At 42.3% G+C, this 144,179-nt stretch overlaps 1 protein-coding gene and 1 long non-coding RNA gene across 2 annotated transcripts; both read left to right on the top strand.

The window, feature by feature from the left end:
- The first annotated feature begins 4,981 nt into the window (after positions 1 to 4,981).
- On the top strand, positions 4,982 to 52,961 carry TMEM65 (transmembrane protein 65). Its single transcript, XM_084618160.1, has 7 exons — positions 4,982 to 5,659; positions 30,261 to 30,305; positions 33,022 to 33,089; positions 34,441 to 34,495; positions 37,191 to 37,233; positions 45,826 to 45,931; positions 48,007 to 52,961. The coding sequence occupies exons 1-7, from the start codon at positions 5,302 to 5,304 to the stop codon at positions 48,100 to 48,102; spliced, it is 771 nt and encodes a 256-aa protein (XP_084474286.1). The 5' UTR covers positions 4,982 to 5,301; the 3' UTR covers positions 48,103 to 52,961.
- A 372-nt stretch (positions 52,962 to 53,333) lies between these two features.
- On the top strand, positions 53,334 to 101,875 carry LOC311516954. Its single transcript, XR_014710536.1, has 3 exons — positions 53,334 to 53,588; positions 93,263 to 93,417; positions 101,703 to 101,875. It is a non-coding gene; the product is annotated as an uncharacterized lncRNA (long non-coding RNA).
- Positions 101,876 to 144,179: the final 42,304 nt, after the last annotated feature.

Genomic DNA, 144,179 nt, shown 5'->3' on the forward strand with positions numbered 1-144,179 from the left:
CCTTGCACTGCCCTCTGGTGGCATTCTCCACAGCAGCATAGAGAAAAGTTAGAGGCTAGAGATGAGTATGAGCAGTGTGGCCAGTGAATTCAGGATTCACTGACGGAAACCCATATTTAGCAGCCTGAAAAGGCTACATAGAACAGTGGCTCTCAACCTTTCCAGACTACTGTACCCCTTTCAGGAGTCTGATTTTGTTTGCGTACCCCCAAGTTTCACCTCACTTAGAAACTACTTGCTTACAAAATCAGACATAAAAATACAAAAGTGTCACAACACACTATTACTGAAAAATTTCTTACTTTCTCCTTTTTACCATACACTTATAAAATAAATAATTTGGCATATAAATAGTGTACTTACATTTCGGTGTATAATACATAGAGCAGTATAAACAAGCCTTGTACGATATTTTAGTTAGTACTGACTTTTCTAGTGCTTTTTGTGTAGTCTGTTGTAAAACTAGGCAAATACTAGATGAACTGATGTACCCCCTGGAAGACCTCTGTGTATCCCCAGGGTACGCGTACCCCTGGTTGAGAGCCCCTGACGTAGAACACTGGCAATGTTCCACTTCATCTTTGAATTGAAGAGGAAGATTTCATCTCCTCCAATCCCAGCCGCCAGCACTGGTCTCCTGTGTAAAGGCTGTTGACTCCAGTTTGTAAATTGGACTGGATTTTGCCCATTGGTTGGGGAAGAGGTAAAGCAGGGGAGGAGCTTTGGGGGGAAGAGGCTGGGCAGGGGAGGTTCCAGTGCTCCTGCTGGAGTGTCTGGTTTTTGAATATTACCAAGTTGGCAACCCTGTCTGAGAATTTACCTTTGTAGCAAGCTCACAGATCCTGCTGGAGTCTCAAAGATTAATCAGAGTTACTATACATCATGTGATGAATCTGGTTAAAAATAAAGTCTGATTAATCAAAATGTCTGCTTGCCAGAGGCTTCAGTTACACTTTCTCTTTAAATAAAAGTAATAGCAATGAAAGATAGAGAAGGCCTGTTATATCATTTGGCCCATTCCTTGCCAGTGCAGAATAGTTGCCTTCAATGTTTTTATACTAAATTTATCCTATGCAGTTTTGTATGGAACCACCGCTATTCCCTTGAGAGACTCCACAATTTACTATACTTTCTGAATTTGACCTGTAGCTTGATATTCAGCAGAAGATTTTTCTTTTCTTAATGTTATTATAACATAACTAGTTTAATCCCCTTGACCTCTCTTTTGTCTCCTGGTGTGGTGTTTATATATCTCAACTACCTTTAGGCTGTTATGTCTATCTCCTTAAGATCCCAATCCTGCAATGAGTTCCACCATTGAACCTCCATTGATTTCACTGTGGTGACGCACAGGGATCTGCCTGTGTGTGGCTCTTTCCAGGATCAGGGCCTTAGATTGTGAGCACCTTCCTATGAGAACAATCACTTCTTGAATGTTTGGAAAGCCCCGACCACATTTGAGCTCTGTCACACCACACCCAACCATCATAAATAATAATTGCAGGAAAGCTTGAGCAATAATGTAAGTTTTGCAACACACTGAAAAAAGGACTGCGCCCAAAATCTAATCAATCTTCTCTGGTAGGTCATTCTGTAGTCAAGTGCTCTTTATGGAGCATTCTTTATCTCTGGCTCTCAAGTCTCCCCTCATAATGGTCACTTCTCCAAAGATGTCACAGTTGGCTGAGTAAATCCTTCTAGTTCTCTGGTACTCTGTTGCCCTCAAAATTCTCAGTTTCTTTACAAATTAAAGCTATAAAGATGCCTACAAGAAGAAACAAAGGGCCAGGAGTTAGGGCTCCTAGGTTTGTTTGGTTCTCCCATAGATGCCAAAGGAAAAAAAATGGTGGGTGCTCAGCACCCTCTGGAATCCCCCCATTAGCACTTCCCCCCACCCCTGCCAGCGCCTCCTGCCTACCGGGGAACAGCTGTCCCACGGCATGCAGGAGGACCTGGGTGGGGCATGCTCGGGGGCGGGGTGGGCGGTGCCCTGGGGGAAGGGGAGGAGTGGGGGTGGAAAGAGGTGAGACAGAGTGGGGCATTGGGGGAAGGGGTGGAGTGGGGCAGAGCCTGAGGTGGAGCCAAGGGGGAGCAGCCCCCCGGCACATTAGCAGGTTGGCGCCTATGGGTTCTCCCACTGACAAATCCTGTGACTTCAGCCTCTCCCTGTCTGTTTCCTTATCTCTAAAATGGGGACAGTACTTGTCTCACAAGGGTGACATGATTTAGGACCCCATCCTACAATTAAATCCATGTGGGTGGATCCCTGCACCTCCATATTCAGTGGGGCTCCTTCTAGGCACAGGGGTCTGCCTGCAAGAACTCATTGTAGAATCAGGACCTTAATTAGCACAGCCAGTTCGTAAATGTTCTCATGAAAATGAGAAATGATAAAAGATGGGGGGAAATTGTCAAGATTCTTCTTCAAAAGTTCTTAGGATTTTGCAAAAAAAACCCCACCCAAGATGAAACTTTTAAATTTTTTAACAACTATTTTTTTTTATTTTTCAGCTGAATTTTTTCAAGTTTTCACTTTCTTGGCAACCCCTATTTTCCCTTCCCACTTCAGAAAAAAATTCATAATAGGGACACTTCCTATGGAAACTTCTGTTTTGGTGAAAAAGCTATTTTTGGCTGAGAAACATTTTTGAATAAAAAAAACTTTTACCAGCTTTATTAATTAGTTAATATTAATAAAGATCTCTATATGTGTAAAATATTGATATCAGCATAACTCACCAGATAGTTATGTTTTTAATAAGGCACCACAGATACTAAAAATATGCCCAGGCTGTCATCAAAAGCTTAACTTTTCTGTACAAGGAATAAGAGCAGGGAGAATAGATTAAAGAACAGTGACATTTTTCTTGAGTTTCAGAAATGAGATAGTGCTCCAAAACCAGTTGGCTGCCTGATAAAAACATGTTTAACTAGACATACAAGCCAACACCCATCTTCTTCTGTTGTTTCCCTTAGTAGGCTGAAAATTACAAGCAGTGCATCATTTATTATATATGCACCGTAGAAGAAATCCCACTTACTGTGACCTCTTTGTCACAGAACTTGATATTAATCCTCTGCAGCTGTTGGACAGCTGTTGCATTTACAGTCACGTGCTTCTAACTTCTCCTCAGAACGGATGGAGAGAGGAGAAGTGGCCTGGGCACTCTCCCCAGAAAAGTAGCAGACACTATGCTGCACTATCTGGACTTGCTTCCACCTTCCAGAAGTCTTTGTTATTCTTTCAATTAAAAGAACCAGCAACAATATAAAGAACTTTATAAATAAACCCCTTGTAGCAGAAGCACTTGAGATCCTGAACAGTTAAAATGTAAAAACCAATAATTGCAATGTGTCTTTTTTTTTTTTTTAAAGCAAGTAAACAAATGGGTTGCCACCTGTCAGGGCCTGGACACTCCTGACTATGAATTTAGGCCTGACACTTTCTTTGCACATAAATTAATTTCCAGGACAATAAAAATATCAGATTGCATGTTAGTGTATTTAAAAAGCTTCCCAATTCCTTTAAAACTTTGGCACATAATTGTCCTAGAGTGTTCTGATGAAAAAGATTGCACTTTAGGATCATACTGGATAGTTAGTACTCATTTAAAAAAAATACGAATACATTTTTATTGCAAAACCTAATTAGAAATCTGAAATCTTTGCATTTATAAAAAAGAACAACTGTCTTTTAATTTAAAAACAATTCCCCTGCAGTGATTGCAATCCAAATGTTGCAGCATTGTCCTGTTGCATGGGGGGAGGGAGGCGGAAGAGAAGAGAAAAGGGATGAAGAAACCGAAGTGAAACACAGTTTGTTTTCCACTGCCTAAATGATAGGGTATTGATTTGCTGATGTTTGTAACGTTTTGATTATGTAAATCGCTATATCAATGTTAAGCTATTACTTATCAAATTTATTAGTAATAACAGGAAATAGTTCCCCCCCCCAAAAAAAATCTGATTTGAATCTGCCAGTTTTAGTTACAACGATGACACACTTCTGAGATGATTCGAGCTTGCCCAGGAGCATGGGTTTTGGAAGATCAGAAACCACGTGCCTAAACCTGGCACACCGTCTCTGTGTAATCTACAGAAAACAGAGAGGACAGCTCTCTGAGGTTCACTGCCTGAAACTAGTTGTCCAGACTCCCTCCGCCGAGGGAGAGAGCGGTACCCCATGAACATGATGTGCAAGTAAACAGCATCTTAACCCAGCCCTCTGAGAGAGCACGCATGCAGCCCTCAGAGCACGTGCCAGGTCACACAGGTCCCTCCCCTCCACTGTGCGACAGCCCCACCCACTAAAACCAGACGCGAGCTCACCCATCGTCCCGGGGGAAGGGAGCGGGGCGGCGGGGCTGACTCCCGCGGGACACACTGACACGGGATAACGGCCCCAGGTCGCACGAAGAAGCCCGAGGCGGGTCAGACGCTGGCTGTGTTCTATTTCCCGGACCCCGGCGCGGTGTAAACGCCGGCCAAGCTCGCCGCGCCCAAACAAAGCCCCGCTCCCACTGAGTCCAGCCTCGCTGCTGAGACGCGCCCGGGCTGCCCAGCGCTTGAGCGCCGCAGCGGCTCGCTCCCCTGGCACCAGCGGGCCGGGGAAGCCCCACGGGCAGCGCCCAGGCCACCGAGTGGTGGAGCCGGGCACGAACCCGCTCCTCGGCCGGGGTTGACCCAAGGGAGCACTGGGACCGGAGGGGAGCCCGCCCAGGCGGAGAGCCCGGGGGCGGGGGCGCTGCTGAGCACGGCGGGAGGAGCCTCCCCGGGCTGCCCCTGAGGCTGAGCGCCCCCACCCGCGCGCCTCGGAGCAAGGCGTGGGGCCCGGGCCGGGCCGGGCGCTCGCCACTCGGCTAGGGGCGGGCCCCCGGTCTCTCTCCCGCCGTCGCTCAGGCATCGGCCGGGCGCCTGCGCGGAGCCGCCCCCTCGGCTGTCCGCGGGCGCCGCCGGTGGTTGCCGCGCCTGTGCGGCGCGGCCGGGGTGTTCCCTCCCAGCCGGGCCGGGGGAGAGCGCTGCTGCCAGGAGCCTCCATGGGGCGGCGCAGGGCGCTGTGACTGGCTCGCCCTTCCCCAGCCCGGAGCCCAGCCGCAGGAGGCGGCTGCAGAGAGGCCGAGCGGAGCCCCCCCGGCGCGTCCCCCTCCCTAGTCTCGGCCACCGGCGCACGAAGGAGCCGAGCCCGGCCGCGGCTGCTCGTTTCCCGGCTCCCGGGCTCCGCCCTGGATGGTGCCCGGCCCTGCCGCGCGCGGGGCTCCCGGGCCGGGATCGTAGCTCCCTAGCGCCGCTCCCTGCCTGCTGATGTCGGCGTGGCTGAGCCGGGCGGCGCTGCGGCTGGGGCGGCCGGGGGGCCCCGCCACCGCCGCCCCTTTCTGCCTGGGCTCCTTACGGGCTCCCCCCCGCTGCTGCCGCCGCCGCCTGGCCACCCTGCGCGGCGGGTCCGAGGGGCTGCGCCTGCCCCCGGCCTCGTCCTCCCCGGCCTCGGGGCTGGCGCCCCCCGGCCGCCCGCGGGCGCTGGGCACCCACCCCAAGAAGGAGCCGATCGAGGCGCTGAACACGGCGCAGGGCGCCCGCGACTTCATCTACAGCCTGCACTCCACCGAGCGGAGCTGCCTGCTGCGGGAGCTGCACCGCTTCGAGTCCATCGCCATCGCGCAAGGTGAGCGGCCGGCGGGGGCCAGCGCCGCCCTGCCCGCGCCGGGGCCCAGCCTGGCATCGCCGCGCCCTGGCAGCGACCCTTCCTCCAGCTGGGAGCGTGTCCTGTTCCCCCCGGCGCTGGGGGAGACGCCGACGCGCAGCCCTCCGCTAAAGTCCTCCTGTGCACGGCCTGTGCCCCGTCCTGCACCTGGTTCCCCAGCTGCATTAGCTACTGGGGGGCCAGGCTGCCACCGCAGCCGCTAACGCTTTGTAACACCTTGCCCCCAAAGTAAGTGACATGGAAAGGGTTCCTCATCGCCTGCTCCCCCAGCCAGGTGTCCTGAGCAGCCGGGCTGGTGTGGCTGTGTCGCGTACTTCAGAGTACCTTTGATGAGCTGAGCTGGGCTGTGCAGTGAAGTGAGATGCTGCACGGGGCCCCGGGTTACTCACGGAAAGTTTTCCATTAAAAAAAAAAGTAGGAATAACATGCCTAGTGTAATGGTTCCTCTCTTGCCTATCTCTGTTCATTGAAAAGTAAAACCTATTTTGGTAGAGGAAGGTGTGTTTGAAGGGCTTTAGGACCAGGAAGGAGAGAATCTCCAGAAGGTATTAGGAAGCAGAAGAGTAGAGCAGAGGAGGTAAAACGAGTAGACGATCTGTGAATGACTTGAAAACATCCAGCATCAAACTGGGGAACGGTATAGCGAAATAAAGATGAAAGTGTGCTGTATGCTGACCAATTAAATTAATACTAGCTTCAGGTTGTTGGTAAAGAGGGACAGGGAGAAAAAGCAAACTCTTTACCATATTAGATAAAAACCTTAATGAAAATAGAAGCAGCAAACAAAGTGTTAAAACTAGGGCTTGCTATTTCATTCTAGACTAAATTGTCTATTTTGAGCTTTTTAAATTACTGTGGAATTTAGAGATTTGGCATGTGCGATTTTAGGGAGGCTTCTCAGAACTCCAGGAAAAGAGATGGAAGTAAAATGACAGCGAAATGGAGAAAAGGAATAAAATGATTCTAAGGAATCCTTTTCACACTCTAACTACTCAACTTGTATGAGTTTTCTGGATGTTGGTATGATTTATTGATTCAATGATGTATTCAGGTCTGACTTAATAAGAATTCAGCCTTTTCTCCCTCCTATGCATTAGGGCCAATAGAAGCCTTAAAAAGCAATAGAGTAAGTAGGAGACTCATGTAAAATGTGACTTCAAAAAAATACTAATGAGATAGATATAAAGGTAAATTTGTCTTTATTGTGCAGTATCAGTGCATAGGGACTGTGTCCTCTGCCTTCAACACCCATAGCTTGGCAATTCTTGGGCAGCGTAACGTTTGTGTATGTCAAAGTGTTAAGCAGCAGTTCATAAGCTTCCAAAGATGCCATGCAGGTGGCCAATTTTTAAAATTTTCACCTAGCTTTGGTCTCAAAACTTGATGTAACACAAACAAACAAAAAATCTATTAAGCAGAGTACTGAATTTGAAATTCTGACTCTTACAATTTAACTATTAGGTACCATAATTTTTTATTACAAATATTCAAGATTCTGTAACATATTAAAGAAATCAACTCATATTTGAGGTAGGCCTCTGTGTGTCTTCAGTAGTACTGTCGTATATGTCCTTGGAAAGGGCACTTTTATGGCCTGTAGATATACAGTGCAAGTCTCGAGGAAACATTGCAGTAAATGGAAAACAGCTACAACATTTCAGCCCTAGAAGCTCTGTTTCACTGAAGAAATAATGTGCCTTTCTTATCTTTGTTGTGTAAATGAATGCTATACTATTCTGTGATAGAAGGCAAGGGACATTTTAAAAGATTACTATGTGAATATCTCTTGAGAAAATTCAAGCTTTTGTGGCGCTTTACTGCTAGCTTTTGGCAAAGCAATACATGAGGTGTGAATAGTTGTATTCTTTAGCATAGTTGCCAAAGCAAGTTATTCAATGATAAAATAGGACAAGAAGAAATGTGATTTTTTTTTTATTTCAACATAAGGTTTGAGGATTGATACAGAGATAAACAGATTGCATTAAGTAGTTTGCTAAACTACTGCTAGTTGCATTATGATAGCCTTCCTCTATAACTACATTTCTATAAAAAGAAAGGGAGTACTTGTGGCACCTTAGAGACTAACCAATTTAAATTGGTTAGTCTCTAAGGTGCCACAAGTACTCCTTTTCTTTTTGCGAATACAGACTAACACGGCTGTTACTCTGAAACCTACATTTCTATAAAATCCATAGTCTGCATACCTGTTAACTGAGTATTTAGAAGACTAAACAGGAAAAAAACAGGCCATATTAATCTTTATTGTATTTGAATGATGACTTCTGTCATCATCTGTAAAGTTACCAGGGGCACCTCTCTCATACTCTTGGGACTCATGAAAATTAGTTAATAGCATAATTAACATGAACAGAAGACTCAGCAGGAACCTCACATACTTAAATAAATGGACCACATAATATAGATAAAATAGCCATTCCATCCTCGGTAAACGTTACTCCTCAAATAACATTTGTCTCCAAAAATCCCTCTAAAAATTTTTACTCCTGTGCTGGTCAGCATATCCAGACTATTTCTAGTTGGGTGTGTGTTTGTTTGTGTATTCCAGAGGAAAGGGTCCCTCATCTAGAATGCCCTGCCAATTTAGTGAGAGGGATCTCTGGCTGGAGTGTCTCCACAGGTCTCGACTTCAACAGTGTGTCATGTAGAGAGAGGCAGTCTAAGTCCTTGAGTCATTTAGGGATTTGTATATCTACAAATTGTACTTTCAACTCCACCTGGAAATCTGCAGGCAGCCAGGACAGATCTGGGAGCACTGAAACAATAATCTCATAATAGGATGCTCTACTTGCTGAGTGGGTTGCCACATTAATGTTAGCTTCCCAGTGGATTTAAAATGCAGCTCCAAGTAGAATGTAGTCCAGTCTTGATGTGACAGAAGTAAGAATTATTGTTACAAGGTCAGCATTTGAAAGAGAATGATGTAATGTGGGAGAAAGGGTTCAAGTGATCTTAGCTACTTGTTGAAAGGTTACTGGGGATAATTGAGAATCCAACCTGATTCCACATCGAGAAGATATCCTCAAAGGGTATGTCTGCACAGCAAAGAAAATCCCATGGCTGGTTCGTGTCAGCTGAATCCGGCTCAGGCTGTGGGGCTGTTTCATTGCTGTGTAGAATTGTGAGCTCGGGCTGAAACCCAGGCTGTAGGACCCTGTGGGGTGGGAGGTTCACAGAGTTTGGGTTCCAGACAGAGCCCAGAAGTCTGCACAGTAATGAAGCAGCCTGATAGCCTGAGCCCCACAACCCCGAGATGGCTGGCATGGGCCAGCCTTGGGTTTTCCTTTGCTGTGTAGACATACCCTTAGAGGATATCTTCTCCATGTGGGAGACCGTATATACCCTTTGAGGAACATATATTGTCACCACATCTTCTAATTACTTTCCCTGATCTATTAACCTCACCTTTATTTTTTTTTTTTCTGGGTTGTGCCTAGTATTTGTCAATGTGAATTTGGTAATATAGTGCATTCGTTCTGGCTTCTCATTGTACAGCAAGACATTAAGGAATTGACTGCCTGGAATCATATTTGAATTGGTTTGTTTGGTATCGCTTCAGGTTCACTTTTGGTTAACAGGCTACTAGAAATTCAGCCTTCAGAATTTTCGTTTAACTTGCCATGCCTGCTGCAACTAACAAACTTTCTCCTTGATGAGAAAATAATAAAAAGTATGCACAGTTCTGTCACCATATACACTTAAGCTTGGTTCATGTGTGTGGTCTTCTGATGTGTTCTGAAGCTTCAGCTCTTGACACAATACACCTTTATGGAAGAAGAGCCTTTAGTGTGTGCCCCTTGTGACCAAGAATTCCTAGTTAGGGTAGGTTTTTTTACACCCCCCCCCACACCCTCTTTCACTACTGCTTCTGTGCCCTCGCGGAGACTCTCATTAGTTAGGGGAGACTGTAAGCAGATAGGAGACATGTTCACATCAAGAACCAAAGGGGGCCTGTTTCCCAACTAATTATCCAAGCCCATCATCAGAAGAATATAGTCCCATCTACATCTACCAACTGCCTTACAGCTAGATAGGGCAGGACATCTTGCCTGCAGCTTCCGCTAACAGCAGAGGCTGAAGAATAACCTACCTTTTGTCACCACTGCTGCACTGAAGAACAGTTGTCAGATAGGTGAGCCAGAGCCATCATCCTTAACATTTAGAAGCCACCAATCCGAACAGGTGGGCCTATGAAAAAAGTTTGTATCATTACTATTTCAAAACGTAACCCATTCCTGTCCACCGTGATCATATAGCTATGCATGGGGATGTGTTGAATGGATAGGATAATTCCTTGGGATGCATTCCAAGCATAACTGATTTGTTTTATGTTAGGTGTTAGTTGGAGAACTCTAGGTGCCCTCCAGCTCCCTGTTGCCGAAGTGGATCCCAAGTTCTGTTTTCTTTCACCAATCCTACTGATCGGTTTACACTGGTAGACATTATCAGGGCTATCTAGAAAAGGGCTAGAAGTGTACTTTAAAAACAGAAATTCTCCTTTATACTTTTAGTCCTCAATCAGAAGGCCTGTCTCTGTGTGCTTGGCAGTGCCCTGCACGGAGCCACACAGAGCTGTGCTTCTCAACCTTTCCAGATTACTGTACCCCTTTCCAGGAGTCTGATTTGTCTTGTGTACCGCAAGTTTCACCTCACTTAAAAACTACTTGCTTACAAAATCAGACACAAGTGTCACATCACACTATTATTGAAAAATTGCTGACTTTCTCATTTTTCTCATATAATTATAAAATAAATCAATTGGAATATAAATATTTTACTTGCATTTCATTGTGATATTAGAGCCTGTTTTTCACTTGGAAGCCTTGTCAGAAGCTTGAGCCCCAGGCAGCAGGGCTGAAGCATGCTACTTAGCTTTGCAGCAATCCCTGTGGTGTGGGGCCCTGGGCAGTTGCCCTGCTTGCCACCCCTTTATGCCAGCCCTGCACTTGCAATCCCCCTAAACGCGTCCTGTGGACCCCCCCATCTCCCGAGGGCTGCAACCCCCAGGTTGAAAAACACTGATCTAGATGAGTTGAGTACCCCCTGGAAAAATTGTGTGTATCCCCAGGAGTACATATACTCCTGGTTGAGAATCACTGACATAGAGGAACCTCTCACAGGAGCAGTGGAGCAAGAGCATGTAGCTCTGGGTAGGAAGAATGGGAGGAGGAAAAAGTATAGAATTGGATTTTTAGGTTGTGTTGTCAGGATAATATTTTACCTTACTATGTCCTGACAGTTGAGGTGGAATACATTTTTTTTTAAAGCGTTCCATGTTAAAATTTTGACAGTACATCACTAGATAGTGTGCTGTATCTACAGCATTAATTTTTTTTTTCCCTTGTAACATGGAAATCCTTTGCAAGTTGTTCTCAGACAGAGAAGCTTGAGGAGTATGTCTCAGAGTTTCTATTCTTCCTGGAAAATACAGTTTGTAAATGTAATACCTGTCCCTTACAGACATTATCTTAAAGTCACACAGATGGACCGAACTCGCATCATATTTTACTTCCTCCCTCTTTACAGTTATGTGGTGTAAAGTGGTGGGTTGACAGATTCCTCCCTTTTCTGTTTTGAATATACCTGGAATGCTTCCAATTTTGCTTTATTTTCTGAGTAAAAGTGGTACCCCGATAAGCTTGCTTAGCAGTGAGACAAAGTTAATTCCTTCTCTCTGCCCCACCCTTTTAAAACATGGTCAGAGGAAGGAGGTGTCCCTGATTCCAGAGTAGTGGGGAAGACTTACAGCTGGTGTCAAAAATGACTTTACACAGAGACTCATTTACACTTCTAAATTTCCTTTTATGTAACAAAACCATCTTTTGATGAAAATTAAGAAATGTCTGTAGAAAAAAATTTTCAGTGAAAAGATGGTTACATTCAAGTTTTCTACTTTCAGTTTGATCAAACTTACATTTCTTAAGTGACTTTCATGAAAACACCCCTGCACAGTGTACTAAAGCATACCAAGACCAGTGGGTTGAGTGCCACGCTTTGACCCAGTGACCACTTACATGATTCTGCTGGGATCATTTCCTCTGCAAAATAAGCTTCCTTACACTGGGTAGGGTGTGGGACTATGTATGTGCATATTTTGGATAGACTAGTTGGTCTACTGTGGGGAATGTTTCTGCCAGTGTGATATGGCAGATATGGTTGAAGCTGAAGGGAAGATTCTTCTGGCATCCCTTTATGGCTATTGTGTATATATACGTGCAGATGGATTTGGAGCTATGCATAGATGGAACCATCTGTCTTCTGGCTAACTCTTACATGGTTTGTCCTTTCCCAAGGCAAGCAATTTTTTTTTTTCAGTGGGAGAATAAAATGATTAATTTCATTGTTGTTTTGATAATCGGTGGTTGGGCAGATTTTGTGCCTGTGTTGCTAAACATTCATAACAGTTTTTCAAGAATAAGCTGCTTTGACGGGTGCAAACGGTTCTACTCCAATATGACAGCTCTTTCAGCTGTATGTTTGGAAAACCCACTAGTGAGTGCAAAAGGTTAATTCATAGAATCAATGAGGCTAAGATATTTCAGATGGAAATATACATTTCCTCCACCATCTCACCGTGCTTTTTCTTTTCTGAGCCTCTAAGACTAGCGTCAAGTCTCTGTATAAAGGAGGCATGTATAGCAACTGCCATGTAGCTTGTCTAGAATGTTAAAAGAAAATGCAAACAATATTGAGTTTGAACTTTGGTCAATCTTACTGTACTTTGAATATATTTTACACAAAGCATCAATTTATGGGAATCCAAGAATTACTATTTTTTAATGCTTTATGTTAATATTTCTGTGTAGAGAAGCCGAGCAACATACATTAATGCTAATGGTCTTCTGTGGTAGAGAATATAATTGGTAAGCATTTACACCACAGTAGAAAGTCAGAAGCCTTTCATTGCTACTTTCTGTTGACATGTACAGCAATTAGCTCAATTATCAGCAATAAACCATATTTAACTTTAAGAATTTATTTCAGTTTTATGTTAAATACATTCTTTGATAATTTGTTCAAATAGCAGAAGTTGTAGGTGATAAGGTGTGAATAATATACAATGCTTTCTTGGTAAAAGAGAATGTGTGTATATAATACATGCAAACCAGCCCAACCAGGGGACATTCAGAGTTAAGTCTTGCTTTATTTGCTTTGGTACAATACTTGGCCTGAGGAAAAAATGTATTTTCTTGTCAGAATCACGACCCCTCTGTTCATCCACAAAATTGTCACAGCAGCTTTTGAGTCAAAGTATTCAATGAAGCAAGTTGCTGTGCAAAGCAGATTTGGCTTTGTTGATCTGTCCCAGCCACGCCCCTTTCTGATGGCTGGAACTGTGGATTCTGCCTTGTTCAGATAGGCACTCTATTATGGCGTTTAGCCAGGGAGAACTGAATGCCCAGTTGGGCTTAAAAACTCCACAGGTAACTGTATTACTATATATAGGCCAGGGTCAGACCTCCCTCATCAGTGAACACCACAACTACCCCACCAAGTAAATAGGGTCAAAAGTTGGATTTCTTCACTCTCCTCATCCCTAGATGAAATTATTTTGCCTTGTAAAAAATAGTCTGGATGAAGTTTCATGCTAATCTTTCCCTCCACAAATGTGGGTGGCACTAAGGTTATAGCACTCTTGTAGCCTGCAAAACAATCAGCACCAGATGCAGGTGGAGAAGAGAGAAAAGATTGAAGACTAGGAATTTCTTTGGATACCTCAGTTATGAGCCTTCTGAGCTGAGAACTTAAAAAATATTAATCTACAAAGTTAAAAAAGCTTTAACATGTACTGCTCTTGAGGAGCTGAAAATCTTTGTTTTTAGTGGCATAAGTACCTTTGGTTGCACTACAGAGCTGCGTAACTCAGCAGTTCTTCACCTGGTTTTCTTTATTCCTTTATTCCTCTACATATTTAAACTTTATTTAAAAAAATACACAACGCTATGTCAATCCAAGAATAAAATTGCACATTTAAATAGTTGGGAAACTCAATTTTAAATTTCTCATGGGGGTAAGATAACATTCCTATTACACATGTAGTATTTTTGCTAGATTAAATGTTTACCTTAATATGCCATATGGTCAAGTTAAAATTGCTTTGAGAAATTTAACTTTAATTTCCTGACTTGTTTTGTGTTTAAACTTGCAAACCTAACTTTGTGTTGGTTTTGTTTAGGACTTGATCCTGGTTCCGTGTGTATAACCTGTGAAAACAGGAGCTTCTTATAGAAAGCACTCCAGGGTGAGGCTGTTGATATATTATTAGGGTACCAAAAGTGGGGTAGGGTTTAATAGCCTAAATTACAAAGGAAGCATTTAATCATTTAAAACAGAATTAGCCTGAAATTTATCTCAGAAAATGTCTAAACATATAGCTGTCCATTTTTACACTAGATTCAGCAACAAACTGTTCAGTGCAATTTAACTCGTTTTATGACTCATTCACCAGATTTCACTTTCTGCTCCATCCTGCAGTGTTCTGTCTGTATATTTTTATGAAGACCACTTCTTTAATTTGATATGGCATCTATTTCTCTATTCTCAATAGTTCTCTAGAAATTCTCAGAGCCTGATGCTACAGACTTTACTGTCATGAAAACATCTTATTAAAGACCAATGGTGCTGCGATCAGTGGGAGTTCTGTTTACAGGATTAGGCCTCTCTATCAGTTATAAAGGCCGTATCCTTTCTGGCAGGTAAATTATGGTAGCTGGAATGGTTTTAAATAATATAAGCTACTAGAGAATGACTTGTTCCTGTTTTTGCTTTTTAAAACGTTTAGCATCCAGATACCCAAAACCACTGGTACCCTTTGAGAAGGCAACGAAGCGGGTAACATCACCAGAGTCAACTAGTACTTTTGGTATGGTAAAATCTCTTTTATGTTTGCTGGCTTTATGCAGCACAAAAAATGTAGGAAATTATCAGTTTGACATACTTCTGCTTGCTTGTTTTGAAGCAGTTGGCATGTTTTGTTAGTAGAAATAAAGTTTGCAGTTCTGTTTATAATTCAAGAATGTCAGCTAAGTCCAAAAATTATTACGGGAATGTTTTTAGCTCAATTGTAGAAAGTTGTTCTTTTCCTTCTCCTTGTGGAGAGGCTTATGAACTATATCATAACTTTTAGTTAATGCTGAAACAGGCATGCTTCTTTGAAATAGCTTTGTTCGCTCTGTAAACATTGGCAACATGTACCTTATACCATCAGCATCTCTTTGCTAGGAAAGAGCTACTACACTAAATGTTCAGTACCATAGTACTGAAATACTTTCACCACTAAAAATATTATTACTTTTTTTACAAAAACCAAAGCAATAATTACTGTTCATAGGTGAAATGAAATGGAATATTCTAATTTAGATTTAGGGCAAAATTTTCAAAATTGTGCATGTGCAATTTTGCATATATATTTTGTGCCAAGTTACTTCATAAATTATGCTTGCACACTTTTACATGCATGTCTTTACAAATTTGAGCCTTAAGGCCTGGTCCTGCAGATGCTTACTCGTGTTTTAACTTCAAGTGTGTGAGTAGTCATGTTGAAGTTAATGGGATTACTTACATACATAAAGTTCAGTATATACATAAGTGTTTTCAGGAGCAGGGTCTAAGTTTGAAAATATATGTAAAAGTAGTAATCTTATATCTGTAAAAGGAAGACATTTATACCTGTAAGAAGTTAGATTTTTAACTAACTTTTCTACAGGAAAATATGCTACTTTTTGATATAGTAGGACTTTTAGAGATCAACATTCTGCTAACACTAAATGTGTAGTTTGATTTTTACAGTTCACATAACTATCCTAGTTAAAAACACTTTAGCAGCCATAAGCGGTATTCAGAGTGTGCATATGCTTAGTTCCATTATTTTCTCCATCAGGAGCTTAGTTCTGGTGTGTCTTCTAAATTAAAAGAAAATAAAATATGGTGTTTTACTTAAGCAACGAGAAAAGTTTACTCTGAATTGCCAGCTCTTAGCCACTGCCAATCTTATTTAGCCAGAGTGAACTAGGTGCTGTTCAGAATTATGAAGACATAGTCTGTTTCCTCTCGAATTTACATTATAAAAAGACAAAGATCACGGAATACAGGTAGATACGGTATAGAAGCAGAGAAGTCAGGGCAACTGTCACAAATCTTGTTAAGTTAGTTCCATTTTAAAAAAAATATATAGAAGTGGCTAGATGAAGAGACAGTTGGAGATAGCTTGTTTTTAAAAATATCATGGAACCGTTTCAAAAACAAAAAGTATCTTCTTTTAGTTTACTCTTATTCTGTGTGAAACTTTCCTTCATAACAAATAGCATGCTTGCTTGAGTCTTGGGACATGTACTAACAATGCTTGCAATTAAATTAGTCTTTCATTTCTGACAGCTTCTTGAATTTTCAGTTTTTGTCCCATACGAACCATATTTACTTGGTTTTAAAGGCAGAAGTTCAGAAAAATGTTTTATCCAACGGATGTGATTTTTTTCATCCAAAAACTCTCAATGCTATATGCAAGAAGTTGAAAGTACTTCTGCAGTGTTCATTGCACTATGTCTATCTAAAGAATAAAGTATGTCAGTTTCTTAATATATAGCCCAGGTTTTGCTAAACTTTAGCAGAGTTATGGCATGTCAGCATTTGCTGTTTCTCTTCTTTCTAGTTTATTAAATGGTGTTTCCTCAGCATGTCTGCCATTTTCCATTCATCTCTGATAGTTTGTTTACATTTTGTTCTTTGGATTCCTTTGGAAGACTTGTTTGAATTATTCATTTTGTACTACTTGTTTTTAAATTGGTGAGGATAGATGTTGATTGTGCTTTGGGGAAGGACGCACTAAGGAAAGGCACTCTATTTGTAAGTTCTTTAAAAAGAGGAACCAGATGGCTAGAGATTTAAGACTGAAGCAGCACCTTCTCGAGCAGACTTTGAAGCCTGCCTGGATGCTGTGGACCACTTTGGAAAGTCAGGCCCCTCAAAGAGCACCAGAGCTGGGACTTTTCAGCCAAGCTCAAATTACTCATGTGGAAGGAAGAGGAACCATTGGGCTATCTGAGAAGAAATCTTATAAGACAGCCCAGGGCCATTCCAGAGGTCGGACTTGACTTCTGTGCCTAAGAATAGTACTGAGCAGCACTGAGAGTCTCCAGTATACTGGTTAGAGTGGGACTATCAACACGCTCTCCAGTACTGAGGTGGGAGCAGAGAGGGCCTGTACTGTTGACTCAGTACTGCCTTAGGTGCCTGTTGAGACTGTCGGTCTCCTCCCTGTCTTGTACCAATAAAATAAAAACCAGCAGGATCTTATTAAAAGGGAAAAAGGCAAAATACCACATTTATTGTAAATACAGAAAGAATCATAGTAAGCAGTTAGTTATAGGTATAACATTCCATTCAGTGTCACATTTATTCACACATTCATTCATACAAACACACACACACAGGTTCTGCAAGGTTATCATCATAGTTACCAGCCTTAGAGTTGCTCATGCCAAGCCACTGGCTGGGTGGCCTGGACATGAGGGGGGAGCAGGGCCTTGTCAGATACTCATCTGATGTTCCTGGAAGTTGGTTTGCAGAATCAGACTCCCCCTTTCTCCGTCCCCCCAAAGTTCTCACTTTCTAGAGTCTATTTTTATAGGAATTTATTCCTAGGCCAGTCTGTGGGAATTGCTTCATCATGCTGTTGCTGAATCAATCAGCAGATAGCACATTCCTGACGGCTCCGTGCTGCTAGATGTTATCTTGTTCTTTGGTTCTCCCATTCTTGAGGCTGTTGGGTGGATTCCAGTCTGCCCTCCGGGGGTCCTCTGGTTATTTCCACTTGACGCCTTCTTCAGCTGATGGACACTGGATTCTTAGGCTGGCACCTCGCTGATCATTCAGTTATTATCCACACCAAACATCCATCCACATACATCCTCTATTTCTATTTTAATCACAATTGTTAATACAACAAAAGGGTGGGGAGTCTCTGGGTGCTGTTTCTGTTGTTACAGAGTATTGCTTTGAGTCTCTCTCTGTGTGAATTGCTTTGAGAACAGACTCTGTCTTAGAATGTACTAACGCAATCAGCAGCTTGCAAGTTTCACACATAGAGGGAGAGAAACAGTACCAAAAACCAAGAGACCTCTTAATTAGTAATATCCTGGAATTTAAACTATGGGGAATCACACTCATTTGTGATTTTAATACAGAACTTCTTTAATATGATCCAACACCTGACTGTATATCAGGCAGCAGCAGATTTTCTGTGCCTTTCTGCCCGACTCGCCGCTCATTCAGGACCAGTTGACTACAGTGCTGTCATCCTTGGCGTCCTCAGATCCCCTTGGTTTGGTGGCAGACTTACTGTTGTTGCTGATGCCATCCTTCGTACTGCAGTTTACCTTGGTGCAGGGTTGTTGTCGACCTCCTGCTTGTCATGAAGAGCATTGTTGACGTGCATACAATCTTCGGTAGTGGTGCTCTCTACAGTGCAGCCTGCATCTGCTGTCCTTGGACCATCTTCGTTTTTGGTCCTGATGCCTATTTCGGAACCCAGTGTGAGGTTGAGGCCAGTACCAATATCGAAGGTCCTGTTGACTGTTCCTTTGGTGCCAGTGGCATCATGGGGTTGAGCTATGGATGATGCTGAATGTTTAGTGGCCCCATCCAGTGACCACAACAACACTGTCAAGCTATTTGGAGGGATCCTCACAGTCAAGCTCCCTCCCCTTTCCCATTGCTCTCAATCTCAAAGGTCATCGAGACACAGCAGGAATCACAGTTGGTAATGGGATTGGTACCGTTCCTGCAGTAGAGACATGAGACCTTGGCCTAGTTCTTTCTGGTTGACAAAGCCTCTGTGGAAGTCCTTTGTTTGGAGAAATGCTGGTTGTCTGTACACTGTAGGGTGAGTTCACCTGTACCTACAACGGGCTCCCTGCCAGAACCACCAGGCCTGCAGCCATCGGCTCCTTCTGCCATGGGGTATCCTGAACCATTATGGCAGTCAGATGTCATTCCTCAAGGGATTCCATTGGTCCCAACTATATCTTTCTCCTCTTCGCCAAATGACACAGGAGTACTGAGTCTTCAGTACTGATGACTTCAGATTTTTTCACGATCTGCTTAGTTGCCTGGTATCGGCCTTAGGAATTCAGGCTGAGTTTGTACAGGAAAACACCTACACACTCCCTACAGCTGCATTGGTGGCTATTCTGCAGCCATCGGTTCCTTGGATAGTTGCAGCCCTATAAACAAAGCAATACAAGAGCCTGGTAAATCCCTTTGGAATGCCCTTGCTTTGTTAATGCACGCAGCAAAGCTCGCTGTCAGAAGATACTGTGTGCCACTGCAGGGCTTTGAGTCTATTTTCTCTCATCCAGCTCCGAATTCTCTGACTGATATAGTGGCAAATGAGAAAGTAAGACAGGGAAGATGTAAATTGGTGCCTATGGAAAGAGTCCAAAAGGCTAGATTTGATGGGGAGAAAGATCTGCTTGACTCCCACTTTGCAGATGCACGTTACAAACAAGCAAGCTGTGTTATCGAAAAATAATTCTGTGAACTGGGATGCTATGTCCAAATTTGTGGACAAGTTGCCAGAATCTTTCAGGCAGGAGTTCAAGGCCTTTATTACAGAAGGCCATTTAGTGGCCAAGACATTCTTACGGTCATCCCTGGATGTAGTCGGTGCTTCATCCAGGCTCGGGGCCTTGGCCATAACAATGAGAAGAATCTCATAGTTACAAAACTCAGGCATAGCTCCTGAGATCCAGCAAACCATAGAGTACTTGCCATTTGGTTGCTTCCTATTCCTGAAGAAAACTGAGGAGAGATTTCATTCTTTTAAGGTCTCCTGGTCACCCTATGCTCATTGGGGACTTACACGCAGGCTGCAAAGAGATGTCATTTTGGGAACCAACAGCAATGTCATCCTCGGTGATATTTCCAGCAGTTCTTCTACCCTGTGAGGCATCAAGATTTCCCCTGAAAGGGGTACAAATCACGGAGAAGGAAACCTTCTGGGTCTGTTTTTTTCTCAAATGGCTCATCCTCTTTCTCTTTTGGTTAGACACGTTGTTTGGGCATTTTGAGAGCGGTGCCTCAGTTGTCAGTGTCGTATCCACGCCCTAGCTATGTGGGGTCAGGCTGTCTCACTTCTGTGGTGTTTGGGGGACAGTAACTATGGAGAGATGGGTCCTGAGCACCATGAGATTGGGTTATATCATTCATTTTCTTTCCATTTTCCCCACTCCCGTCCTACTACCCCATCTGTCTTCAGGGATCCCACTCAGAACTCACTGCTGTTACAGCAGGTATGAACCCTGTGTACTCTGGGGGCTGTCGAGGAGGTTCCTCATCACCTTCATGGAAAGAGATTTTACCCCTGGTACTTCCTAATCCCCAAAGCCAAAGGGGGGAATGAGACCTATCCTCGATCTCTGTGCTCTCAAGACGCATTAAGTACATTAGATTTTTGCCTGGGTACTCCGGTTACCATTCTCTCAGCTTTGATTCAAAGTCGTGATTCAATCTCCTCATTGGTCATTTTGGTCAGGTGCCAGCGAGGTTGTCTTAGCTTCTTAACCCTTTATAGGTGAAAGGTTTTTTCTCTGGCCAGGAGGGATTTAAAGGTGTTTACCCTTCCCTTTATATTTATGACCTATGTCTTCGGAACTGAAAGGCCATCAGGCCAAACCTGACCTTAAAAAAACCAAACAAACCCCCACCCCCATTAATCTACCTTCCAGCTTTCTCAGCCTACCCTTTAATTGCTTTCTTTTCCAAAATAAATGTAGAGTCTCAAACTCATCAGTGCTGTTTGATTCAGATATCTTTCTTGGTAAGTTTTTCACCATATGCTCATCCTCTATTTGTAGCTATTGTTTGAGTTTCCTCTTCTGTTTCCAGTTTTTTACCTTTTTGACTGTAATTTTATTGATAGTCTTACTGTGATAAAATAACATCTGCTAACCCCTTTCAAAATTTGGGAAACCTTTTAATCACACTGAAGTTCATCATTTCTCCTGGTTGAATTATGACAAATTCCTTTTAGACTACTTAGATTCATTTGCCCTTCTCTGTCTCCTCTCCAAATTTGTATCCTGTCATGTAATATTTATATAATATATATATAAAGGATTCCAGATACATTACTTGTGAGTCGATCAACAGTGTCTTCTCTATCTTTATATTCTGTATTTTGTAAATCTAATAGCCCCCTCTGCCACACCACTCCCCTCCCCCCCGCTACACACTGGTATATGGTGATTTAATGATTTATTTGCACAGTAACCCCAAATACTTTCTCTGAGCACAGCATTGGATGCCTGTTCCGTTTTGTGCATGTCACCTAAAATGATCCATGCTCTCAGACTAGTATGATAATTTCCCACATTGATCTTTGCAGATTGCTGTAGCCAGGACAGCAGGAATGGCAGGAGAGTCTAGTTGTCCCAAGTACTTGCCTAGCATTTTGGACAGATACATACTTGGTGTGGCTAATTGTTCACATCTTTGATGCTACATTTACTGTGTTTTAGGGTGCTAGTTCAATCAAAACGACCACGGGTATGTCTCTTACACCTCAGCTAGAAGTGTAGACCTACCCTTAATGTTTTGACAAATGATTGGAGTAGAGGACTGGGAATTGAGAATTCTGGTTTCTGTTCCCAGCATTGTCATCTACTTGGTGCAACCAGAGGCAAGATAATTGTAGTGCCTCAGTTTCTCTCATAATTTGCCTCAAGGGAAAATTGAAAAGCATTTTGAAACCTTCAAATTAAATATATAAAATTCAAAGCATACATAATCAAGTGCAGAAGTCAGGTTTCTGGATACAAGTGGTGGAGTAGTTTATTCTAACTTTGTCTACAATCTGAATAGCTGGCTTTCTGCTAAATGATTAGTAGTTAAATAGTTAACATCAATGCTAGACTCATCAGCTTTCAGTATTCCTACTCAGCTGATCTAAATGGGGCAGTTTTCACCTATCTTTCAGCAGTGATGTAGTTTGTCCAGTAGGTTTAATGCTATTTAGTGGCCTGTTTTTGATCTATCTGCAGATTTGGTAACATGCCTTGCATAACTGTGTGGTGGCAGAGCCAGACCTTTAATCTGAGATGGGTATTTGTATTCCAATATGAAGTTTGTTTGTGATGTAAGGGGCTACCACAGCTCTATAACTGAGGCAATCACGTTACAGCCTAGGTCATGAAGAATTGTCTTGTCCAAACTACAAACAGAAATTCTTACTTGAACAGTGATGTTTCTAAGCATCTGCTGATATTATTACTGCAGTGTGGATTGGGCCTGAAACAACACTACCTCTTCATAATCATGAATTATGTCTTATATCTAATGGTGCCATCTTACAAATAGAGATCCTGGTCTGTGGTTTGGTATGCCTTGGATCATGCTATGTGCGAATTCTGTTTGGACTGAAGTGGAAAGATAGATGTATTCAAGTCAGCCCGGCCTGATAAAATTCACTCTAGAGTATTTAAGGAACTAACTGAAGCAATCTTGGAAGCTTTAGCAGTTATCTTTGAGAAATCATGGAGGATAGGTGAAGCTCTAGAGACTGGAGAAGGGCAAACATAGTACATATCTTTAAAAAAAGGAACAAAAAGGACCTGGAGAATTATAGACCAGCCAGTTTAACTGCAGTATCTGGAAAGATACTGGAACAAATAATCAAACAGTTTGTAAGCACCTAAAGTATCATCAGGTTATAAGTAATAGCCAACATGCATTTGTCAAGAACAAATCATGCCAAACAAACCTAATTTCATTCTTTGATAAGGGGTTACTGGCCTAGTGGATATGGATGGATGGGGGTGGGAGGACTGTAGACTTGATATTTAGTAAGGCTTTTGAGACCGACATGACATTCTCATAAACTAAGGAAATGTGGTTTAGATGAAATTACTTATAAGGTGGGTGCACAACTGATTGAAAGACTATTCAGAGCGCAATTATCAGTGGCTTGCTATCAAACCAGGGCAACATATCTAGTGGTGCCCCACAAGAGTCTGGCACTATTCAGTGCTTCCATTAATGACTTGGATAATGGAGTAGAAAGTACGCTTATAAAATTTGCTGATGACACCAAGCTGGGAGGGCTTGCTAGGGATATGTGCTAGTACTTTGGAGGACAGGATTAGAATTCAAAAGGACCTTTGTTACCTGGGGTTTTGCTGAACCCAAAGCTCTTGGTAACTTTATTCTGTGAGGTGGTGGCAGGAAATAAATCAGTAGAGACACAGCACGTCCGACTGATAGATAGTTGATGCAAGCAGGCAAACAAAAGTGCTTTCACTTAAAGCGTCTACTTTATTTAGTCTCAAGCACTTACACACCTCCACAACAGGTTAGTAGAGTACCCCAAATTAACCCCAGATTCATATTTATCCAGCGTCTTGATGAGGTTTTGAGTGGATTTCTATAGACTTCCGGTGGTCAGCTTTCTGTCTGCAAAGGAATTGGAGAGGTGTTCAAGTGTCCAATTTCTTAGTATTACAAAGCTTGTTCATAAAACAACAACAAAAAAATAAAACTGCAGAAGCTAAGTTAAGTCTGGAGTTTTCTAGCCTGTAGTGTGGACTTTTTCATCAGTTAGCCAGCTGTATCTGACACAGCAATTAACTATTGCCAGACTTTCCATCTTGCAAAACCGCATGCTTCGGAAAATACTCAAGTCAGGAGGGCACAGAGTCATGTTTACTCCTCGTGGTGGCTCGCTTCTCACTTCCCCTCCTGATCTGCTAATTGTGCTAAGGCTTCAGAAATGGCCTTGCTAGCTGCTTTCAGCAATGAGCATAACAATTGGTATTCTAGCCGGCAGTGGTCTAGGCTTGTTACTGGGCTCTGGGCTATCAAAAATGTCCCCCTCCTACACCTTGACAAATTGGAGAACTGGTTTGAAATCAGCATGATGAAAATCAATAAAGATAAATGTGAAGTACTGTCCTTAAGAAGGAAAATTAAATACACAGCTACAAAAATGGGAAGTAACTGTCCAGGCAGTAGTACTACTGAAAAGGATTTGGTGGGTACAGTGGACCACTAATTGAATGTGAGCCAATAATGTGATGCAGTTGCTAAAAAGGCAATAGTCTGCCGTGTATTAGCAGGAAAGTCAGATGTAGGACAAGGGAGGCAGTTGTCCCACTCTACTAGTCAGTGGTGAGTCTCAGCTGGAGTCCTGTGTCCAGTTCTGGGCACCACACTTTCAGAAAGATGTGGACAAATTGGAGAGACTCCAGAGGAGAATGAAAATTTTAAAAGTTTTAGAAAACCTGCCCTGTGAGGAAAGATTGAAAAAAAAACTTGGCATGTTTAGTCTTGAGAAAAGAGCTGAAGGGGGACCTGATAAGTCTTCAGATACGTTAAGTACTGTTACAAAGAGGTCTGTAATCAGTTCTTATGTCCACTGAACGTAGGTGAAGTAGTGATGGGCTTAATCCGCAGCAAGGGAGATTTAGGTTAGATATTAGGGAAAATTTTTAAACTATGAAAATAGTTAAGCGCGGGATTAGTCTTTCACAGGAGCTTGTGGAATCCCCATCATTGGAGGTTTTTAAGAACAGGTTAGATAAACATCTGCCAGGGTTTACTTGGTCTTGCCTCAGTGCAGGGGGCTGGAGTAGCTGACCTTTTGAGGTCCATTCGAGCCCAACATTTCTATTATTCTGTGATTCTAAAATAAATCTGTAAATTTAAGGTACTGAAGTAGAGTTAGAGCAGAGAGGGGAAAATGTTCTCTTGTTTTAGGTGCTAGCCTGGGATTTGGGAGAACTGACTTGGATTCCCTGCTCTGCCTCAGATCTCCTTGGTGATCATGGGCAAATCATTAAATCTCTCTGTGTGTTAGTTCCTCATTTGTAAAATGGGGAATAATAGCACTGACCAACCTCATAGGAAGGTTGTGAGGATATATACATAATTTAAAAAAAAAAAAAGTGAGGTGCTAAGTTACTTTAGTAAGGCACATCATATAGGTACCGAAGATAGAAGTCGGTACCCAAAGCTCTGTACATCCTGTAGTAATATACAACATTTGAATTTTGTGTGTGATTTACAGTAATGTGCAGACAAATGAGTTTCTTAATATTGAAGTATGTTTGGGAACATGACTTAATGTAGGTTTCTTCAGGGAAGGAGCCTCATGTTAATACATATGTATGAAGTGCCAAGCACACTTTTGTCACTACCATGCATAAATATAGAAGCTTGTTGCTTTTCCTTGCATAATCGCCCTACATGGTGTGACACTGTCTCCTTCTAACATATACAGGTTTGTCTGCTCTAGCCTTTCAGTTAAGGAACCTGGTTCTTTATCTTAGCCAGTAGGGGCTCAGGGTTTTAGATCCAGAGGTTCTAGATTCAATCCTCATCACTTGCATACACTTATAGTAAATATGGGGTGTCACGTTATTACCTTAAATGTTTTTGTTCTCGTTGTAGCACCTTCTGTGGAGATTGTGCAAAATGTGGTCCAGTAGCACTGAAGGCAGTTCAGTTTAAATATTTATTTTTAAAAATAGTCCTCCTTGTATTATACAATATTTGATATTCAGATGTAAGAGTAGGATTAAGTAAATAGAAACATTGAATAACTGTAGAAGTTTCTCAGATTTTTGAGGGAGGAATGAGGCACTCTCTCTAGATGTCACTAAAATTCTCTGAGGAAGAACTCTGTGTATCTTGAAAACATTTCTCTCACCATCCGAAATTGGTCCCATAAAAGATACTACCTCCCCCACCTTGTCTCTCTAATATCCTGGGACTGAAATAGCTACAACAATGCTGCATATAAAATTCTCTGCAGATTTCCGTTATTTTTGTTAATTGTTTTATGTTGGTCTTTTATCTGAACAGCACCACAAATATGCAGAGAGTTTTATGGACAAAAATATCTTTTTCCAGTGGTGATGTGGAGTCACGTATTTTCCCATGTTCTGCGAATCATGTGAATGCTTTCCTCAACTTTTTTTTTTTTTTTGGTATATCTAAATAGTTAATATAGTACAGCATATATTTAAGCATTTCACTAGTCAACATCTTTCCATGGTTTGACTGTCATAGCAACTGGAAACCATTTATATTGTGTGCAACAAGTGGCTGAAATTTTTTGTTTCTAGATACCGTCAGCTTGTGTTTTGGCATTTCCTGCCTGAAATATCTGACAACCACTGGAAAAGCAATGAACTTGTTCACTAAACGTTATAGCCTAAGTGTCTGCTTTATTTCCATCTCATTTTTAGGTTTTAGAGATCTTCATGATTTTACTGCCTCATGAGGCTATCCCAGTGAGTAAAATTGACAACTGCTCAGCAGTTATTATATAGAGTCCACCTCCTTCAGGATTCTTAAGTAAGTGTTACCTGGTTTCTGTGCATCTTATCCACCAGTCCAGAATTTTCCCCTAGCATAGTCCCTTTCCTCTTCATGGATAGTCCTATAAAGAAAAGGAGTACTTGTGGCACCTTAGAGACTAACAAATTTATTAGAGCATAAGCTTTTGTGAGCTACAGCTCACTTCGCTCACGAAAGCTTATGCTCTAATAAATTTGTTAGTCTCTAAGGTGCCACAAGTACTCCTTTTTACGGATACAGACTAACACGGCTGCTACTCTGACTCCTATAAAGGATTTTAGATTAGGTTAGATTACCTTTCTGATAGACATGGAAAATACTTTTGGTTGTTTTGTGTGTTTAAAGCCCTCACTGTCCTGATTATGATTATCTTGGCAAGTGATTTGCTGGCTTTGCCTTGACAGGCAGGTCGGAGAGAAACTTGTGTTCTGGACTGATGGATCTGAGGCACAGAAACTAACTTCCAGGTAAGAAATTATCCTTCAATCTGTGTATGGTAGGGGTACTAGATTGAGAGCATTAGTACTTTCCTTGACTGTTCATATTATTTCCTCCCCCTTTTCCAGCATCCACTGTTAAACTGCTAACAATGATTTCTTTTCTGTTCTGCTTTGGAGGAGACAATTAAAATATGACCAGTACAGTATCTGAAATTATTCTTTCTTACAAAATACCCTATTTAGATTTTTAACACTTTTACATTGAGACTTGATATTGCCCAGCTGTATCTTACATGTTTAAGGGAGCATCCATTCCCATATCAAATATCACCAATAGCAGATTGCAGGATTATAATATTAGAGAGTGATTCTAATTTTTAAAATAAAATTATAACAAGTTATTACTTGGATTACTAGTAGACCTTGTGTATTTCTTTATGGCTGCCACTTTCATTGTATCCTTATTTCTTAATCGTTTGGTCACTCACAAACTAGCACTAGTGCTTCTTTAGTAGACTTGACTAATTTCCTGAATATCCCTGGTTATCACTCACCTAATCATTTTCCTTCTGGATGGAAGGAAAAAAACCTGGATCTAAACTGCTGTATATAGCTTGAAGGAGTATAAATCAGCCACAGTCAGCAGATTTTGTCTTTTTGCTGAACTAGGAACATATTGGAAAAACAGTGCTGTATTAGCGTTCAGATTTATGTCCTTCAAGCTTAATCCTTTTGCAATAAATCTAACTTTGTTTTAAAACAATTTATCAACTATAAACATGTAAAGAACTTAGATTTGAGAAGTTGTGGGGGGAAAAAAACCCACTTCCCTAGTTGATTGCTGGGCCTCAGTTATTAGGAAATAGAGAATGCCTTACACTTCCTCATATATAGGGTATTCCAATGGTTTGCTAGTATGGTTCTCTTTCCATTTCACTCCTCCTGCTGCAAGACACAATCTGGTGTCTCCTTCAGTTGTGTGTCTTAGCCAGAAGATCTGGTGAGAGGCTCTCTCGAGACCTGATGCCAGGGCTGCTTTCATTTTTGAGACACACATACTCCCTATTTGTGTATTGAATTTATAGTATGATGGTAACTCTTAAAACTGAAGCTTCTGCATGAACGTTCTGCTGAGGTTGCAGGGGTTACTGGCTTTTTTTTTAAAAATGGAAAAAATTAAGGACCCTTTGCTTGTTTTTCCTTTAGCATTGTTATGTAAGGTTTCAATTTGTCCCTTTCTAGTTTAAAAATAATGAAAAATCAAACAAACCACAGCTTGTATCCATTGTGCTAAGCCTTGAAAATTCAAAAGATCAAACACAGCTTTTGTGTATGACTGTACTGTGAAGTGTATTTCAAGTTTTTAATTACATCTAGAATTTTGGTCTTTCAACTGTTGGGGGCTGTCTTGCTAATAAGATAGTGACATTAATGTGGTTACAGTCTTGTAGATTTCTTTAAAGCCGTGGTTTTATACACTACAACAGGGGTCAGCAACCTTTCAGAAGTGGCATGCCGAGTCTACAGGTATTCACTCTAATTTAAGGTTTTGCGTGCCAGTAATACATTCTAATATTTTTAGAAGGTCTCTTTCTATAAGTCTATAATCTATAACTAAACTATGGTTGTATTTAAAGTAAATAAGGTTTTTAAAATGTTTAAGAAGCTTCACTTAAGATCTGCATTTTAATTTAATTTTATCAGTTTAGTGTGATCTTTGGCCTTGCTTTTCCTTGCTGAGTTTTCCAATGTCTGGCACATATTTGGATACTTTAAGCTGCACACAGGCTTCTGAGAGATCAGTTGTTAACCAGCTCCGAGAGGGACAGAGGACAGATTTCACGTGTGAAAATACCTGTTCACACAAGTGTGTGGATCCAAATGCTGAAAGCATTGCAAACGTAATTTTCTTCAAACAGTTAAATTTCACTGGCAGGGACGTCCAGCAGGTCAGAATAGAGGCCCCATGATCTCTCTCGGTAGCTTCAAGTGCACTCCACAGATCTCCAAACTTTGATGCCCACAATTCTGAGCTTTTTAACTGAATGAGCTGCATTTTGAAATCTTCAACACCCATCCACTGAAATACAGACAAATCCAAGTTGTTTTTGTTGAACTCCTCAGGTTTAATTAGAAAAGAAAGCATTGGGCCAAATTTCTGGAAATGTTGAAATCTGTCAGAAAGTTCTGATTCCAGTTCTTGCATATATATTCTAATCTCAGCGTCAAACGCAGTGCACTGTTCCATGTGGCATAATAGTGATGAAAGCAGCAAATCGGGACTTAAAACTATCCCAGTACAGTGGTGCTGGAACTATTTTTAAGGTGGGGGTGCTGAGCTGTGCCCCCTCTTGCCCCTGTCTGCACCCCTCACTGCTCCAGGCTGTGGGCCGGGACCCCAGGTCAGCGGAGGAGCCCCCGGGACTGGTGGCTGGGACCCCAGGCTGGCGGATGGAACCCCAGCTGGGACTGGTGGCCAGGACCCGGGCAGTGTGAGTGCCACTGAACATCAGCTCGTGTGCTGCAGGTTGCGTATCCCTACACTACAAAGTGACTGCAAAAATGGTATTCTGGAGTGTCATGGTTGTGTCTCAATTATTCTAGTTCAAATTTGCTTGTTAAAAGAATATTTTTTTCTGCCAGCGTTAAACTCAGAATTGGGCTCTGAGAATAAAGCTAGGTTCTTTCCTTCTCAAGCGTCGTGATCTGTAATAAAGGTACTGCAGGCTTTAGCCAAAGTACAGTTGTGCACGTTGGAGCATGATTGGGTGATCAATCAAGAGTTCCTTGTGCTTTCCTTTGAAGTGCAATTCCTACAGGCTTGCTGCAGCAACCTGTAGGAGAGAGCTTTAATGTCCAGTGCTTGGATAACATGCCCAGCTTCAGGTTATGTCCCTGATCCTGGCGAAGGTAACATCAGGGTGACAGTGTATGCATATCTGAGGGTCAGTGTTGGTGGGCCTGCATTTAATTTCCTGGGCTCAACTCCACATAACGAATACCACCACCAGTTTGGTCCCCACAATTCAAGGTTGGATTTCTTTTCATTACCTTAACATCTTGGTCCTTACCTTCGAGCTCTTAATGGTTTGGGCCCAGGATACCTAAATGATTTTCTCATGCTTCAGGAACTCAATTGCTGCTGTTAAAGGCAGTGGCCTCTGCCACTGTCGTATTGTTTACTTTTAATCTTGCATCAACAATGAAAAATCCATGCTATTAGATGATAAACTTCTTTCCAATATCCGTATACAAAATGCTATCTGCTCTATACTTAGAGTATCTTTTTTAAACCTGCTTCTGTAAGGGCTTCATGCACCATGAAATGTGCTGTTGTTTATTTATGTAGACCTATTACTGCCTTATTGCTGTTTTTCCAGAACTTTCCCCCAAAATTTTAAAGCAAAGGTACTCATCAAATTTTTTTGAATATAGGCAACTTATTTTGCATAATTTTGATAATTTTTCAGTTTAATAATTATATGGAACTAGTCTGAGACTTTCCTATTCCATATTTAAAAATTACTGGAGAACATTATCATCATGACTGATATGCTATCTTGAATCCAAGTTAGCTGTATCCTTGTATAATATATTGATCCATGCCTGTATTTTCATTACTCCACTACAATCACATTCCTTTATATACCCTAGATGGCAGAAGATAGAGAGATATACTGTAAACATTTTATATTGCAATGAAATGGAAGTATGATTAGGCTAACTTTCTAATTTCGTTTTGACCTATCTAGAGAAGTTGGAAGTTGCACCACCATCCCCAGGACAGCTGAAACACGGTAAAAGAAAAAAAAACTTATTAAATATAGTTAATAGTTGTATATATTCTTTGATTGCTCATACTTTTAAATACTTTGTCTTATTCTCAAAACTGTTCAGATTTATTCTAACTCCTCCTTTCATTAATGGGAGCTATCTACATATTTTCCTTAGAGACTAGTGAGAGAACCTACATCTGGAGTGCACTGAGGTATTAAAAAGTATCTGCAACCACCCTGCTGCTGTTTCATAATACGCTAATTGGGGAAATGACCAAATATCTTTGGTGTGTCTTATTGTCCCTAATGTCTAGTTTACCCAAACCCCAAGTATAAACTGTTACTGCATTGGAAAAGAAATTCAAAGCCAATACGGAACAGTGTATTGGTTCCAAGTTGTGTTGTTACGGTAGCATTTTTTTTGAAGCTGGAAATTTTAATGACCAATCAGGTTCTTATTCTTGTCGCTGACCTTTTGCAGTATTAGTTTTAGCTTTCTTTTATTTAGTGATCTACTTACAGATGTTACATTATTAAGATGGTAGAGGGGGGTGTACGTGCACATGCAGTATAAATATAGGCGTTGGATAACATTTCTGAGAATTTAGTAGTCAAGTCAGTGTGGTTATAGCACAGTGTTCTCTCCTATAGATGTAAGTTTGGGATTTGGCTAAAAATTGTAGGTGTTAAGATTCAGTGAATTTCTTTTTTGGCAGGAAGTGGTATCTGAGTAAATTATTTCTTATCCCACAGAAGTAGATTATCATGTGTGTGTGGAGCGGTGGAGGGGGACTAGAAAAAATAAAACTATTTGTATACACTGAGTAGAAATATTTTAATTTTTTAACTGCGCTTACATCTGCTTAATGTTGATCTTCCATAAACACTTTAGCAAACAGATTTACTGGCAGGAATGTTTGCCAAAGCAATTTATATTTAAGCAAATATTTCAGAATATTAATGGAAAGGAAATTTCAGATCAAAAGTATTCATGCTGTTAGTCTGCAAAGAGCTACTCGCATGCAGTGACTGAATTGAGTACGTGAAACAGTGAACAAATACATAAAAACTTCATTTTGATCACAGATAATTCACAAACAGGGAAAAAAATCCACCCCACTCCAAATTATTCTTGACAAATTATGTGTTCAGCTCTATTTATTAACAGAATGTAAGTACCTTTTTCTTGTACATCGATGGACAAACACACTACTACACCCTTTTCCCTTTTTTAGTTGTGTAAGTTGTTTGTAGTGTTACTCGTTCAGGGATCAGTCTAAACCCTATTGAAGTTATTAGAATCTCATTGATTTCATTTGAGTTTGATCCATAGTTGGTAATACAGATCTTGAAAGGCACTGCAGTGTTTCACACTTGGTGTTTTCTATCTATATTGCCTTTCTAATGTCCTCCATGTTCAAGCATGCTAACATACCAGATGTATACAAATCACAATCCACTACACATTTTCAAATGCAGATATGAAGAGAGAGAGTTTTTACTGTCATGTAAAATAGTTCCAAAATTCCAAACTAAACCTTTAGTATTTGGGGGCAAAAAAAAACGTATTCAAGTATGGTATTTTAGTTCCAAAATTGGATTATATCTAGGTGCCTCTACTGGATAGTATGAGTTGACTGTACCATTCACCTTTTTATTATTCTTTCAGTTTCCCTTCAATGTGAAATTAATACTCACAGGTTTTCACTCTACCCTTCTTTCTTTCTCTATCTCCCTCCCCTCCCCCGGTGGTTGTACTTCTGTATGTTTACAAAATAGCATAAATTTTAAAAGACCATAGATTTTTAAGATGATATTGGGGAAAAAATGTCAAATGGCAGAAACATTGGGAATATTACCAAAAAGATGTTTAAATGAGTCTATTCCCCACATTTGTTTTTTAAGTTATATGCGTTATACTTCAGTTCCCTATTTAATATTTATATTCTAGTAGCACCCAGAGTTTCTAATCAGGACTGAGGCTTCACTGAGACAGGTGCTGTATAAAAACGTACAAAGACACATTCCTAGCAGAAGAGCTGGGTATGACAGCAGTAAGAAAATTGTGCTGTAATAAAAGCCTGCTTATTATTGAAGGAAGGTACTCGTGTCATAGACCATACCAAGTTACTACAATATTGAGTTATATCAAGTGGAATTTTCTTCTCTTGAACTATCAGAGGAAAGGTGAGGGGTAGAGAAAAAGGGAAGGGTTGGGAATGCAGAAAATGGAGATGAAACTCAGTTCTTCAAGCAGGGAAATGAGGAGCAGATTTAAGTGTAGAAAATGTTAGCACTGGCCAAGAAACATAAAGGAAGACATACTCCCTGATCTGAGGAGTTTACAGTCTTAAAAAAATCACAGCTCCAGGAACATGTTAAGGAAGCCAAGATAATGTAGATAATTATAGACCCTCGCAGGGTCTTGGAGTCTGGGCTCCAGCCTCAGCTCAAATGTCTACACTGATATTTTGTAACCCCACAGCCCAGGTTAGCTGAGGATAGCTGCAGCCATGCTGTGGGTCTTCTATTGCAGTGTGAGCATACCCAGTGAAAACAAAAAGGTCAGGACAACAAGTCCAAGCTATATAAAAGCAGCCGGGGAAAGACTACTGCATGTGTGTCTTAATTTGTCTTTTAAATCTGATATCTTGCAATTGAACAGTTGAAACTTAGATTTATTTAAATGAGTGAACTCAGCTATAGAGTCTTACTTCTTATTTTTCATTTCTTTCAGTGTTCTTCCACAATGCAATACCTTTTGTAGGGTTTGGATTCTTGGATAATGCAATTATGATTGCTGCAGTAAGTTTGTCTTTGTCTGATTTTGATAAAGGAACTGTAGTGTCTCAGATTAAATAAACATAGTTTCTACTCATCACTTCTATTATGATTTCCAGAAGACTTTTTTTTTCTGCCATGTTGCTAACTTCAGTCCCATTTTAGTACTTCCACTGAGAATATTTTCACATTTTATTTATACAGAATATTTTCAAAATTTGGTTTTTTTTTCAGAATAGTGATGTTCATGTCTGAAGGGGCAAAATTAAAGCTGATCTTATTTTTGCGTGGTTTGAAAAGAACTTGCTTTTTTTTCTGCTCTTAAAGATCTGTGCAGTGTGAGCTGTCTAATGTGTGAAGAATCCTTTGTTCTGTTGACTGACACTGGCTTGCCATGTGACATTAGACATGTAATGAAACGTCTTATTTATAAAATGGTTATAATATATACACAGCACACGAGAGTGTTGACTGACACTGGCTTGCCATGTGACATTAGACATGTAATGAAACGTCTTATTTATAAAATGGTTATAATATATACACAGCACACGGGAGTGTTGTCATGCTTAATGTTTGTAAAGAATGTTCGTGATTTGCTGATAAGTGGTCCTATAGATATGCTGTAAGTGCTTTTGCTGCTTTTTATTATATACAGTATTTTATTAATCTAGGTGGGTTTAATTGGAATAACACTTTCAAATATTTCTACCTAATTCATCGATTCTGTGGCCAGAAAAGATCATTTTGATCATCTAGTCTGAACGTCTGTATAACACAGGCCATAGAACTTCCCCAAAATAATTCCTAAAGGCAAAATAAACTAGTGGAGTGGGAACAGGAGTAGAGGCCAAAAACTCTTACTTTTAATCTTGATTTTTACCACCGACCCTAGGGGGTTGGGCATGCTACTTAATCGCATTGTGTCATCTTCCTCCTCTGACAAATAAGGCCCTATCTCATGTGGTGTTGAGTATTTATTATTTTGATTAGCTTTTGAAGATGTAAAAGTGTTAAAATAATTATAACATGTATTAGTTTTACATTTAGCTAAGAGAATTAAAATAGGAAATTAGTGTGCTGAGATTGGGACTCCTGTTTTCTGATGTCCAGCAGATAGCCACTGTGAAACAAATATATAGTATGAAATGAATATAGGAGGTATGAAACATATGAAGCAGGGACCTGTATTTAAGGGAATGGGAAAGGCTGGGAGGAGATGTATTGATCAAGTAGAAGCTATGGTATTACCTATCTCTGTACTTCTAAATACGAAGCAAGCAGCCGTCAGTCTGTTATGTTAAATATGAATGTTCTTAACTTATTGCTGACAAGTAATGCCTCAAATAATGACAAGACGAACTTTTATTTTCAGGGAACCCAAATAGAATTATCGATTGGAGTTGTCCTGGGAATAACTACTATGGCAGGCAAGTAAGATAAACACAATAAATGTAAACCAAAATAGCAAATTTCTTCAGTCTAGACTGAAAATAAGCCACATGGATTTGAAACAGCTGCTCTTTGTTCCATAATTGAATCTTGTTTATAGAGAAACAATTCTGTTGTTAAAAGTAAGTATTCCATATACAGTCATGGAATTTTCAGCTGAAATAGCCTCTGAAGATATTGATAGATTGTATAAAAATCCAGTTGTGTTACTTTTTTTTTTAAAAAGGTGGCATTTCTGTAGGAAAGCTGTAAACCACCACAGGTCTGATTCTACAAGCTGCTATGTGCCTGCAACTCCAAATAAAGTACACAGGAGTTGAGGGAACTCACCTTGCAAAATCAGGCTCACAGTCTATAGCTGTTAACTATGTTTAAATGATCTTGTCTGTTTACCAGTATTTGCAACATGTTGTTTTAATTCTGTCATTGTTTGAAAGAAGACTCTAAAGTTCCAGTTGCAGAGAAATGGCACTTGAATGCTTACATGAAAGTAGGGATGACTTTGTCTTGTATAAATCTAGATGTAACTCTTTTGCAAAATTCTGCTTTACTACAAAATTATCAAAAGTATTTTTGTTTAACTAATTAATGGTGGCCAATACCAGATGCTTCAGTGGTAATGAACAGAACATGGCAATTATTGAGTGATCCATCCCCTTGTCATCCAGTCCCAGCTTCTGGCAGTCAGAGGTTTAGAGACACTGAAGGCATGGGATTGTATCCCCAAACCATCTTAGCTAATAGCCATTGATGTATCTATCATCGATTAAACTCAACTAATTCTTTTTGAACCCAGTTATACTTTTGGCCTTCACAGCATCCCCTGGCAAAGAGTTCCATACATTGACTGTGTGTTGAATGAAGAAGTACTTCCTTATGTTTAAACCTGCTGTCTGTTAATTTTATTGGGTGAACCCCTAGTTTTAGTATTTTGTGAAAGGGTAAATAACACTTCCCTGTTCACTTTCTCCACACCATTCATGATTTTTTAGATCTGTATCATTTTGGAATGCAGAGATGTATAGTTTCTCCATCTGGGTGTTCTCCTCAAATACTAGTTAATAGGACATAGAATGAGTAGTTTCCTTCTCTGTTTTTAGGAAAATACACATTAGCAACAGGAATTTAGTTATAAATCCAGTAGCATTAGCAGACCTTTTTGAATGACTTTCTTAACATGGCTAGTATAGACCTAGAAAGAGTGCTCAGTTGGAAAATGTCAAACATAAAAGCCACGAAAATGTGACTAAAAATAGTGCCATGCTTTGTAATTTGCTTTACGGAGTCCCTGTTAAAATGTGAAATATCATCAAGAAAAACTGTTGATTGAGAGGGAATTGGTGTCTGATTATGCCATGTTGATTTACTTCTGTTATGTGATCTTTGTGTGTGTGTGTGTATATATATAGTTATTTATTTAACTGGGAAGAAAATCTAAGTTAATTAGAACTATCCTTAAGATTAGTTTGGTAATTTAAAGCTTTTTGTTCTGCTTGCCCATACAAGATTCAATATGCATGTTGGTATACACTGACTGAATTACCAGTCTTAGACATTTTTACACCAGATCTGAAAAAGTTGTGTCTAGGCACTGCCAATGGCATTAAGTAACAGACAGGCAAAGCCTAACAGGCACTTTGGGCTTTATGGAGGCACTGTGGTGTCTTTAGTGTTTTGCAGTCCCCATGGAATGCTTTGTGACCACTCCATGTTGGATAGACTTACAACCTTTACATTGGCCAAGTGAACTGTTGTATTTTGGTGCTGGGGGTATCTGTTAAACCAAACGTGTTATACCAACTATCTGAATTATCTCCTTTATTTTTACTTCTGAGATAAAGAAATAATTTAAGTTTCGAAGTTGGAGTACTTCCTGTTTACTCTCAGTGGTATGTACTCTCTCCGCACATGTGGGACAGCGGCCCAGAAGGCAAGAGGAATTGGTTTGCCTTGTGTAGACTGACTTTATCTTTTTAATGTTAGTTAAATTTAAAAAAAAATCTAACAACAAAAAGGTAAACCTACTTGCGAGTTCTGCTCTTGCAACATAAATGTTTTAAATGTGTGTAATGTAAAACATTACTCTTTCAGGCATGTATAAAATATATTTCTCAGAATAAGAGCTAGTCTACATGACCAATGCAACTGTACCACTGTAGCGCGTCTCGAAGACTCACTCTGCCTATGGGAGAGCACTAGCCTGTCGGCATAATTACTCTACCTCTATGAGAGGGAGAAGCTATGTCCATGGGATACCACTGCCTTTTACTGGAATGTCTGTCATACCTAGCTATACAACTTCTGGTGCAAGTGCTGTTGCTTCTGCTAACTGACTGGAAGCCTTTTTGTGTGACTCCAACTAAGGACTCCTAGTTCCTGTGTCAGATATACAAAGTTGGCTGGTGGCTGTGGCCATTGTAACTAAAGTCTGAAAATTTGTTATTCCATGTCCCAGAACTGAGTGATTTTCCTGAATTTAATAAATTCAAGAAAATAAGTGCACCACCTATGATGTTAAAGCTCTGCTAGACCTAGTGTTACAAATTGTGCTGCTAAAAGAAATCCTAGTGTAAGAGAAGAAACTTAATTCTGGATACTCGTGCTATATATCTTAATTACTCTTTTGTCCGTGGGTTTTGTAAAATAATGCTTTTCTGTTTCTCAATTTTTCAGCTGCTGCTTTGGGAAATCTTGTTTCAGATTTAGCTGGACTCGGGTAAGTCTGCATTTTGCTTGAAGTATGTTATTGCCTGATCTCAAAAAAACAAAACAAACCCCCCCCACTCAACAAAGCTTAATACACTGTAGAAATCCCTTTGGGTGTTTCTAATTCTTGAAATGTATATTAACAAACCAGATACCCATAAAGATACCAAAATAATTGCCCTTCTCTCCTTGCTTTGCTCAGAAATAAAGCTGCATTCTTCTTCGAATTACTGCACCTGTGGCTCCCAGTTATAGTGTTCATATGCCCCAGCACAGGAGTTTTGAACATTTTCAGTAGCAGTGTCCAGGAGGGGGTTGCCTTGTATGCCCTCATTCCCCAAGTACATAAAGGGCACAGTGATCCCAACTGCCACCCAGTTCCTTCTAACTGCCTCAGCCAGCGAGTCAGAACAACTATCGGTGTGTCTACACTGCAAAGAAAAAAACACAGGGCAGCAAGTCTCACATTCTAGGTCAACTGACTCAAGCTTGCAGGGCTTGCTGTACAGGGCCAAAAATAAAAGCTAAAAATTTCTGCTTGGGCTTTGAAACCCAGCGGAGAGGTGTGGGGGACGCGAAGGGACCTAGCACTGTCTTCACAGGGGCTTAGGTCAGCTTCATAGCACTGCTCAGGGGTGTGGATGTCAGACCCCTGACCAGTATAGTTAAACTGATGTGCTTTTCTAGTGTAGGCCAGGTCTCAGTTTCGCAGCATCGAATCCTGTCTCTGTGGCTGGGAGGGCAGAGGAGTTCTTCAAAGGAGCTGTTATGCCAGTGCTGAGAGTGCAGAGGAGCGCTGTTGTGCTGAAGCATAGCACAGAGCTGTGACAAAAATCTTCCTCTTCCTCTTCAGCTAAAAGATCTCAAAGGAAGAAGAATTCAGACAGTCACCTTCTTTCCTCCTCTTCAGCACAGGCTTCAGCAGCACTCTCCCTTTCAGCATCAGAGTGGTTCGGACAGTCTTCTGCAGTGCTTCCCTCATTGGCACAGCACCTTTGATCAAAGCCCGTTCTGGGCCAGGGTTTCAGCTGCTGAGGAAACTTCAAAGCAGGGAGAGGCATCTACAATACCCTCGCTGCAGGGACCTTTTTGCAACTAAATTTGCAGTTCCAAAGGCTTCTTTTATGTCTTTGCCAAACCTTAGGGTCACTCCAGATCCTATGTCACCAGTCCTAGAAGTTCCCCAATCTTGATACCAAACATATCCCTTCCTCAAAACGAAGCCAGGGTACCGCTAAAGAAAATTGCTTTGAACCAGCATGTTGATACAATTAAGGATTTAAGTCCCAATCAAATCCTTCCATCTCCTGTTATGGGTTCTGCACAGGGCTTTGGAGCTGTGCTCTGGCTCTGCTCCAGCTCCAGGCAAAAAAACCTGCTGCTCCATGCTCCCAGCTTCGGGCTCCGCTCCAAAGCCCTGGTTCTGCATTAGAAGTTTCTTCATCCAAAGATGCTGACGGGAGTCCTCCACCAAAAAGGAAATTGCATGAACGGAAAGAAAATAAGTCTTGGCAGGCATATGGAAAAGACCTTCCCATTTAACCCAAGGACGCTAATTATTACTATGCTCCTTGATTCCCTCCACTACTTTCCATATGGTCCACAACCATGGCCATATTTGGCTCTCATGGCCTCAATAGTTGCAATTTTGAGGGACAAGTTCTCCCACAGTATATGAAATCTATTCATGAGTCATCTGCTACAAACCCTATAGTCCTGATCACCCATTAAGTTGAAGATGCAGAGGAACAACAAATTGTAAGTGATGGTGAAATACCAGCCCATCAGGACAATTCTTCTGATCTTCTTTCTTACCTGATGGAAACCATTTCATAGGCTACACCACTTTCAGCGGATGATTTTTAAAATCTTCGAGGAATCATTGAAGCATATGACAAAAACAATAGAATTTACTATGGTGACAGTTCAGGAAAAACAAACTTTTTGATATTCTACAGCATCCCAAAGCAGGTTTGCACTACCTATTAATGAAGGAGTATTGGATCCAACAAAAGATTTCTGGGCTACCTCTGTTTCCATTTCAGCTATTTTAAAACACACTGATCATAGATATCAGGTGCCCCCTAGGATTTGAGTATCTTTGTCACATCATCATCTCGCTTCATCACCACTGGTTGCTGCAGCCAATGAACGATCAAAACAGACTAGGAAATCTGTTCCAAAGGAGATTGGATTTTTTTTGAAAGAAAACTTACTCTTCAGCATTTTTATAGATCAGGATAGCAAATTATCAAATCATGCTGTCTAAATATGATTATATCCAGTGGGTAGACTGTCGTTTAAGGACAAATTGCACTCAGAATAGAGCTAAGTTTAAAGCTATTTGTGAAGAAGAGCAGCTTATTGCTAAAACCTCTCCAAGCTACGTTAGATGCTGCTGATTTGAGTGCTTGTTTAGTGGCTGTAGGTATCATGATGCAGTGCTCATTGTGGTTCTCTGCATCAGGTTTACCAAAAGAACTGCAAGTGACAATTGAAGATCTGCCATTTGATGGTCAGAATCTATTCAGTGCCAAGTCTTACGAATCTCTGCATTAATTAAAAGACTCAAGTTGCACACTCAGGTCATTGGGTTTATGTAATCCTTCCTTCAAAAAGAAATTAGTTTCATCCTCAATTTTCATTCTCCAGATATAGGAATGCTCAATATCCTTCTTTTTCATATTCCTGACACCAAAGGCCCTTCTGAAAAATCTAGAAAGAAATTTAGATATCAGAAGTAGTAATCAATTCCACTGCCCTCTTCTAGAATTACTCAGTTGGGTCAGACACACAGACGTCAGATTTGATGCTCTTTTACTCCACCCTTTGGTTCCCATCTATTTTATTTCCTGGAGGCTTGGTAGAAATCACCACAGATTGATGGGTCTATTAAGTAATCAGGGATGGTTATGTCATTCAGTTTCAATCCTTACCTCCTTCCCAGTCCCTTTTCAGGGACCTTTCTTATGAGAATGTCATGGATCAGAAAATTGACAAAACTGCTCAAGCTTGGAGCAAGAGAGTTAGTTCCTCAGCAGTATATGGGAAAAGGCTTGTATTCTCCCTGTTTCCTCATATTAAAAATAAAGGTGACTTGCGTTCGATTCAAGATCTCAGGAACCTCAACAAATTCATTTGGCATGCAAGGTTCTACATGGTAACTCTTGCTTCAGTTATCCCTGTGCTGGATCCCATGGATTAGTTCATTACCTTTGACTTACAGGACACTTATTTTCATGTATCAATCACACCCAGCACACAGAAAGTATCTGTTTTATGGCTCTGGGGAGTCATTACTCATTCAGAATACTACTTTGGAATTTCATCAGTACAGAAGACATTTACAAAATTCTTGTCAGTAGTGCAGCCCATCTCCTCAGAAAAGGGTTGCATATTTACCATTCCCTAGAAGACTGGCTTGTGTAGGGGAAGTGACGAACACAGGTCATAACGGCAGCAAAGAAAGTGATTTGTTTGTTTTCATTCCTGGGTTTAAGGATCAACTTTAAAAAGTCTACTCAGATTCTGTCCCAATACACAGAGTTCATCAGAGCTCTCTTAGACTCAATAGCAGTGAGACGTTCCTCGCGCCGGACAGATTTCAAATAATAAAAAATCTGATTCTTCACTTCCATACTTACCCACAGACAACAATAAGGATATGCCTGAAGCTTCTAGGCCATATGCTTTGTGTACATTTGTAACCCCATTTGCCAGGTTACGTCTGGCTGTTTCAAGCATGGATCAAAACTGTTTACAGACCAGCAATCCACACTAAGTCAGTGAAAGTGCTGATCCTAGATCAAACTCTATTCTTGATGGAAAGGTGGATGATACATGGAAATGTATGTGCAGGAATTCCATTTGCCCCTCTGATTGCACCCAAAACTTTGATAACATATGCACCCAATATGAGCTGGGGAGAACACACAAATCAAGACTGGAGGCCATGAGTTCGAACATATCTAGAATCCACAGTTCACATAAATGTACTTGAACCAAGGGAGGTAAGATTAGCTTGCAAAGCATTTCTACCTGTCATAAAGAATTCTTAAATCCAAGTTCTGACGGACAATTCCATGGCTGCCTATTACTTAAACAGATGGAGGCACGAGGTCAGGCCTTCTTTGCCAACAAGCCATAAAACTTCGGGAATGGTGCATTCAGAATCACATAAAATCGACAGCTCTTCGTCTCCCAGAAAAGAAAAAATGGTCTAGTGGCCTCACGGAGGAGGAAAATGTACTTATCTCACAAGTGGGAAGTAAAAAAATGCAATACTAAACTGATTTTTTTCAAGTGTGGGGACTTCCCCAGATAGACTTAGTTACATCAGTTCAAAATAGGAAATGTGTGATATTTTGCTCTTGAGCAGGAAAGAATCTGGAATCTCTAACAGATGATTCATGATTTCTTGGTCACACCGTTTGATGTATGTTTTCCCTCCATTTCCACTAATTCCAAGGGTGTTAGACAATATGGCAAGAAAAGTCTTGAGTTATACAGATGGCTCTGGCTTGACCTTGCCAGTTTCGATTCTCAGATCAAATGTTACTGTCATCAGTTTATCACATTCACAGTTCTGGAAGGCCTGTTATCATAGAGTCACGGTCTGATTCTCCACCCAGACCCAGCCTCTCTGCCTTTCACATCCTGGATGGTATCTGGATGTCTTCAACAGACAGAGAGCATTCTTCAGACGTACAGACCATTCTTCTTCGGAGTAGAAAATTATCCAATAGGGCTAAATACATGGCCAAATGGAAACATTTTTCTTTATGGGCAAGGTCGAAAGGTTACGCTCCATCTCAGTGTTCAGTTCCAATAATATTAGATTGCCTCTTATTTAAAGCATTCAAGACTTTATCTCTTCAATCAAATTCATTTGGCAGTGATATCTGTATTTCATTCTCCAAAAGAGGGAGATACATTTTTTTCTCCTCTCATAAGTCAATTAATAGATTTATTAAAGGGCTTGTTCACATTTTTTTCCTTTTGTGAGAGAGATTGCTTCAGCATGGGAAGCAAATTTAGTGCTTTCTTCACTTATGGACATCCCTACTTTGAACCTTTATCAGATTGTCCAGTTCATCTAACAGTGAAGGTAGCATTTCTGGTGCCAATTAACATCAGCTAGTAGAATAAGCATATTTCAAGCCATATGGATTAATCCTCCATGCACATTTTTTTTCACATGGATAGAGTAATTGAGGTTGCATCCATATTTTATTTCCAAATTGCTATCAGATTTTCATAACAATCAGTTCACGCATTTACCAGTTTTTCCCCACAAAAGCTTCATTCTTCTCCTGCTGAATCTAAATTACGTATTTTAGATATGAGGTCCCTGTTATATTGCCTAGCTAGCACTAGATCTTTTCATAAAATGACAAGATTTTTCATTGCTTAGGATGACAAATCAAAAGGGATGGCTATTTCATCACAGACTTTCAAAATAGATATAGCATGTCTTAGAACTGCTTATATTAACAGGAAGAGACATCTGTCAAGCATTCAGACCACTCCACCAGAGCATAAGCTTCATAGATAGCAGCTTAAGTCAAGTCCTAATATAAGAAATATATATAACAGCTACCAGGTCTTTAGCTCGTACATTTACGAAACATTATTAGTTAATTACTGCTTCAAGACGTGACACCCATTTTGGTAGAGTTGTTTTGCCCTCTCTTTTCCAATAAGTCCTGGCTCTCATCTCTTAACAGATAACTGCTAGGTGATCGCTATGAGTGGGCTACTCATGTGCAGTACTGCGAAGGAGGAAGAATGGTTATTTACCTGGTAGTAACTGTGGTTCTTTGAGATTTTCTGCGCATGTGGATCCCATGACACAGCCACCATCCCCACAGCTTAGAGTCCTATAAATGAGGATTCTGGGTGGCAAAAGGAACTGAATAGTGGTTGAGGTTGCTGTGACCTTTGTGCCTTTGGAGGGGACAGGCACAAGGGCATGCAGGTTACATGTGTGACGTCTACTGGACACTGCTAGTGAAAATGTTCCCAACCCCTGTGCTGGGGCACGTGGACCCCATAAGTGGGATCCACATGTGCAGAATGTCTTGAAGATCAACAGTTACTATGAGGTAAGTAACTGTTCTTTATCTGTTTCTTACAGTAGCTGGAATTACGATATCGTTACTCACATTGATTTCTCTTTCCGTTTCGGAATGTATTTTAGCCTTTGCTCCATTCCAAAAATATAGCAAAGTAGCTAAAGTTTAGCTTTAAAAGTTTTGCTGTATCCATTAAAAAGTATATTCACATACTTTGCAGATGATAAATAGAATTTTCACCCATTGTTGCAAACAGAACTTGCATTCACAAAACCCATTCATTTCAATGTGTTCTGTAGATGCAAATATAAAACAGTTGCCTACTGGTAAGGGTTAGAATTGTGTTTGCACAAATGTTTGTACCTGCAAAATGTGGACCCATGTATGTATGTGCATATATGTGTTTTTGTGCATGTCTAAATGGAGACTCAGTAGAGAACCAGCTGAAAACTTGACCCTAAGGACAGTTCATTAATGTTCAAGTTGCATTAATGTAATGAAATGGCCAGAAAGTGCAAAACTGTGTTCAGATTAGAGAAACATAACTAAAGTGCCATAAATCCAACATTTTAATATTTTTCATGCTAAGCTTTTTTTAGAGCAGTTCCTTAAAAATGTCCTTGATCATCTCAGCATGACATACATTCTGTGCTAGAATATGAAGTTGCCACCAGCAGCATGTGGAGTCAGTATTTGAGACTTTGGGCAAGATCTTTGGATAGCATCATATGCTGTCTTAGCCTCAGTTAGTTCAATGCTGTCTCATTCTGGAATAACAAAGCCCACAGTGAGAATCTTTTGGTGTTAGTATCTTCAAATAGCTTTTTCATATACAGGAAAAAATATGGAAGTAGTTATAAACTGTTCAGTCCTAATCTATAAACTGGACTTTATATTATAGTTTGAATAGACTCTGCATCTTTCAGTTCATCTAATGTAGTTTACTAGAGTGCCTAGACAGGTTGTTGGGATGTTCCAGATCATCTGCCTTCAGGCAGGTTTGTTCAGCTGGCCTGCATCTTTGGAATACACTCCTTTTTATGGAGTTTATTTCCAGAGGACTTGTGCAACCTAGAGCTCCGTAACTATTTCCTTGAGGCTTATTTGGCAGGCCAAGTCCTTCCCAAACTCATTTCCACCACCTTTACTGTGTAGCAGCCCACTATCTGCACCTAACGATAAAAGTGAGACTAACCTCCAGGTGGATAAGTTGGTTTAAAAGAGAGAGAGCTTTCCTAACTTGCATTCCTCTGCAGTGGGAAAACACTGCACTGTTAATACCAAGTGTTCCCCAGCAAGTGGCTAAAGTTCCAGGCATGCTTTGGAATATTGCCAAAGCTTTGACAAGAGGTAACAGGCTTTTAGAATCTCTACATAGAGAATTTCATGGTAATAACAATTTGCTCTTGGAAAACTGAAAAACCTGAAGAGTTGCATATAAACTAGTAATTCTTTGGAATTACTTACCTGCATTGGGAGGGGCAATCTACAAATACAGTGCCTCATACAATTTTAATATATTTTGCAAGTATTAATGTGCGTTGAGAATCACAAAAGTGGTAGAGTGGGTGAGGTAATATCTTTTATTGGACCAACCTCTGTTGGTGGAAGAGAAGCGTTCAAGCTCTGTGTCCACATGAAAGCTTGTCTTTCACCAACAGAAGTTGGTCCAATAAAAGATATTACCTCACCCACCTTGTCTGTCTAATATCTGGGGACCAACACAGCTATAATACTGCAAAAGGCTAAATGGATTAACTCTGCCAAGAACTTTTCTCTGAAACTTTTTTCAGTTCCATTTTTAAAAAGGTAACTTTTGTTTGTCATGTAGTTACTGGTATGATAAGGGTTATGGTAAATATGCTGAATACTCACATTACATTTTAATACTAATTTTTATTTTACAGTTGTACTGTTACATTTTAAGAAAAAGGTATACAAGAGGGGGGAAAGATGTCTTTAGACTCCAGACTTGAGTAGTTATCAATGGTAAATTAGTATGTGTGAGACTTTTCTGCTTTCTTTTCCACAGGAAAAAAACATATTGAACATTGATTTCTGCCTCAGCAACTGATTATTAAAGCACAAATATATGATATGATAGAATGTTCCATGAATAATTGTTGAGAGGGAAGCTCTTACATATGTACTGGATTTTTTCTAGTACTGAAAAACATTGCTAAATGATTAAATATTTTGTTCATAAAGTTACTGTAAATGTGTCAAACTACAATAATGTTCAGGTCTTATTACATGAAGTTTTGGGTTTTCTGGAAGGCTTGACTAATTAGGGAGTGAATTAGTCAAAAATATGCACTTACAATGTAAATGTGAACTTTCGAGTCTGAATATTTTCTTCTATATGCCAAACTGGTGGGTGAACAGTACAGCATGCAAGAAGAAAAACTTTTCAGTATAAGTTAGTACTACTTTTGCACAAGTAATTTAACTTCAGTTGTGCATTACTCCAGCTAATATATTTTCAAATCCAAAAGCCTGAGTACTACTGACATGTGGCTCTTTTTTAGTCTTGCAGGCTATGTTGAAGCTCTAGCTTCGAGAATGGGCCTGTCAATTCCTGATCTGACACCCAAGCAAGCAGATATGTGGCAAACGCGTCTCAGTGCACATGTGGTAAATATATTTATGTATAGTTTGTGTGTACTTTTCACTGGTAATTAGCAGGGATGGGAAGAATCCATTTTTTTTTCATTTTTGTCAAATATCAAATACTTAGCTTTCAGTAGTTGGTAAATACTGAATATTGTTGTGTCAAGTTGAGGGGAAGCAGATCTGGGCTGGGGGGTGGGGGAGAGGAGGGAGAGGTAGATCTGGAGTTGTGTTTGGGTGATTAGAGGCTGGCTGCAGTAGGGATAGGGGTGGAAAATAGCCACACAATCTGCATATGTCTGTGAACTCTGGCTGTGGTGGTAAGATTAGGTGGGTATCTGTGAAGTCAGTCAACGTGATGGCTGGCAGTTCTTGTCCTTTAGAGAGTTTGGTTTTTATATTCATTGTTCGTGTCAGACTTATTAAATACTTTCTGGGAATATATCTGTAGTGTGTACAAATCTAATTCCAATCCTTAATTTATATATAAATTTGGATATGAAAACACCACCTTTCATCTAAGTAAAATGTGCATGTTAAAGGAATATCCACCACCTAGACTTAAGATAGAAATCATTTTCAGAATTACTGGATATTCATCATCTTACAGAGAGAAAATGTTGGGTATTTTAATTTTATTAAAAATTGAAGTATTTGATATTGACTCATTAAAATGGGGGGAATTAAATTTGCCAGTTTATTTCTGTGGCAATTCATTGTGATGAAATAAATGCTACAGCTGCAAGATGAAGGAAATATCCAAGCAAAAGTTGAAAAAGCAATGTGGGAATAGTTTACCTTGGTGGAAATTAGGGTAAAAAAAATTGCAGCATTTATCTTGGAAAAGTCATTATGGAGAGCTGTGTGTTGTATGTCCTGATGTAACATCACCAGCAGCAAAAGAAGCAATGAATCCTCTAGCCTTATGTACAGGTACTAAATGTTTTCAATGGCACATTCGTCAGCCTGTAGCATTTAGGGTTTTCCTATGCTAATTGTTAATCCCAAATGTTAAAATTTTGAGAGTCCGACTCCTGGAACTTTAAACAAAGTTAACTGTAGAGCTACTCTGCTACTCTTCCTGTACATCTTTTTGTAAGATCTCATTCATTCACATAGATTCGGCTTCCATTCTCATCCCAATGACTCTCAAATCTGTCTTTCTGCTGTCTCCCTCTATCCAATTTGGCTTTACAGCATCTCTCTTTGACAACGTCTTCTGGATGTCTTAGCAGCTTAAACCTAACATGGCCAAAATTGAACTCACTATTTTTCTTCCCAAAACCTTCCCACTCAACCCTTACTTGTCACTTCACAATATTACCATATTTTTTTTGCTCCGAGATCTAACCTGCACATCACCTTTGACTACTTCTTCTCCTTTGACCTAGACATGTGGGCCCAAATTCCAGTGTGGGTTCTTCTTCCATAACGTTTGTGAAATCTGACCTATTTCTTTGTGTACATGCAGCAAAATCTTACAGGTCCTCATCTCCCATTTTGATTACAATAATCTCCTCTTCCCTGGCCTCCCTGACACCTCCTTCACTGCCTCCCATTCCATTAAAGTGCAGCTGCTAAGGTATCTTCCTTGCCTGTCATTATGACCATGTCACTCCTTTTTTGAATCCCTCCACAGTTGTCATCGTCTCCATTACAAGAAATTCAAGTTCTTGGGCTCTCTTTCAAGACCCTTCACAGTTCTGCGCTCCCTCCCACCCCCACTTATTCACACACTCTTCTTTTATTATGGTGTGTATCCCACTCCTTGTGCCTTGCCACTGTCAGCCTTGTCCACCTGCATATATATTCCTCTCCACCACTCTTTGTATGTTCCCTGACTTGGGGCAAAAAAACCCAACCCACTGAATTAATTTGACATGTTACCCTGATTGCTGTCCTTGCACATTTATATCTTTTTTTTTTTTTTGTCTTCCTATATTGTAAGCACTTCAGAACAGGGTTAGTTTCTAATTATGTGCTATTGCAGTGGCTAGCATAATAGGACCTATTTCCTGATTGGGGGTGCTACCACTGTGCAAATGTGTAGCAACTGGACTGTGAAAACCCTGGTAATTTCTCTCCATTTTTTTCCTTAGGGTAAAGCTATTGGAGTGACCATTGGCTGCCTTTTAGGAATGTTTCCTTTGTTCTTCTTTGGAGATGAAGAAAAAAAACTGGAAGAGAAAAATTAACGTTTTTACAATACAAATAAAAATGTAAACTAATGTACCTCAATTATTCAATTATGCTGTCAGAATATTTAGGAATTAACTGACAGTAACAATGTATAGACCTGGGAACAAAACATTCAGCATGTTGTTTTATGGATACACTAATTTATTGTGGCTTTGTCTTATTCAGTACATCTTTTTATAAGATACCATTTAGCTTTTTATTTAAAGTAAGTTGTTGAAATGTTCTCACTTATAGTAGCAACTGACGTTTACTGATTCCCTCTCACCTTCATCCGGTAACAGGATTATTACTTACTTGCCTGCTCTGGATGTACTGTGTAGGTTTTGGGTTTCCACAGCTGCTGCCTAACTTGTAAATGCATGCCAAAAAGGATCCTTTATGGTCTCATCAGGTCCTCCAATCCAGACTATCAGTGGGGCCAGTTGGCAGGTGATTTGGAATGATGTTATTAAGCACTTTTGCAGTTATTTTTTTCCTTTGAGCCACCATTTCACATTTCCTCAGGATAGGCCTGTTTCAGCAACCCCCCACTGTTTGGTTTGCACTCCTTCACAATTCTAGCTAATGTGGCTTACAAGCCATCCATTACATGCCATCACTTCTTGACAAGGTAAGTGTTTATAGTGGTGCCTTGTTACCAGGCTCATCCTTCAGAGTTTATACACAGTCACCCAATTTTTTTCCCCCCGAAGCAGTATTTTGAGAATCAAGTTTAAAGTTAGTGTGTGGAGTATCCTTTCTTTCATCTAACCACCCACTCAAATATGTTACAGCACCTACTTGCAGTAAGCATAACTTTCCTCTCTTCCTGGATTTTCACCAAACTCCAGGAATTCCAGCTGAGCCCCTAATGGAGTAATTATGTGCTCCTGGTAACTGGATCAAAATAATAACTGTGTTTTGTACAGCATAGCAGATAGGCTGAGAAGAGCTGTAGACAAGGGAGGGATGTCTTGAGATGAAACTGGAAAAGGAAAGTTCTGTTTGAGGTGGTGATACATACAGGAAGTCTTTTCCAGATGAGTGCACAGGACAAAAAATGAGGTTGAATGCTTCGTGCAAAGGGTATGAACCCGTGCTGTGTTCTGTCCAAGAAAGATATGACTTGAAGATCTGTTTCAGTCAAATTAAATCGGATTCCAGTGTGGCAACTCTGGACACTTTCCAGACCTGCCAGTTCTACAGGTTTCCCTGTAGACCACAGATTTTCAAACCATGATATGGATTTGTGGGGAAAACCTCTAATATATGGGGAAATAGCCTCTGTTTGGTTGTTCTTTCCTATTCATCTGTGTCCTGGGGAACAAAAGCCAACTGGAGCTGCTACACAAGCTGATGGACAGTCTGGTCTTTAGTCTGTGGAGCACACGAGATCTCTGCTCCACTATCTATTAGCTGGGTAAGCAAAGGCTTGAGGGCTGGTGGAGTGCTCAGCTCTTCGGTCTTAGAACTGGCTGGGGAGCTGCTGCTTTCTGCCAGCTCTGCAGTTCCCCTTGACCTCCCGCATCTGCCTATGTGCATTTGCCCTCCCATGAGTCTCTAGCATCAACCTACCCACCCTGGCCCCAGCTCCCCCCTTACCTTAGGAGTCTTCTGGGACAGGCCCTGATGGCCTGCCCCTCCCCTCCATAGGTCTTCATGTGGTACCTGGCTGACTCCCCATCTCTAGTCTTTCGGGAGCTGAGAACAGGGAACCCTCTGCCTCCCAAATCCCAGAGCCCCATGGCCTTTAGAGGCAGGGACATTGCCTCCCAGGCACTGAGCTCTGCTGACTTCAATCATACTAGCCAGGAGTAGCTCTACTCAGTAGTTGGGGTTTTCATACCCATCCGATGGGAAACCCCCTGTTGCTGGCAAACTCCTCCCATGGGGGTGGAACTGTCTTCAGCAGCCAGGGCTGGAGCCAGCAGAGTTTAATGCCTGCAGAGCCAGGGTATGGATTAGGCAGTGTCCCCCACTTGACAGTCCCCCAAACACTGGAGATAGTGGGTAGCTGGTCCCTCCCAAAAGCACATAGGTGTGGGAAGCCATCGCGGGGTGAAATGGGGAGAGAGGAAAAGAATAGGGAATCATAGGCCTGGGATGTTTATCGGGAAGGATGGAACTTCCACGCCTGGGATTCCCATCCTTGCCCTGGGCTCTGTCTGTAAATGGTGAAGCCTATGGTATGCTTTCCCTCCTCTTTTGTAATGTGGGAGCTGGCTTAGTGGAGGGATTTGTGGGTGATGGGATGACTGCATGGATTGAATTGGGTATGAGGTGCAGGGGTGTGTTTTTGTGTGTGTAATGGGTGGGTGAGGTGTTCAGCACAGGTGGGTGGAACATGCATGGGTGTGTGAAGTGAGCAGGTACAGTTGGTGGGTGTGGGGCTGCATGCATAGAACTGTGTGTATATGCAGAATGAGTGGAATGAAGGGGGGGGTTGGTGGAGGAATGAGTTGTCTGGGTAGTATATGAGTAACGACGTTGGGTAGAAAGATGGGATGGAGTGAAAGTGGGTGTGAGATGAATGCTAGATGAGATGTATGGAATGAATGTATGAAGTGGGCATGAGTAGAACAAATGGACAAATGTATCTGAATTTATGCATCTTTATGCATGTTCATACAACTATAGCTAAATTAAAATCTACAGGGTTTTTTATTTGCAAATGTTTGCAGGCATGGTTTCCTAATTTAGAGACTGAGAAAGACCATCATATTGAGTTTTTCTGTTGAAAGCTATCTTAAGATGAATGAGTGCACATGCCAAAAATGCTTAAACAGGTGGTTTCTCTGATTAGTCAAATTCGAGGCGGGGGGGGGGGAGGGAATCAGTCTGGATTAGTGGATCTGATTTGCCGAATATAATTCACAGTTAAAACTAGACCTTTGTTTGTTACTTTGCTGTGATGGCATTTATTGGAAAAGCAGATTTGTGGGTTTTTTCCTTTTTTGCCTTATTAATTTTACTTATTTGCAGCCCTGTATAATCTTTTATGTTTATGTGGTGAGTGATGAGTTAAGTTGCAATTACCATATTAAATATTTTTAATATTTCAGTATATGACCCATCTGTACTATAATTATAAATTCCTTATAGTTGCCTACAAAGGAGAGGATCCTCTCTATGTACAATATGGAAGAAGATACCAAAAGCAGGGTAGAGCTAGAACACTTTATTTTGGCAGCTCTGCATTCTTAGATGAGTTTTTCTAATCTAAGAAGATAGTAACAATTACATTACATCCCATGAAACTAAGTGTTTTGTTTGCTGTTGGAAAGACTTTATTATTACAGCCCTTATTTGTTTAACATGTTTGATTAGCAGCTCGCCTCCTGGGTGGTAAATCTGATCTCCCTCTTGACCACTTCCAGAGGCCCTGCCACAGCAGTACCAGCCCTTTAATCCTAATAGATGAAGAAGGAGCAAAGAAATACTATCAACTTGTTAATAAGCTTTGAGATAGTACTGATAAAGCAGTGTCTCAAAATTGCACTTTGCACAAAAAGATGACTTTTCATAAACTTTCGGTTGATATCCCCTTAATATGTAATATCAGTTCAAATGTCCCTTGTAGCATAGTATAATCTTCTTTCCAGTATAAGTTTTTGTGTTTTATGAGGCACTTGGATGCTTTAAAATTGATCATCCAGGTAGTTGTCTTGCCTGGAAAGGACACTTTGATTTTCTTCCTCTGCATATGTATTCAGTTTGCAAAAAGTTTTTCTTCTTTTGACAACTGTTCTTTCCTGTTTTTTTCTTTACAAAGCTATAATTAGTCCCTTTAATATTTTTTTTAAGATGGAGAACACATAAAACGCATTTTGGATAGCAATCTAACTGTATTCACAGTTATTTTGCTATGGACATGACATAATTCATCAATTTATGGGGGCCATCTAATACTCATCAAAGTGTAACATGTTGCTGAAGATAAGTACCATACTCTAATGTATAGTATTTTGCACAGAATAGTTTCAGCAGTGTTTCCCGTTACAATATTGGCATTGACATTTTTAGGCAATACTCAAGCTTCTGTACTTCACTAACCGATTTAAAATTGGAACACTAACTTCATTCTCATTATTTTGAGAGCTTACAAGAACAAATACATAGCTAAATTCAGCTGTTGTAGTAGTGCTCATTTAAAAATGACAATATTAACTCCATGTACTATTGTTTATTACCTTGTGCATGTACATTGAGTGCATTTTGTTGATACTGTATGGTAAACTATTGTTCTGCAACCAGTGTTTTTAACAAGAAAAGATGAACTAAAAGATCTTCAAAGAAGTGAATGTGATTTTGTTTTAAAACTATTGAGCTGGCCATGAAAAAGTATAATGGGCAGGCAGCACGTGGTTGGAAATAGTCTTGGGTGTCTCAGACCAGCCGTGGACAGGGAGATCATGAAGGTGACTCCCTAGGTCTCCCAGGATTTGGGAAAGGAATAGTGAATACTGTGGGTGAAATCCTGCCACCTTTGTCACCAGTGGGGAAGTTCTCACAGTTTTCAGTGGGGCTAGATGTCCCCCTGTATGTGGGATGGCTCAGCAAGGCTACAAGATTAACCCATGTACCTCAGTAGTGAGAAAATAGGGTATCTGCCTGATTCAGAATGAGGGATTTGTGCATATTCAGTATTGTGAATCTCTCAGCATGTGTTTTTAGTAAATGAACAAGGGCAATTCTGAGAACTCTGGCTCTGTTCTTAAAAACACAGATTTGAAAAGACCAAGCATATAACAGAAGAACTACCATGTTGTCCGTACAAGTTTTTTTAAGAGACTTTGTTCTTACCCTATTTATTTCTATCAGTTTTGTACTGTATGTAAAATGGGCCTTTAACATTAAAAACTTGGTAGACGTGAAATTGTTTATATTCTGAAATGGTATGTCTTTCATTGTAACTTTTAAATTTCATTATCAGTGTGTTTTTAACAAATGATTCAAGTGATTACTGTAGTTTGAGCAATTCCTTTTGCTTCCATTGCCCATGATAGATTCAGGGACAAGTTTTTAGAAATAACCAGCAAAAACCATGCATTTGATAGTATGGTGTCTGCCAAACTGAGAAATATCTTATTTTTTATTAATATTGTGCGTACCTCGGTGTGTTTATGATGAGTTACTTGGTATAGGGTAAGATCAAAAGGGGTTGTTAGAGGAACCAAGCGGGAAAAGGAAAATAATCACCTAGATAAGGAATGTCTCAGCCAGGTTATTAGCTGTAAAGAAACAACTTATCTGGTGCCGACAAAGTTACATAGCTGCTTTGTCAAGGCTGATGAGAGACAGAGAGAGAGAGATCAAAAGACTCGGTCAATTAAAGGATTTGCCCTGCTGAAAGAGATGGGGAGAGAGGATTGTCAGCAGACTGAGGCTGACACACTGATAGACTGAGACAGAGAGGGTCTGTGAAGATGCGAACTAACGCTCAGAAGGGAGGTCAGGAATAAGCTGGACCTACCTCAGCTGTGCATAGAAAGGCTGTGCATCGGTAAGTCAGAATACATATAGGACACTTTTTTGCTTTAACTGCTTTTCCTAAATGCTGAGTTCCCTTTGGCAGATAAATATTACTTTGTTTTGAAGAAGCTGTTTCAGTGTCACTACGAACTTATTCCATCACAGGCTCCTGGAGGAAGAGGGCTTACATGTGCCAACCCCAGTTGGTGCCCCTCAGGTTAACGTAGCTGATAAATGGGGCTGCAGCCCAGAGGTCAATCTGAGTGGTAAGACTGCATGGTTCCACCCAGAATGAAGTGCTGGAAGCCAGGCCTGTCATGTGAGGAGAGCACTTAAGAGGGACTGAAAGGGCTCTAAAAGCGCAGCTCACCCTGTAACCGTGACACATGATCATCAAAACTTATCTTTGTATATTTCTCATTCATTGAATCATAAAAGATTAGGGTCGAAGAGACCTCAGGAGGCCATCTAATCCAATCCCCTGCTCAAAGCAGGACTAACCCCAATTAAATCATTCCAGCCAGGGCTTTGTCAAGCCAGGCCTTAAAAACCTCTAAAGATGGAGATTCCGCCACCTCGCTAGGTAACCCACTCCAGTGCTTCGCCACCCTCCTAGTGAAATAGTTTTTCCTAATATCCAACCTAGACCTCCCCTACTGCAACTTGAGACCATTGCTCCTTGTTCTGTCATCTGCCACCACTGAGAACAGCCTAGCTCCATCCTCTTTGGAACCCCCCTTCAGGTAATTGAAGGCTGCTATCAAATTGCCCCTCATTCTTCTCTTCTGCAGACGAAATAACCCCAGTTCCCTCAGCCTCTCCTTGTAAGTCATGTGCCCCAGCCCCCTAATCATTTTTGTTGCCCTCTGCTGGACTCTCTCCAATTTGTCCATATCCCTTGTAGTGGGGGGACTAAAACTGCACACAATACTCCAGATGTGGCCTCACCAGTGCCAAATAGAGGGTAATAATCACCAGCCCAATATGCCATTACTCTTCTTGGCAACAAGGGCACACTGTTGACTCATATCCAACTTCTCGTCCACTGTAATCCCCAGGTCGTTTTCTGCAGAACTGCTGCTTAGCCAGTCAGTCCCCAGTCTGTAGCAGTGCATGGGATTCTTCCGTCCTAAGTGCAGGACTCTGCACTTGTCCTTGTTGAACCTCATCAGATTTCTTTTGGCCCAATCCTCTAATTTGTCTAGGTCCCTCGGTATCCTATCCCTACCCTCCAGTGTATCTACCTTCTCCCCCCCCCCCCCAGTTTAGTATCATTCACAAACTTGCCAAGGGTGCAATCCATCCCATCATCCAGATCATTAATGAAGATGTTGAACAAAACTGGCCCCAGGACTGACCCCTGGGGCACTCCGCTTGATACCAGCTGCCAACTAGACATTGAGCCATTGATCACTACTCACTGAGCCTGACAATCTAGCCAGCTTTCTATCCACCTTATAGTCCATTCACCCAAGCCATACTTTTTTTAACTTCCTGGCAAGAATACTGTGGGAAACTGTTATCAAAATCTTTGCTGAAGTCAAGATATATCACGTCCACCGCTTTCCCCATATCCACAGAGCCAGTTATCTCATCATAGAAGGCAATCAGGTTGGTCAGACATGACTTGACCTTGGTGAATCCATGTTGACTGTTCCTGATCACCTTCCTCTCCTCTAAGTGCTTCAAAATGGTTTCCTTGAGGACCTGCTTCATGATTTTTTCCAGGGACTAAGGTGAGGCTTACCAGTCTGTAGTTCCCTGGATTCTCCTTCCCTTTTTTAAAGATGGGCACTCTATTTGCCTTTTTCCAATCATCCGGGATCTCCCCTGATCACCATGAGTTTTCAAAGATAATGGCCAGTGGCTCTGCAATCACATCAGCCAACTCCCTCAGCACCCTTGGATGCATTAGATCCGGACCTGTGGACTTGTGCATGTCCAGCTTTTCTAAATAGTCCTTAACCTGTTCTTTCACCACTGAGGGTTCCTCCCCATACTGTGCTGCCCATTGCAACAGTCTGGGAGCTGTCTGTGAAGACCAAGGCAAAAAAAGCATTGAGTACTTCAGCTTTATCCGTATCATCTGTCACTAGGTTGCCTCCCCCATTCAGTAAGGGTCCCACACTTTCCCTGACTACCTTGTTGCATGCTCAGGCAATATTTTTATACTCCTCCCTAGTCATCTGTCCAAGTTTCCATTCGTAAACTTCCTTGTATTTAAGCTCACCAAAGATTTCTCTGTTAAACCAAGCTGGTCACCTGCCATATTTGCTACTCTTTTTTCACATCAGGATGGTTTGTTCCTGCGCCCTCAATAAGGTTTCTTTAAAATACAGCCAGCTCTCCTGGACTCCTTTTCTTCTCATATACTTTTACATGAATATTCGTGTTCAAACAGCCCAAATTGTGTTCTATTAGATTAGACAAAATAGGCCTGTTGCTCAGTGAAGGGGTGTGTGTGGGGGAAGCAATAACAGAAAATGTGGAAATGGCAAAAATGTTAAATGGCTTTTTTTATTTTTCATCAAAAAGTTTAGTAGCGATTGGACATCTAACATCATGAATGCCAGTGAATACGAGGTGGGCTTAGAGGCTAAAATGGGGAAAGAACAAGTTATAAATTACTTAGACAAGTTAGATGTCTTCAAGTCACCAAGGCCTGATGAAATGCATCCTAGAATGCTCAAGGAGCTGACTGAGGAGATATCTGAGACATTAGTGATTATCTTCAAAAGTCATGGAAGACTGGAGATTCCAGAGGACTGAAAAAGGGCAAATATAGTGCCCATCTATAAAATTAGGACAACCTGGGGAATTACAGATCAGTCATCTTAACTTCAGTACCTGGAAAGATAATGGAACAAATAATTAAGCAATTGATTTGCAAACACTAGAGGATAAGGTGATAAGTAATTGTATGGATTTGTCAAGAACAAATCCATGTCAAACCAGCCTAATAGCTTTCTTTAACTGGGTAACAAATCTTGTGGATGGGAGGAAGCAGTAGATGTGGTATATCTCGACTTTAGTAAGGCTTTTGATACTATCTCGCATGACCTCACAAACTAACTAGTGAAATACAACCTAGATGGAGTACTAGAATGTGGGTGCATAACTGGTTGGAAAACCATTCCCAGAGAGTAATTATCAGCGGTTTATAGTCAAGCTGGAAGGGAATGTCGAGTGGGGTCCCTCAGGGATCATTTCTGGGTCTGGTTCTGTTCAGTATCTTCATCAATGATTTAGATAATGGCTTAGAGAGTACACTTGAAAAGTTGGTGGATAATACCAAGCTGGGAGGGGTTGCAAGTGCTTTAGAGGATAGGATTAAAATTCAAAATGTTCTGGACAAACTGGAGAAATGGTCTGAAGTAAACAGGATGAAATTCAATACGGACAAATGCAAAGTACTCCACTTAGGAAGGAACAATCAGTTGCACACGTACAAAATGGGAAGTGACTGCCTAGGAAGGAGTACTGCGGAAAGGGATCTGGGGTTCATAGTGAAACACAGGCTAAATCTTTGTCAACAATGTAACACTTGCAGAAAAAGCAAACATCATTCTGGGATGTATCAGCAGAAGTGTTGTAAGCAAGACACAAGAAGTAATTCTGCTCTCTTTCACGCTGATTAGGCCTCAACTGGAGTATTGTGTCCTGGGCATCATATTTCAGGAAAGATGTGGACAAATTGGACAAAAAGTCCAGAGAAGAGCAACAAAAATGATTAAAGCTCTAGAAAACATGACCTCTGAGGGAAGATTGAAAAAGGTGGATTTGTTTAGTCTGCACAAAAGAAGACTGAGGTGGGACATAACAGTTTTCAAATACATAAGTTGTTATAAGGAGGAGGGAGAAAAATTTGTTCTCCTTAACCACTAAGGATAGGACAAGAAGCAATGGGCTTAAATTGCAGAAAGAGAGGTTTAGGTTGGACTTCAGGAAAAACTTCCTAACTGTCAGGGTAGTTAAGCACTGGAATAAATTGCCTACGGAGGTTGTGGAATCTCCATCATTGGAGATTTTTAAGAGCAGGTTAGACAAACACCTGTCAGGGATGGTCTAGATAGTACTTAATCCTACCATGAGTGTAGGGGACTGGACTAGATGACCTTTCGAGGTGAGGTCCCTTCCGGTCTTATGAGTCTATGATTAAACTACTGAGTTTTATATAATGTTTTCGCTACAGTGAACTTTTTTTGTGTTCCTTTACTAGACTGTCCTCCAGTCCTTGGGAGAAATGCCCATTAATTTTCATGCAAAATGCCCATTGAAATAAGCAATACAGGAACTGAGCACTTAAGTTATAACCAATTACCTTGGTTCCTTTCATATGAGGTACTACAGGTGAGTGTGTTCAGTACATTCACGTTAAGGCATTTTCTCCTATGCGGAGGTATTTAAATGGGTACTAAATGTGAAAATTTTTAGGAAGTAAAGTCAGCCAAACTTTAACAAATATATAGGCAAGAAGTTCAGCTGCACTCTAATTTTGTGCCTGATAACTTGCATTTAAACATAAGCATTCAGTTAAATAAGCCTTTGGAACTCCGCTTTAATCATTTTGGCTCTTTACTTGATTTACTACTTGTCGCTCAGTAATTGAAGCACAGAAACAAATGCCACAGATGCCATTCATTTTAATACAAGCGACTAAAATAAATATATTGAGGAAATTACATGGTCTCATTTAAAATGTATTAGTGTCTCTGGCATATGCAAAATCACACATTTCGCTGGCACCAGTAGTAAAATCAATAAAGTTCATATAAGAATGAATGAATGGCTTTCACAAATTAATAGAAGTTCAGTTACATGGATGGCATCTACCATGATTTTTACAGTAGCAGGCACTGATATCCATGGGCGTATCTCTTATTTTTGCTTCTGTACTATAGACACTTTCTAAAATTCTTCCACCTCAAAAGAAATCTTGGTTTTCAGTATTCAGTGGATGTCTGAATATTTTTTCCTTTGAAATCTTTCTCATTGCTGCTGTTTAGCGCTCATTCTTGACAGGCTTAATAGAGGGGTATGAACGATTTTGTACAGATGTTGCTGCTTCTGCTAGTTAGGTTACAATACTGGGTGGGTGTTAGCATTTTTGTTCTCTGCCGGTAGCCAACCCTGTTGAACTACTTTAGACTTTTAAAGAGAATAAAGGGCACATGAGAAAAGGAGCCAAGGCAAAAAAGCGTGTTTGCCATTCTTAGATTTGTTTTTTATTCCAGAAAATACTTTTAGAAGCATCTAGCTGAGCAGTGTCAATCTCCACGCTGTGAGCGAGATGGTCTCTAGCCAAGAAGCTGTTAGTTACAAAATTAAGCTTTTTGAGCATGACTTCTGTGAGGCCTTTTGTAATGATGCTGGTTCTGGTGGGACCCAACTGAGAATGTCAATTCAGGGCAAATTGCTTAAAGCAGGGCAGTTACAGTCCAAGGTTGGGGTTTCTATGCACACCAAGGCAAACCAAACCAGCCAAACAGAGAAGACTTCAGTTTTACCCCACTGCCTAACCACAAGTCACACAAGCAATTTCCCCTAGGCACTCCAGTTTCCCAGTATCCCCACCAGTGCCACTCGTTATGGGGATGGATGGTTATGAAAACCAATACCCCAGTAAAAGAAAAAAGCTTCTCTCAATCCCAAAGGACCAAGCCCCAGACCCAGGTCAATATACAAATTACCCACAAATCATGCTGTTGCCAATCCTTTAGAATAAAAATTCTAAAGGTTTATTCATAAAAGGAAAAAGATATAGATGAGAGCTAGAATTGGTTAAATGGAATCAATTACATACAGTAATGGCAAAGTTCTTGGTTCAGGCTTGTAGCAGTGATAGAATAAACTGCAGGTTCAAATCAAGTCTCTGGAGTACATCCACAGCTGGGATGGGTCATCAGCAATGTTCCCTCTAATTTTTGACAGGCCGTGTGTGCAAAAAATTTCTTCTGTGCAAATTGTGCTTCTGTGCAAATTTTTGTGCACGCGGTGTTTTGGATCTGGGTGCACGCACACAGCTTAGAGGGAACAGTGGTTATCAGTCCTTTGTTTAGAGCTTCCATTTGTAGCAAAGTCCCTCCAGAGGTAAGAAGCCGGATTGAAGACAAGATGGAGGAGCTGCAGCAGCCTTTTATAGTCTCCTGCCATGTGGTATCTGCTTTCTTTGTTCCAAAGACAAGCTGTCCATCACATGGCATGGAAAAACCTTAGAGTTCTGTCCATAGGCCGGTCCCTACATACCTTGCTGAGTCGCAAGTTGTATCTGCCTTCTCTCAATGGGTCAATTGTATAGCTGATGGTCCTTAATGGGCCATCAACCAGGGTAGGCAGAGCTGACACCAACTTGTGTGGGGTGTCACCCAAAAGCATAGCACAAGTTTGAGCTACAGACTGTATAGAGCCAATACTTATAACTTTAAATACAAAAATGATACATGCATACAGATAGCATAGTCATAACAAGCAAACCATAACCTTGTCTTAGACACCTTATTTGACCCCCTTTATACAAGATTTGGTGCCACTACAGGACCTTAGTTGCAACAATGATCTATATGGTCCCAGTTCTTGATCACACCTTTATGTTGATAGCAAGACTTACATTCATTGCATAGCATTACTCCTACCGGATCAGACCACTGATTGATCCAGCTTGGATTCTAGCCTTTGGCAGTTGCCAGAATCTGAGTCTTCAAAAGAATACAAAGGTCATCCCAAAATATACCTAGTCATTGGGACAATACATACATAGTATTCTGCAGTTCCCTCAGGCAGTTAATTTATGCCAGAAAGCACAGCAGAATTACCTTTAGCAATATTCTGCTTAAATGTCAACCATAAATATGGAATAAAATCATATTGTGATAATGTGTTTATAAGACACATCAGTTCTTGTAGTGTATAGTTGCCATTGCCCATGTTTAGAAATCCATCAGTACCCTGGAGGAAGAGAAACAGACTTCCTATTTCCCCTCTTGCATGAAGTTTACATATCTTGGAATACCCTACGGAACTTCACCATGGAAAAGTACAAGCGTTGTTCAGTGAGAAAGGATCTTGAGTATATATTTAACTAACCCTTAAGCCTTTCATATGAATTGTATCTTGAAACATAAGTAGACTGAATTTGTTATTTTGTTGTACAGAGTATCTTTTGCAGATGTATGAATTGGTTTTGTCCTGATCTGTGCAGATGTAGTGAGTTAAATTTATTATTATTCATGTTTATTACGGTAGTGCCAAAGGACCAACCACAAATGGGGAGCTATTGTGCTCGGCAGTGTACAGGTGGACAGCCCTGGCCTGAAGAACTTAAAATCTAAATTGACAAGACAGACACAGGGTCAAAGGTGCAGGTAACCCTGAAACTGGCAACACACCAGAAAATTTTACAAATGATCCCTAAACCGGTCAGTGGTAGTTTAGTTTTCAGGTGGGGTCAACCCCAAATTGACCTGCTCATATCCACTCAGAATTCTCAGTGTCATCTGTATTGACCAGGGCTCAGAAACCAATTGCTATCAGATGCATTCCTGCTGGATTGAAGCAGTCATCTTTGTGCTTTCTCTCTATTCCTTTGATACGCAGAGTCATAAGGAAAATCAGGGAGGACTGAACAAACAGTATCCTCCTAGCACAAATGTGGCCTTAGCGGTATCGGTACACAGATCTTCTGCAGCTGACCAGAGAACTGCTGGTTCTCTGAGTTTTCCCTTGCCCAGACCTCCTTTCTCAACAGCAAGGAGAATTTGTTGAATTTGAGACACTTCACTTAGCTACCAGGAGGACAGTCTGCTGATTTCCATGGATTGCTTGTGTTCACAGAGAATTCAATCAGTGCTGTTACAGTCTAGGAAGATCTCTACCTTGAAGTGTTGCAGACTAAAACGGATGAGAATTTGGTGTTTGGTGAAGGACAATGAGTTATCTCTGTCACAGGTGGGAGTTTCTGCAGTTTCAGAGTATCTCTTGCATTTAAAATCACAGGGTTTGACAGTAGCTTCACTAAAGGTGCCTCTTGCAGCTGTATCTGCCTCTCAGATATTGATGAGAGACTAGCCTCTATTCTCCCACTCCACAATCTCTAGGTTTCTTATGGGAATGACTAATGCCTCTCCTGCTATTAGAGGCCCTTCCTGAGTCTCCAACATTGATGGGCCCACCTATGAGCCCCTCTCTCAAGCTTCCTTAGAACACCTAGCTATCAAAATGGCATTTTTAATAGTCTAGACAAAGTCGTTTGAGACTTCACCCCAGATTTCTGCCTTAAATGGACTCAGATTTTCTGCTGTCACAGTATGTGTCCTTCCACAGACTTCATGCCCATCCAGGAGAGTTCCATTTATTTTTTTTAAGATGTGCAAAGGTCCCTGTGTTATTATCTGGGCAGGACTAAGCCCTTCAGAAAGTGTAACATTATTTGCTACCTGTGGGGAAAGATGTAAGGGACAACCTATTAGTAAATCGACTTTGTGAATGGATTAGGAGGTGTATTAAATGTTGTTTGGTGAGAAAATCAATACCCGTATGATTAAAGATGCACTCCAGTGGGGGCTACAGCTGCCTCTGTAGCTTGTTTGAGGCCAATTCCTTTTGCAGACATTTGCAAAGCAGCAACATGGAGTTTGGGTCATACTTTCACTAACCACTGTCCATTGGACTTGGCATTGCGATCTGATGCTCGGTTTGGTAAGGGGGGGTCCATTTGTGCCTAAAACTCCTTGCCCGCCATCCTCTAACGCGGGCTGTGGCTTACTAATTCCCCATAAGTGGAAAAGCCCAGAGGCCCTCCAAGAATGAGGCTGGTTGCTTGTAACTGTTCAAGAGTTGCCGCTGTGCATTCACACCACCCACCCACCTTCTGCTCTGCCTCAGAATTCTTTGTGTGTCGGGGTCAGCAGGCTGGAGAGAGAGAACGGGGGTGACTCGGGTGTGGGGCGGGTGTACTCTTTTTCTAGACATGGCTGATGACCGCATAGCAAGAGAATGCTACTGCACCACTCCCCTCATCACCCCTACCACAGCAGACATGGCTTTCTATACCCCAAATCCCAAAAGTGTGACTGCACAGAGGCAACTCTCGGAGAGCAGCAGTTACGAGTAAGTAACCCCTCTTTCAATCCAAAATTCCCTGAGGGAGAGAGGCAGGTCACATGCTGTGCTGATATAAATGCTTGTCTTCGCACTGGAGTTGTGTTATTCGTCAAAGAATACATTCAAGGCCAATCAACCCTCAAAAGGAAGTGGTGTGCCTGGTGGGGAGGAGGGGAATCATACATTCCCACCGTTTTAATATTCAGGCTTATTGTGACACTTGCTCTGGATACTCGGGGTTGGAAGGCACCTCGCTATCTCTTGCGCCTCGTGTGAGGAAGCCCTGTCAGTGCTTGCTGTGGGTCAGCTCCCCAACTCCACCAGCCACAGGCTCCACACGCAATGCCTGGAGGTCTTGCAGGCCCCGCTATTACTCTGCCAGTTAGCAACAGGCACACCCTGAGGGGAAATACAGGTGCAATTGCCCTGAACTGTGACAGCTCTTACTAACCTTTGTGCGAATTCCACACAGAGCTTATGATCTGTTAACCTTACCAAAAAGTAGAGAGGAGGGAAATCAATTTATTAGCACCTGACTCACAACTGCACTTGTTATTCCAGAATGATACTGATACATCTGATTTCAGAGGAGTTAGTCAAGTGTTACCAGTGTAGTGGAGTGGTGAATGAGATTATCAGTCCAAATACTGCTTGGTCAGCAAATAGAAATATGGCAACTTATGTAATCGATTTAAAGAAGCCATTTATCTTCATTTTCAAACCAGTGTAAGCCATTTGTCCACTTTTAGAGTAATTGCCTGTAAATGTTTCCTTGAAATGAAGATCAATATTTAAAACCTTCACTACCAAAGTATACAAATTAGGTGATCATGTCACATGGCATCTTAACTATAAAAGATTGGAGACAGAGAGAGGGAGTTTTGTTGTTGGCTTTTCATCTCTCATTTTTAAATTCCAAGTTGATTTAAGAGTTTGGAAAGAAATGACTACATGTTGCCTTCTGCGTGGAAACACTTGTAGCACCATCTGATTTAAAAGATAACCAGCCATACATGCCTGTAAAACTACATATGCACAAAAGGTGCATTGACCTCGGGATGGCAGGGCAGGGCAGTACAGTCCCCTAGGTTGCCTTGTTGCAACAGTCAGCAGGTGCAGGGAGGAGGAAGAGGAGGAGAGCTCTCACTAGATAGTCATGGTCCGTGAAAAAGGCACTTGGCTGGCTGGGGAACAGAGCAGCTGATATCACCAAGAGACGCAAAGGAAGGCCTGTTCCTGTTCTGCCTCCCATTGAAAATACCACCTTTTGTTCCCTGTCCTTGGAGGTTGTGTTAGATGTATTAATACATTTGCAATCTGTTTATGCTTGCAAGTTGCATTTTGAGTTTCACAGGATGCTGTGGTTCCAAGTATTTTTCATTGGCCACTCGGAGTGCAACAATTGTGTGGATAATGTGCTTGGATACTCACAGACTTTGTCACTGGTATGGAGATTCTTGGATCTGGAAAATTTCATGGGTGTTCTGCAGGCACTTTGCGGACCTCTGAGGCATCCTGTGAACTTTTTACTTTTGCAGTTTGTTGGCCTGGGTGCTTTGAGAACTGATGTGGTTGGTTTGTGATGCACAGCCTGAGACTGTGGGATTTCAACATCAAAAGGGTGAAGGTGGGTGACAGAGGGATCACCACAGCCCTTTCTCCCTTTTCACTGCTGCCAGTGCAGGTTGGCCCAGGAAGTGTCCTCTTATAAAATGAATAAAGTTGTGGCCACTTGGCCACAAATTCCAGAGGTCTATGTCTGTCCTTATTGGCTTCTACCATCCTCAAAAAAGATTTTAACTACTCAGAGTATTCAGTAGTTTCACTTTAAAATCCAACGGTGTGTACACTTTCTGACTTACCTTGTCTTTATCTCATTGTCTTTGATTAGTCTCTCTAGGTGAAGCTGTTAATTATGCAAGTGTTAAGCAAATACAACTTTGCACTGGATCAGTGGAAATAGCATTGAATTTTAATTGTAAGTGCGGTAGCTTAATTACAAAGGGGATGACACATAAACAAGTGACTTCTTTTGAAACTTTCCAGCAGGGAACTGTTCCTTATTTCTATAGGATTGTTCTTGGTGACATTATATGTGGGCAGCAAATTGCAACTTTTGTTTTCATTTCAGCTGCTGTGACAAACACTGGAAGTGTCAAATGTTACAAAATAGCTCGTAGTTGTTAAGGCTTTCTGTGAAGAACAATCTACTGAAATATCTTTGTGGTGGTCTTTCCCAATCTGTAGAATGCATTATCATTTAACAAAATAAACATTTACTAACATGCTTATAATTAACATCGTTGAGCACTGTCAGTTTGGCATTGTTGGAAGATGCTACGATATGGTGTGGGATAAAAAGGGGAGTTTTACAGTGTTGAGCACTGAGTAATTTTATCACAAAAATTACTAAACATTTGTAGCCTAGAGAAGCAGCTCCCAGACTTTATTGGTTCCTGCACCATCTTCAATTTGTTGTGAAGTGAATGGATGGAACATCACATCACGCTTATGTACCAGAGTTTGGGAATCTCTGGTCTAGAGAAACAAGAAATGGTTGGGCAAATCTTAATTGACTCTCACTGCCAATTCAGGAATTGTGATTCCTGGTATTCTAGTCACATGGAGTTCTGCACCAGGCCTGAAGGGGCACCATGATCAAAGACAGATAAAACAGAACACAAGCAGAGACACTAGTTACTTCAGATACAGTCTCCTCTGTCTGTCTGTCTGGAGAGCTTTCAACAAAGATTCCACCTTTAGAGTGGGTATGCTCTGGTGGGGACGCTCTTCTCTAGGTAAGATAAGACCAAATTATATTATTCCCCAAATCAGTAGCAAGTCCTGTCTCAGTGTATCATAGATAACTAAAACAGTTTATAGATGAGCAAAGGAATTTTGTTTAAGGGTCGGTGAATCTTGTTTGAATTATCACAGATTGAAAAACAGTTTATAAGTGGGCAGAAATGAGTGATCATAACTAAGACCCATGAAACCAAAAGTACTTAACTCAGTTACGTAAAAGAAGCCATTCAAGGAGCAGTCTTGAGACAGGCAAATTAATGAATATAAAGAATCTTAAATTCAAATTAAATCCCACGATACCTGTGTACCAAGGTTAGCTGATGGCTTCTCTCCAGGAACATAGTTTGAACAATCTGGTCTTTAACAGGAGAATCTGTTAGTACACTAAATTACAATAGTATTTCAATTTCCCATTAAAATTTATTACAAGAAAAGTTTAAATCGTGGTTTTGCAAACTCCCATGTCACTAATGATACTGAAGTCTTGGCAATGTCATCAAGTTGCAGAAGCAAAGTGCTGAACTGGAAGGTTGCTGCTTTAATAAGCTGTGCTGTGGCTTCTTTCTTCTTCGCTGTCTTGTAGCTGCTGTTTGTTTGCTTGGAGAGAGAAGATGTTTTTTCTCTTTACAAAGCAGAGAGGTAAAGAAGGCCCAATTCATGACCTAGTTTATAGCGCTGAAAACACATCCTAAGCATCACTCCTCTTGGAAGTATTCTGAATAAAGGACATCCTCATTTTCTTTTAGACAACCAGGTCTCTTTCTAAGACAGATGTAAATATCTCACAGAAAGAAAAGGAGTACTCGTGGCACCTTAGAGACTAACCAATTTATTTGAGCATAAGCTTTCGTGAGCTACAGCTCACTTCATCCGATGAATCCGATGAAGTGAGCTGTAGCTCACGAAAGCTTATGCTCAAATAAATTGGTTAGTCTCTAAGGTGCCACAAGTACTCCTTTTCTTTTTGCGAATACAGACTAACATGGCTGTTACTCTGAAAAATATCTCACAGAGTTTGCTTTCGTGAGATAAAGCTAATATTTTAACCAAAACAGTGCCTTGTGCAAGGGGAATGTGCCCAGTTCTTTTGGAAGACACACTTGGTGATGGTTTTCCTTTTGATCAAATAGTTCCTTGCTTTGCAACCTAGCATATGTCGTACATTTACAACTTGCAGTTAAGAACTCCTATCCAATGGTCGATACAAATCACAATAACTCCTATTTGCATTTTTCAAAACCTAGAATAAAAGAAAATAGCATAGAATGTTAAAAGCAAAATAAAAATTATAAAACTTCATTCCTGAGTCTGTGTAAACCCACTTGGCGTTAACAAATGTGAGGTTTTATGGGTAAGGCGGTGTCATCCTCTTTGACACTTGTGGTGCTTGTCACTGATTGGAGAAACCAGACAATTCCTAGGAATCCCCTTAATTAGCTTGAACATTTCATTTAATTAAATAAGCAACCAAAAACATAAACATGCAAGCTATCCATATTTTCCCTAGCATAATACATATGAAAATAATTTTATCTCTTAAAATTCAGCAGAGGTGAAGTCAAGACTGTAAGAATTGTAAGATTGTGAAATTATAATATTAACCATTTGTGCATCAATATTGAGATCTATTCCCCCAAAATGAGCTGCACGGTATAAACATCTAATGGGGGAGGAAAATCCCGCTCCTCTGACAGGAATTGTAAGAAAATTTAGTTATTTTGGTAAGTTATAGTTAATATAATGTATTACTATTGTAATATATTACTTATTACGATTGTAGAATAGGCTGTGTACATTCTTACTGATGTACAGGTGGAAGTAAAAACCAAAGCTGCTGCTTTATTACAGAAATATCATTTGCAAAATAAGAAAACTCTGTAGGGAAATATAATTCTCTGACCTGCCTGAAGAGAAAGGTTAAGCACTCTAGCTAAGTATTTTATCAGAATCCCTGAAGACAATGATGAAAACAGTTTTTGGCTCCATACTAGCATCTTACTTTACTTTATTTGTTTCTGGTTATCCCTTTTGACACTAATAAGGTAAAGAACAGTGCTTCTGATCTCCTCTAACTCAGTTTTGCATGTGGATTACTCCATTGACTTTAAGGGAGTTACATCTTACACAGATGTAACTGACAGCAGGATTAGTGAATTTTGCAAATGTTTTCATTCTAATCATTTTATTCTGTAAATTAGCAGAGTTCCTGATTAGATCCAATTCTACAATGCAGTCTGCGAAAGAGGAACAGTTATTGTTTCTATTTTGTGCTGGTCAGTGGGAAGAATTACTGAGGAGACTACAGTAGGTTTTGTGTCTACAATACAGTGATATAGTAATGCTGACCATAAATTTTTTTCATTTTATCACCCTGTTCCTAGGACAATGCTGTTAAGAGGTCACCTCACAATTTTTTAAACAAATAGCCTTACTTGTATTTTTATACCTTTTATTTACTGAAATAGAAAAGTTTTAAAAATTTCTTTTCTTTTCACCATTCATATCTGTTTGCATATCATTTAGATTAGGTGATGGCAATTGACTAATCCAGTTCTTAAACTTTTTCATAATATGGGTCCCTTGTTAAGAGAGCTTCCAGTCATGATCCCTGTAGGTAACCAATTGTTCTCTGTATGTGTGTGTATATATATAAACAATGCAGTGAAATTAGTTTTCCAAAGTACGTCTCTGCGTGTGTGAATCTGCTTGGAAAAAAGTGGAGATGTGGTAGAGGTTCATAAAATCATGAATGGTGTGGAGAAAGTGAATGGGGAAGTGTTATTTACCCCTTCCCATAACACACAAATCAGGGGTCACCCAACAAAATTAATATACAGCAGGTTTAAAACAAACATACAGAAGTACTTCTTCACACAATGCACAGTCAACCTGTGGAACTCCTTGGCAAATGATGTTGCGAAGGCCAAAGCTATAACTGGGTTCTAAAAAGAATTAGATAATTTCATGGAGGATAGGTTCATAAATGGTATTCGCCAACCTCATGCTCTGGGTGTCCCTAAACATCTGACTGCTAGAAGCTGGGGCTGGAGAATGGGCTGGATCATGCAATAAAGTGCCCTGTTCTGTTCACTCTCTCTGAAGCATCTAACACCGGCCACAGTTGGAAGACTGGATACTGGGCTAGCAGGACCATTGGTCTGACCCAGTATGGCCAGTCTTATGTTCTTATTTCACTATAGTAATGATTTTGTATTGGTCGGAAGAGTGTTGGATGTTCCTAAGCTGCTTTAGACTACGTCTAGTTGTAGCTCTGTGCAAAAATAATATAGGTTATTTGTGGCTTCAGGCTTTGTAAATTAAGCACAAAATATCCATTACAAACCACACAAATATAAAGTCTCTAGTAAAATCAGATTGTAAACTCACCAACCTACTCTATATGTATGTTTTATTTGTGGTCTGGTCTGATAGCCTAATATTATGGCTTTGCCTTTCTAAGCACAAGACCCAGCTTTGATATGTTTCCAGTTGTGCTTCTCCTTGTCCTATGAGTCTGAGACTGAGAATGGTTATCTAACCTGTGCCCTATACAGTAGAGGGTGAAAAGTACTATTGCACCATAATTGGACCAGTTCTGGACACTCTTTGTAAAAAGAAGAAAAATTGCCACAAACATTGATAGAAAAAAAAACTTGGGGTATATCTTTCTTCCTCTGTTTCTCTCTGATCACATTAGAGAAGACCCAAGTGCCTGGAAGCATGTTTGCTATCTTTATCTCCAGATTTTCAGAAACTGTGGGGCAAATGCCGGTGGCATAGAGATAGTCAGTGGCCTCAATGATAATAGGGGGATGCATTTTTTTCAGTGAACTTTCCCTATCCTTGCTAAAATGCCTTATAGAATCATAGAAATTAGAAATGGAAAAAGGCCTATTAGCCCTCTCTCTGCGAGTTCATGATTGTTCCTCAAGTGTATTTGGCAGGGTTTTGTCCATGTCTTTTTGAATTTTCCAAGTATGTGGCTCCCTCTAGTTCCCTTTGAAAACTAAATTCTACAACTTGAGCTATTTTTTACTTTCAGGAAGTTCTTCCTGCTATTCATTCTTAATGTCCTTTAATTTCATTCCTTTACTCTTAGTTAATTCCCCTGCCTTCATCATGGGGATTTACATGTTTACAATATTTGTAGGGTGTTCATAGCCTTTTCTTAACCACTTCTTAGGCAAGCTATTCATATTTAGCTCGTATTAGCCTGTACTTATGTCAGGTCCACCAACCCCCGATCATATCTGATGCTGTTCTCTGTACTTTCTCCAGTTTGTCTGGTAATGTGGACAGAACTGAACACAATATTTCACAGCATACAAACAGAGAAGTTAGATAACATAAAATACTCTTGCTGGAAGGTTGCAATGTAACCTTAATAACCTTATTTCTTAGAATTCAGAATAACACAAGAACCACAAAACAGAGCGAGACAAAGCAGGCTGCTCCCTCTAACAGGCAGGCACTACTCCATCCACCTTACTCTAGGCTGTCTGTGTGCTGATTGACTGTATTGCACACTTCCCTAAAGAGCCCCTGCTAGCCTACAAGCAGGACAAGAAAATCCCTTACAAATTAAATGAATAGTCTACAATTTCAACACACTTTTCAAATACACCATACAGTATTCCCAGGATGGCCACATGATAACGATATAGAGAGTGTTCTGTTATTTCGCTCACCTTCTCCTCCTAATATTTCTGCAGCCAAAATTGTGTTAGCCTTTTTGGCTGCCATCACCCAAGGCAAATTTGTATCTCATTTGCTGTCACCAATTGGCAAGATCTTTCAGCATTACTTGTTTCTACCACTGAATACTTGTTGCAGATTTTCCACAGATGCTAGTTTGTATTTTTCCAAGGTTCACTACATATTAGCATCTACCAATGTTTCGTACCTGTCTATATCCCTATTGTAGTATTTCTCCATTTTTTGCTAATATTAGAAGTAGTTGAGAGATGAACACATTTGTTTACTTATTTCTTGGGGTATTAAAATTAACATGTTGGTTGCTCCTTTCTAAACTTGAGTCTACATCATTCTTGGCCTGTGAACAGAGGACTTGTTGGTCACCACCACTATTTTTTGTTGCTTTCTCCCTGGTTGTCATCCTCTATCTCCTTTTTTATTTTTCTAGCAATTTTACAGGATTTTGAGAGGATGTAAAACATACATTCCACATGACAAACTGTACCTGTGTTTAGTTTTGACCATGCAAATAATGAACCAGCAATTTATAGAAGCTGTCGACTTCATTCCATGGTAACGTTACTGGAGATTCTACAGCATAGCAGCCTGGTGCTCAGCAAGAAGTGTCTCAGAACAGTAGATCTCAGCACAATAAGGGTTACTGATGTGAACAATGCACAGTAAAATGATGTACTCTTTTTTTACATGACTACTGTTCAGACTCTAAAGCGAACAACACACTATAATAAACCTTTCACATTAAGGACTATTAGATAAAAGCAAGGGCATTATTTTTGGCTTTGGAGTGAACCTTATTATTTCCTGTCGTCTTATTAAGCTCTCAGCAAAGAATTTGCACACGCACATGCATTTCTATTGGCAAGCAATGAAAAAGTTGCCATTTATTTGAAAAGGGATAAAGATTGTTGCATTCTTTGCCAAGAAGAAAAACAGTGTATCATCCGCATCACAAGTTGGCTTCGGTGTCTTAAATCAACTGGCTTTTGAAAAACCTGTACAGGCTTCTTCATTAGGCTTCTGGTACTAACTCTCTGCTGCTTCTTTACAGTTTGTGAGACTGGGCAAGGCTGGAGATTGATAACGGGATATAAAGTCTTTCTCCTGTGGCATTGGTTTGAATCAGGGTTAACATGAGTGTGGCCATATCTCATTACCAAGTGGAAATGGCACTGAGACCTATATAAAATTAGTTGCTCCTCAAAGGGTTAGTGGGTGCAATGCACTAGCTGGGGTAAACATTGAGTGACTGACACAATTTGAGGCACAATGAGAATCATGCTTTGATCGCTATTTCTATTAAAAAAAAAAGTTGGTAGAATGTCAACCTTAAGAAATCCTGGGTTTTTTTTTTAGGGGGTTGTATAGGGAGAACCCCTTCCTCAAATGACTCCAAATTTGGATCACTACCCTTACCCTGCAGTCCCATGATGCATACCAAATTTAAATATATTATGAGTAAGCATGGAGATTTTAGAGCACTTAAAAGAATCAACCTTTAAACAGAGAGGAATTTTAAACCTTAATTTATGCAGAGCTATAATACTGTAAAAAGTATTAATATACCTCACTTTGCAGATTGACAGGTATATTAAAATGTGTGTTAGTGCAGTATAGTGAATGTTATCAATAGAAGAGATTCCTTATCAATAGCAATTTATCAATGGTCAAGGTGTCTATGATTTCTCAAGACTTCAGCCTCATTCCTTTTACTCATGAAAGCAAGTATTAAATAAAAGCATACTGTAGAATTGTGAGATTAAATTAAATTATCATGCCACTTATACATATTAGCTATTTTCCCTGTAATTTTTTGTGTAGAAGTTATTGTCTTGGCTAATACTTTGAGGTTGTTTTTTGTTTAAAGTATATCTTGTTAACACTGTTGCTTCTGCCAAAAGTGTCATATGATCTTTAATCACCAGCGCTCATTAGGATCTCTTATTTTCCATTTCATGGGAGGGACAGAAATTCCAGCAATGTATCTGCCTGACCCCTCCAAAGACTCCTGAACCCTTCTCATATCCCAGAGCCCTTCTTCTCTCCCAAAACATCTGGGCCTCACTTTCCAGACTGGTGATCCAGTTGATAGAGTCCTTCAGGTACACCCCCAGCCAGCCCCACCCCACTCAAACTCAAGAACCCTTACTAAGGGCTGATCTATGCATGGTTTTTGTACCAATGTAATGTTTTCAGTTAGGGGCATGATTTTTTATGTTTTAGCTGTAAGCATGGTTCGAATGATTCGCCTCTGACATCTAGTGATGAGCTAGGGAAAAGATTTCAGGAGCTGACTGTATTTGCATAAACACACCTACTCTGCCTAGGTGTGCAGCAGAGTAGGTGTGTTTATGCAAATACAGTCAGCTCCATGATCAATGATCAATTTTGGCTGGTGTTGGGTTACAAATCACTCCAGTATTTTAATGCAGGTAGTGAAATGTTGTTATCCTAAGTGGATCAGTAAAGGGCAGCAGAACTGCGCTTAACCTGCCCTGATTGCGGAGAGTCACCCTAAACTGAACCTCACAGGGTTACAGCAGTGCAATAGTACTGTAGTGAAGATGCTCCTATGCTGACTGGAGAACTTCTCCCCTTGACATAGTTAATCTACCTCCATGAGAAGCGGAAGCTATGTCAGTGACATAGTATGGTCTACATGGGGGGTTAGGTTGGTGTAACTATATTACGCAGGGGGGTGGATTTTTCACACCTCTGAGTGATGTAGTTATATCCACATAGACCTGTAGAGTAGCCCTGGCCTAAGCCCTAGAGATCATTTGATCATCTCCCTTCCCACTGTTTAAAGACCAAGCTGATTAGACTTAATTGTGAGTCTTTGTTTTAGGAAGAGATCACTAGAACTGAAACCCCTGGTAACCAGCGGTGGCGCCTTAGACCTGGGGTGGGACGGTCTTGCAGCGAGAGCCCAGCCTGCCATAGCAGTGAGGTTCCCCACGGCCCACTGAGAGCTGGGGTAAGTGGTGACACCTCAGAACGTGGTATCGCAGAGCGTAGCAGGTGGCAGCGGAGACGCAGCAGCAGCGCCAGAGTGAAGGGAGGCAGCGGCAGAGAGCAGGGCCAGAGCCAATGGTGGCAGCAGGTGGCAGAGTTAGCGACTGCTGCAGCGGGTGGTGACGGCAGAGTGAACAGCGGCCGCTGTGAGTCAGTTGCAGAGGTGTCAGCTGCTGCTGAGGCATTGCTCAATGTTTCCCTCCCCCACTCTGAGAGTGGGAGGGGGACCGATATGAACGCACCTCTGCACTCTGGGTCTTTGATGACTAAGCACAAAAACCGTGAGTGGGGTGCAGTGGAGGGAGAGGGGACAGATGCACTAAAGGGATGCAATCGGGGACATTGAGGCAAAGGACACTGCCCACTGTACCATGGGGTTGGTTTATGATAACGTGGTTTTGAATGTTAGTTAGTTTCCCAAACTAATGCGTGGTTCCCTTTCACTTTTAATAAAAGGGTTTTTTGTTGTTGTTGTTTTGTTTTTTGTTATGCAGACTCGGTGCTTGTGAGTGAGGAAGTGTTGCCTCTCAGAGGTACCCAGGCTACTGGATGAGGGTTCAAGCCAGTTCTGTGTTGCAGTGTTAAGAGGAACCCCTAGATACTGAATCTAGCCCTTGTTGCTGCCGACTTCAGCTGGTAGAAGGGTTACATAACTGATACAGCTATTCCAGTATCACAGCTAGTGTGGATGCAGTTATATCACTATAAAGGGGTCTTATATGTACAGTTTATTGCTCTTTTGCAAACTCTTTTTGCGTTCAGAACTCTTCATCTCCACAGCTGCAAGATTTTGTGTTAAAAGTTTGAAATTTGGCCTTGAAATATCCCTCCTGAAGGAGAAGTACATAATGGGAGTGTTCCAGGGAAAATAGTCAAACTAGCAGAGCAGATGAACTGTATTTGTGTGTATGTGTGCTGCTGTAGCACTTTAGGGCTTGTCTCCACTTGCTGAGGGATCAATGCACGGTGATCGATCCACCAGGGGTCAATTTAGCAGGTCTAGTGAAGACCAGCTAAATCAACTGCCGGTCGCTCTCCTGTCAACTCTGGTACTCCAATGAAAGGAGAAGCATAAGACAAGTCGTTCTCCCCTCGACCCAGTGCAGTGTAGACACCGCAATAAGTCAACCCAAGGTACGTTAACTCCGGGCAGGTCTACGCTACAGGGCTGAGTCGACCTAAGTTCTGCAACTCCAGCTCCAGGGCCCTGCTTGTTAGAGATCTGGTCTCTGTGGAGTGAATTCCTGTGAGCTACCATGAAAAACACATTACTTGTGTGGCTGGTTCCCCCTTTTCCTTTGTGCCAAATTTCTTATTGATTCTTCCGACTATAAAGGGAGAGAAAGCCTTCTGACATTTCCTTGCCCTCTGATTCACTCTCATTTTGAAGCAGTGAATTTAAATCAGTCCCAGAGAATATCACTCACTTTGATAGAAAACCTGACCGTCTTTGTGTTTTTCTATGATATATACTTTGAATTAGGAGTGAGAGCCATTGGAGTGGGCATAGCTAGTTAGCTGCAGGAAGAGTAGAGGGCATTTATTAAGTTTATTTTAACCATCTGTGAACAAACAAAATATTAAATTATAGCTTAAGATGTGGCTGGGGATGGGATGGAATCTTCAGTTGCCATGGAGAGAAAATAAGAAATAGATGATTTGTAGTACAGGTCAAAAAGATGTTAGTGACAGGAACTTATTATTCATGTATCCAGCGCTGTACAAATATAATTGAACAGCTGTATACAAGAAAATAGAATAAAATTAATCTGTGAGTGGGTTGTGGGAGGGCAGTTGGAGAAAGGAATTTTCTTCCAACTATATTAAACATTAAGGATCAGAAGACTTATAGAAGATTTATTGCTACAAAACCTGTTGCATGTCATCAACTTAATAGGAATATTAAATAAATCGTGTCTCATGCATGAAATCTCAGAATTGAATGCTTCCAGCAACTCTATCTGTAAATTCAGAGGAGGAAATAGGTAGACATCTGATTTCAGATTAACACTGATTTTCATTAATACTACAGCTCTTCATCCCCAAACTGCTTTACAAAGCTTTTCAACATATCTGGGAAGTAGCTAAGTATTATATCTATCCGATAGCTGGTGTAATCAAGGCAGTGGTAAGTGACCTGTTTAAAATCTTAGGGCAGTTAGTGCCAGAGAGAGGACTAAACCACAAGAACCTCAAGTTGCCAGTTATTTAAGTTAAGGGCCATTGTTGGTACAAGAACAAATAGATATAAACTGGCCATCAATAAGTTTAGGCTTAAAATTAGGCAAAGGTTTCTAACTATCAGATGAGTGAAGTTCTGCAACAGCCTTCCAAAGGGAGAATAGGGGGCAAAAAACCTAATTTGTTTCAAGACTGAGCTTGATAGATTTATGGAGGAGATGGTGGGGTGCCTACATAAGAACGGCATGACAATGGCATATGGTCCTGTTGCCCTGGATCTGAGGGATGTGTATATGTGTATGTCTCTTGTACCAAATTTTTAACATTTCTGCTGTGTTAAGAGGCAAATTTTCTTGCTCCTTCTCACTTAAGTCTGCTTTTACTTTGTATAGCATGTATCTTCCGTACACTCTACCCGTTATTATTATTAGAACACAGTGACTTAATCCCATACTTCTTAAAAGCAAGTACAATGTGTATATTATATACAGTTAACAAAGGTTCATTAATGAGTCCTTGGTTTTGCTCATTCAATGGATGCAGTATTTCTGCTGCTAGCTTCTACTGAAATGCTTGGTCATGTTCCCACAGCATCTCTGTCAGCTTGGTTTCAGAGTGACATACCAGCCCCAAACAGCTCAGCTCCCATGCCAATCCCACCAAGCGACCTTCGCTTTTGTTGCTGCCCCCCTTGGCCCGCTCATCCATTTTAAAACACATGTTTTTGTTCAGAAATTCCTTTCAACAGTTCACAACCACATTCCATCAGATTCATTAGGGAACTGCAGATTGGTAAAATTCAATGACACTGGCACATAAATAAACTGAACATCATTGTACAATATTTTCTTAGTAGCTCTTACCCTAAGCCATTAGCTAGATTTGTTTCCAATCCAGGGCATTTTGATCTTTTATACAATTGCTTAGTTTTAATACAATTCTTCTTCCATTTACAAAACATTGCCACATAGTTTTTCACTCCCTAATAACATTTACTTTACACCACAGTTAATGGTTAGGCTCCATTTCTTATATTCACTGATCTTCCCTGGTGTTGGGTTGGTTTCTGCTTCCAAAGCACACAGCCATCTGAAAAAGAAAACACAACCGGTTGTGGCTCCTCTCTGGAGCCCTTTTCGGATTTTAATTAAGTAGCATGTTTTGTTTACACTTCTTTTATCCTGATTATTGTACACACTGCATGTTCCATGGGAATTCACACTCCTTCCATAATTTAATTCCCTCTCTTTATTTTCCATAACATTATATTAGCCATATTAATTTGCACATAAAGTGGAGCTGCTTATTTTGTGCTTACGGAGTTTTCATCTCATGCTATCAGAGTGACTGTCTGATCACTCAGATCCACTCAGTGTTCTTAACACTGCTTCTCTTGTGCCCCGCTCCTAGGTGTAGCTCTGATTTTTAATTTATTTATTTTCCTTCTGCAGCTCTTTCAGGTATTACTTTATTACTAACAAAGTGATCCAGGGTCTCTCCCAGTATCCTGGTTCTGGCCACCCCTTTAGTCCCTATTTGCATTTACTAATTCATATTTAACATTGATAGCCTAATTTTAAAAAGATGTTGAGCTTTGTAAAAGCATTGAGCCACCCGAAGGGTTAACTAACAAAGTTAAAACTTCCAGGAGAGGTTGACTGCTGCCCACAGAATGTCTGTCAGCTTTGCAGCCTTGAATGAAAGATTCAAATGGATTTTTAGTGGAATCTTTTAAAAGCCAATTCATTTTAAACATATAAAATAGGGTTTTGAAAACCAGCAGTGTTTGTGAGAGCACAGGGGTGACTGGGAACAATGGGCCAAGTTCTGAGGTTGCAACTGTCTCCATCCCACAGTGTCATCTGTGTCCCATAATTTTCATGCCTTTTTTCTAATCCCACAAAGCCGCACGGCCCTCCTCGCTGTCTGCCATCTCGGATAGAAGCATGGAACCTGCACAGCTCTGCACTATTGTCAACAGCATTGAAAGCACAGGGTGCACAATCCTGCAGTGCTTGCAGAGCTGCAAGAAGAACTGAATCAGTGACGAATCTGACGATTTCTTGGAGCACAGTTTGTTGTCAGCAGTAGTCACTTCTGGGTCCAAGAAATGAGCACTGACGGGTGGGATCCCATCGTAATGCAATCTCTGGATGACAAGCAGTGACTGCAGAACTTTTGGATGCTCAAAGCCACAGTCCTGTATCTGTGTGCTGAGCTCACCCCAGCCTGTCAGCACAGAGATGCCAAAATGAGAGCTTCACTAACAGTGGAGAAATGAATGGTGATTACTCCATGGAAACTTGCAGCACCAGATTACTACCAGCCAATGGGAAATCAGTTTGGAGTCAGGAAATCCACTGGTGGGGGGGCAATTATCATGCAAGCATGCAGGGCTATTAATAGCATCCTGCTACACAGGATTGTGACTCCTGGGAACACAGGATGGATTCGCTGCAATGGGGTTCCCAAACAGTGGTGGAGCGATAGACAGGACACGTATCCCTATTTTGGCACCAGACCACCTTGCCACGGAGTACATCAAGAGAAAGGGAAATCATTGATGGATCACTGGGGACACTTCACCAACATCAGTGTGGGCTGGTCAGGGAAGGTGTATGATGCTCTCATCTTTAAGAACACAGGACTTTTTAGAAAGCTGCAAGCAGGGAATATAACATTGTCAATACATCTGTTAATTTTGTGTGTGGCTTATCCTATATGTTGTATCACGTTGTCAGTAACAAGTAATTGGGTGCTTTTAGACCTGCTAAGCACTTGGTAGCAGATGTTGCAAACTAATAAAGATGTTATGTTTTAAATAACAGACATTTATTTTGTAAAAGAATTCAGTGCAAAAAAAACCAAAAAAACTCCACAACATTTTAGAACAAATATATTTAAAACTTAATACAAGCTTAATAAATGAAGAACACAGAACTTATGAAGGGGAAAGAACTTCAGCTACAGGGACTCAGGGAATTTCAGCTACATGTACAGGAAGCTGTGATTGTCTTTAACGTCCCCCAGGGTGGAGTGGTAAAAGTAGGGCAGTGACCCCTGATGCCACATGGAATGTTGAGGGGAGTATAGGGAAGTCCAGATATTGAGCTCTCAGTGGACTTGCAGAGGGAGGTGAGACTGGGATTGCTGAAACTGGAGGTCAACCAGAGTCTGCAGCATCTGTGTTTGCTGCTTGAGGAGCCCCATTATGTCCCTGGCTCATCTACCTCTTCTTTTCCTGCTGGAGCTCCTGGGCCTTTCTCCTCTTCACTCTTTCCTTCTCCAGGCTGTCAGTAGTATTCATCCTCCAGGCCCTGTGCTCATGGTCTGATGCAGCACTGGCTTGTAGGATCTCACTAAACATGTCATTCCAAGTCCTCTTTTTTTTTCTGCAATGGCAGCAGCTGCAAATAAAAAAACACAGAGGTACCCTTGTCAGTCTATTCACTATGGAAAGTGAAATTTACGATGCAGAACTCACTGTCCTTGCTCCTCTAACTACATTCTCACCTCTGCTTGGGATTGCTTGAGCACAACACCAGCCATGGTAAGTATGGACCACTGAGGGTTAGGGAAATGAGGGGGGAATTGCACAGTTGCATGAATCTTGTAGTATAGCCCAATGGCACTGAATCTTAGCACTGTTTTCCACTGGCAGTGGGGATTTTAGCTGATCTCTCACTCCTGAGGGTAACAGGGGCAGAGACAGCACAGCTGCTGCGGGTGTCCTGAAGCCACCCAGACCCGTATGCTGATAGCCTGTGCACTGCAATGGAGTCTGCTGAGGTAATCACTGATTAGCATGTCCAGCCACGGAGGAAGAAATAAGGCAGCCCTTCCTAGAAATCTTCAGCAGAGGATTGCAAAGTACCTACATGAAAGTTTCATCAAGATCTCTCAGGAGGATTCAAGGGACATTCCGGTGCACATAAACAAACTGCTCCACGGGGTCCCCCTGCCTAACTTTAGCTCCACAGGATCCCCCTGCCTAACTTTAGAAGGGAATGAAAAGCAGATAACAACTCAACGTCTCTTGGTTGTACAATATGTATTCTAACACGAATAAATTATTGAAAAGTCAAAAGCTTTTCCTGCTATTTTGAGGACACCACCGCCTGCACTGGGCTCACTAGGGCTCAACTGGCAGGACGGTCTGGACTGTGGTGGAGTCAAGAACACATCCTGGCTTGCTGCACAGCTGGATTCTCCAGTCGCCTCTCCTCCATCCTCCTCCTCTTCCTCGTCCACCTCCTCCTCACTGTTCACAGCAGGGGCCTGTGACTCAGGCTCCTTGGAGGTCTCCACGGTGTTACGTGTATGTGATGGAGTCTTCATCGAGTATGGCATGCAGCTCTTTGTAAAAGTGCCAGGTCTGTGGCTCTGCAACGGATTGGTTGTTGGCCACCCTGGCCTTCTGGCATGCCTGCTGCAGCTCCTTAGCTTTCATGTGACACTGTTGCTGGTCCATGTCATACCCCTTTTCTTGCATCCCCTGAGCAATCTGCTCATAGAAGTCCATGTTTCCAGGGCTGGTTCAGAGCTGTGCCTGACAGCCTCTTCTCCCCACAGGCCCAGGAGATCCAGTATCTCCTGTCTACTTCAGGCTGGAGCATATCTGGAGCATGTAGCCAGCATGAGCAGCTGGGCAGTTGCATTCAGCAGTGGAGAGCTGCTAGGTGTGCTTGCCAAGCTGGGCTGTCAGGAAAAGGAATTTCAAAAATTCACTGGGCTTTAAAGGGGAGGCGGGACTTCCAGTCTCTGTGACCCCAGGGCAGTGGAGTTAACAATGGTGACCACAGCTGTCCGTGTCTGGTATTGTGGGACAGCTGCTGGAGGACTGTTAAGATCAACATAGGTAATGCAGTGTCTATACTTGCACTGTGTCAACCTCAGTACATCAACCATGGCTCAGTGCCACTAAGGAAGGTGCCGTTATTTTAATGTAGACACATACATGACTAGGTTGATACGTCATGACTAGGTTGATACGAGACAAATTTTAATGTAGACACATGCATGACTAGGTTGATACGTCGTCATAACTTTTGTAGCTTAGACCAGCCTCAGTACAGTCCTTGAAGGACTGCTGCTTTTTATTGGATTTATGCAAGTAGGTAACAGACACTGTTTTCTCCCTGACCTCCAAGGAATGTTTTCCATGTAGTTTGTTTCCTCGTGTACGACTTTAATTTGCTCTTTATGCTTTTTACATTCATCCCTCAAGGTGGCACATTTTGTTTGCAAAGATTTAGCCACCAAATTCAATCTCTGTAACACAGCTGCCTTTGTCTGTGCTTTCTTTACTTTGGAATTGTTTAAGAAGGCAGTATTAACATTGTCACCATGTTTCAGAGTAGCAGGCGTGTTAGTCTGTATCCGCAAAAAGAAAAGGAGGACTTGTGGCACCTTAGAGACTAACAAATTTATTTGAGCATAAGCTTTCGTGAGCTACAGCTCACTTCATCACCCATGGGCCTTTTGCTTTTAAAATATCTGTGGCATTCCAGCATCTTCCACTGTGCTTTGCCAACAAGCTTTCCATCTAGGTATCCAAGGTACAGTACCTTCCATTTCCCTTGTGTTACGGATTTTCTCTTTAGGAGAAAGAAAAGGAGTATTTGTTTTTCCACTGAATGCATCCGATGAAGTGAGCTGTAGCTCACAAAAGCTTATGCTCAAATAAATTGGTTAGTTTCTAAGGTGCCACAAGTCCTCCTTTTCTTTTTACGAATACAGATTAACACGGTTGCTACTCTGAAACCTCTCTTTAGGAGAGATATTATAGTGGCCCCAGAGGATAGGTCACTACCTCTTCACTATGTGGGTTCAGAGCAACTGAAATTGATGTCAGAGGTCCCTTCATGGTTGCCAGAAATATTGGAATTATTAATAATTGAAATTATTAATGTTAATGTGGGAGACCACCAGACACCAATTTAACCATGAATTCCTTTATTAAGTCCAAAGGCCAAATGATATTTTACACAATTGCTCTAAACATGCCCAACAGCCTAAAAATAAGCAGTCAGTCCAGTTTGAAGCAGTTTATCCTTCTACTTTCCTTCCTCCAAGCCCTCCCCTGCCTTGCTTACCAGCAGAACAATGTTTCTTTTCAGACAGTTTTCCTTTTTCTCATTACTGCAGCTTTTCATTTTATGAATTACTTTTTGAAGCATACATCCTTTCTACACTGCAAGTAATAACAAATACCACTAATTATTCTCATGGCCTTCCTTTGCTTGCTGATTTGGGTCCTTGTCCTTGCTAGCCACAAAAGGTAAAGCAAATATATCATTTTTCTGAACCAAATTTAAGCTAACTTTAATTTTTTAAAACTATCCCTACACAGCTCTTTGCTTATGAAAACACATGCCCAGTGATCTGTACATACACAATGTGGAAGTATAATGCCTCCTCAGGAAGAAGAAGAATTAACGACAGGTAAACTATAAGGCTCAATGGCTTGTTTAGGATTATGAGTCCTAGGCCATGGAGAAGAAGCCAGGGAGTCAGATGCAGAGAGATTTTTCTATATGTGTTTGAGACGGCAAGCTCTCTGGAGCACAGAATGTCTTTGACACTGTACAAGACAAAAAAGAAATGCTTTGTTCATGTGTAATATAGCTGAAATACCCAGAGCCTACTGGCCGTCAGGGCACACTGCAAGACATGTCTGTCTATATGCGGTGGGTTGGGAGGGGAATCTGACTTGTGGGGGTAGGGAGTCTGGTGTTCTGTCAGCAGCTTAATTATACTTGTTTTTGTAACTTATGGCAGAGATGCCTAAAGTCTTGGGTAGGTGACTCTTTATTTTTTGTATAAATCTGAAAAAATGAATAGTAAATGGTGAGGCAAAGCTTCAGAAGTCAATAATGCATGAATTGTATCACTCTACATTCACTTTGGAAGAGAAAGCAGTCTCCTGGCTCTAACTAGACAATTCCCTAGGGATTACAGTGCTAGTTGCTTCATGGCTGCTTAGCAGCCTAGCCCTTGGGACAGACATTGAAATGTTCTTGTAACTAATATATGGGAAGTTGCTTCAGTGAATTCTTGAAAATGATTGGTTGATTTCACTGGTACGATCCAGTTCATCCATTCTGGAGTACCACAAAGCAGCCACTTCATACTGGTGAATATGGCAGTAAATTAATAGATGTAGGTACTTAAATTTATTCTTTTAATGTATTCCTTACAGCAATTTGTAGATATCTATAATTATAACTAGAGCTATTCAAAATTTTTTGCCAACGGTTTTCCACTGAAAACAGTGCAGTTTCATCAAAATTGAAATGTTTGGGAATGTGTTGATTTTTGACAATTTTTCAATAGCAACAAGTATAAACATTTTTTAGATGTGTGTTTCATTTTGACTTACTGTATAAACTATTAATTTTAAAATATGAATATACACGTTATAATGTAAACATCTCAATGAAATGAATCAAAACAATACAACAAATGTTTTGACTGAAACAAAATGTTTTTCAGAATGTTCATGTCACAGCAAATTTCAAAATTTCAGCCTTTCATTTCAAACTGGAATCATTATTATTATTATTATTATTTTATTTTAAATGTCAGAATTTTTTGTGGGAACTGTTGGGAACTGAAGAAAATGTCAGTTCCCAACCAGCTTTTCTGTTAAAGAATATTTTTGTTCAGTTGAAAGCATTCATTTTAAAAGGATTTATTATAAATATAGTGTGTAGAGAGGCTGGCTAATGTGCGGTCTATTTGATCTTCTGACTATGGTTTATTCAGAGATTTTTAAGGCCAGAAGGATCACTAGATCCTCTGTCCTTCTGTATAATGCAAGCCATAGAATTTCATCCATTTACCTATGTATTGAGCCCAATAGCTTGTTTGACTGAAACTGGCGGTTAATGTGGTGAATTGAATGCCCCATAATGTAGCAAGGCTGTGAATCTCAATAAATGCTCTATTGTACTAGGTAAGGAAATAGCCAGGCCATTTGCTATGTCAAAAAGATAAGGGAATGCAACTAATTGTAAAACACAAACAAACCCATCAGATACAACTGTTACGCTGAGAGGTCTTGGTGACTGCATGGATAACAAACCTCTTTGTCAGGTTTCAGAGTAGCAGCCTGTCAAGGTTCCTCCCCCACTCTGAACTCTAGGGTACAGATGTGGGGACCTGCATGAAAAACCTCCTAAGCTTATCTTTACCAGCTTAGGTCAAAACTTCCCCAAGGTAACAAATATTACCCCCGTTATCCTTGGAATGGCCGCTACCACCACCAAACTAATACTGGTTACTGGGGAAGAGCTGTTTGGACGCGTCCTTCCCCCCAAAATACTTCCCAAAACCTTGCACCCCACTTCCTGGACAAGGTTTGGTAAAAAGCCTCACCAATTTGCCTAGGTGACTACAGACCCAGACCCTTGGATCTTAAGAACAATGAACAATCCTCCCAACACTTGCACTCCCCCTTTCCTGGGAAATGTTGGATAAAAAGCCTCACCAATTTGCATAGGTGACCACAGACCCAAACCCTTGGATCTGAGAACAATGAAAAAGCATTCAGTGTTTTACAAGAAGACTTTTAATAAAAAATAGAAGTAAATAGAAATAAAGAAATCCCCCCTGTAAAATCAGGATGGTATATATCTTACAGGGTAATTAGATTCAAAAACATAGAGAACCCCTCTAGGCAAAACCTTAAGTTACAAAAAAGATACACAGACAGAAATAGTTATTCTATTCAGCACAATTTTTTTCTCAGCCATTTAAAGAAATCATAATCTAACACATACCTAGCTAGATTACTTACTAAAAGTTCTAAGACTCCATTCCTGTTCTGTCCCCGGCCAAGACGACTACAGACAGACCCTTTGTTTCTCTCCCTCCTCCCAGCTTTTGAAAGTATCTTGTCTCCTCATTGGTCATTTTGGTCAGGTGCCAGCGAGGTTACCTTTAGCTTCTTAACCCTTTACAGGTGAGAGGAGCTTTCCCCTGGCCAGGAGGGATTTCAAAGGGGTTTACCCTTCCCTTTATATTTATGACACGCCCCCCAAATCTCAGCTAGGGTGAAACACTGGCTGGGATTTCTTCCTGGAGCTCTAGGAAAACAGAGTTAATAAGACACATGCATCTCTAAATATACTACCAAGTACATAAAGACTAACAATATTTTCCACATCTCAAGGACGATTTTAACCAGTTGATTCTGGGAAATTTTCACGGGAGAGTGCATCAGCTACTTTATTAGAAGCTCCTGAGATGTGTTGGATGTCGAAATCAAAATCTTGGAGAGCTAAACTCCACCGAAGAAGTTTTCTGTTAGTTTCTTTGACGGTGTGAAGCCACTTTAGTGCAGCATGGTCGGTTTGCAGGTGGAAACGCCGTCCCCAAACATATGGGCGTAGCTTTTCCAGAGCGTAGACAATGGCATAACATTCTTTTTCAGTGACTGACCAGTTGCTTTCCCTCTCAGACAGTTTTTTGCTGAGAAACACTACAGGGTGGAATTCTTGATCAGGTCCTTTCTGCATTAAAACTGCTCCCACACCACGCTCGGATGCATCTGTGGTTACTAGGAACGGTTTGTCAAAGTCTGGGGCCCTTAGTACAGGGTCAGACATGAGTGTCGCTTTAAGCTTGTTAAAGGCCTTCTGACACTTTCCGGTCCACTGAACAGCATTTGGCTGTTTCTTTTTGGTTAGGTCTGTCAGTGGGGCAGCGATTTGGCTGTAGTGCGGTACAAATCGTCTGTAATAACCGGCCAAGCCTAAGAAGGATTGAACCTGTTTCTTTGACCTTGGGACAGGCCACTTTTGGATAGCATCCACTTTGGCCTGTAGGGGGCTGATAGTTCCTTGACCCACCTGGTGTCCAAGGTAAGTCACTCTGTTTAGGCCTATTTGACACTTCTTAGCCTTAACAGTTAGTCCTGCCTCCCTTATGCGCTCAAGGACTTTTTGTAGATGTTCCAGGTGGTCTGCCCAGGAATCCGAAAATATGGCCACATCGTCAAGGTAGGCAACTGCATATTCTCCTAATCCCGCTAGGAGACCATCTACAAGTCTTTGGAAAGTGGCGGGTGCATTTCGCAGCCCGAAAGGGAGTACATTAAATTCATACAGCCCGAGATGTGTGATGAAGGCTGACCTTTCCTTGGCAGATTCATCTAGCGGTACCTGCCAGTACCCCTTGGTTAAGTCCAAGGTAGAGATGAACTGGGCCCGTCCCAGTTTCTCTAATAGTTCATCAGTGCGTGGCATTGGATAATTGTCTGGGCGAGTTACAGCATTTAGCTTACGGTAGTCCACGCAAAAACGTATTTCCCCATCTGGTTTGGGAACTAGAACCACTGGAGATGCCCATGCACTTTCAGAGGGGCGGATTACACCCATCTGTAACATATCCTGGATCTCCCGTTCTATAGCAGTTTTAGCTTGAGGAGACACCCGGTAAGGGTGGACCCTAATTGGGTGAGCATTACCTGTGTCAATGGAGTGGTATGCCCGTTCAGTCAGTCCTGGGGTGGCTGAGAACGTTGGCGCGTAGCTAGTGCACAGCTCCTGGATCTGCTGTCGCTGCATACGCCCAAGGGTCATGGAGAGGTTCACCTCTTCCACACCACCAGCACATTTCCCTTCGTAGTAGACACCTTCAGGCCACTCAGCGTCGTCTCCTCCCTGGGCTGTAAACTGACAAACCTTTAATTCTCTGGATCGATTAGAAGAGCTGAGAGGCGGTGGGTTGCTCCGTGCCGCCGTCCAAGCTCTCTGGAGGCTTTCATCTGCTTCCTGTTCGGTCTGGAACTGTTCCCTTGATGCTGGAGACATCAGTTCCTCATTGGATTGGGGACATAGGCTTGGTCCCTCTGGAAGCGATATAGGGGATGGAGCTGTTTCTGTTGACTGTGAACCGCTCTCCGCTGGTGCACTATGTTGGGATTCAGGCTCCGGCTGAGCCTCTTGTGTAGGGTTATCGGCTGCTGCCAGTTCAGGTTCGGTGGGGCCCTCTGGTGTTGAGGTTGCAAGTACTGGATTCAGTGCTGGCACGGGGTCTGGTGTTGGTTGTTTGGCTGGTTCCGGTTCTGGGACTGGTTCCGTCTGGGTCTCTGGGACTGGATCCACTACTGCTGTTGCAGACATTGGCCTGGGGTCCAGGTCCATCACCTCTGACTGGGTCCTGATAGAAGTTTCCGGAACAGAGCTAGGCCTCACGGCTTGTTTAGCCTGGTTGCGGGTGACCATTCCCACCCTCTTGGCCTGCTTCACATGATTGGCCAAGTCTTCCCCCAACAGCATGGAGATGGGATAATCATCATAGACTGCAAAAGTCCACATTCCTGACCAGCCCTTGTACTGGACAGGCAACTTGGCTGTAGGCAAATTGAAAGAGTTGGACTTGAAGGGTTGAATCGTCACTTGGATCTCTGGGTTGATTAAATTGGGGTCCACTAAGGAAGCATGGATAGTTGACACTTGTGCTCCGGTGTCCCTCCACGCGGTGACCTTCTTCCCACCCACACTCACAGTTTCCCTCCGCTCCAAGGGTATCTGGGAGGTATCTGGGCCTGTGGACCTCTGGTGTGATTCCGGTGCAATGAACTGTAACCTGTTGGGGTTCTTGGGGCAGTTGGCCTTTACATGCCCCAGCTCGTTACATTTAAAACATCGTCCAGCTGACGGGTCACCGGGGCGAGGTGGGTTGCTGGAGAACGGGGTGGTGGGACGATAAGGGGTCTGGAGGGTTCTTTGGGAGGTAGGTGGGGCTTTGGGCGGCCCCCGGTAATAGGGTGTGGTCTGGGGTGGTCCCTTCTGGTCTCCGCTCCAACTGCGACCAGTTTTCTTCTTCTCTGCCACCTCCACCCATCTGGCTCCAATCTCTCCTGCCTCAATTACAGTTTTGGGTTTCCCATCTAGGATGTATCTTTCTATTTCCTCAGGAACACCCTCTAAGAATTGTTCCATTTGCATTAGGAAGGGCAAATTTACTGGAGATTCAACACTTGCTCCTGATATCCAGGCATCCCAATGTTTTACAATGTGGTAGGCATGTCGGGTAAATGACATGTCTGGTTTCCACCTTAGGGCTCTGAACCTCCGACGAGACTGCTCGGGTGTTATCCCCATTCTGACTCTCGCCTTGGATTTAAACAGTTCATACTTGTTCATGTGTTCTTTAGGCATTTCAGCTGCCACCTCAGCTAAGGGTCCACTGAGCTGCGGCCTCAGCTCTACCATGTATTGGTCAGTAGAGATGTTGTACCCAAGGCAGGCCCTTTCGAAGTTTTCTAAGAAGGCCTCAGTATCATCACCTGCCTTGTAGGTGGGGAACTTTCTGGGATGGGAAGTGGTACCTGGAGAAGGATTGCTAGGGTTTGTTGGTATATTCTGCTGGGCCTTTATCCTCTCCATCTCCTCCACATGCTTCCTTGCCTCCATTTCCCTCTTGTGGGCAGCCTCCTGTACCTCCTTCTCCAGCCGCATGAGTTCTATCTGTCTTTCATGTTCCCTTTGTTTTTCCTCAGCCTGCAATTTGGCTAATTCCAGCTGTAGTCGAGCTGAGGATTTGGCCATTCTAACCTCTCTGTTTTTAACTAACTTTACACCCGAGGTTTAGAAATAAACAAACAAAACTTGGCTGTAAAATTTTGCTGTGCTGGAATAGAATACCTATTCTCTGATAGTGATTGTCAGCCTACAGAAAAAGACAATTCCCTTGTCTCTGCTCTGGGCCCAAATTAAAGCAAAAAACCTCCAACTACTTGGAAAACTGCTTACCCAGCCCAAAGAAAAAAAAAAATTCTTTTCAAACCTGTACTCCTTGTAAAACAAAAAAAAATCAAAATCCTAAAAAAACCCTGCCACTTTTGTCTCCAGGCAAATGGGTAGAGCACACACCCCCTATTTACTTTTAGGAAGAAAAGAAAAAAAAACCTCTGGGTTGGAAGACTGTGAATTTCCCTGCAGGAGTTAAGTACCCTGCCTCTAGGCAAAGAAAACCTGCAATTCACAAGATAATCCCCTTTTGTCTCTGCTTGGGCACAAAGCAGAGAGAAACCAAGCTGCTTTCAGTTTCAAAGCTGCCTTCTGGACTTCCTAAAAATTCCTTTTTAAAATCTGTATTTCTAGTTCAAAAAATCTCAACTGGATCTCAAAATGATTTCAGGTTAATCCCACCACTGTGCCACCATGTCAAGGTTCCTCCCCCACTCTGAACTCTAGGGTACAGATGTGGGGACCTGCATGAAAAACCTCCTAAGCTTATCTTTACCAGCTTAGGTCAAAACTTCCCCAAGGTAACAAATATTACCCCCGTTATCCTTGGAATGGCCGCTACCACCACCAAACTAATACTGGTTACTGGGGAAGAGCTGTTTGGACGCGTCCTTCCCCCCAAAATACTTCCCAAAACCTTGCACCCCACTTCCTGGACAAGGTTTGGTAAAAAGCCTCACCAATTTGCCTAGGTGACTACAGACCCAGACCCTTGGATCTTAAGAACAATGAACAATCCTCCCAACACTTGCACTCCCCCTTTCCTGGGAAATGTTGGATAAAAAGCCTCACCAATTTGCATAGGTGACCACAGACCCAAACCCTTGGATCTGAGAACAATGAAAAAGCATTCAGTGTTTTACAAGAAGACTTTTAATAAAAAATAGAAGTAAATAGAAATAAAGAAATCCCCCCTGTAAAATCAGGATGGTATATATCTTACAGGGTAATTAGATTCAAAAACATAGAGAACCCCTCTAGGCAAAACCTTAAGTTACAAAAAAGATACACAGACAGAAATAGTTATTCTATTCAGCACAATTTTTTTCTCAGCCATTTAAAGAAATCATAATCTAACACATACCTAGCTAGATTACTTACTAAAAGTTCTAAGACTCCATTCCTGTTCTGTCCCCGGCCAAGACGACTACAGACAGACCCTTTGTTTCTCTCCCTCCTCCCAGCTTTTGAAAGTATCTTGTCTCCTCATTGGTCATTTTGGTCAGGTGCCAGCGAGGTTACCTTTAGCTTCTTAACCCTTTACAGGTGAGAGGAGCTTTCCCCTGGCCAGGAGGGATTTCAAAGGGGTTTACCCTTCCCTTTATATTTATGACACAGCCCGTGTTAGTCTGTATCCGCAAAAAGAAAAGGAGTACTTGTGGCACCTTAGAGACTAACATATAAGTGAGCTGTAGCTCACAAAAGCTTATGCTCAAACCTCTTTGAGATTGGGTGTGAACACAGCCTTCAATTGACATAACTATTGGGATAAATTAATCACAGACCTCCCCTCACCTAAGACAAAAGTGTTGTGAACCTGCACAGGGATTTGGACTGAGTGCAGGGAGAGGGGTTTTGCTGAGCAGTGTGTGTGTGTGCGTGTGAGAGAGAGAGAAAAGAAAAACAACACAGAATAGAAACTGAGGACTGGTCCACACTACAAAGTTGGGTCAGTGTAAGCCGCCTTGCATTGACCTAGTTTTGCATGTGTCTGAGTACACTAAAATTTGTCTCCCACTGATGTAAGCTCTTCTTTATGCTGACATAATAACACCACCTCCCTGAGCGGTGCTGAGCCATGGTCAATGTACTGAGGTTAATACAACGCAAGTGTAGATATTGCGTCACCTATATCAACTGTGACAGTCCTCCAGCAGCTGTCCCATATGCCTGATACTGACTGCTTCAGTCACCATTGTGAACTCCATGCACAGGGGTCACAGAGATCAGAAGTTCACCCCCATCCCCTTTAAAACCCTGTGAATGTTTGAAATGCCCTTTCCTAATTGTACATCTTGGTGAGCATTAGCAGTTCTCCAGTGTTGTGTGAAACTGCCCAGATGACCCTGCCAGCTATGTACTCCAGAAGTGCTCTGGCCTGGAGTAGACAGGAGATACTTGATCTCCTGTGTGATGGGTTGGATCACAGAAAAACCTCTAGGACCTGCCACCTGATGTGCCAAGACTACTTCTGCTCCTGCTTTCTTGCCCAGTCAGCTTAGGACTTCAGTGCCCTGCCTGGTTTGAGCCAGACCCGCTAGCCTGCTGTAAACCCAGACCCAGATCTGAACCACATCCCCTGACAGCTGTAGGCTGAACTGAAAGTAGTTTACAGAAGTGTGCCTGTCTTTAACACTCAGATGCCCAACTCCCAATGGGGTCTAAACCGTAAATAAATCCGTTTTACCCTGTATAAAGCTTACACAGGGTAAACTCATAAATTGTTTGCCCTCTATAACACTGATAGAGAGAGATGCACAGCTGTTTGCTCCCCCAAGTATTAATACATACTCTGGGTTAATTAATAAGTAAAAAGTGATTTTATTAAATACAGAAAGTAGGATTTAAGTGGTTCCAAGTAGTAACAGACAGAACAAAGTGAATTACCAAGCAAAATAAAATAAAACCCGCAAGTCTATGTCTAATAAAATTGAATACAGACAAAACCTCACCAGTTCCAGTAAGCTTCCTTTTACAGACTAATCTCCTTCTAGTCTGGGTCCAGTAATCACTCACACCCTCTGTAGTTACTGTCTTTTGTTCCAGTTTCTTTTAGGTATCCTTGGGGGGTGCAGAGGCTATCTCCTTAGCCAGTTGAAGACAAAATGGAGGGGTCTCCCATGGGCTTAAATAGACTTTCTCTTTTGGTTAGAGACCCCCTCCTCTCTCCTATGCAAAGTCCAGCTCCAAGATGGAGTTCTGGAGTCACCTGGGTAAGTCACATGTCCATCCATGGCTCACAGTTTCTTACCAGGTAGCAGCCATGGGTCACATGCTACCTTGAATGTCCTCAAGTAGACTTCTTATGTGGATTGGAGCATTCCAAGATCCATTGTACTTTAAGTGCTTCTTGATTTGCACATTCCTTTTTCAAGAAGCTGACCAAATGCTTTACAAAGTTTACTTAAAAATCAAGCCAGTACACAGCCAATATTCATAACTTCGAATACAAAAATGACACATGCATACAAATAGGATTAATAGACTCAGTAGATCATAACCTCTACAGAGATATGCTACATGGCAGATGTAGCATAAAACATATTCTAGTTATGCCATATATACATTCATAAGCATATCTCCATAAAGCCTTATGGGGGGCACCGTCACATCCTGGGCCTGTGGGAAGAATAGGCTGTACAAGCACAGCTCTGGACCAGCCATAGAAACATCAACATCTATAGGCAGATTGAACAGAGGATGCAGAAGGAGGAGTACGAAAAGGATCAGCAGCAGTGTCACATACAAGCAAAGGAACTGCAGCAGGCATATCAGAAAGTCAGAGAGGCCAACAATCAATCTGGTGCCAAGTTGCAGATCTGTGGCATTTACAAAGAGCTGCATGTCATACCTGGGGGAGACCACACCGCCACCAGGGATACCTCCAGAAGCTTGAGAGTCAGCCTCCAGCCATGAACAGCGAGGATGAGGAAGATGTGGAGGTGGGATGCTGGGACTATTTTTATAGTGGGGGTGCTGAATCATACTGTAAGCCCTGTATATAATGGAAAACACTTCAAGCCAGGGTGGGTAGCAGCACCCTCAGCACCCCTAATTCCAGCACCTATGTGTGGAGGAGGCAGAGGGGATGGGGGATTTGCTACCGGGGGAGGCCCAGCTATGTTGCGAGCCAGGACCTGTTTGAGACTCCATTGCTGTCAAGTCAGTTGCAGGAGATAAGCATGGATGAGACTAGTGCAGAGGAAGGAACCTTGGGGAAATGTGTAAATTTATTTCCCATTAGAGTGATGACACCCGCAACTTAGCAGAACACAGCTATGAAAGTCACATGAATTTACTCATACTAGAAAAGATACAGCAAAGAGAGGTAGAGTTATTTAGTTTTCATTCCCCTGTAGAGTTTGTGGAGAGGCCATGAGGAGCACTTTGTTTGCAGACACCAGGATGTCACTTGAATTCTCCTGAGAGATCTCAATGAAACTTTCAGGGTGGTACTCTGCAGTCCTCTCCTAAAGGTTTCAAGGGATGGCTGCCTTATTTCTTCTTGCACAGCAGGACACTTTTCCATGCTAGTCAGTGATAACTTCAGTAGGCACCATTGCGGTGCTCAGGCTAGCTGCATAGGGGCCTGGGCAGTTTCAGGACGTCAGCAACTGTTGTGTTCTCTGTGCCTTTGTTATTCTCAGGAGTCAGGTATCAGCTAAAATCACCACTGGCTGTAGAAAATGGTGCCAGGATTCAGTGCCATTGCTGTATGCTCCCATCTAGTTTCATGCAACCAAGGAATTCTTTCATTTCCCTCACCCCTGGTGAGCCATACTTACCAGGGCTAGTGCTGTGAGTGTTGCCCTGCACAACCAGTGTGAAGCAGAAGTGTCAATAAGCACATCTTGCTTAAAACTTTAGGGGAGCAAGGAAAGGGGGTTCTGAACCTTAACTTTTGATTTCCATTATGACCATACTGACAATGGAATTTCTGAGTGCTGTAGCTGTAGCTGCTGCAGTTGCGGCCTCGAGGGTTTTCGTTGCCACACAAGCGGAACATCTGAGCCAGATACGGAGGAGAAAGAAGAGGTCTCGGGGTGATCTGTTCTGTGAGATGCTGCAAGCCAGTGGTGCATCAGACCATGAACAGAGGGTTTGGAGAATGAATATCACAGACTACAGGGAGAGGGAAAGAGTGGACAGGAGAAAGGCCCAGCAGGGAGAGGAGAGGGAGATGCACCAGGACATAATGGGGCTTCTCTGGCAGCAAACACAGATATTGCAAGTATCAGGGAGTTGCCGTGTTAGTCTGTATCCACAAAAACAAGAAGTCTGGTGGCACCTTAAAGACTAAGCATAAGCTTTCATGGGTAAAACACCACTTCTTCAGATGCACGAAGGCCAGATGTTGCAGACTCTTGTGGACCTACAAGGCCTATAATCCTGGGCTTTTCTCTCTTTCCAGGCCATGGAGAACTGCAGCACAGCATCTCCCTATGCTCCACCTCAGCACTCCACATGGCATCAGGGGCCACATCCCTACTCCTACCACTCCACACCAAGGGACAGTAAGGACAACCACAGCTTCATATACACTGATCTGTGAGAGCCACAGTGGATGTATGCATAGCTAAAATGCACATGAATGTCCTTCCTCTTCTTTATGCTCTGTCTCAAATTTATTATGATTTTAATGTATTTACTTTTGACCTTTGCAGAATTTTTTGAGGTGTTTTCATTAGTCAGTAAAATTCTTTTGTTTGGAAAATAATTCATTTTTATTAGTTCCCAACAGATGCTGCATAATGCGTGGTGGCAGTGAAAGCAGGGAACACAATCAGTGACACACAAACACACAGTGTCTGAATCAAAAATGTATAGCACATACCACTACATTAATAGGTGCATTGTCAGTGTTACAGTTCTAGATGTGATGCGAGCACCACGCAATTCCTAACAGACCCTCAGACTGCAGGACCAGATGGAGCATGGCACAGAACAACACATTACTGTGACTCCCTATTAAAGTGTTCTTTCAAAGCTTCCCTGAGCCAGATAGCCCTTATGTCCAGCTGTTCAAGCACAGCAGACAACTGTTCCACATCACCGTCCGCCCCAGCCAGGTCCAGATTTACATCTTACATGCCCCTAGGCACAGCATCTTCAGCACTCCCCTCCCCTCGCACCGACTACAGCTGATCTTTGTGTTTTCTGTACAAAATGAAACTTTTAACTCACGTTTAACTTTTAGGCACCCCTAAAATGCTGGTGCTTCTAGGCACCTGCCTACTGTGCCTAATTGGAAATCTGGCCCTGACCCCAGCGGCAACTTCTCCCTCTTTGCTTCACAGATGTTATAGCTGTCTGTTGTGCCTGCATAATCATTGGGATATTTTCTCACTGAGATCTAATCTGGCAAGTAAACAACACCAGCGTCCCTTCAGTCTACCAAAAGCACCTTCAACTGTCATTCTGCCCCTGCTGAGCTGATAATTGAATCATTCTTTGATGCTGTCGAGGTGGCTGGTGAATGCTCTTATGTTTAAGGCAATTGAATGGGGACAGTGAAGTGGTTGTAAGAATTTTTGAACGTGGGCAAAATGATGTATTTTTCCATAATCTCATTGTCAGAAATGGTGGAGCCATTTCAGCAGAGCTTTCAAAAAACCTCAGTCTGATGCAGACAGCTAGCATGGTTCCAGTTTAGCAAAGTTACAAGCAATGCAAAACAGGATCTAGCAACTGAAAGTGTCAGACAATTTTCACTATAGCGAGCACTACCACTGCTGCCTATAGTGCATAGAGAGCACATGATGATGTGATACAAAGGTTTTAAGGGCACGAGTTCAGGGTGGGTCCATTACTCACAGGAGGCGAAGCCACGAGTGAATTATGCAGCTGTTCCTAAACAAGTGTCAGAAAAACCTTCCTCCTGCATCACCATGCATTCTGTATATACCACATCTTACAGAAAATCTATTTTAGAAATGGGAGTCTTACAATATTTTATTGAATCTATATTTCATATCCCTCAGTTTACAAAACCAGGGTTCCTTAGCTCCCAAGAGTCCAATTGTAAAGCCTTAAGAGCGGAAGAAAAAATATAAGTCATAGATTTAAAAAACTGGTAAAAATCTTACATAACTTTTTTTGCCTAAACAAAAATGTTCTTGCTGGGAAGTCCAATATCTCAGAACATCTCAAGGCTCAAAGCTAGAATTGGGTATCACAGTGGGAATATCTCCTGTCTAGTGGAAAACATCTCGTGTTTCTAGAGGCACCTGCCATGGGACAAAGAGTGAATATTGCCCTTCCTGCATCCCAGATTAGTGGAATTTGTGGGGAAGCGATATATTTATCTGCCAGGTTACTTAAAACTTCTTTACATGGTGGGCCAAATCCTCAGTTGTGTTAAGAGTGTTGGGTTCCACTGATGTCTACATGGATTTACACTAGATGAGGATCTGGCCCACTATGTCATGATTTTATGAAACAATTCCTTAAACTAAATTGTGGAGGGGGTTTCTGCTCCCCTTTACATGGTTAGATGGGTCTTTGCAGCAAGGAAGATCCTAACTGTCTGACTATATACAAAGTGCTGACAAATGTACAAAATCAACTGAAATCAATTAGAAATGTTTTTCTACCACTTCAACAGTAATTTTCTGGTGTTGTTTCTAACCAGAGTAGGTGCACAATTTTTGGGCAGAAATGTCATTTTTTTTCATCCATTAACTATTATTCATTTTTTTCTTTCTCCTTGTTTTATATCCACACCGTTTCCACCCCCTGCAATGTAGTGGTGTCTAGTCCCTGCAGCTCTTTACTCGTGTGGCTAGCCCTCACTGGAATTACTCCCACTAAAATCCATGGATGAAATCCTGGCCCCACTGTGGTTAATGGCAAAGCTTCCACTGACTTCAATGGAGACAGCATTTCACCAAAGTGTTTCAGGATTCATAGCTTATAAAGACAGAAGGAACCACCACTGTGATCATCTAGTGTGCCCTTCTGCAGTAAACCCTTATGCACCGAACCTGCAATGGGCTTCTGTCAGCAAAACCCCTGCTCTTGCACAAAACCCCATTGACCTCAGTGGGGCTCTATATGCAAACAGGCAAGGAGCATTTCAGGATCCAGCCCTGATGTTCATAAATTTCTTTTCTTATGTTTGTAAAGCACCATACCCCCCTATCGCACAATCTAAATCATCAATAACACTGCTGGATTTTGTACATTCATTTCAAATGACTCAGCCAACAGCACAACATTCAGGGCCATAGCAGAGCTCTTATGAGATTTATCATTTAAATCAGAACTGCTGTGGTTCTGCTGTTGTCTTTTCAATCCCCACAGCTCAGCAGGAGCCTAGCTATTTGAGAAAGGTCACTTTTCCAAGTAAACAATTCTTTCATTTTTTCCCCAGCGAAAGCGAGTTTAAGTAACTTTTGAAATTTTGGATTTAAACTTCCAGCCTCATGAGAGAAATAAATGATTTAGGGTTCTGGAACTCTCCCAGATATTCAGATTAATTTGAAATGAAATACAGAAACTAATTACCTGGTTTTCATGTTTTGTGGGTATATTAATATGACAGACAAATGACAATGGACATCATAAAGTTATACCGAAACACTGTAGGTGTTTTTATATAAAATAAAGCAATTAAACCTCTCTTACAATTCTTTAAAATGACTTGTTAAACTTCAAATATAAAAAAATACTATGGCTAATGATTGCTGATCTGGTTTTCTTGGTTAATAACACAGATAAGAGTTATCGTTAAACACTTTGACTTACCTCTGTCTTTCCAACCCACTTCAGGTTACATGTTTATTATTATTTTATTCCATTAAAAGTTTATTACTATACCCATTAAAAGTAAAGAGAAAACAGCCCACATGCACAGCTACTTCCGTGTTGTTGGGGCAAGATTTGATTTTGTTGGGTTCACCGACCAGTTTCACAGAAAGTTTAGTTCCTCAGCTACCTGAACAGAATTTATTGGCTCTTCAAAATTTTATCCCTCAGGAAATGGTGATTTGGTATGAAAACTCCTAACGTCCTTAGCTATTGCTTAGAATTCGTCTGTCTGATTCTCTCCAAAGTTTTCTTTGTCAAAATTATTAAATTGGTTGTTTTTTTTAAATAAGCTATTTATGCAGATGAAAATATTCATTTCTGCAGTTTCTTAACAAGAATTTCAAAATGTTCCTGGTGACGGCTCTTTATTTTAAAGCTGTATAGGGTCTTTGTTCCTGGACAAAAAAAATCAAGCTCTATGCATCATCCTTCTGTCAGGTGTTGTCAGCAGCCGCGAAAAGGACTGCATTCAGGAATCTAAGGGGTTCCTTTTAAGATTCTAACAAACACCACAGGCTTGAGGCCACAGGGCTTACATCAGTAAGGGATGAGTGATGTTTTCAGAAAGACTTAAGTAACTTGGGCCCTAAGAAACTAAGGTGCTTTTGAACCTTTTATCTGATGTTGTGCTGTGGCCAACCTGCTTATTAGCCATGTCAGGGACTGACCTGGCCCATGAAATGCCTCAGCTCTCATGGTTAAAGGTGTGGTTTAAAATACTAGGTAGGCAAAGTGCACATTTTCCAGATGCCATAGGCTAACTCATCCTTCTTCAGCCAAATGAATGACTCCAAATAAATGGCTTCTTGCAGCCAAAAAAGCAAGATGGGTTCTTGCAGCTAGAGTTTTTCAGTGCTAAGATAGTTTGCAAATCACTTTCAGTGTTGCATTGTCTCATCTCAGAGAAAATCTGCTTCCTTTCCACTTCACTTCCTAGTGCAAACACTACCGAAATGCTCACCCTTCTTATGCAGCTTTCTTTTCCCAGATGGGACAATCATCAGTGGCTGAAGACATCCCATCTCCCACCCCTATTGCAGAATTTCTCTGCTGTCCCTGCAGTAGGGATAGAAACTTTGCTTTTTCACTAAACCCGTGTTTTGGTTCTAGAAGTTCCATAACAGCTGATGAGAAACTTAGCTGTTCAAGGGGGAGTGAAAGGAGCTGTATCTCGAAAGAAAGTCGATCTGTGAGAATTCCCTTTCATGTAGAGACACTGTGTCATTAATGGTAGGTTTCAGAGTAGCAGCCTTGTTAGTCTGTATTCGCAAAAAGAAAAGAATCATAGAATATCAGGGTTGGAAGGGACCCCAGAAGGTCATCTAGTCCAACCCCCTGCTCAAAGCAGGACCAATTCCCAGTTAAATCATCCCAGCCAGGGCTTTGTCAAGCCTGACCTTAAAAACCTCCAAGGAAGGAGATTCTACCACCTCCCTAGGTAACGCATTCCAGTGTTTCACCACCCTCTTAGTGAAAAAGTTTTTCCTAATATCCAATCTAAACCTCCCCCACTGCAACTTGAGACCATTACTCCTCGTTCTGTCATCTGCTACCATTGAGAACAGTCTAGAGCCATCCTCTTTGGAACCCCCTTTCAGGTAGTTGAAAGCAGCTATCAAATCCCCCCTCATTCTTCTCTTCTGCAGGCTAAACAATCCCAGCTCCCTCAGCCTCTCCTCATAACTCATGTGTTCCAGTCCCCTAATCATTTTTGTTGCCCTTCGCTGGACTCTCTCCAATTTATCCACATCCTTCTTGAAGTGTGGGGCCCAAAACTGGACACAGTACTCCAGATGAGGCCTCACCAATGTCGAATAGAGGGGAACGATCACATCCCTCGATCTGCTCGCTATGCCCCTACTTATACATCCCAAAATGCCATTGGCCTTCTTGGCAACAAGGGCACACTGCTGACTCATATCCAGCTTCTCGTCCACTGTCACCCCTAGGTCCTTTTCCGCAGAACTGCTGCCTAGCCATTCGGTCCCTAGTCTGTAGCTGTGCATTGGGTTCTTCCGTCCTAAGTGCAGGACCCTGCACTTATCCTTATTGAACCTCATCAGATTCCTTTTGGCCCAATCTTCCAATTGGTTTAGGTCCTTCTGTATCCTATCCCTCCCCTCCAGCGTATCTACCACTCCTCCCAGTTTAGTATCATCCGCAAATTTGCTGAGAGTGCAATCCACACCATCCTCCAGATCATTTATGAAGATATTGAATAAAACCGGCCCCAGGACCGACCCTTGGGGCACTCCACTTGATACCGGCTGCCAACTAGACATGGAGCCATTGATCACTACCCGTTGAGCCCGACAATCTAGCCAGCTTTCTACCCACCTTATGGTGCATTCATCCAGCCCATACTTCCTTAACTTGCTGACAAGAATACTATGGGAGACCGTGTCAAAAGCTTTGCTAAAGTCAAGAAACAATACATCCACTGCTTTCCCTTCATCCACAGAACCAGTAATCTCATCATAAAAGGCGATTAGATTAGTCAGGCATGACCTTCCCTTGGTGAATCCATGCTGGCTGTTCCTGATCACTTTCCTCTCATGCAAGTGCTTCAGGATTGATTCTTTGAGGACCTGCTCCATGATTTTTCCAGGGACTGAGGTGAGGCTGACTGGCCTGTAGTTCCCAGGATCTTCCTTCTTCCCTTTTTTAAAGATTGGCACTACATTAGCCTTTTTCCAGTCATCCGGGACTTCCCCGGTTCGCCACGAGTTTTCAAAGATAATGGCCAGTGGCTCTGCAATCACAGCCGCCAATTCCTTCAGCACTCTCGGATGCAACTCGTCCGGCCCCATGGACTTGTGCACGTCCAGCTTTTCTAAATAGTCCCTAACCACCTCTATCTCCACAGAGGGCTGGCCATCTCTTCCGCATTTTGTGATGCCCAGCGCAGCAGTCTGGGAGCTGACCTTGTTAGTGAAAACAGAGGCAAAAAAAGCATTGAGTACATTAGCTTTTTCCACATCCTCTGTCACTAGGTTGCCTCCCTCATTCAGTAAGGGGCCCACACATTCCTTGGCTTTCGTCTTGTTGCCAACATACCTGAAGAAACCCTTCTTGTTACTCTTGACATCTCTGGCTAGCTGCAGCTCCAGGTGCGATTTGGCCCTCCTGATAACATTCCTACATGCCCGAGCAATATTTTTATACTCTTCCCTGGTCATATGTCCAACCTTCCACTTCTTGTAAGCTTCTTTTTTATGTTTAAGATCCGCTAGGATTTCACCATTAAGCCAAGCTGGTCGCCTGCCATATTTACTATTCTTTCGACTCATCGGGATGGTTTGTTCCTGTAACCTCAACAGGGATTCCTTGAAATACAGCCAGCTCTCCTGGACTCCTTTCCCCTTCAAGTTAGTCCCCCAGGGGATCCTGGCCATCCGTTCCCTGAGGGAGTCGAAGTCTGCTTTCCTGAAGTCCAGGGTCCGTATCCTGCTGCTTACCTTTGTTCCCTGCGTCAGGATCCTGAACTCAACCAACTCATGGTCACTGCCTCCCAGATTCCCATCCACTTTTGCTTCCCCCACTAATTCTATCCAGTTTGTGAGCAGCAGGTCAAGAAAAGCGCCCCCCCTAGTTGGCTCCTCTAGCACTTGCGCCAGGAAATTGTCCCCTACGCTTTCCAAAAACTTCCTGGATTGTCTATGCACCGCTGTATTGCTCTCCCAGCAGATATCAGGAAAATTAAAGTCACCCATGAGAATCAGGGCATGCGATCTAGTAGCTTCCGTGAGCTGCCGGAAGAAAGCCTCATCCACCTCATCCCCCTGGTCCGGTGGTCTATAGCAGACTCCCACCACTACATCACTCTTGTTGCACACACTTCTAAACTTAATCCAGAGACACTCAGGTTTTTCTGCAGTTTCGTACCGGAGCTCTGAGCAGTCATACTGCTCCCTTACATACAGTGCTACTCCCCCACCTTTTCTGCCCTGCCTGTCCTTCCTGAACAGTTTATAACCATCCATGACAGTACTCCAGTCATGTGAGTTATCCCACCAAGTCTCTGTTATTCCGATCACGTCATAGTTCCTTGACATCACCAGGACCTCCAGTTCTCCCTGCTTGTTTCCAAGGCTTTGTACTTGGGAGTACAAAGGAGTACTTGTGGCACCATAGAGACTAACAAATTTATTTGAGCATAAGCTTTCGTGAGCTACAGCTCACTTCATCGGATGCCATTATTAATATAATTTGAAAGGTTCCGCATTGTCTTCCGTAGTCTTTTAGAGGTTGATGATTTAAAATTTTGGCTCTGGTTTTGCCAACAGAAAGTAATCATGTAGAAACCAAATAGATTCCAGTGCCATTTTGTTGAGGTAAAACTCTAATATACTGGTAACGGAGTGTGAATATCTCCTGGCTTTTTCAGTTTGATATTGGGTCTTCTGTGCACCATTGCCTTTGGCAGCTTTTAAGCAGCACTTTGACAGCATGATTGAAACAGTCTCCTCTGGTGTTACATTTCACAATGCAAGAAAATTTCAGTACAGCAAGGTCAAACACATAATGCTGGCTTGGGCTCAGTTTAGTCTTCAGCTATTTTGTAGTTCAGTCTGAATAACTTTTTATCCTCATTTCTTCTTGCAGGATAGATTAAAAAACTGATTTTATACTGCTATTGGATTTATTCTTTGTTCCACACAGACCTATTATAAAGATTTATCTAAAACTCTCTCTTGCTGCCCTACAGATTATTAAGTAAAAAATCTGCTGGTTGTTTGAAGTTAATTGTACAAAGTCAGAATCCATTATGGGTATAAATCACAGTTAAATTGATAGAGATGACAGCAAAGTAAATGAACCATGTACATTTTAAATCATTTTAAGGAGCTGTAAGTGTCTTAAATTTGCATTTTCTACATGGATCCTCAGTTGTTTTATACTTTAAAAAGAAAAGGCTTACTTCGTATCTACAAAACAGGACACTAAAATATAGGGAGCAGAAGACAAGCATTGTCCAGAGGTGAGATTAGAAAAAGTGCCTGAACCAAAATGATCTTGACTGACATCTTATGCTTTTACAGGTAAACCTCTCAAGCTGTTCTCCACTGTGGAAGCTGTTTTTCAAGAGCCCAGTAAAAGATTATCTGAAGCAGTAACACAAAATACCTTGGGAGAAATATTTTGAGGCTATAAAAGAATAACTTGCAAGTCCCTTTCCATGTCACGTGTTTTTAAGTGGTATTCCATGCCTGAGGCTCCCTCTCTTTCTGTTGTTCACCGCCTTGTAAACAGTTGTGGTTCAGGCCGCAGCACTTTTAAGCGATTCTGATAATGTAAATAAAATGCTACAAAGCAAGTAATGGGCCAGATTGTGGAGCCTTTACTTACACTGATGAACACTTATTTATGAGCAGTCTCTTTGCTATTAATACTTTGTGGGACACTACATAAATATTTCACAAATATCTGAAATAAGTCTAATAATAACTCGATGAAGTGAGCTGTAGCTCACGAAAGCTTATGCTCAAATAAATTTGCTAGTCTCTAAGGTGCCACAAGTCCTTTTCTTTTTGCGGATACAGACTAACACAGCTGCTACTCTGAAACCTGTCAAATGATGTTTCAATTAAAAAGTGAGAGTCCTAATACCCTCCCTGCAGGCACCTAATGTATGATCTTAAAGCTGAACAGAAATGGATGTGTAGCGAAGTGAAGACCCACTGGTGCAGCACCTCCTGCTGGTCATCTTGGGAATTAGCTCTTCAGCCTCTGAGTGCCCTCTGCTGGCCAGTGTCTCATTTGCCTCAGGCCCCGTGTCCCTCCTGGACTCCGGTGCCCTTTTCCTCGGGGTTCTGCCCCAGCAGTACCCCCACACTCTGGGTCTCCCCTCTCAGGGAACCCTCAACCCTCTATCCCCACCTTGCCTCAGTGGCTACTGCCAGTCATCAACTGGCCTCCTTTCACTGGGGGCAGACTGCAGTCTGTAATGGCCACTCGTCACTGGCAAGGGGATAGGACCTGCTGCCTTTGCCTATTCCCAGGCTGTATCTCTGCAGCCCCAGTACCTCTGTAGGCCTCCAACAAGGCCTGCAGCCTGGGGTTTTACCAGGCTGGAGCTCCCCAGCTCCTTGCCCTATTCCCCAGCACTGCTCCAGTTTGGGTACCTTCCTCTCAGGCAGCTAGCCCTTCTCCCTCCAGGGCTGGAGAGAGACTCCTTCAGTTCCTGGCCCACAGCCCTCTTATAAGGGCCAGCTGGGCCCTTATTGAGCTGGCCACAGCTGTGGCTGCTTTTAACCCCTGTTCTCCAGGAGTGCAGCAGCTGCCCCACTATGGGATGTCTAAGGGATTGTCTATACTACTGCTGAGGTTGATATAGGTTACGTCATTCAGGGGTGTGAAAAAGCAGCCCTCCTGAGCGACATAAGTTACATCGACTTAAAGTTGTGTCCACATAGTTTCCACGTCTCGTTGAGGTCCATGGAGTAATTATGCTGCCAAGAGAGTACTCTCCCATTGGCATAGTGTGTCTTCGCCAGATGCGCTACAGCGGCATCGATGCAGCGGTGCCAGTTTAGTGCGGTAGCGTAGACTAGCCCTAAGAAATATGGCCATGAATCAGCAATGAATTAAACGTGTGCTTAAAGTTAATTAGCCCCATTTGCTTCAGTGCTTTGCTAAATCAGGCCATCGGAGGCGAAAGGGTAGAGTCCGGAATGACGCGCTGACCAGGGTAAGTGTTTTGTAATGATACGCTTTTACTCTATGCACATGTTCTGGACTTACCACTTCACGGCTTGTCACGTCGTTGGCTCCTTAACTTTTAGACTGTGTTTCAAGGTCTTGTCCATCAAAGAAATACTGCCCAAACCAGTCAGCTGGACTTCCCTTTAAATAGACAAGGTGGGTGAGGTAATATCTTTTATAGGACCAACTTCTGTCCTACAAGAGAGAGACAAGCTTTCAAGCCACACAGAACTCTTCTTAGTGTGCGTCTTCACTGTAATCAGAAGCATGGCTACAGCATACACAGACAAATCCAAGCTAGCTTTGCTCTCACTAGCTCAAATGACAATAACAGTGAAGTCGTGACAATACGGGCACTAGCTGTACAGGCTTGCCCCTTGAGTATGTACCCAGGGTCTTGGGTAGGCTTGTACAGACCATGCTGCCGCCTGTGCTGCTCCAGCTTCATTTCTATTGTTATTCAAGCTAGCTAGTGTGTTGTACTGAGGATTGTGTTGGAATTGCAAACTGTCACTTGATCAATATGGAGTTTCCTGGTTCTGTTTGCAGGCTAGGGAGCTCTGGTGGGAAACTTACAATCAGAATCAGTTGGAAGCCAGCTGCCTAGAGCAAGACGGGGTGAGTTATGCCTCTTTATTTTAGGGAGCAGCCTACTTTGTCTCTCTCTGTTTTGGGGTTCTTTTGCAATATCATTCTAAATTATAAGAAATAAAGTAGTGTTATATTGTAACTTTCTAGCAAGAGTATTTTATATTTTTATCTAATTTCTCCATTTGTCCGCTATGAAAACATAACAGCTAGAGTAAAACTGGCTTGGGTACGTCTACACATGCCACAGTCATATCCCTGATTGCTGTGTAGATATACCGATAGTTGCTTCCAACATTTTGAACACCAAGGAGTCTTATAATCAGACCAGATATTTCAGTTTTCCTTCAATTGCTTCAGAGAACCAGATAAAATTTGAAACAAGAGTAGAAGTAATTTATCTGAAACCACATACTTCAGTCAGGCTTCATTAGTTGGTAGGTGTCTGGAAGATGGTGTTGAAGTGTAACCCCAAATGGTCTGGATGTATGAACAGCTAACCAACCATACAAGTTACCTCTTTCCATTATAAGCATATGCTGAGGATGAATTCTGTCCAGGGAACTAGATGGCACAGGGGGTTGGTGTTTTGTATTAAAGTCCATTCCTATATTATCTATCATCATGGTATCTGAGAGCAAAGAGTCATTGTTGCAAAACTTGGATCCCATTTAAAGCAGCAGCAGCATTGAACAAAAATGTCTCTAATCTATATGTTAAACCAGAAAATGGAAGCAAGGTGTGCAAATCTCATCTAGGGTTTCTCAAACAAGGGGGAGGGATAGCTCAGTGGTTTGAGCATTGGCCTGCTAAACCCAGGGTTGTGAGTTCAATGCTTTAGGGGTTCCATTTAGGGATCTAGGGCAAAAACTGGGGATTGGTCATGCTTTGAGGAAGAGGTTGGACTAGATGATCTCCTGAGGTCCCTTCCAACCCTGATATTCTATGATTCTATGTCAGTTACTAAAACCTCTGAAATGCTCAGACACTACAGTAATTGGGGCCACATAAGTTTCTGAGTTAGTGATGAGGCTGCCAGTTAGTGGTTCCCAGCAGACCACTTCCTGAGATCCAGCAATTACATTTGTTGACATTTTGTGCTGTGTACAACACCAAGCACATTGGAAACACTTAACAAAAAACAATCCAGTTTGTGACTAGTGGGAACTATTTGGTTAAGGAGAGAGGAGAAACATCTGATACAGGGCCATGGCTGAGGTTCAAATTACAGGGAGAAATGGCAACCTTGCTATTAACTTGCTTGGGTGAAAACAGGGAGACATTTGTGGGTTAGTAAGGTACAATGTCCAATGGAATGCTCCAGCGTCTCGTCCCAGGCAGAGTCAGGTAACTTTGCATACTGTAAAAGTGGCAAGGGATTGTCTCCAAAATAGGTACAATTGTTTTTCTCATGAACTGCTTTCCCAACACGATGTGTGTGGCAAGTTTAACGGGGCGTTTCTGAAGGCATTAGGGAGAGCAAGGGGCTGTGGCATTGTATGAATGGCAGCAGCTTATCTTGAAAGAAACAAGACAGTTGATGAATCCTTGGCACATCATTATTAACGTGTTCAGGCAAATGAATAGATGAATAATTTCATTAGCTGATTCACAATGTTTTACCCTGGGCAACAGCTGAGCCATGCTGATTTAAGCAGCATTGGGAAGAAGGTGAAGCCATTTCCAGTGTCTAAGTAGAATCTGGATGTTCTTTCCTTCTTGCTTTTCCTTCGGTACCTTTCAATAAAAATTTTCAGTGAATTTAGTGTCTATGCAAGTCTCCAGTCATTTTCACTGCTTTTGTAAGGGCTTGTATGGGATTTGAACTAGACTCTGCTTGCACCCAAAGTGAGCGTCTTATCCTTGTTTTATGGACAGGGAGCTGAGGCATGGAGAGAGATTAAAGGATACTGCCCAGGAAATGTATCCTAACAGCCCTGGAGAATCTCATTCTCTCGCATCAAGGCTTGTCTACATTAGGGATTTTGTATTGGTGTAGCTACATGACTACAGCACCACTGGTGAAAACCCCCTGTCTAGATGTGCTGCAATGGTGTAAAATGGGACTTACACCAGTGGAACTTACCCTATTTTGAAAGTGAGACTTCACATCAGTGCAGTGCATCTACATACACTGAGTTTTGCCCTGGTGCATACAGTGGTGTAGCAGTTAAAAAAGAAGTGCATAAATTAACCTTTTTGGTGTACTAGGCTAGAGAGTGCCATGGTAGGCACTAAGGGTGTGCAGAGATGCATTTATTTGGAATTGGATTTAGGCAAGGATGTCATCGGAGCGAAAACCAGAAGTGACGTTAAAATTGCACTGCACACAGCCAGGCTTTGCTTACCATGAGAGCGAAGGAGTGAGTCAACACTTTATTCCCCAAATGAGAAGGCGTAAACTCTGTTTACCCATGTTTTGCTTCGATTGCAGGTGTGTAGCTAGGTGTGTAGCTACATCACTGCAAAACTTGGCATATGGCATGCAGCACTAATGCAAGCTTTCCCACATTATCCTGCTCATGTGTCTTAACCATGTCCTGCAAGGAGTTTCTTTAGTGGGTAAAGTGATAAACCAGTATGCCAACCCCTCCTTAGTTCTGAGCCCTTCTACTTAGGGTCTCAGTTATTGAGCTGGCTGGAAAACAATTTCCTTTCCATTAAAAATGTCAAATTTTAGAAAAAAATTGTCCTGAGACAGCAGCCCAGGGAATTGGGAAGGTTGGACAACACGCCAGCCCAGGGAGTTGGTGTGACAGATGTGGCAATTCCCTGCAATATTCTGGACAAACCTTATTGAATTAAGTTTAAGTATTTTAGGAGTTCATTGTATGAAAAGTGCAAAGATTTGGATATTATGGTGGAATTGTATGGAACTTCTCTAGAGGGGAGACATGGTTATTGTAAACCCTAGGAAGTGTTATGAGCATCAAAAAATATTTGAAACAATGTGCCAGACAAGAATGAATCTTTTAAAGTTAAGTGGGTGTCCCAGGAAATCACTAGGGTCAGGTGTATGCAAATATAACCTCTCCAGTTATACACGACTTTTGACACTTCACCCTGAGGATGGGACCTTTGTCCTCTGTTACATGAGGACAAGATCAGCACCCCAAACTGTATAAAGGAGTGACTCACAGATTCATGCATCTACTTGTTCTGGGCAGAACAACCTCTTCTGTAACCTCTGAAAAACCCATTGGTGGGGTTTGAAGGACTGACTCCTGCCAGCACCCTTGCTGGAGTCAGAGGGTGATCTCGGGTAAGCTTATTAGCATACAAGTAGGTTTGTTTATTGTTTTAATAAATGCTGTAATGCTTTCACCTTAAAAATTAATGTGCTTGCTTAGAGAGAGCTGTGTGGTATCTTATAACTGTGGGAAGTTACGCTGCTTATAGCTTCTGAGGAGAAAGCAAAGCAGGCCTGCTTAGGCAGTCTGACTTGTTGGACTATTCACAGCATAGGTAGGGAATGGAGCAGCCTGGAAAACCCCTGTTAAGGAGGAGAGAAACATGGGTCTCTGCCCAAAAGAGATGCTGGCTGAGGAGCTGGGAACCTAAGAGTGGGTGCCCTTGGTGGAGCAGAGAGGGGGAATACAGGTGCAGTTGCTCTGAAACACTGACAGCTGGGTCACCTGGAGAGGTAGGCAGGCTGGCCAGAAAACAAGCAGACTGGCCTCATTCCCATTGAAACTTTCAATGGAATCGGCATGTTCCCATAACATGTTGGGATTCCATCCAAAAATGCTTATTCAATGGAAAACTTTTCCCCTGGAAAGTGTTCAACCACCTCCAGTCAATTATGATTCTGATGGTTTCTGTGATTGTTTTTTCACCATCAGGAACTAAATTAATATCCCAACTCTTTTTCACATGCCTTTGAACAGATGTCAGACAGTAATAACTTTTAATCATTACTGACTTGGGATGAATTGAACTTGTGACTTAGAGGAGCAAGATTTTTATAACTGTCTTACAACCTGGTTACAGCATCTTTATTCATGGTAGAAATTAGAGGTGATGACCAAGACTAGGTCCCCATTGCTCTAGGCACTGTACACACATGGTAAGAGACTTTCTGTACTGAAGCGCTTATAATCTAAATAAATACAAACAGAAAATGGATGAGAGAAAGGCATTATTTCCCCCATTTTACAGACAGGGAGCTGAGACACAGGGAGCTGAGGCACAGTGAGATTAATTTGATTTACCCAAAGTCAAACAGGAAGTCTCTGGAAAATCTGGGCATTGATCTTAGATCTTCTGAGTCCCAATCTAGTGCATTGACCACAAGATCATCTTGCCTCTTTACTTGTTCCTGAATTGTCCAAATACCCCTGCTAGGTTGTGAGAGAGGTTGTTTTTTCACCTCTCTTTTTCTTTGTTTACTATTGATTAAGAATCTGCAGAATATACCGAAAAGTAATTACAACTTACACTTCTGAATTACATTAAAGCACTGAAGCAATGATAGCGACAAACAGTATAGCAATTAAAATCCATGATTCACTTTTTTAAACAAATAAAAACCCTTTTATTGATTTATTTACACAAAGTGAGAGAGCCATGAATTCGGTCTCAGTTGTGGATCCTGGGAGTATAACGCATATGGAACTGTGTTGAGTATAATGGTTTGTGTTTGCATTTTAGCTGAAATTTGTGGCAGTTACTTGTAGGCTTCAAAGCTCCTCAGTGGATACAAAAAAATGTGGAAAAAATGTCCAGTGTTCTGAAAGGAACTACAAGAATGATGTACGGTCTTGAAAACAAGCCTTATAGTGAGAAACTTAAGAATCTCATTCTATTTAGTTTATTGAAGAGAAGTTTAAGAGGTACTTAATGTCCACAGTACCTACATTTCACAGAGATTTGTGATGGTAATGGCTCTTTGATCTAGCAGAAAAAGGCATAATGGAATCCAATGGTTTAGAAATATGGCACACATTTTTAACTGTGAGGGCAATTAATCACTGGAACAGCTTATCTGGGGGAATGATGGATTCATCATCACTTGAAGTCTAAATCAAGACTGGATGTCTTTCTAAAAGAGATGCTGTAGTGAAAGCAGAAGTCATGGACTTGATGCAAAGATTACTGGGTGAGGATCTTTGGCCTGTGTTATGTGTCAGACTAGACCACAATGAGCTCTTTTGGACTTAATATCTATATATTTGTCAAGTTGCTAGCCTGGAGTTCTCCTGCCCCAATCTCCTGTAGTGCCGGTGTGTGTGATTCCTGAAAATCCATTGGTGTGTGTGTCTCTGCATATTGCACTTGAAACATTGTTAGAAAATACTAATGCTGAGTAACTGACATCTAACTGCAGCTTCAGTTTATCGATGTGCAAATTATCATCTGGTTTTGTAAAAGGATTCACTTAAACATCACGACACAGGAGTGTATTATTAGCAGAAGGATTGGCCATTCTGAAATCTGCTCAGGAATAGGTTCAATATGAGTTCTTTTCTGACTAGAAAGATACTTACTTTTTTCCCTTGTACCCCAGAACCTTAGTCATACTATGAATACTTCGGTTCATAAATCATGTACAATGAAATTATTATTGCATGAGCAACATTAAGACTTTAGCCCAATACTCAGCTGTGGATTTTCTCTGCAGATACTAAAGAGATCAGCAGTGTTTGCCTATGCTTCCATACGTCAAGCACCCCCAAAATAAACATGTGTATACAACTGGCTACAGTAATTTACCAGGAAATCAATATGGGGTCTGATCCTACAAACACTCACACATGCTGAAGTGAATGGGACTATTTACATGAGGAAAGACTGCCTGTTTGAATAAGGGTTAGCAGGATAAGGGCCTGAGGTCATTAGGGTTAATATCAGACCTTCCAAGCAAGTGATCTCCCAGTTTAGCTAATGGAATAGCTGTACTAACTTAAACCAGCAGATATATTTTCATACTCTACCCTCATCCTGTGTACATCAAAGAACTCTCTTTTGTCTAATTATCTTTGGCAACTCAATGTGAGATAGAAAAGGAAAATAAGGATTAAAAAAAGCTAAGAATATGGGAGGTAGAGCATGAAAGAACAATAGGAAACATGAAGGACAAAAACATGTTTCATAAAAAGGATCCATTTCCTGGTCAAGCTGCACACTTCCCCTGGCTATTGCTACCATGAACCCATCAAGAAATTCAAAGTGTTGCCGATAGGCACTCTCATTGTCTGCAGGGAGCGAAGGGGCAGCTTGTGCCAGAAGGATGGTGAAGGTGCTCCCCCCGCCAGCATTCCTCCATCACACCTCATAGGCAAGTGCAGACATTGCCACCTTTACCTGCCCTTTCGCATGAAGGAAGAAAGGAAGGAGACTTACTGAGCCTTCCGCTCCTTTCACACCAGTCAACATCTGCCCCTTAACTTGTCCACATTCTCCACTGGGACAAGTTGATATTGACCCTTGGTCTTCAATGTCTCAGTGAATGCTCATGTCCACAAGGTGTTAAAAAAGCTAAGAATATGGGAGCTGGTCCAATAAAAGAGATTACCTCGCCCACCTTGTCTATATAAGATCTCCCAGTAGCATTTTCTATGAAAGATGTCCCATGGTATTTTAGAGGTGAATTCATGCTGGCTCATATCTGCTTTCTTTCATATGCCTGGATTGGAGGAAGTCCTCAAAGTGCAGGCTAAGACTAGTGTATGTCATCTGCTCCATTGTGTCAACTTGTTTGGAAGCATGGGTCCCCATCATCCACCATCACAGTATTTTGTGAAACATCATGATTTTGTTATGTCACTTTTGGTTGCAGACAAGTCAGCCTTCGTATTATGTAATATATATTAGGTTCTAGATGCTTTACAAAGAAATGATATAGACATGTCCCAGGATCTGGAGACCTTCATATTAACTGTAGACATTATGCAACAAGTGAACTGAGCAAACAATGTGAGTAGGAGGTAGGGATAGGGACTAGGGTGAATCAGGTGCAGGAATAAAGTCACAGCTACTGGAGTTTGTTATGCCCTCATGTGACACAGGGCCAGAAAGGGGTAAGCAACTTGCAGGCTAAATGTCCCAATTCAACGTTTAAAGACATATTAGAGAAGTGTATAAATGGTAATTAGGGCTATTCCTTATAAATAACTAACATAGCCATGTTAAATGGACTAGAGCTTTGAAATGCCAGCCTGTATTGTTAGAGAATTAGCGGTAATACTAATTGTATGTGTTTACTTATATCTTGTTAGATGTTAACCTTGTCGACAGATGGTTCCTGTCTATCACTGTATTCCGTTAATTAAGAGATCAAAAGGGAATATTAACATTTAGATGAAACTTTGGTGTAATTAAGTCATTTTGTATATTTCACTATGAAGTTCCTAGAAAATTGTCTATGCACTGCTTAATGAATAATTACTTTATGTAAATATAGCTAGTTACCAGTGATGCTTAGGAACTAGAAGATTACTTCAAAAGCCTGTTGTTCACACAAAGACTGTGGGTTGTCAAGAGGCTGCAAAAAATCTCTATTAAAAACTTTTGGGACCTGATCCTTTCATCTCAGATTTGCTTAAGCTTCGTTCAGGGGAAATTTGAGTCATAAGACTGAGGTCTCCAGTCCCGTCTGGAATGCCCTGATATTGGATATGGACATTGGACTATAACCTGATACTAATTCTGGAAAGAACTCTTTGCAACTTTAAAGCTGACCATCTCTACTACGAAACGAACCTAAGAACTCTATTCAGGTCTGTATATATAATGATCTTTTAACCAATACTCTCTTTTCTTTTTTAATAAATCTTAGTTTAGTTAATAAGAATTGTCTGTAAGCATGTATTTGGGTAAGATCTGATATATTCATTAACTAGGTGGGTAATATGTCTGATTTGCCTAATTTGGGAGCGAAGGGGGGCAGGCTGTCTTCCTGCCTACCTACATTTCTGAAACAAAATTGATGCTGAAGAACCTCAAGGTTTTGCATGCAGCCTTGTTACATGAAGATCACCCCAAGCTGTTAAACGGCTTCAAAGGGACATCAGAATACAGTGTTTCTGTGGCGTTTTGACATTATATAATGCTATGATGTCATAACTTTTGTGCTGTGGCATAAAAATCACAGCATTGATCTGAGCTAATTATAGGCTAAGGCCACAATTTTTCAGCATGGCTGCCTAAAGCTAGGCACCTACATCTATATTTGGGAGCAGTAGATGGTCAGCAGCTGTGGAAATTTGGTCTACTTTTAGGTGCCTAACTTTGGGCAGCCATGTTTGAAATTTCTGACCTTTAATCCATTGCTGGGTGGCTCTAGACCAGGGGTGGGCAAACTTTTTGGCCTGAGGGCCACATCGGGGTTCTGAAAGGGCTGTGTAGGGAAGGCTGTACCTCCCCAAACGGCCTGGCCCATGCCCCCTATCCGCCCCCTCCCACTTCCTGCCCCCTGACTGCCCCCCTCAGAACCTCCGGCCCATCCAACCCCTCCTGCTCCTTGTCCTCTGACCGCCCCCTCCTGGGACCTCCCATCCCTAACCCCCCCGGGACCCCTCCTCCTATCCAACCCCCCCGCTCCCTGCCGCCTGACTACCCTGCCCCCTATCCACACCCCTGCCCCCTGACAGCTCCCCCCTGGGACTCCCACGCCTATCCAACCGCCCCCTGCTCCCGGTCCTCTGACTGCCTCCCAGAACCCTCTGCCCTTTATCCAACCCCCCCGCTCCCCGCCCCCTTACCATGCCTCTCAGAGCTGCAGGACTGGTAGCCGCGCCGCCCGGCTGGAGCTCGCAGTCCTGCCACCCACAGCACTGGCAGCAAGGCGAGCTGAGGGTGCGGGGGAGGAGGGACAGCAGGGGAGGGGCCAGGGGCTAGCCTCCCAGGCCGGGAGCTCAAGGGCTGGTCAGGCTGGATATGGCCCATGGGCCGTAGTTTGCCCACCTCTGCTCTAGACAAGCCTGCAATTCATGCAGCTAACGTATTTTTATAAGTGTCCTTTAGGTGCTTTTGTTCATCTCCTTAGAGTACTTTTGCCTCACATCCATATATTGGCCAGTCTCAAATAATACCTTGGATTCATATTTACTGTTCTGCCATGCTGTAACTGGAGGGGTTGTAGGAGTTGCAGATTCTCAGATCTCTTAGGAATGACTTCAGCAGTTTTTGCTGGTATCCCGATCTCCTCATTAGTGGTGTCCAGCTCAGGTGATCCCAGAGAATTTATTGACCTCTTTTGAGACACTGTGCCAAATGTTAACAGTGTCTCTATTACATTCTCTCAAACAGGGGATGAAGCCAAATCCCAAAGCCATGGCAGCTGCACAGTATGTATGCAGGCTAACTTCTAGGTTGACACTGTGTCAGAAGTAAGGCTCTTAGCTATGCCTGCTTAGTACGTCTGATGCCCTAACGAACCAGCTACGCTGCCTGATGGACCACCCTGCCTAATCGGCTGAGGAACTCATCAGGCCAGTTCTTAAACCTAGCAGCAGTAGTAGCTTCTTGGCTGCTCAATGCACATGCCCACGGACTCTCTGCCACCGTGTGCTAGTCTCTACAAACCCTGCTCCTGCTTTGCTCCTCCACAGATCTTGCCCTGCACCCAGCCTTGTTCCCATCCTGTTCCAGCCCTGCTCCTGCCTCAGAAGCAGCCCTGCTCCTGCCTTTCCTGACTCCTGGTAATCCTGCTCTGACCCTTGGCCTTGACTCTGATGCTGTCTCAACCCTTGGTTCTGGCATTTGGACTCTGACCACTAGGCCTAACTCCCGCTCTGACCTCTAGGCCTGACTCCCACTCTAACCACTATGCTTGACTGCCTATGACCCAGTCCACTGACACACTGTCCTTTGTTTTGAACATTGATTTACATGACTGAACTGAAACATTGAGATTTTAAGGCAATTTTGTCCAAATCTATGGGAAGCAGTGTTAGAACTCAATGTTACATTGATCCGTGATACTTTCGTAAGCAGAACCTTGGCTACACCCACAGGAATCAAAGTTAACAAGACAAACAAATGATGGATTCAATATTATTGCTCAAAACTATGTCATGCCTCTTTTTCTTGTGTTCATCCGGAGAGCTCATGGAAAATGGCAGAAAGATATTGCAGGAAACACCCATTTTAAAAAAAATGATTTCTGTATACTTTTGCAACAAATTACAATGGCCACTCATTTACTTCCTTAGCGTCAGATCCTTGTTGTGGTCTTGTCTTTTAAAATGGCAGTAGTAGGTACATTCAGGCAAACATTCTCTTGGAAAAGCGGAAGCAGCCTGCATATTCAGTGTACCTGAGGCAGACAACAAAGTGAAAGACTCAGACTTAGATCTGGACTCGGTCTTCTGCTCCCAGGTCTGAAATTCAGCAGACTAGGCACCGCACAGGTACAGGATGTAGGTGCAGGATGTGCAACCCCACAGTACCCCATTTTTGGATGATACAGAATGGTACATGTGACGGGTTGGTTTATATACATATATATTTGCAAAGTGCTTTGATGTCATGTGATAAAAAGAGCTATCAAAATGTAATCTTGTAATCTAATTAGGCATCTCTTTGCTAGTAGGAAAGAAGCACCAGCATAGATGGGTGGTATGTAATTTCCCTCCATTGTTCTTCCAGTGAACATCAACTTGAGTTGACAAAATAGCTCCCTTTTTACAGTTTCCTTCTCCCATGGTTTATAAGCCAGACCACATAGAATAAGAAGATAAAATGTGCTAAACATACTTTCCAGCATGATGGCCATCCCCTTCCAGGAACAAAGATTAGGGCCACAGATCTAATTTAAATGGTCATCTTAGCATGATCTCTTGGGACCTCTCAGTCTGAGTTTTTGATAGAGCTGCATTTTACGTTGTGCTCCGTTCATTTATTTTTCCTTACCCTTTCGTAGAGATCTCACTGGCTTGCTGGTCTGTAGCTGTGTCGACATGATGAAAAATAACATAATTTCTAGTCTAGGTTATTGTCTTCAGTTCACGGGAAATAATCAGGGAGGGTGGATGGTCCAAGCTGTTCCCTTGTGAAAAATCTGTATTAATCAGTTGTAAATGGGGGTATCTCTCTCACTTCCAGAAGCATTCTAAGAGCAGTGAGGCTGAGAAGAGTCTCCTTCATTAATACTTTCCATATTCGTTGTTGTCGAGACATTGTCCAGTGGCTCTTTAAGCCTTGCTGTAACTGGAAGATGCCAAAGGAAACCTTTGTGTTGAGGCACTCCTCATCTGTGGGTTTCTCTGGTAAGAAGGTATGAGGAGATGGGCCTAAAAGAAAAGCATTCAAAATGGAACCATCTCTTAAAGTGCTGTCACGAAGACCCCACTTGGACTAGGATTGCCACGAGTGACAAAATACCTGTGGCAAAGGGAGGATGAAAGTGGAGAATATAGCTTTGTGAGCTGGGGTGCCCGGTGAGACCCTGGCCACAATGGTGGGTGGGGAAAAGCAGAGGCGGGGAGAGATGAGACAGAGACACTAGGACTGTGCAGGGTGTTGTTGTGAGTCAGTCTCATGCAATAATGGAGTTAAAATGGAGATCCTGAGAAAATCCTGTGAGTTGGATAATGGGAGTCTGGAGGCAGGAACCAGTGCATTAGAAAATCATAAAGGAAGCAAGTGGTAAAAGGCTACTACACAGGGGTGAAGTTGGGTGGAGGGGGGAGAGGAGAAGAGGAAGAGATGAAAAAAAAGGGAGGGATGAAAGGATGATTGGAAGGAGGAGAAAAGGAAGAAGAACAGTAAAATGATCATTGGTTGTGGTTCTCACTTCTGGAAGATTTTTTTAAAAGTCTGCTCAAAAGGGTGAGAAATTAATTATTGGCTTTGAAAACTTAAGAAAATAAAATAAGTTACTTTCAGTGTGATTATTTCAACCCCACTGACCACTGACTAGCACCAGTAGGAAAAGGTTATTAGAAACAAAGTTTTGCTCTGTACAGCTGAATCATGACAATAAACAGTGATTAATGAAAGTGCATGCCACTCTATGGCTAGCTCTACCTTTTACAAGGTGCTGGCTCCTAGCCCTGTCCTTACCTGGCACTTGGTATGTATCACAAAGACTGTACATATAAGTTTTTAATGCAGATGTTTGAGGAGATGTGCTGAAGCATTATGTACCAGTTTTCTAAGCATGGAAAGCTTCATGCCCAGGTCTATCACGTTGTTGTCGTCTAGCTGAGAGGTGATGAAAGTGTGCATTGTTGTGCAGTAGGGAATGGAGACTCTTAGCCAGCTGAAGATGGTGGAAAGCATTACTCACAAATGCTGCTATGGGAAAGCTTAGCATCAGTGATGTATCCAGGAGTACTCGTTAGCTATGGACTCAAGTGCTCAATTGTGGGCGTGTACTTGCAACCAAAGGAGACTGTACTATGGCTGAAAACTCTTCAAAATATTTTCCTCTAGCCACTAGCATAAGCTCTCTCTTGCTTGGGTTCAACTTCAACCAACTGTTCTTCATCCATGAACTGATCTCCTACAGGCCCTGGTGGTAATGGTATGGTTGTATGTGGTGACGGTTAGGCAGAGCTGGATGCCATCTACATTTTGCTGGCACTTGAGTCCATGTCATCCCACCAGTTCACCTAGTGGCTGTATGTAGATGTTGAATAGGACCAGAGAGAGAATTGATCGTGGGAGGACTCCACACATGAGGGTTCTAGTAGTAGAGGCCATATAAGTACCATAGAGAGAGTTTGTGGGGCAGTTTCCCATCAGTACTCGTTGGGCGCATTCCTCCAGGAAGAACTCAGATGATTTTCTCTGTATAGCTAGTTAGTTTCTTCTGTGGCTCTTATACACATCAACAGGGGAAAGAGAAGCATTTGAAAATGTAGGACAAGGTATGTGAAGAAAACCTGCAACTGGTTAGAAGATAGGAAACAAAAAGTGGGAATAAATGGTCAGTTTTCATAACAGAGAGGTAAAGATTAGGGTCTCCCAAGGACCTGTGCTGTTCAACATATTCATTAATGGTCTGGAAAAGGGTATGAACAGGGAAGTGGCAAAGTTTTCAGATGATACAAAATTATTCAAAATAGTTAAGTGCAAAGCTGACTGTGAAGAATTACAGAGGGATCTCACAAAACTGGGTAATTAGGCAACAAAATGGCAGATTAAATTCAGCATTGATAAGTGTAAAGTAATGCATACTGGAAAATATAATCCCATCTATATATATGTAATGATCGGTTCTAAATGAACTGTTATGACTCAAGAAAGAGTTCCTGGAGTCACCATGGATAGTTGTCTGAAAACTTCAGCTCAATCCAAAGCAATGATCAAAAAGGCTAAGAATGTTAGACACTATTAGGAAAGGGATAGAAAATAAGACGGAAAACATCATAATACAACTATATAAATCAATAAATGTATTGTGAAAAGTCAGTGCTAATTTTGACAGTCATTTCATTTTTGGCCACTTAGCTGGCAGCGTTTTGCATCAACCTAGTCATCAATATTAGGTTTATATCCTGAGATGAAATCAATCTTAGTGTTGCTTGCAAATGTTCATCAGTGAGCCTTGACCTTAGCACAGATTTGTTAATCTTCATGGAAGAGAGAAACTGTTAACATATATATGTACTTCCAGACATTGCCATTACCCTTGCGGAAGCAGAGAATAACATGGGAAATCTTTCTTGTGAAAGAAACCAGTAGAATTCTGGAATTCCAACTTCTGTATACTTCTGCTTCAAAATGGTATCACACTGAAGCTCCACTAACTCCATTTGCATTTCCTCTGCAACGTTGTCAATATCCACAGCAAATGGTGTGGAAAAAAGTTGAAAATGTGATTCAAGTGCCTTGAAATCTTTAAACTGCACATCAAACTGTTTGTGTACGTTAGAAATGATATCTGCATATTCTTTCAAGGATTTGGGTTCAACTTTTCCTAAGGAATTCAGAGTCGAGAAATGGACCAAATTGCCAGCAATCAGCTGTTTCCCCCACAAAGTAAGCTTGACTTTGAATGACTTAACACTGTCATACATCTGTGTTATCACCTGTTTTCTACCCTGTAGCTTCTCGTTCAGTGTATTCAGGTGATCAGTGACACCTGTTAGAAAAACAAGGTTGCAGATAAAAGTGGAATCAGCAAGCTGTGGAACCTCCTTGTTTTTCATTTTCATGAAGGAATCAATCTCCTCTCTAAGTGCAAAAAAACACTTCAAAACATTTCCACGACTCAGCCATCTAACTTGAGTGTGATACAGAAGTGCCCCATATTCGCTGTCCATACATTGACTTCAGTGGAGCCAGGATTTCATTCTAAATAATTAGGGACAAATCTGGCAAACTCCTGTTGAGATGGATCCTTTGAGGAGCGGAGCATGCCCAACTGGAACTTAGGATGTTCAGCTGGTACTTGGTATATTGCAGGATGTTGCACAAGTGAAGGTTTTCCTGAGTAAAAATCCTGAATCTCAGGATTTTATATATAGTCAGTATTTAAAAAAAAAAACATAATAAAACAACAACTGGAAGACCTTTATAGCCTATAGGATTTCTATTTAAGTACTTGCAATAGAGTACCTGAATTTGAACGTATCTTATTTAAGATGCTGAAGTGAAGCTAATGCATAAATTTAAGTTCAATTAATAAAAACCTTAGTATGTTTGCAGACAATTAACAAACAGGAAGAAGGCTATAATGACTGAATAGTTCACTCAAATCTGCTGTCAAACAAGCACCTTTTCCTGTTATAATGAGAGCATAAATGTTCCCCGCTCTGCCCCCAGCCCCGCCCCTACTCCACACCTTCCATGAGGCCCCACCTCTGCCTTGCCTTTTCCCACCCCTTCCCCGCTCCCATTCCAACCCCTTCCCCAAAGTCCCCACCACAACGCTGCCCCCTCCCTGCCCCTACTCCAATCCCTTCCCCAAATCCCCGCCCCAGCCCCACCTCTTCTCCGCCTTCTCCCCTGAGTGTGCCGTGTCCTTGCTTCTCCCCCCTCCCCCCTGGAAAGTTCTAAGCACCGCTAAACAGCTGTTTGGCAGCGGGAAGAGCTGGGAGTAGGCAGTGGAGTGAGGAAGCAGCACGCTCGGGAAGGGGGCAGGAGGGAGGGGCAGGGGGAAGGGGAGCTTGGCTGCCAGTGAGTGCAGAGCACCCAATAATTTTTCCCCGTGGGTGCTCCAGCCCCGGAGCACTCACGGAGTCGACGCCTATGGTGGGCCTCAGGAAATAACTCTGCGGGCCGCTGCATGTTTGAGACCGCTGATATAAATACATGGTGTGCCTTCTCCTTGAATAGTGTGTCCAGTTCTCTGGTCACCCCATCTCCAAAAGGATATAGCAGAACTGGAAAAGGTTCAGAGAAAAGATGGTCAAGGGTATGGAATGACTTCTGTATAAGGAGAAACTAAAAAGATTAGGACTGTTCCACTTAGAACTGAGATGACTAAGGTGGGATATGATAGAGGTCTGTAAAATCATGACAAGTGTGGAAAAAGGGAATAGAGAAGTGTTATTTATGCTTTCCCACAATACAAAAAACATGGATCCCCTGATTAAATTTATAGGCAGCAGGTTTAATACAAACAAGAGGAATTACTTTTTCACACAATGCACAATTAACCTGTGGAACTCATTGCCATGGAGTTGGATTAGATGACCTCCTGAAGTCCCTTCCAACCCTGATATTCTATGATTCTATGATTGTGATGGCCAAGTGTATAACTAGGTTTGAAAAAGAACCAGATAAGTTCTTGGAGGATAGGGCCATCAATGAGCCTAGGTTTTCAGGGTCTTGGCTTTGCGTCAGCCAGCGAGTCAGGCGAGCTGGCAGGAAAGCAGGCCTGGCTTCTGTCACAATATTCAACCAAATGGACATGCTCCTGCAACACATTTTGGTGAATCAGATGGAAAAATGTTCAGTCAGAAAAGATCTGGCCTGCTTTAAAAACTACATAAATGATGGAGAATGGTGTGTCCCCACGGGGAGAGGGGCGGAATTCTATTAATTTTTATGTTGATCTCTGGAATTCTCCTTCTGTCTGTGAAGGGTAATTATTGTGGATCTGTCCACAGTATAGGTAACCGGCAGAGACAGCAAAATACTACTCTTTATTTTCTCAATGTGCTGAGCAGGGATTTAACTTGCTGCAGTGATTTCAAAAAGGTCACCTAATCTTATCCTTCAGTTACAGCCATAAAAATTATATTGTAGTCAAAGTAAATTTTATTAAGCACTGTTTTATGAGACAGGCATGTGGGCTGGAGGGAAGGATATGGGCTTTTCTGCTTAAGGATTGTATTGGTGGGCCTGATAATGTCTAATGGCTGGAATAACTTCATTTGTATGAGCACTCACATGTCCTGTTAGACACGTTAAGTAGGGATTAAATTTCTCTACAACACCACGAACTTAGCACACAACCTCTCCCAGCCATTGTTTTCTTTTCTCCTGTTTTATTTTTCTCTGAAGTCTCATCTGCCCAGCCCACTGCCAAAAGCTATTAGTCTGGACCAAGGCTCAGTCTCACATTTAATGACAGAGGGACAATTGCAGAAGAGACTTGCCTGACCCACTGTTATAGGACTGACTCAAATGCTTCTGTAATAGCCATCAAAGTTCATTTGGAAGGACATGCTGTTCCAGCTTCCTTTACCATTAAGAAAGGGACAAATGATAAGACAGAAAATATCATAATGCAACTATATAAATCCATGGTTCGCCCACAGTTTGAATATTGTGTGGAGTTCTGATTGCCCCATCTCAAAAAAAGGTATATTAGAATTGGAAAAAGTACAGAGAAGGGCAACAAAAATTATTCAGGGTATGGAACAGCTTCTATATAAGGAAAGATTCAAAAGACTGAGACAGTTCAATTTAGAAAAGAGATCACTAAGGGGGAATATGATAGAAGTCTATAAAATCATAAATGATGAGGAGAAAATGAATAGGGAAGTGTTATTTACCCCTTCACATAACACAAGAATCAAGGGTCACCCAATGAAATTAATAGGCAGTAGATTTAAAACAAACATAAGTAGTTCTTCATACAATGTACAGTCAGCCTGTGGAACTCATTGGCAGGAGATGTTGTGAAGGCCAAAAGAATAACTGGGTTAAAAGAAGAATTAGATAAATTCATGGAAGATTAGGTCCATCAATAGTCATTAGTTAGGATGGTCAGGGATGGGTGTCTCTAAACCTCTCACTGCCAGAAGCTGCGACTGGATGACTGAGGATGAATCACTCAATAAATTGCCCTGTTTTGTTCTTTACCTCTGAATCATCCGGCACCAGCCACTATCGGAAGACAGGATACTGGATTAGATGGATCATTGGTCTGATCCAGTATGGCCATTCTTATGTACTCTGCAATGATCAATGTCATGGGGCAGCCATCCCACAACAGAACAACTTTTAAACAGCAGAATGCCTGTGCTGAATCCCAGCCAGAAAGCCAACAATGCTGCTCTGAAGAACTCAGGGCACATTGTGCTGATGTGTTTAATTTTGAAAATTGTTCTCCATTTACTTATTCTCTGACTTGTACTGCTGGCAACGGGGTTGAGTTAGTGGCTGGAACATAGGACTTGGAGCCAGGAATCCTGGGCTCTGTTCCCCACTGTCACCTTGGACCCAATCTGGAGCCTACTGATATCTTTCCATAGACTTCAATGGGCACTGGATCCAGCCTTTAACCCTTTTGTGCCACAATTTATCCATTTGTAATGTGGGTATTGTTTGTCATATCTGCCACAGGTATAATAAGACGTATCTACCTCATTGCAAAGTGTAATTACTTAATATTTATAAAACAACCTGAGAATTTTGGATGAATGTTCGCTATCGTAAGGGATTTCATCCCTTTTAATGCCCTCACATGCATACTAATGAGATGATTGGTTCAAATCCAGCCATCCAGTTCCTTTTGGTTAATTAGTCTGGGTTCCAGATATCTGAGCTGCACTCTTTAGAGTGCCAAGTAAATCACTTTATAAATGGGTATTTAGAAACCAACTGATGGTGCTTCCAGATGGTTTTGAATCTGGATTATTCCTTGAGACAAAGATCCATTTGAAAACTGATAAAAGTACAAAGGAAGAGCAGACAACCTGTTCAGTATCCTGCCCAATATATAGTCTGTCGGCCATCCAGGAAAGGAGTTGTGTGGTGTTTTGTTTTTGTTTATGTTTGAACAGGAACTCAATGTTACCAGTGAAGGTCAGCCTGCTGGACAGAGAATGCCATGTGGAGCATGGCATGCAGAGGCTACAAGACTGTAATATTATCTATCTGAAAGATCAAGGCTTTCAATATTTGATGGAAACTGATTTATTCTCTAAGGCTGAGCAAATTTGTTCTCAGAAATATTATTAATATTACAGTAGTGAGTAGATTCATAGGTTCATAGAGTTTAAAGCCTAAAGGAGCCATTGGGTCATCTTATCTCACTTCCTGTATATTAAATTTTACCCAGTTTCCCCTATATTGAATCTAATAACTTGAGTTTAACTAATGCATATCTTCCAGAAAGGCATTCAGTCTCCATCTGAAGACACCAAAGGACGGAGAATCCACAACTTCCTTTAGTAGTTTGTTCCAGTGGTTAATCACCCTCACTGTTAAAAGTTAGCGCCTGATTTCTCATCTGAATGTGTCTGGTTTCAGCCATTGGTTCTTGTTCTGCCTTTCTCCGCTAGATTTAAGAGCCCTTTGGTACCTGATATTTCCTCCCCATGAAGGTACTTAGACACTGTGGTCAAGTCACCTCTCAATCTTCTTTTTGATAAGCTAAATAGATTGTGCTCTCCACCTTTCTGTGCCCTCTGTTCTGCTCCCTCTCTGATTTTTGAATATCCTTTTTCAAATGTGGACACCAGAATGGTAAGTAGTATTCCAGTATCAGTCTCTCCAGTGCCATATACAGAGGTAAAATCACCTCCCCACTCCTATTTCCCTGTTTATTCATCCAAGGATTGCACTAGCCCTCTTTGACACAACATCACACTGGGAGCTCATGTTAAGTTAAGTCCACTATGACCTCTAAATCCTTTTCAGAGTTACTGATGTCCAGGATACAGCTCCATTCTGTAGGTGGCCCTTGCATTCCTTGTTCCTTGCATTTGGTTGCATTAAAATATATTTTGTTTGAATGGACCCAGTTTACCAAGAGATCCAGATTGCTCTGTGTGACTGCTCTTGCCTCACCATTTACCACTCCACCAATCTTTGTGTCATCCACACATTTTGTTTCATAGTGTAGCAGTGGCCACACTGAGCGAGGCCCTGGACAAACACATAGCAAGAGAGAATCCTTGCTCTGAAGAGTTCATAATCTAAATACACAATAAAGACCAAGGAGAAAGAGAGAGAGATGAAACGCCTTGCCCAAGATCACACAACAGATCAGTACTAGAGCCAGAAATAGAACCTCAGTCCCCTGATTCCATTCTGCTGCCCTGTCCCTGGACCATACTCTTACTCTTTCGGTTATTTACATTTTCTATTTCACATTAAGGCAAATTTCAAACATGCTGCAAGTAAACTTTCTCCCCAAACCTGTGCATTTTATGCCAAGACGTCTGTCCTTTGCTTATCTTTTCTGCACACAGCGAGTCGTACCAATGTGTATATGTTAAAAGGTCACACAACACATATAATAATGAGTGACTCATCTGCATTAGTTCGACCAAATGTCATTTACAGTGAATTGTGTATATGGTTTGACAGTAGCATTTCCTTTAGAATTTAGGGCCAAAAGCAGTTTAAAATCAAGAACCTGCATAAACAAACCATAGGTGAACCCACGTAGTGAATGGGCTGACTATTATTTCCAGTAAAAGTTGCAGTAATATTTTCATATACAGCAGATTTCTAAAACTATATTGAGAAAGACTTCAGAGCTCTGCAGAGAAACTAAATTTCAAAAGCAATATGTACAGTAAAACAATTTTCCAGCATTCTCATGCTTTTTCATCCATTCCTCATACACTGAGAGCAGTACTTTGGCTCTTCCCTGACAAATCAGTCTAGATTCAGGCCATCTACGGCTTTATACTACACACATTTTGGCATTAACATGTGAACTAGACTTTGGATTCATTTGTCTGCTTTAGGTGGTAAAATCTGACAGGAAGACTTAGGGGGCAAAACCAAGAACTCTTCTGCCTAGGCTGTAAATTGGTTATTTTTTGTTACTCCTCTGAAGTAGAATTTCAGAAAACACTTTAAAAGCCGTTTAATGCGGTGAATGGGGCTCAACTTGATGGCCCCGGAGAAGCAAGCCCTCTGTTTTTCACAAGAGGTACAGGAAGCTTCTCCACCTTCCCCCCCGCTGTTGTATCCCAAACCCAGCCCGAAGAGACCACTTCTAGAGGTCACATGGATTTGTTGCTCATCCCCACTTCCGAGACTTCCAATTATTGGTGTAATAATCAGGGCCGGCTGTGATGACAAAAACCACTATTTGGTGACTTGGACACCTTTCCATTAACAGCTAGACTAAGATTACCAAACCCATCCAACTAAGCACCCAGATGGTAGTGACTTTCAATCCCTTCCAACCTGGGCCAGTTTTACCCAGTTACTTTGTAGCATCTGTTACCAATTCCTTGAATCATCTAGTTCCACCTTGTCTAAAACATCTTTGATTCAGAAGTACCCTCCCCCCTGCACACTCTTCAAACATACTGTTGTTTTTAAATACTGCTGCATTAACATCTGAGGTCCGTGTCTTCCCCTCCCATGCAAAAGTGAGCGGAAGAGAACAAATTAATGTAAACCTTATGTGGTTCCAAAGGACCTTGGAGCCTCAGAGTTCAGAGCACTGGGGTATGGCTTGGGAAGGACGCAAGGTGACAACGCTCATCAAGGGATGCAAGCCTCCTACCCTGTAGATCCTGTCTCTGCAGGGAGACGGCACCTTCCCGCTCCATTGCTGCCCTCACTCCTCACCCTGTCCTGGCATCAGCCGTAGCAGCAGCTGTGCTGCTGCTGGCTGTACGCCCCGCTTGTGGGCTGCTGCGGGAGTCACAGAGCACATAGCGGGCTGATGTTGCCTCAGCTTTGCAAGAGCTGAAGGTGTCTGAAGAAGCTTTTTGGCGATGTCACACACTGTTTTTTGACTCATGCTGAACTGAACCACAGCTCACTTTAAACAAAACTTGCAGGTGCTTCACACGGATCTCTGTCTGCTGCACTTTGTGAAACGGCCAAATTATTTAACTTTGCAAAGCAGCCGGGATGCCCCTTAGCAACTCCTTTAGCTTACACGGGGATGCTTCTGCTTCCATTGGCACCCTGTCATAAATCACAGCAATTCTAGTGTCATCATATTCCATCTGCCTAGATGTTCAGATATTTAAATGATTGGTAAACAAGTAGCTAAGTAACAGATGGGAAAATGCACCTTGGATAAGGATCCAGCACTACTCCAGTAATAGCCTACATTTATAGAACATTTCTCATGCCAAAGGGTCCCAAAGTGCTGTATTAATAATTATTATTTATTTACATCACTGTAATGTCTAAAGGCTCCAGCCAAGATCAGGGCTTCATTCTGCTAGGCACAGCACACACACACACACACACACACACACAAAGAGACCATCCTTGCCCCAGAAAGCTTAGAGCCAAAATAGACAAGACTGAAAGGGTGGGAGAAAACAGGAGTGCTAAGTGGCTGCTAGTTCTATTTCTGTTCTTGGGGAAACACCAGGTGGGGCAGTGTGCTCCAAATCCAACCATTGTGTGTATGTGTGTGTGTGTGTAAGTGTAAGGAATCTGCCTCAGTCCCTTCTCACCTCCTCATTCAGGTATCGAGGGGAGGGGAAAGACTCTCTTTCCTGCTCCTGCTCTAAGTGGCAGGGTAGTGACACACTATCTTATGTTCCATGTCAGAGTTAGAGAACTCAGCAGGTTCCTCAGCAACCAGATGCTTGTTGGTAAGCAAACTCAAGGCGTTCCCAGGTTACGATCTTCAGCTTGCTAGGATGCTGTCTGCCACGGCTGCTTAGTTGATGATGCTTAAACAGATTAGCCCATTTCAACATTTGTGCTGCAAATATATCCTCCTCACCCTTACCCTAGGCCTCCCCACACTTTACCTCTGATGTCTTCTGCAGAGTTATTAATGACTCACCATGACTGTGTATGTTTTCCCCATGCCTCTGCCAATAGTGGGAGGGGATGACAATGCTCTCCTCCAAGAGAAGAGATGGTTAGTGGCTTGAAGCCCCTACAAAGGACTTGGATGGGGTTCTAACTGCCTTGGGACACCTAAAGTCTCTGATGAGGGGACCACTGCGTCCCAGAAGGGGACGAGAGATCATTAATAACCCTGCAGAAGACATCTGTGGTAAAGTGTGGGGAGGCCTGGGCTAAGAGGGAGGAGGGTATATTTGTAGCACTAATGTTGAAATAGACTAATCTAGTTATACTCAGACTGCAGTGGTTCAGGAGCCAAATTAGCCATCAACATTCATAGAATCATAGAATATCAGGGTTGGAAGGGACCTCAGGAGGTCATCTAGTCCAACCCCCTGCTCAAAGCAAGACCAATCCCCAATTAAATCATCCCAGCCAGGGCTTTGTCAAGCCTGACCTTAAAAACTTCTAAGGAAGGAGATTCTACCACCTCCCTAGGGAACGCATTCCAGTGTTTCACCACCCTCCTAGTGAAAAAGTTTTTCCTAATATCCAACCTAAACCTCCCCCACTGCAACTTGAGACCATTACTCCTTGTCCTGTCATCTTCTACCACTGAGAATAGTCTAGAACCATCCTCTCTGGAACCACCTCTCAGGTAGTTGAAAGCAGCTATCAAATCCCCCCTCATTCTTCTCTTCTGCAGACTAAACAATCCCAGTTCCCTCAGCCTCTCCTCATAAGTCATGTGTTCCAGACCCCTAATCATTTTTGTTGCCCTTCGCTGGACTCTCTCCAATTTATCCACATCCTTCTTGTAGTGCGGGGCCCAAAACTGGACACAGTACTCCAGATGAGGCCTCACCAATGTTGAATAGAGGGGAACGATCACGTCCCTCGATCTGCTGGCTATGTCCCTACTTATACATCCCAAAATGCCATTGGCCTTCTTGGCAACAAGGGCACACTGTTGACTCATATCCAGCTTCTCGTCCACTGTCAGGTCCTTTTCCGCAGAACTGCTGCCTAGCCATTCGGTCCCTAGTCTGTAGCGGTGCATTGGATTCTTCCGTCCTAAGTGCAGGACTCTGCTCTTATCCTTGTTGAACCTCATCAGATTTCTTTTGGCCCAATCCTCCAATTTGTCTAGGTCCTGATTTGCTGCTTTCATCACTATCATGCCACATGGAACAGCGCACTGCATTTGATGTTGAGATTAGAATGTACATGCAAGAACTGGAATCAGAACTTTCTGACAGATTTCAACATTTCCAGAAATTTGGCCCAATGCTTTCTTTTCTAATTAAACCTGAGGAGTTCAACAAAAACAACTTGGATTTGTCTGTATTTCAGTGGATGGGTGTTGAAGATTTCAAAATGCAGCTCATTCAGTTAAAAAGCTCAGAATTGTGGGCATCAAAGTTTGGAGATCTGTGGAGTGCACTTGAAGCTACCGAGAGAGATCATGGGGCCTCTATTCTGACCTGCTGGACGTCCCTGCCAGTGAAATTTAACTGTTTGAAGAAAATTACGTTTGCAATGCTTTCAGCATTTGGATCCACATACCTGTGTGAACAGGTATTTTCACACATGAAATCTGTCCTCTGTCCCTCTCGGAGCTGGTTAACAACTGATCTCTCAGAAGCTTGTGTGCAGCTTAAAGTATCCAAATATGTGCCAGACATTGGAAAACTCAGCAAGGAAAAGCAAGGGCAAGGATCACACTAAACTGATAAGATCTGCATTTTAACTTAATTTTAAGTGAAGCTTCTTAAACATTTGAAAAACCTTATTTACTTTAAATACAACCATAGTTTAGTTATACTGTATTTCTAGACTTATAGAAAGAGAGCTTCTAAAAACGTTAAAATGTATTACTGGCATGCGAAACCTTAAATTAGAGTGAATAAATGAAGACTCGGCACACCACTTCTAAAAAGATGCTGACCCCTGGCTTAGTGCAAGTTGATAACTTACTTGGTTAATAACATAGTAAAAGCATCCTGATTGGTTAATCACTTAGATTGGTTGATAATTAAGTCCCACAGTGTTTTAATATCATGTGGTGCAAAGAACCGCAGGAGACACATGAAAGAGCGACTTATAGCTCACGAGCTGCAGCCTGAGTATCACTGTCTAATCTGTTTAAGCACAATGTATATCTCTTCTAGGACTGCATTAGGCTAATGTAAATGTGTCTGTTGTTCTTTACCTTGGATGGGCTTGGTAAGTAGCCCTCAGTCTAATCATAGAATCATAGAATATCAGGGTTGGAAGGGACCCCAGAAGGTCATCTAGTCCAACCCCCTGCTCAAAGCAGGACCAATTCCCAGTTAAATCATCCCAGCCAGGGCTTTGTGATAATTTAGTCTATCACATGCATATGTCTTTAGATTCCAAGTGGAGGTGAACAGATGTTTTTAAAAAACCACATCACTGCAAACAGTGACCATCAGGTGAGTCACCCAGCCCACTAAGGAACCAGCACCAATTTCCACATGTGTATTAAGTTAATTGCCCAACAATACAGAATCTGGTGTCGGATTAGATGACACTCAGCACAGGTAAATTAATTAGCTTTCCACCATATCCTCTGACGTCCTTAATGGAAGCAAATAGGACCAGACTTTGACTGGTGAAAGTAGAGCCTTGCAACCCAACTCAAATCCAACAGGACCTGACAACAAGTGTCAGGTTTGGGTTGCATTTAGTCTGACTAGCAATCTTGAAGACTAGCAACCCATCCCTCTTGGGATTGGATCACCTCTGATCACCTCCTCCTGGCCACAGAGGGCATTGTGATGGCAGCTGCATGCCCTGCTGCTGCTGGCCACTGCCACCTTACTGTGCTCTGAGTATGCTGCTGAGTGAATGTGCCAATGATTCGTAGCATCTCTCACTCTGGAGCATGCCCAACACGGTGAGGCAGCATCTGGCAGGAGTGGGGTTGGTCCTCGAAACAGCTTGATACTCTCAGGCTGGGTTTGGGTTGGCTGTGCTTGGCGTGGGTTTGGTCCAGGTCGGGCTTTAAAATTAGGCCTGAGCAAATCTCCAGGTGAGAGTTCAGAGAGCACCTTGTGACCAAGTTCCTTATAGAAAGCCAGTGCCAGCATCTGAGAGTCAGATCCAGAGGTTTCAGTTCAGTCAAACATCCATTTGATTAGTAGGACTGTGGGCCACTGAACTCAATGGGAGTTTGGCCATTTGACTTGAGTGTAAGTGGGATCAGACCCACAGAAAGCACTGCAGCAGCTAGAGATCTGAATCAGGAAGCGTTATGCACAGAGAACAGCATCACCCTGCGATGAATGCTTGGTGAAACATTCCAAATAAATAACTGCATTGCAGAGTCTTAGATTTTAAGACTAGAAGGGACCATTAGATCATTTAGCCTGACCTCCTGCACAACACAGGCCACAGAATTTCATCCAGTTCTCTCCTTCATTAAGAGCAATAACTGTGCAGCCCAATACGTACAGACAAACTACAGATTTAAACTTAAATACGACTGATGTCTGTGCTGGTGAATGCACTTGAGAATAAAGGCATCATACCTTGTGGAATTTTTGCCAGAAAAGGTTCAGAGCAATTTTTAGATTGATTGATTGATAGATGACAAACACCAGTTGCTGCTGGTGAAATGAATGGATGATGTCAGTCCCGATAGATGTTTAATGCTTGGTTCTTATGGGTCATAACATGTAAAGAATGAATATGAGAGACACATCCTTTGGGTTTGGGAATTAATGATAAGAAAAATCAGACACAGATTTGATGTGTTTGATGGGTTTCTAGAAAACAAATGTGTGTGACGAGTGAGATTCATAGATTCCAAGATCGGAAGGGATCATTGTGAACATTCAGCCTAAGCTCCTGTATAACACAGGCCATAGAACTTCCCCCAAATAATTCCTAGACCATATCCTGTAGAAAAATATCCAATCTTGATTTAAAAATGGTCAGTGATGGAGAATCCACCATGATCCTTGGAAAATTGTTCCAATGGTTAATTATTCTCACTGTTAATAATTTATGCCTTATTTCTAGTCTGAATTTGTCTAGTTTCAGCTCCCAGCCATTAGATCACGTTACACGTTTCTCTGCTAGATTGACAAACCCAATATTAACTATTTGTTCCAATGCAGGCACTTACAGACTGTAAGTAAGTCACCCTCTACCCTTCTCTTTGTTAAGCTAAATAGATGAGCTCCTTGGGTCGATCACCTTGAGGCATGTTGTCTAATCCTGTAATCATTCTTATGGGAACCGGACAATGGGAGCTGGGGGGGCAGGGGGTAGTGCCCGTGGGTGAGAGCCATGCGGAACCATTTGCATGCCTCTGCCTAGGAGCCGGACCTGCTCCTTTAGCACCCCCACTGCGCTGCTAAATGGGAGCCACCCGAGGTAAGCCCGCACCCCAACCCCACATCCTAATCCCCTGCCCCAGCCCTGAGCCCCCCCAAAACTGGGGCCCCTTACTGCACCCCAAACCCCTCATCCCCAGCCTCACCCCAGAGCCTGCACCCCCAGCCCAGAGCCCTGACCCCCTCCTACGCCCCACCCCCCTGCCCCAGCCCAGAGCCCCCTCTCACACCCTGAACCCCTCATTCCCAGCCCCAGCCCACAGCCCTCACCTCCACACCCCAGCCCTGTGCCCCAGCTCTGAGCCCCTTCCACACCCCAAACTCCTCATCTCCAGCTCCACTGGGTCATGGGCATCAACACTTTTCTTCAACTGGGTCACCAGAAAAAAAGCTTGAAAACCAATGGCCTATAAGGCCTGAGCCAATACCTATCAAAATCAGTGGGAATCTTTTCATTTACTTCAGGGGGCACTGAACTGGGCCCTTAGACTATAAGATCCTCAGAACATGCTTTAGATATGACACACCTCAACTCTTGTACAGGTAAAGAGACAACACTATGTAAATAATAAGGCTTCCCATCCAACACATTGTAAGTTTTCTCTAGTTTATAAAGCGATTATTGTTTCTCTCCCTTCATTCTATTTATAGAGAAGGGTGAAGAAAGGATCAAGAGGACACTTACTTTATTTGCTTCAGTCTCTTTGTGTCTCACATTATAAATCATGCTAGCCAACCCCACCGCACAATGATGCATGCACCAGCCGTGCCAGGCACAGACACAGAAGCTGAGGTACAGTACTAGCAACTCCCAGTAGAAGGTTTTGTCTTGTGTCTTTAATGCCCAGGGACGCTCTACCTCAAGCACATCCTCTTTGAGGCTGTGTCCCTTTTATTTATGTGTACTGCTGATAGCGACTTGTGCCTGCTGTGGAAAATAACTGGGAGGAGGAGCATTCATGCAGAGAGGGGACAAAAGGAAGGACATATGCTCTTTATGGAGGCTTGTGGCTGCTTATAAAAAACACAATCCCTTTTCTCTAGTATTTTGGAGAGCCCTAGCCTAACAATAATCGGGACCTAATAGTTCTTTTCATTATAAAATTGTAAAGGTTTTGGCATTAGGTAGCCTGTCAGTGATATGCAGATAGGCATCATTTGGAAAAGAGACACACCATATTGTGCTAGATGAACCCTGTCCAGCTCAGAAAAATCTCCCTCTGCAGACAACAGCAATCTGCAGACTAAAGACATAAAAATATTAGCCATTGATTAACTTGAAATCTAACCAGAGCTTTAGAGCAGTACATAGTTCAAATGTTACTTGTGGGGGGTGGTGATCCACATTTCTGAAGTAATTATTATGATTTTTTTAATTACTTTATTTTACGTTTGAGGAGAATTTGGTTAGTTTTTTTTCTGGGTGATTTGGCAGTATTTGGTCACGTAAGCCCCTTAACTCACCAGGAAAGCAGCATCCAAGTGAATTTTCAAATGCTGGGGACAGCTCCTCTTATTTCCTCCCTCTGTTTTCCCCACCTTCAAACCTTCCTCAAGCCAAACATCTTTTATGCTGCAAAAAGCTGGTGCTCAATGCACATCAGGCTGGCAGTCCGCATGGCCGTGATCTCAGAGTTACTGACCTGCATTCTGGCTGATACATTTTTCCTGGCTCCCAACTGATTCAGGAAGGACTTGCCCCGCCTAGTGCAGAAAGTTGCATGTATAGATGCAATGTAAAAAGCGATAAGCAGAACAAAACCCAAACTGCCTCCAGGCTTAAAATCCTAAAAGTATCATGTCATGGTGATGTCTAGCAAAAGCTGGACCATATTTATGGGGCTATAATGTAGCCAGTTTATGCAACTTCAGATGACCAGCAAAGCTAGCTCGACAGGGCTGGACTGTGTTGCGTATGGTGTGCTACGGGGCTAAAACTAGCAATGCAGACATTCCTGCTCAGGCTGGAGCCTGGGTCTCAGAACTTGTGGGGATGGAGGGGCTGGAGTCTGAGTGGAAACATCCACCCTGCTATTTTTAGCTCTGAAGTATGAACCCCAGTCAGTTGACCCTGGTTCTGCGACTCGCTGATTTTTCTTGCAGTGTAGTTGAATCCATCGAGTCATAAAGTTTAAGGCCAGTGGGAACTGAGAGATCATCTAGTCTGACCTCCTGTCCATCACAGGCCAACAGCACCTGCACACTAAACCCAACCAATACTGTAACCGTTGCTCTATTGCTGCAGTTTTCTGACTCAGCATTCCTGCTACAGAATAAATAATTTACAATAGTAAAAATGCATGAAGGCCAGGTCAGCCTGGACCGGAGATAAATTTGGGACACCAATGAAAGGCATCCCTCATAACGGACAGCTGAACGAATCATTATCTAATCTATTGTCTTTCCAGATACTTGTATTAATCTCTTGGCATGCAGCCAGGGAGAGGTGACATATTCAGTAGGGCATAGGCTAATTATAGACTGGAATCGAGTTTATTTATAATCATTATCTCAACCAGGAAAATGTTTTCTGGAGTGATTTTGGAGCGCTCACATATTGAACTACTCTGTTGTGTATTGACAAAGGCTTTAGATTGAGAATGAGCAGTGAAGTGAAAATAGCTCAGGTTAGAGATATGAACTGGCTGAGAGCTAAAGGAAGAACAAATGGGCTAACCACGGAAAGAAGGGAAGAAATTTAGGGAAGGAAATTATTGCTGGTTAAAGAATAAACAGGGCAGATAGCTAACGCGCATCTGGGTCTGGGTGGGGCACTCTCAGGACTTAGAAAGGATTTGGGTTAATAAAAATATTGATTTTTTCGGGGGCACCTGCTTTGCCATCACAAATCCTCTGCCGTGGCAGCACATTGCTAGCTGCATGCATAAACTCTGTGTGTGTGTGTGTGTGTGTGTGTATGTGTGTAGTGGAAAGTGCAGGCACACATTATGGGCAAATCTACACCACTACTTAAGTCGATCTAACTTACGTTGCTCAGGGGTGTGAAAAAGACACCTCCCTGAGCGACACAAGCCACAATGACCTAAGCGCTGTCCACGCCAGCTCTCCCGCTGACAGAGCTTCTGCCTCTCGTAGAGGTGGAGTGATTATGCCGATGGGGGAGCGTTCTCCCGTCGGTATAGAGGGTCTTCATCAGATGCACTTCAGCAGTGCAGCTGCATTTGTGCAGCTGCGCCAATGTAGCGCTTCTAGTGTAGACCTGTCCATAGTTGTGTACTGATGCGTACAAACACTCACCAAGATTAGTAGTGAGATGTAGACCCACTGTGTCCCAGGGTCTAGAAAAAATGCAGCTTTGAATAGAGAGAGACATTGCAAACAGCACTTTCAGTGAGCTTAGAAAGGGAAGGGGCAGTTGCTGGAGATGGACGGTAGTTGAGATGCAAGTAGGGACAAGGCTGGTTTGTTTTTTTTAAGATGCTTATATTGTGAGCTGAAAGAGCTAGAGAATGAGAAGTTATGGAGAAGAGTAAGGGAGGAAATTAGAGTGGGCATGAGGGAGAGCAGCAGATGGGATGGGGTCACTAGAACAAGTAGAGAGACACAGCCTAAATTCCTGACCAAATATCAAATCAAACTGAACCCCAAACTATTTTTAAAATGTGGGATGTCCCAGCTGTTCCTTTTCCTGATCCTCTGTGAGATTTGTGAGATTTGAATAGAACAGAGGGTGAAGACTCGGGGGGATAGGATAGGTACTGATAGTGAAGAGTGTCTTTGAAATAAGGATCTTGGGGGACTGCGTTAGGAAACTTGAATCTGAGCAACTGATGAGGGGGAGCGAGGTACTTGTGGGCTTGTTTGGGGAAAGCAAAAAGAAGCTGGAAGATCAGGGGTCTGGTTGGACTGGGAGCACAGATGAAAGGAGAGGGAGAGAAGGGGAAGGAAAATTTCAGAGTTTGGGACACTCCTCAATGTAATGGGACCTTCAGCTCTTTAAGGGTCACCACTTTGCTGAGATTTCCTACAGGGGTATGTAAAGACATGACCTTGCAAAGGATAAAAATATGAACAGCTTCTAAGAATGTCTTTAATAGAACTGAGCTGCTGTTTGAAATTTTGATTGTATTCCACGTTACAGCACATCGGGACGGGGGTTTGAAAAAAAATAACATGGAGGTGAAGGGCTATTAGCTGACATCCCATTCCAGATGTCTCATCCTGGCAACAGATGTCTGTCTTTGCTGAGGGCATATGCTACCATATTGCTGATGTTTCATTAGCTATGTTATAAATCTCCTGTAAGGCTAGAAAATGACCACTATTTTGCCTATCCCATGACTCTTGAGCCACGAGGAAGCCCTGTAGGATGCTAGTTACCTCTTCAGAAGTAGTTATGAAAGTGGCAGCAGTCTACTTGGTCAGAAATGTATTCACATTTGCATAAGGTCCTATTATGCTCAGAATCCCCGCCCCGTCTCCTGTTGACTTGCTGGCCCCTTCCTTATGTCATGTCTGAAATTAGATTGGGAAACACCTCGCATGCTTTTCACTGCTGTAAAAGATTTTTTTTTTTAAAAGTCATTGCCTCTATTTACCTTTCTCTTCTGTCAATCTTAGATATTTACATGGACTCCAGTTACCACTGCATCTGAGTGCCTCACAGTCTTTATCCCTACAGAGCACCCTGTGCAGGGGCAGCGAGTTATATGGGCCTGTGGTGCCCAGGCTCCAGGAATATTCAGGGCCGGGGGCCTGGCTCCACCAGTGTTTGGCGCCAGGTCTCTCCCCCAGGCCTGCCTGGACCGTCCCCTGGCTCCCGTCTGCCCCCCTCCCCTGTGTGCCTCCCCCAGCCCCGGAGCGTCCCTGCCTGATTGAAAGCGGGCGGCTGCCCTGCCGCGCGGCTCTCCCTTGCCTGCGCTGCCGGCTGCTGCTGCCTAAGGGCTTGTCTACACTGGCATTTTACAGTGCTGCAACTTTCTCGCTGAGGGGGGTGAAAAACAGCCCCCTGAGCGCAGCAAGTTACAGCGCCGTAAAGCCCCAGCGTAGACAGTGCCCCAGCACTAGTGCCGGTAGCTACGCCCCTCGTGGAGCGCTGGGAGAGCTCTCTACAGCAGTAGCCCCACTGATTCCAGTGGGGACACACTCGGTTCAGCACCGCTGTATCTTGCCCACGCCCATTAAATGACTCCAGCTGCCGTTCTGCGAAGCAACTCAGATTTTCAGATTAACGTAACTGAATCAGGAGAGATAAATGCAGACTCTGTCCAACTAACATGGGCATGGGCCCAGATGCTCAAATGTTTGAGGTGCCTAACTCCCACTGATTTTAATAGGAGTTAGATACCTAAATACCTTTGAGGATCTGGGCCCTCGTGTCTAGAAAAGGGGCTGCAATTGGGGGCAACTGTAGATGTCAGAATATGTGATGGCCATACCTAAATTTCTGATTAGATTGCCATTACGATGTCAGCTATATATAAATATTTTGTGATAGTCAGCACTACAAATGCAAAAGTACACATCCATTTGTACTACAAAACTCTGTAGCAAGGTCCTTTCAGATTAAACTGATTGCCCAGCTAACCAGTCCACTGCTGCTCAGCCTGATCCTAGCCCCACTGCAATCCATGGCAAAAGTCTCACTGACTTCAATGGGAGTAGGTCCCTTACCTGTAGTTTATAAATCTGAACACAATTCTGGACAAATCTGAAAGGATTTTGTAATCCAGAGGGATTGCACTTGAATTTTATTTTTAATATGGGGCTTGAGGGCACTCAGCATCGTGTTGTATCAATTTCCATTGACTTTAATGGGGAATTAAAGCCTTCAGTATCACACAAGAGGTGCTCAACACCTGGCAGGAGCAGGCCCAGACCTTGGATTGCTTTCATTGATCTTTTTAGAATGTTTACAAGGTGGAATCTAAAATGCACCCAAATATTTATGATGCTTGACGGTATGGACTGCTTTATGTTATCAGTTGGAAAAGCAAGTGCTCCCATTGGTTTCTGAATTGGATAGTGATTTATCTAGAGAGTCCTATGCTAGTGCACGCTGCTGCTGCTGCAGAGTGGAAGTAACCACAATTCTCAAGGTCATGTGCTAGTTCTTTTAAAAGGTCACAGCTCCTTATTAAATCATGATCAGTAGCAGAAACTGTTAAGACTGTCTCTCAAAGAATGTTTGCAGTCATTTCAGAGACCCTGAGATATTACCAAGAATGAACACATACTAGGCCAGAGTTTGTGGTATGTTCCAGCTCCTTTGTGTTTCTCTGGGACCACAGGGGGGTCAGTAGCAGCTGGGTCTGGCCTTTGAGAATTCTTTTGGCATGAGGGAACTCTTAGTGGGTACAGAGACAATGTAGCTAGCCTCAGCACCACCTTCCACCTGCCCACAGCATAGGTGGCATGTTGGGAGGGCGATGGATTGTGCTGCACTCCAACATATATGCTGTTCCTTGGGGCTTTACCAGCTGGTGGAGTTTAGAGCCGTCCAGAAGCTGCTCTAAAATCCACTGCGGCTGGAATCGCTGTAGAACTAGCCAGAGAATCAGGGAGCCACAACAAGCTCCCTGGCAGTCACCCACCCTGCTGCATCAAGCTCAGCAAGAATCGTAGATACTATGGCCCAGCATAAGCACATGTCAGCCTGCTCCTGAGGGAGGCCAAGCACCTGGAACCTCAGAGGACTTTAATGGGAATTGTGTATGCTCAGCTGCTATTACAGGGGTTCTCAAACTTCATTGCACCCCTCTGACAACAAAAATTACTACAAGACCCCAGGAGGGGGGTTGAAGCCTGAGCCCACCCGAGCCCTTCCCACCCTAGGTGGGGGGGCCAAAGCCCAAACCCCACCACCCTGGATGAAGGGGCCAAAACTGAAGCTCAAGGCCTTCAGCCCCAGGCAGGGGGCCTGTAACCTAAGCCCTGCTGCCCAGGGCTGAAGCCCTTGGGGTTTGGCCCCGGGCTCCTGCAAGTCTAAGCCAGTTCTGGCAACTCCATTAAAATGGGGTTGCGTCCCACTTTGGGGTTCCAACCCACAATTTGAGAACCACTGTCCTGTTGGGATTATGTGCTATATATAGTGGCAATCAAATACAAGTATATACAGATTAAGACTGATAGATGTGACATGTATCAATATTTAGAAAATAATTTAAATGGCACGATGAACAGAGAAGTATGAAAAACCTCTTACCACTGGCAAAACCAGTTTGGGGAGGATAAGGGGCATGATTCACCACTGTTGTGCCAGTTTTTAACACAACTATAATCAACGGAGTGACACCGACAGAACACTGTTATAATGCAGTGGTGCATTAAGCCCGTGTTTTCACTGAAATTGCCTTAAAGCTTTCTTAGTGCCTTTAGGGTTGTTTAAGTTTCATAAAACGTTGAGAATAATCATACTGTAATGAACGGGCTAGTGTGTATGCATACCTCCGCTGGATCGAATCAGAACTGCCCAAACTGCGCCGGCTCCTTTTCTGATAACTACGATTCTCTGTTAGCTGAAATGGCAAGGAGTCTGTGCTTTGGGAACAGGAGGGTCTAACATCTAGCCCATTTGTTCATGTGACATTCTGAAATGTCATGATGTGCAGCAACCCTGAAGTCCTATAAAGTACAATGGTTTTCATACCACAAAATTCTCTAATAGTTTGTTTGGAACCAAAGGGTTAAAAAGGAGCCAGATCAGATTTATTGGCTATTCAGCAGGCTGTGTGCCTCACAGATTCTAAAAGACCTAAATTTTTTATCTGATAGCAGATACAGGAGAGAAGTGCTAGGTCAGGAAGCCTACGCCTGCCAAGAGAGATTTCTTCCTTGCTTCTAGTGCTTTGTCTCAGGTGAGGTATTTTCCATCCGTTCCCTATACTCTTATTCCATAAACTAATAGATCTCAATGTTAGGACATATTTCTTGTACTGTGCAAATAATATTAGGGATAATAAAAGGCTACAGAATAATGTGTTACTAGATTGAACAACCTGGGCATTGCCCCCAGTGCACAAAGCATCTTCTTATCCTCTTCTTAATCAAGTCAAGACACATTCTTTGACGCACACAGCCTTTTTGTGGGCCAAGAAACATGTAGAATCTCCACTAAAACCATGCAAAGCTGGAACTTGGAATACAGTCTTCTCATTCGGATGTAAAATCATAGAAGTGTAGGACTGGAAGGGACCTCATCTAGTGCAGTCCCCTGCACCTCAAGGCAGGACTACGTAATAACTAGACCAGTGGCCAGCTACTGTTTGAAACACATTTCTGCAGAACACAGTAATAAAACATCATTTTCATTTGGAGGAGCTTATTGTTTATTTGCTGTATTGCTTAGTTGCCCATGAAAGCCCAAGGCAGTACGCAGCAATGAAGCAGGGAATTTTCCCCCTTACCTATATGTCATGGTCCAGGGCAACTGCACCCGTTCCTCCTCATAGTCCAGCAAAGGCACCAGCTCTCAGGCTTCTGTCTCTGTAGCTGTCACCTCTCTTTGGCAAAGATCCATGTCTCACTCCCTCCTGATGGGGTTATTCCACGACTGTTCAGTTCCCTGTCTGCTCTTTGACTTCCCCAGCAAATCAGTCTGCCTAAGCAGGCCTGCTTTGTTTTTCTCCTCAGAGGCTATGAAGAGTGTAACTGCCCAGAGTTATAAGGTACCACACAGTTTTTCTTAAACAAGCACATTTATTCTTAAGTAGAAGCATTAAAATCACAAGTTGGGCATCACAACATGAGGAGTAGATGGCCAGCCCTCTGTGGAGAAAGAGGTGGTGAGGGACTATTTAGAAAAGCTGGACGTGCACAAATCCATGGGGCCGGACGAGTTGCATCTGAGAGTGCTAAAGGAATTGGCGGCTGTGATTGCAGAGCCATTGGCCATTATCTTTGAAAACTCGTGGCAAACGGGGGAAGTCCCAGATGACTGGAAAAAGGCTAATGTAGTGCCAATCTTTAAAAAAGGGAAGAAGGAGGATCCTGGGAACTACAGGCCAGTCAGCCTCACCTCAGTCCCTGGAAAAATCATGGAGCAGGTCCTCAAGGAATCAATCCTGAAGCACTTACATGAGAGGAAAGTGATCAGGAACATGGATTCACCAAGGGAAGGTCATGCCTGACTAATCTAATCGCCTTCTATGATGAGATTACTGGTTCTGTGGATAAAGGGAAAGCAGTGGATGTATTGTTTCTTGACTTTAGCAAAGCTTTTGACACTGTCTCCCACAGTATTTTTGTCAGCAAGTTAAAGAAGTAAGGGCTGGATGAATGCACTATAAGGTGGGTAGAAAGTTGGCTAGATTGTCAGGCTCAACGGGTAGTGATCAATGGCTCCATGTCTAGTTGGCAGCCGGTGTCAAGTGGAGTGCCCCAGGGGTCGGTCCTGGGGCTGGTTTTGTTCAATATCTTCATAAATGATCTGGAGGATGGTGTGGATTGCACTCTCAGCAAATTTGTGGATGATACTAAACTGGGAGGAGTGGTTGATACACTGGAGGGCAGGGATAGGATACAGAGGGACCTAAACAAATTGGAGGATTGGGCCAAAAGAAATCTGATGAGGTTCAATAAGGATAAGTGCAGGGTCCTGCACTTAGGACGGAAGAACCCAATGCACAGCTACAGACTAGGGACCGAATGGCGAGGCAGCAGTTCTGCGGAAAAGGACCTAGGGGTGACAGTGAACGAGAAGCTGGATATGAGTCAGCAGTGTGCCCTTGTTGCCAAGAAGGCCAGTGGCATTTTGGGATGTATAAGTAGGGGCATAGCGAGCAGATCAAGGGATGTGATCGTTCCCCTCTATTCGACATTGGTGAGGCCTCATCTGGAGTACTGTGTCCAGTTTTGGGCCCCGCACTACAAGAAGGATGTGGATAAATTGGAGAGAGTCCAGCGAAGGGCAACAAAAATGATTAGGGGTCTGGAACACATGACTTATGAGGAGAGGCTGAGGGAACTGGGATTGTTTAGTCTGCAGAAGAGAAGAATGAGGGGGGATTTGATAGCTGCTTTCAACTACCTGAGAGGTGGTTCCAGAGAGGATGGTTCTAGACTATTCTCAGTGGTGGAAGAGGACAGGACAAGGAGTAATGGTCTCAAGTTGCAGTGGGGGAGGTTTAAGTTGGATATTAGGAAAAACTTCTTCACTAGGAGGGTGGTGAAACACTGGAATGCATTACCTAGGGAGGTGGTAGAATCTCCTTCCTTAGAAGTTTTTAAGGTCAGGCTTGACAAAGCCCTGGCTGGGATGATTTAATTGGGGGTTGGTCCTGCTTTGAGCAGGGAATTGGACTAGATGACCTCCTGAGGTCCCTTCCAACCCTGATATTCTATGATTCTATGATCGGGAGGTCCCTGGCCTTAAACTCTGATTCTAAATTCTGCTTTATGTGGGACTATCTCTACAGCCAAACCCAATAAAGCTGCAATAATGCTGCTTACGTAGCAGGATTGGTGTGTTTAAAACGTCCACGAGAACCTTTGGGCCTGTTTGTATGTATGTATGTGTGTGTGTGTGTGTGTGTCTGCATTGAAGTCTTGCTCTCCTACTTGGGTAATTACAAACCTACTATAGAAATGCCTACTCAAAATGTATGACGGAAACGTTTAATGCAGTGATTCCTAGAACAACAGTAAAGATGTTCAGTTCTTTTGTCATGCAGATAAAAAGCAGGCACAGGTTGAGCTGTTATTCGGGATATTTTCACATGAAATAGAATTATAAAGAGACACTTCAATTGTGTGTGTTTCAAACGTGTAGTGCTCAAAAAATTGGTGGAATGAAATTGTCTGTAGGATTTCTGTTGCCTGCATTAGTTAAGGGATAATACCTGACTTCGACTGATGAAAAGTGCCATGTATCTCAAAGAGCTGTACAGATATTATGTATTTATTTTCATAACACCCCACTGAGGTAGCACAGAGCTATTATCCCCATTTTAATGGATAAGGAACTGAGGCACAGAGTGGCCAAGTGACTTGCCCAAGGTCACACAGGAAGTACTTGGCAGAGAAGGGAATTGAACCCAGGTCTCCCACATCACATGCCAGTGCTGTCCCTCAACTCAGTTGATCCCTATGATTTTCTCTGGTCCTCTCCCTCTGTAGAGGAGGAGGACTATCTGGTTTCGTAGATAAATCCCCTTCGGGGAATCTGCCTTGTATCAAATAGGCCTAGACCAGTGCCCTATTCACTGGATGTCAAGAGTAACAAGAAGGGTTTCTTCAGGTATGTTGGCAACAAGAAGAAAGCCAAGGAATGTGTGGGCCCCTTACTGAATGAGGGAGGCAACCTAGTGACAGAGGATGTGGAAAAAGCTAATGTACTCAATGCTTTTTTTGTCTCTGTTTTCACTAACAAGGTCAGCTCCCAGACTGCTGCGCTGGGCATCACAAAATGCGGAAGAGATGGCCAGCCCTCTGTGGAGATAGAGGCGGTTAGGGACTATTTAGAAAAGCTGGACGTGCACAAGTCCATGGGGCCGGACGAGTTGCATCCGAGAGTGCTGAAGGAATTGGCGGCTGTGATTGCAGAGCCACTGGCCATTATCTTTGAAAACTCGTGGCGAACCGGGGAAGTCCCGGATGACTGGAAAAAGGCTAATGTAGTGCCAATCTTTAAAAAAGGGAAGAAGGAAGATCCTGGGAACTACAGGCCAGTCAGCCTCACCTCAGTCCCTGGAAAAATCATGGAGCAGGTCCTCAAAGAATCAATCCTGAAGCACTTGCATGAGAGGAAAGTGATCAGGAACAGCCAGCATGGATTCACCAAGGGAAGGTCATGCCTGACTAATCTAATCGCCTTTTATGATGAGATTACTGGTTCTGTGGATGAAGGGAAAGCAGTGGATGTATTGTTTCTTGACTTTAGCAAAGCTTTTGACACGGTCTCCCATAGTATTCTTGTCAGCAAGTTAAGGAAGTATGGGCTGGATGAATGCACTATAAGGTGGGTAGAAAGCTGGCTAAATTGTCGGGCTCAACGGGTAGTGATCAATGGCTCCATGTCTAGTTGGCAGCCGGTATCAAGTGGAGTGCCCCAAGGGTCGGTCCTGGGGCCGGTTTTATTCAATATCTTCATAAATGATCTGGAGGATGGTGTGGATTGCACTCTCAGCAAATTTGCGGATGATACTAAACTGGGAGGAGTGGTAGATACGCTGGAGGGGAGGGATAGGATACAGAAGGACCTAGACCAATTGGAAGATTGGGCCAAAAGGAATCTGATGAGGTTCAATAAGGATAAGTGCAGGGTCCTGCACTTAGGACGGAAGAACCCAATGCACAGCTACAGACTAGGGACCGAATGGCTAGGCAGCAGTTCTGCAGAAAAGGACCTAGGGGTGACAGTGGACGAGAAGCTGGATATGAGTCAGCAGTGTTCCCTTGTTGCCAAGAAGGCCAATGGCATTTTGGGATGTATAAGTAGGGGCATAGCGAGCAGATCGAGGGACGTGATCGTTCCCCTCTATTCGACATTGGTGAGGCCTCATCTGGAGTACTGTGTCCAGTTTTGGGCCCCACACATCAAGAAGGATGTGGATAAATTGGAGAGAGTCCAGCGAAGGGCAACAAAAATGATTAGGGGACTGGAACACATGAGTTATGAGGAGAGGCTGAGGGAGCTGGGATTGTTTAGCCTGCAGAAGAGAAGAATGAGGGGGGATTTGATAGCTGCTTTCAACTACCTGAAAGGGGGTTCCAAAGAGGATGGCTCTAGACTGTTCTCAATGGTAGCAGATGACAGAACGAGGAGTAATGGTCTCAAGTTGCAGTGGGGGAGGTTTAGATTGGATATTAGGAAAAACTTTTTCACTAAGAGGGTGGTGAAACACTGGAATGCGTTACCTAGGGAGGTGGTAGAATCTCCTTCCTTAGAGGTTTTTAAGGTCAGGCTTGACAAAGCCCTGGCTGGGATGATTTAACTGGGAATTGGTCCTGCTTTGAGCAGGGGGTTGGACTAGATGACCTTCTGGGGTCCCTTCCAACCCTGATATTCTATGATTCTATGATTCTATGGATTATCCTCCCTCACAACCCCTGCTATAAACCACCCCAGCATGGCTTTATTTAATGCATTAATTTATGTACTAAATTTCAATAGGGCACCATAACACAATAGGGACTACAATAGCAGTAATATGGAATTCTTATATAAGTTTCATACCTTCAAAGCGCTTCAGAAATATTAATTCTCACAAGCTCTTTGAGGTAGGTAAGTTGCATTGTTCCCATTTTGCCTACAGGAAGATCAAGACACAGCTGCTAAGGCCCAGCTTTTAAAAGTTATTTAGGCTTTGCAAAGCCTAAGGTTCCTTTCTGAAAAGTGACTTAGTCACTTAAGTGACTTTTGAAAATGAGACTTAGCCATTTGAATCACTTAGGGCCTTGCAATGCCTACATAGCTCTTCAAATCTGAGTCATAAATAATTTGATCAAGGTTAAATGATGAATTAATGTTAGAACCGGAATATGAACTCAGCAATTTCTGGCACCCTGCCTTGTGCTGAGTCTGCTAGTATTAAAGAGACTTAGGGTGAGCAGCAATGTTGTTGATAGCTACATTAATAATATGTAGGACTACAGCACCTTCTGAAGATCTTAATGGACTCATCCTCATTCTTTGAGGGAGGTAGATGTGGGTGGGAAGGAACTGCAGCCTAGAGAGGCTTACTAACTTGATCACACAATATACCAATGTTGGAGTCAAGAATCGAACTTAGATTTCCTGCCTGTGCTTTTTCCTTCAGACTTTGGTCTTGTCTAAATAGGATGAGGAGGTTGGGAGACTGACTGGCAGAGCTGTTGCGGAAAAATCTA

This window comes from Lepidochelys olivacea, assembly GCF_965140295.1.
Source record: "Lepidochelys olivacea isolate rLepOli2 genome assembly, chromosome: 2".
NCBI classification, from domain to species: Eukaryota; Metazoa; Chordata; order Testudines; family Cheloniidae; genus Lepidochelys; species Lepidochelys olivacea.

What these genes read in the sequence shown, in the direction of transcription:
- TMEM65 (XM_084618160.1), top strand. Translation starts at nt 5,302, where the DNA reads ATGTCGGCGTGGCTGAGCCGGGCGGCGCTGCGGCTGGGGCGGCCGGGG. An exon ending in GTCCATCGCCATCGCGCAAG is followed by an intron (nt 5,660 to 30,260) that starts GTGAGCGGCCGG and finishes TGACCTATCTAG; the next exon opens with AGAAGTTGGAAGTTGCACCA. An exon ending in CCCAGGACAGCTGAAACACG is followed by an intron (nt 30,306 to 33,021) that starts GTAAAAGAAAAA and finishes CATTTCTTTCAG; the next exon opens with TGTTCTTCCACAATGCAATA.